This window comes from Aythya fuligula, chromosome 11, assembly GCF_009819795.1.
Source record: "Aythya fuligula isolate bAytFul2 chromosome 11, bAytFul2.pri, whole genome shotgun sequence".
In the NCBI taxonomy this organism is placed as follows: Eukaryota; Metazoa; Chordata; class Aves; order Anseriformes; family Anatidae; genus Aythya; species Aythya fuligula.
This window is the reverse complement of record NC_045569.1, coordinates 11298897-11443075: the sequence shown is the minus strand read 5'-3', so window position 1 is coordinate 11443075 and position 144179 is coordinate 11298897. Positions and strand designations below refer to the sequence as shown.

Genomic DNA, 144179 nt, shown 5'->3' with positions numbered 1-144179 from the left:
TCAGCTAGTTTTGGACCTTTGGATCATTCTTTCTCAACTCAGTTTACATAGTTTTTCTGACTCTGCACAATACTTCTTTTCCTACTTACTACATATATTTGATACTATATAGGGTCCCTAAAATTGTTGCCACCATCATTACCATGGGCTTTGCGCTGAGTGCCTTGTCATTTATTTTCCTGCTGGACTGCATTTTTTCTGCTCACATGTTTTCAGTGAAAACATTCTTTCCCATATCTCAAAAGGATGTTTCTTCCTGTCTTAGGTATATTTCCTTCTGGCCATAAGCCAATCTTCACTGGAGTACAGTCAAAGCAGGTAACCTTTCCTTCTCCTAACTGGCATATATTTTGTCTGACGTTGAAACCTTTATTCATGCTTCATTAGCATTTTCCTTCCAGCCTTCGCTGAGGGACGGTCATTTGACCCCCAGGTTGCCCTCGCTTGGGCCTTGATATTTGTAACAATTGCAATGCACCACTCATCTAAAATGCAACCTAGTGGTATCCTTATGCTTCTTTCATCACTTGACCACCTACTGTGTCACTCAAAAAAAGTCCAAGATGTCTCCTTAAAGTAGCCCCTCACATTTCTCTGCACACCTCCTCTTATGGGTAAGGACTACCCAATATAGGCTTCATATGGTTCACATTCGTGGTGTTTGAGAAGTGTCACTCTTTTGCATCAACATGAGAGTCCTCTTATTTTTCTACGCTAGGTAGCTCTTTTTATCTTCCTGCTCCTCCTCCACAAGAAGGGCTTTATTCAACAATGTAAGTTTTAACAGTGACATAAGTCACGGAGAACGACAGTAACAATTACTCAAATGTAAATAAAGCTGATTTCATTCATTCAAATACCAGAAAGTTACTTAAATTTGGGCAAGTCATTTGTTTCACTGGAACAGGCTGCCCAGGGAAGTGGTGGAGTCACCATCCCTGGAAGTCTTCAAAAGACGTTTAGATGTAGAGCTTAGGGATATGGTTTAGTGGAGGGCTGTTAGCGTTAGGTTGGAGGTTGGACTCGATGACCTTGAGGTCTCTTCCAACCTAGAAAATTCTGTGATTCTGTGATTCTGTTACCCAAATGAAATTCTAGAATCTCTCAATATTGCATGAGTCTGGGTTTATCTGCATTTATTTTTGTGTTCTTTCAGGGTTTAATTGGACATATGGTTTACTAAGCAAGTGCTGAGCTCTTTGGATCAAAAAGTTCATTATAGGGCTGTATGATTTTTTGGGGTAATATTCTATCCATCAGTTTTGAATGACAAAGTGCCTTGCAAGCTTATATACAACCATATCATTCTGACAACTATGCAATCCGTTTAAAGCAATGTGGTTCCAATTAGCAGCAATATTCTGTCCCAAACACTAGTGTTAACAAAGATCAATGTAAGCTTAGCTACCTTTTAGTATAGTATCTGGTCTCAGACTCATGTATCTTTTTTTTTTTTTCCCCCCCCCTAATATATATCTATTAGAAAAACAAAAGTATCAAGAGGTACTACAACTGTTTAAATGTGAATTTCCATCTGGTCAGGAATTGACATCCCACCTTTCAGAGCATCTGTTGTTGTCTGGAGTTGTAAAGTGGTATAGCAACGTGCCTGAAGCACTTGAGGGACATGATTTTTAAGGTTAAAAAACAGCTTATCCTGTCTTACCAGTATTTCTGCTCTATAACTGATTACAATGTTTTTGTAGAGGAAGTCTGGTCTGAGCTGGTCTCCACATTTGCATATATTCAATAGTTGTAACTTATGATATCTCTATTCAACAATAAAATTGTGAGAGATTTCAGTTCCTTGTGCCTTGTCAAGGATACTGCTTACTAAATTCCAGCAGAATATGACCACAAGAAGAGAATTTGGCACTGCAAATCTTATCTGTTAGCTAACAGGAACAACACAGAAGAATCCAACATGCTTCTTAGAAAGCAAGTTTCAAAATTCCAGAAGTTCAGAAATCTGGATTGCTAGAATTAGGAAGAACAGTTGCATCTGAAAATATTTAAACTACATATTATTTTTTCCCTTTTAAGCTCATAATATAGTTGTCAATTCTAAGAAAGAAGTCTAAAAACAGTTGAAATATTGTTAGACATTATTAAAACAACTTAATATATTTCACTTTAACTTGTGACCTGTAATAAAAGATGAAAATCAATGTACTACATTAAAAATCCTTTGAAGGAAATCTCATTGTGTGTAATTAAATAACATAAAATCTTGTTCTATCATTCTTCACATGCGATAGAAAGATATAATAAGATTTAATCTCTTACCTGACCAAACAAGCTACGTTTGTCATATGTAAAATGGTAGGAAATTCTTTCTCCCAGCTTTACCCACACCAATTTAATCTTTAAACTTGATGAGAAACTTCACATGACTTCTGCCTATTTTATTGCTTATAGTTACTAAAGGGCAAATCCTCTAGTTTTGTGGTGGTTTTTTTTTTTTTTTTTTTTTTTTTTTTTTTTTTTTTTAGTGAAACAAGTGTTGGAATTGAGTGCACCCTCAGCAAGTTTGCGAGAGACACCAAACTGAATGGTGTGTTGGATACAAGAGGAGGAAGGGAGGCCATCCAGAGGCACCTGCTCAGGCTTGAGAAGTGGGCCCACGTGAACCTCCTCAAGTTCAGCGAGGCCAAGTACAAGGTCCTGCACCTGTGCTGGGGCAATCCCAAATAGCAGCACAGACTCGGGGATGAACAGATTGAGAGCAGCCATGTAGAGAAGGACTTGAGGGCACTGGTGGATGAGAAGCTGGACATGAGCCAGCAGTACATGCTTGCAGACCAGAAAACCAATCAAATCCTGGGCTGCATAAAAAGCAGCATGACCAGCAGGTCAAGGGAGGTGATTTTTCCCCTTCTACTCTGCCCTGGTGAGACCCCCACCTGGAGCACTGCCTTCAGCTCTGAGGCACCCAGCACAAGAAAGACAGGGACCTGTTAGAGTGGGTCCAGAAGAGGGTCACAAAAATTATCAGAGGAGCACCTGGTCTACAAAGAAATGCTGAGAGCTGGGGTGGTTTAGCCTGGGGAAGAGAAGGCTCCAGGGACACCTTATTGCAGCCTTTCAATACTCAAAGGGAGCTTATAAGAAGGATGGAGACGACTTTTTACTAGGGCAATAAGACAAGGAGTAATGGTTTTAAACCAAAAGAGTCTAAATCAGATTAGATATAAGGAAGAAATTCTTCACTCAGAGGATGGTGAGACACTGTAACAGTATGTCCAGAGAAGCTTTGGTACTTCATCCCCTGGAAGTGTTCAAGGCCAGATTGGATAGGGTTTTGAGCAACCTGATCTAGTGAAAATTGTCCCTGCCAATAGCAGGGGGTTGAGTATTTAGTTTTTAATGGTTCCTTCCAACTGAAATAATTCTATGTGTACACCCAAACCCTATGCACACACTCAAATAGTCATATAACCTTAAGTTCTTAGGCAGCAAGACTGAAAATTTCATTATCTTTAAGATATCAAAAGGGGGAAAAAATCTCTTGCTTGAAAATGAGTGCACTATGTAGATGTTTCATGTTAGAAATTTAGGTAGTAATAAATCACGCTTTTCTAAGATTCCTAGCACACTGGCATGATTCAGTTCTTAGTGTATTTTTCTATTTATGCAAACATTGCTCCTTGTATTTCTTTGTGTTAAAATGCCTCAAGTTGCATTCCAAAATACTATTAAATCACATATACAATCAAAATGCATATCAACATATGTGCATCAGAAGAACATATCAATATAAATACATATTGCACTAAATCTCAATCATGTCTGATACTTTAGGAAATCATTTAACTCTTTTTTAGGGGAAACAAGATAGTACTGTAATACTGGAGGGCTGTGAAGAAACACCCAGAACAAAGCCCAGCAACTTCACAAAGGAAACAGCAGAGGTAGTAGAGGCACATCTATGTGAAGGGCAGGACACCAGCCAACAAGGAGATAGAAGTTGCAATTAAATAGCAAACAATGACAGAGTTCGGGTGAGATAATCATTAGACAAATTTTTGGCTTAGAGCTAGTCCAAAAGAAGTTTTGAAATTTGAGCAAATAAAATAGTCCTTGTTCACTGAATCCAGCTGAGTTCAAGATAGGACTTTCTACTGTCCTACCAGCTACTCACAAGTTGTGATACATCACAGAAATGATTGCCTTACTAGTTCGATTAGTTTCCTAGTAGAGCCTACAGAAATGCACATTCTGACTAACTACACTGTATGTGCACGTAAACATGAGTACAAATATACATATGTAAATATCTGTTTTAATTTTAGAGGTCACGTTTCTATTATAGGAAGGTGACAGTGCTAAAGAAAGTTCTATGAAGGCAAGGGATTTAGCGATCATAATCCATGACATTTTACTCTCTGTCATTTCCAGAGATATTGCAGTGCTGACTACTGAAAAATGCAGAAGGTTCATGCAGCAAAAGGCACATCGCTTGGTCAGATAGATTTCGTTCAGACCACTATTGCCATGAATACAGTAACACAATCTGCCAACATGTTCTAGGATCAGTACTGTGACAATACTTTCTGTCCAGGCTGCCAATTGAACCACATGGCTCTACAACATTTGAAATCTCATTAATCTCAGTCATATGGTCTTTGACATACCCTGTGTTGCATTAGCATGTAAAGTTTCAAGACTGCTTTACATTTTGTCTTGAAGAATATTTATAGAAATTACTAGTAGAACTTCGCAATGCCCCTAAAATAACAACTGCAGCCAGTTTTCTTTTCCCTCCCCGTGGAGTTAAAATTGTAGCCATGTCACATTGTACCTCTGAATAACAATTTCAAAAATTCTGGTTCCTTCAACCACTGTGTGAGTGGCAACTGCAAGTAAACTACTTGGCCTCTTAATGCAAAGAAGGTTTGCATGGTTTTTGTGTCAATACCTAGCGTTTGCTCCACCTGTTTTATTTCTTGGATCAGTCAGAAAGCATCAGCCCTCCAGCAACCTCATCCATCTGAAGCTTCAAGGAGAGAACAGCTTCATGCATCAAAGTTGTTAGACTTCTATTTATTTTAGGAAGACTGCTACAAAAAACATCTTTCCTCCTCTTCACCTTTCCACACTGAAACAGAGAATGCCTTGAAGAGACTCTCTGACAAAAGAGAGTGCTTTATTAAGCCACAGAACCTCAGCATTTTTTTGAGCTTTAAATATTCTCTTTGACAGATGTGTACTGACTCAAGCATTATGTTATAGTGTATGCATGCAGTTTATTCCTGTGAAAGAGGCTGAAGAATCCCCGGACTAAACAAGACCATGGATCTCATCTGTTCAGTTTGCCATAGCTCAGTAACTAAGGCTGTGAGAATAAAGCTTCTTTTCACCCCATCCCTTTTCAAAGAAAACACATTTCTTTGATAAGTATATTCCATCACTCAATGCTCTTTTTTGGCAGCAGCCGTGACTAATGCTCAAACTGTAATGCCCCTTAAAAGTCTGTCAAGTATAATCTTGAATAGTGATTTCATAAATTCATTATGATTTATGCACTGAATCTGATTCAAGCCTAAATTTTGTGGTTCAAAAACAACACTGGATTTGGACACATGGCTGCTATCTACCCTTCTATCATAAAAGAAAAAAAAAAAAAAAGTAAAGGCAAAATTTGTTGAAAAGGGGTAATTTTAAATTCTTCTGAGGACAAGGCTCAGCTAAGTTATCTGCTTAATCCTTACCCTTTCATCTCCTCTTGCCCACTTCAGTTTTTGACAGCTGATAAGCTCTCAGCAGCAAAGAGGAGGGAGCAGGTAGCGTGCACACCATCACTCGTATACCCCTACTAACATCACTATCTGAACTCTGAACCAATTTCTGCTGACTGAGCTCTCGAAGGAGCTTGGCTTTGCATCTGTAATGAACTAAGAGAATCCTAAATCTATTTATGGGATGGAAACGTTTCCTCAACTCCACAAAAGAGCATTGAGCAAGACTCCCTTTGGGGTTTCTGTATTAGGAGACAAGATAATTCCTGAGCTTTGACAGCTCCCTTCCCTGATCTTAAAGAGCACATCTGCTCTGCTGAATTCTAACCATCTCTGTCCAGGGAGGATAAGGATGGGCTCAGTACCAAGAATTCAGCTACCATCCAGTGCCAGGAATCTCTCACATGTCATCGTAGAACATTACAATTTGATTCCTAGAATTTCATACCAGTTGCTTTTAACACATCTACAACAGAAAGATGAGTTGCACTATGAATCAGAGAGCTTCACCTTCAGCCAGCTGTAACTGAGCAGAGAGCTGTGTGTGAGCTGGTATCTCAACAGAAAATAGTTCTCTGTTCAGTAAATAGTTCATAGCTTAGAAGTAAACATGGCACTGTAAGAAGATTTGGTGGAAAGTTTCTTACCAAAACAAGTTCTTAGTTGCGAAATGACTATTTCTTGAAATGATAAAGTTTCATTAAGAGTTTTTAGATCCAATATACCTAGGTAAAACATATGAAAGGTTCCTTTCTCTTCTTCCACTTCCTGCTCCAGTGTTCCATGCAGGCCTCTGGGAAGACAGATACTCATAGCCTGCCATGAGTGCTACATGTGTGCTACAAGCCTTCTGGCTTTGCTGCAGGATCATCTCCAACAAGAGCTGCTGTGCTTATACTGTTAGAAATCTATGTGTGGCACATAAATCTGGACACTCTATATGGTTTTGTCTAATGAGTCATTCCATGTTTATTCACAGCCAGGTTGCACCTTCTTTACCTTTTAATAGTAATTTTGTTAACACAAAGGAACATAAAAAAACTTGGGACAGTGCAACAAAGCAAAGGTACCCTGCAACATACACTCACTTGGAAAAGCTTTTTGGAAACTGGTGATTGCAAAGTATTTCAGTGAACAGAGGCACCAAATTAGCTGCAGTGCTGACCAGCAACTCAGCTCACCTAGCTGATCTACTAGAAATCCTGATGCATTACAAATTTGTAAGCATCATCCATCAGAAGTGGGGAAAGATCTGGAAAAATACCAATAAACTGCTGATGTTAGCACAGTTTAAGCGGTGCCAGCGCATGTATTTCACTGACCCTCATCTCCTGAACTTCTGCCAGGCTGCGAGTCCAAAAACGGAATGGCTCGAACTTTGCCATGGATAAGTTCGCTGATTTATCTCTCCATATACTATGAGCTTGGTTGTTGCATTTATTTATTTTTTTTTCCTGGTTAATAGGATCAGTTGCACCTTGCAACTCATATAGAAGAGGGAAGGGAACAGAAGGAGAATTTGAGACACTGCATGTAGGGAAGGAGATCAAGCTGCCGCTTATCGTCTCCTCGTTACCTCCTTTTCATTGTTCCTAGTACTAATATGACCCTTGATGAGCCAATTCTACTCTGTGAGTCAGCAGGGAACTCACCCAGCAAAATATATTCTGCTGGTTTACTGAGCTGAATTGGTTACTGAAGGGTCAGAAGAGCACTGGAACTGCAATAAGGGAGGGAGAGGTAGAAGGCCACATAAGGATGAGAGGGAAACAGAATCACCCCTTTTAGCCGCACCAATGAATTAGATCAGGTCAAGCTGTCTCATCTAATTGCAGCCTCAAAGAAACACTGAGCTAATACTGCAAATAAACCCTTAAAAGCAACTGAGAATTTGAACATGTATCAGGTAGGCATTTTGGAAACTGAGATAGATTTCAGCTTAGCAGTCCTGAAAAATATCCCATTGGGAGGGTCAGGTGAAGCAGACAAAAGAACAAACCCCAGCTATCCTATTACACGGACTCACTCAAACCACAAGTTTTCCACTCCGAACCCATCTCCAAATAAATAAATAAATAAATAAATAAATAAATAAATAAATAAATAAAGGAAAGCTGCAGCCTGGTGCATACAGCGTGCTGGGCTTTCCCATGATTCCTGTCCCTTAATTAGCAGGGCAGTGATCTTGAATCCCAATTTAATACAGTGTTCCAGCTACTTTTTACCATCTGGTGACATCTTGTGGACAAAACCAAGATACCCCTGCCTGCTGCCTAACCCGCCAAAGCCACGAGTTCCTGAACCTGCAGAGTGGAAGTCTCTTTCCCAAGTCCCAGGACCTCTGTAGCATTCTCTACGGTTTATTGTTGTTGTTGTTGTTTCTTTCTTTTTTTTCCCTTAGTGTTCTATGGATAGTGCAAACAAGCACTGTATCAACAAACCCTGTACAAAGAACTGAATACAGAGGTATTAAAAAAACAAATACGAGAGTAGAGCACAGAAACTGAGAAATTAGGAGAGTAATGAACTAATTCCTTGAGCTATGTTTTCTACTAATAAACATATCATTTCTATTTTCTAAAGCTGAGGATAATCAACTGTTGAGCAATTAAGGTTTGATAGTTAAAGTCAAAGGGAACCTACAAACTGCTTGCGACAGTAGCAGGAGAAAGCACCACATAAGCAAAGATCTTTGTACACCCCAAAATACTAAGTGGCTAACCCTTCCAGTATGCTTGTGTGTCATTGACAGAGGCTAGAAGGAAGAACCCAGCTCAAGATTAAGTTCAGACACTAAGAAATGGAACAGGTTAGTAATACTTCATAAAATTATTATTTTGGAACCTCCATTTTGAAATATTTGCACATTCTTTATGAACAATATAAAATTATTTTCTCATATTTCATTAACTGTGTATGTCACCTGCAGAGGTGTAATTTTTATTAATCTAGCATGAAAACTTTGTATGAAAGATTATTCACTGCTCTTAACTTCAAAGCCCTTAATTTCTGCAGCCATTCGCTTAGATGTAGAGCTTAGGGATATGGTTTAGTGGAGGGCTGTTAGCGTTAGGTTGGAGGTTGGACTCGATGACCTTGAGGTCTCTTCCAACCTAGAAAATTCTGTGATTCTGTGATTCATTCTAGGAAACTTAATATTTAAACTTATCAACAATCTATTTCTCTACCTTAGTATATTTTTAAATAATTGAATGCAAGCGATCAGCTGACGTTTGTGGCTTTCCCAGCTTATTTCTTACATTTACTCCGAAATTACTTTCTAAAAAACTATTCCAGAACAACTTTCCATCGAGATATACTTATTTCAGAACATTAATTTCTAAACAAAGATTTATTCCAAAATATCTGTAGCCCTGTAAAGTCACCCCCTATCTTATATCACAATAATACATACCAAAGATGTAACACCCGTGTACTTGGAAGGAAAAACAATTTCATATCTTCCTAGTCAAAAAAATCATACCTCATCAAGAATAACCACCTATCCAATAGAAAATAGAATAATCTTCTCCTTAGAAGTTCTGATACATGATTACCCTCAGCGAAGATGATGAGCATTTTGACAGTAACTTCAAAGGAAACAATCGAGCCAGTGTCCTCTAACATTGGTAATCACTAAGCATTATTATTATTTTTATTAAAAACAGCAACTTACCAATAGGTAGTAATCTGCCATCCTGCCTTTTTAATCTGCTACCTCTGGACACCTACATTCACCAGTGTAAGTGGATGTTATGCTGAAAACAAAAGTAGATTAGGTAGATTAGGTAGATTTAGGTAAAAGTAGATTAATTAGACTCATAATGTTGGAACAATATTATAACTATATAACAAGAAATACATTTCCTTTTGAATTATGCTGGCACCTTGAAATGCCATTCCATAGAGGCTATTGTTGCAGAGAAAAGAAAGTTCCATGAAAATCAGCCGTCATGGAGATATTGTGAAAGGATATCTGTGTTTCAAGGGCTTCCACAAAACATTAGAAGAATGAAAGCTGGAAAGAACAAGACTGCAGAGGGAAGCATACACGGGAAATCAAAAACTCATTAACAGAGCACCCATTGAAGCTGCAGTGATCAGCTGCAAGCAGCCTGTTGTCTCCACACAGACTAACTGAGGGGTCTCTGCAGAGGTGCCTGGGCAGCATCAAACACTGCCAAGAGGCCTTCTGCAGCGCCTGACCCAGGGGCAACAGGCAGCACAGCCAGCACCGCTGACTGCCTGCAGTGGGTGAGGCCCTTGACCACTTTCTGGCACAGCCTCAGGCACACATGCTTCTTGTAACACTAAACACGTGTTAACTAGTCACAGGAGACTCTGTCAGCTTTCTAGAATAAGTCTAGATTTGCAGTAGCTAATTGGAAAAAAAAAAAGGGTGGGGAGGTTATTAAATAGGGTTTCCTGACCTATGAAACTAGCAAACAAGTCAACAAAAAAGCACTTCTTGTCTTTAGGCTAACAGTATCTAAACTGATACTTGGACTGGTAAACTAAGATTCCTGGAACAGCAATTCCCCCACAAAAAATATTTAAAAACCAGGAAAACACCAAACACTTAAAACCCATGTCATGTGTGTGGCACATTTCATGATATATTAGCCTCAAATGACATATGAAATAGCAGTTAATTACCTATTAAAATTGCTATGCTAATAAGAAATACTTGAACACACAAAACTGTATCTAACAGTGGACTAACACACCTCAACCCCTTGGGATTGCTGAAAAAAAACCAGATCATCCCAGTGTGTGCAGCACAGACTCATTCCTAAGAGGACTTTGCCTCATAATTTTAGAGAGCAAAACAAATCTTAGCATTAAATCAAAAGTAACAGAAGGAACAGTATAAGCATATGTAGCTAGGGCTTGGTAAACAGAGAAAATAACAGGAACTGAAGAAGTATAGTGCCTAGTAATGCTGACGTATTTACTGCCTTGTGGGTAAAGAAGTACCAGATTTTACACAGAAAAGCAGAAAACTGTGACTGCGAAGGCAATAAACTTGGTGGTGAAGGAAGGAAGGAATTAATCTTTCTTCACAGCAACAGTTGCTTAAACTTCACTGAGAAAAGCAGTGGTTGCAGGCTTGTCAGAAGGGCAAAAATCTTGCTTCAGGGCTGTCAGAGTAACCAGTGTCTCTCCAAGCCTTGGGCAGGAGCAAGACTGAAAGACTGGAGCTGTAAATCCCTTTTGTGCATCTAAAACATGTATAAACATTTTTATTTGTTTCAACACAATAAAAAAAAAATACATAAAACAAATCACCCCCCACATTTTCAGCCGATTCAGCTCCTATTTTGTCTATTTACTCCCCAGTGAGGAAGAGCACGAGGGCTGGTACATCCTGAGAGGCAGGGAGCGTGAGGTACCCGCTCTCCAAGGCAGCTCACCGCTTGTCTGCCTCATCCTGAATTTCTCTCGCTGGGACCCCTGACTAGGCTTGGCTGCCTGTGTCCCTGATGGCTAGAGGCTGAAGCTCCAGCTGGTCTGAGCCCCCTCAGGCTGCATTCCGCCGTCAGAACCAGCACCGGTCTCACTCGCAAGGGAAGATGCCAGCCTCATCCGAGGGCACTGAAGCCTGAGGAGAAGGACTGACGGTGCAGGTCAGTCAGCACCTGCTGGTACCACAGTGCGACGGGGACAGGCTGCCGGGCTGTGCCTTGAGGCAGGCGGCACCCAGAGCTGAGGGAGCCCCCTCGATGAGGACAGACGCCCCGCCCGGCCTCACACGGGGACCGAGAGAGGACCGACGGCCGCCAGGAGGCGCGGCATGAGGGGGGCGCGGCCGTTGGGCCGCCCTCTCCTCAGCGCCCGGCGCGGTTTGGCGCCCTTCTGCCCTCCCCTCAGCGCGGGGCCGGGAGGCTTGACGAATAATTGGAGCCGTGTTTGTGCTTGTCAGATCGCATACAAGGCACAGGAGTTGAGCTGAGGTGCTTTGCTATTTATACCAGTACAATCACCAGATGTCTACTCCCTGTTATCGCTGGAGACACTGCTGGCCCAGCTATGTATCTCTGTGCCCACCTCATCCCTTTGGATGACAACCTTATTACCTTCCATCAGTAGTTCAAATTGCTTTTAATTGGCAATAGATGAAATCACACGTGAAAACATTTTACAGGCAAAACATGGTTTAAACCAGATACTTGTGGTAATTTTGATTTTGTTGGATCATGACATGTGAGGGAGATCTCTGAGCAAGCATCCTAGGCTAGGCAGTGGAACAGAAAGCTCCCTTTTTGCATAAGGTTAGTAAGGCTTCAATTTCTACATGTATATTTATTTTTTTTAATATGATTCTCTTTATACCTAGAAAATTTAATCTAATTCCATATTATATAATGATGTTGGTAAGTAGAAGTGTAATTTTGTTTTGCAGAGTGCCATTGAACTTGCAGAAACTAGTGAATAAGGCAGGACTAGTGAAGGAGGGTTTCAATCCAGCAATCATTAAAGATCGCCTGTATTTTCTGGATGACAAAGACAATCTTTAAGTACAAATGACTCAGGACATTTATAACTCAGTAAAAAAAAAAAAAAAAAGTAACTTCAAATTGTGAGCATGTCAAAAAATACGTGTTTTATAATAATCAAGTTTTGAAGGATCTGTTATTCTAACTGTGTTGAGAAATCTCATTTATAAATATTAGCAAATATCAGTATTTGAAATAAACATGAATATGAGATTGACTTAATAAAGCAGAACTTTTCCAACTACACATGCCTGGCTTTTCCTCTCCTTTGCATTTCTTAGCTACCATTTTTGTGCTCCCTTCCTCTTGAGTTTTATATTTTCTAAGCTGCCTGCTCTGAGGGTCCTTCCATCCTCCACATCTCCACTCTTCACAAAAGTGACTTTGCTGACCTATCCACTTCTGTACTTCAGTCTCAATTGACTGTTACACACTCACACTAGGAAAAACATATAAGCAGGTGCTCCCCTTCCTGAATTAGTTTCTCAAATGGACTGCACTAGGACAATTCAGAGTTAATCAGATGGACACAAACACAGTTTTAGGGCAATTCCATTCTTGTTTTCTTGAAACATGTTTACATAAAGCCTCACATGCATTGTTAACTGATTAGCACAGATGGAATGGCAGGGCTGCTCTGTTTTTAAACTCAAAAGCTGAAAATTGCTCTAGTAGAGTAAAATCTCTCAGAAAGGTTACATCCTCTTCTTTACACAATTCAGAAGTGATGTTGGCATTGTCTGCACACACACATCCTCACAGCAGCCTACAGAGTTCAAGTTAATGCATTAAAAAAATAATCAATGGTGCAAGGAGAACTAAATTGTTAACACCCTGTTGAGGCCAACATACACTGTCAAAATGTTTCTAGCTTACCAGCTCTCAGTCCTGGTAAAGGACAATTTACAAAGCAGAATTTTGTGTTTTCTTTACTATAGTCTACAAACCAGAGAGTTTAATGTTACATGTCTACAAGATTTATTTGACATTTTAATCTATAAATACACAAGGTTTTACTCCAGTAAAAGCACAAGAATTTTCTTGGTGGTCATTACCACTGCTTACATATTGAACAAAATAACACGTAGTATTGCATATGAATAAGCAAACTTTGGTTCTCCTTCTACCTGGGGAGCTCTTAAGCACCAATCTTTTACTTGTTAAACAATGGCTTGCAGAGGACAACAAGGCAGCTGAAGGCCACACTGGATGCTACACTCTGGAAAGTTTGGGACACTGTAGAACTTAATTAATTTTTTGAAGGCACTTTTTTTGAGCATCATCACCTCTTCAGGTAGCCTGGAAAGGATTCTAGCATTTGCATGAGACTCTTTCTTGTCAGTGGCTGCTGCTTTGGGGTTACATTGTTCAAGAAGATCAGTCACCGGGACACTGTTGCAGCTAAGGGAACGTGCTGTCTTTTTCTTGCCTTGAACAGATAAATAACTGAATAAGAAAGAGGTTAACTTATGTTTGGTAACATCTTGCGCATCTTCTGGAAAACAGTCATCTAGAGGGTCCCCTTGACCTTTCACTTGCTGACTGATCACACATGTATTGTAACTCACTGCTACTTTCTTAGGTTGAACTACTATTTTTCTGGAAGGAGTTTTATATTTTTCTTCCTCTACATACAGCTGAGAAGCATTACTGATAACATCAGAATTATGCTCCATTACCATATTAGGGATTCTTGCCTCATCACCAGAACTGATGTGGTGTAACCCGTAATGCTGACTAATGATTTGGGCTGCGGTATGTTGAATGATGTTCCAGTCTTGCAGAATATCTTCCCTAGTTGTGAACTGAGATGTTACAGTAAAGCGAATGATGAACTTGTCACGAATGGTTGCTGGAACAAGGAAGAGCTTGCCAGAACTGCTTAGGTCTTTCAGGAGTTTTTCTGTCAGCCAGTTGGGACCCTGTTTTAAATATGCATAGGGAAAAGAAAAATGTACAACTGTTACAATTTCCAGTGACATCCAAACATCTTTGTAAGAATTCCAGCATTCATATAAGAATTGGTAAAGTTTATTTGTAGTCCTTAATGCCTCTGGAGAAATCATCTGTAGTCAAATAACACATGGAAATAGTCTAAAAATACGTGAAGAAAAAAAAATATATATATATATTAATATATTAATAAATATTTATATATATATATATATATATGTGTGTGTGTGTGTGTATATATATATATATATATATATATATTATTTTTTTTTTTTACCTTTAAACGAAATACAACCAATCCAAGATGTCTCTTGGCAGGAATTTCAAAGAGTGGATCACTTTCAACCAAAGATTCAAAGAATTTGGCTGTTTCAGTACCCTGTAATTAAGAAAAAAATAGTTATGTATTGGTTTGTCACAAACACAGTGTAAGACACTAAACTAAGTAGTTAAAAAAACAAAAACACCCCTCCTCATTAAAACAGATCACTCCATTCATTTCCATGTGTGGCAGCAAAGCTAAGAACAACAACAAAGCTAAGAATTTTTAGGACTGTCTATTTGTCCAAACCCTTGACAATGTACAAGAGTAGCTGGGCTACATATAGGACATTTGAGATTTGAAGACTGAGCGTTACTTTTCTCAGATTAAATTCCTTTTGCAGCAACCGTTGATCCACAATATGATACACACACTCCAAAGACTTAAGCCTATGAAGTTTCACTGCAATGGGTTCAGCCATCCTTCACAGCCTGCCTCCAAAACAGCTGCCACTTTACCTCAAGGAAAGCCTCTACAAACTTACTCAATGATGTGCAGAAGGTATTGACTTATCAAGTTGCTTTCCGTTGCCTATTGCTTCCAAGAAGGGTACAGGAAATGTTTTGTCCACACAGTCAATCTTTACAAATTAGTTAAAGAGTAAAATCAGCACTTGTTTAGCGTTCACAGGCAAACTTTGTACATCAGAGGGTTTGTTACTCAACTTTGCATGACTGAATTTAATAAACTCCACTACTGATAAATCAACATAATACACTTATGCTCACGCTGTTAATGTACATACATGCCGGATGTGATCTTGAAGCTTTTTCACCCCAAATGAACGAATCACAAACCACAGCTTCAAAGAACGAAATCGACGACTCAATGGAATTTGCCAGTGCTGTGAAAACACAACAGCATATCAATAAGGGCAAAAACGACAGAAAGGACTGAACCCTTACACTACAAGGTCTGTTGTTTCAGACTTGTACTCAAGTCAGAAATCTTCATCAAGACAACAAATTGCATGTTACTGAAACCCAACTAAGCCTAGCGAATAGCAATCAAGGAAATGCTATGTCTACATATTTCTCAATTATTTGCAAAAACAAGATTTTGTCTGTTCCAGGGAACAGAGGGGTGTTGTTTAGGATTTTAGTTAGTTACCAGCATATAACAACTCCTGTTTGCACTTACAGAGCGTTATCAACTTAAGATGTGTCCATTAACACTTCAGGATTGAGTGCTGACTTTGGTTCCTGCAATCTGAACATTGAAGTGCCATGCTGAACATTTTCCCAAGCCAACAAGAATTCATATAAGAGTAAACCTTTCCAGAGAAAATAACACCTACTGTATGGAGAAGAGTGACAAACCTTAAGAGTACATTTATAAGGCGCTACACAGTAACATGCAGGATCCTATTCAACCACAAGAGGGACTCGGTGATTTTTTTTTTCCCTCTCTACACATACTCCCTCTAGTGAAAAGCATCATTGATTTCAAGAAAACAATCATCTTTTCAGGGCTTGGTTGAGATCATAGCTGAAACAATTGGCAGTTGAAAATTCTTTTGTTTTACTGTACTGAAATCTGCTATAAAATGGTTATGAATTGAAATGCCTCAGCTCTCCTATCAATACATAAATCTGAAGAAAAATGTAATTCATGTTACTGTTGTTTCAGAGCATGGTGTTTCAATTGCTTAATTGTTTCTCTATTTTATCACATATCAAAGACACAAGAAAACCACCCAAAATGTCATCAGTAAGAATTATTTTAACAATACAATGCACATAAAAATCTCTTCTAACAAAAGAAAAAAAAAAAGGGCTAGGTTAGATCCCCATCTGTGTAAAAATCTTGAATACTTCAATCTCTATAAATGAAAACAATTTTACAACCAATTATCATAACCACTTCAAAGTTTTAATACCTAAGCTACATTAAGACCTCAGAATGATTGTTTTTATGCTGTTAAGTAGAAAGGCCACCTAAAACTAACTCCACAGTAATTTGACAGTCTACATTTAAACATTTTATAGGCAATTTAAAGTATCAACTCAAATAACAACTTACCATAAAATCAACAGCAGCTCCTGAATTGGGATGTCTGAGGTAGACAGGGTTAACACTGAAGGTTTGATGTAACTTGTATTTATCTTTAACCCTATCAATTGTAGAATGAACTGTATTTAGCAAAAAAAAAAAACATGCAAAGAAAGACTTTACAATTTGCATGTTATCCTTCTGGTGTTGTCTTTACTCACCAAAATCCAGTGCAGTCAAAATGAACCATCATCCATTTTGAAGGGTTAAAAGTAAAGGAATCTGCGTACTCAATTCCATCCAAGAATAATCGAAATTCAGGACACACAAATGCTGTTCCTGCATATGCAGCATCAATGTGAAGCCAGAGTCCCTCAGCATCACCTGATAGAAATCAAATCGTTCTTAGGTAAGGCATCTAATGAATCAGAGTGGAATGGAATGTATTTTAGCATCTGAATCTAAATCTTATAGAAATCACTTCAGAGACTTGTACTGACTCCACTCATCTTTGAAACACATTTGAAAAACTCAGCGTGTTAGTGTTTCTACCCTCCTTGGTTCTCACGTGAAAAATTGCCATACTATCTTCTCTGTGCTATCATAGTTTAAAATCAGGGGGAAAAGGACACTTACAAATTGGGCCCAGTTCTGAGAGATTGTCAAAAGCACAGACACCAGTTGTACCCAAAGTTGCACAAACCTAGAAGAGAACAAAACTGTTCAGATGACATTTTTTTAAAAATAAATGGATGCAGCATTTTAAAACCGGGGAGGCTATTAATGTAGTAAAAATGAGAGTTCAATAAAATGCAAAATTCTCATATACATTTTCATCTTCAACTGAAGTATTTTAACACAGTACACTTATATCTAAGACATTTCTTATGATGACATTTAAGAATATTAATACTCCCAAACAGAAAGTTGAACGTACAAAGATGGGCACTAGGCCTTTCTTTCTGTCTTCTGCAATGGCTTTTTTCAGAGTTTCACCTCTAAGGGAAAAGTTCTCATCCACAGGCAGAAATTTCATCTTCACAAGAGAAATCAAGCCAGCCTTTTCTACAGAAGAATGTGCCTTTATTAAAAAAAAAAAAAAAAAAAAAAAAAAGTAAGAAAGCAAGCTCTGAAGCTGAGAAACTGTGATAAATTATGGCTTTTTAAAAGACAATAAAAGCATAGATAAAGTTGTTGTTATAATTCAGACTAATCTAAGTCTAAGTCTGAAAGTTTCTTCCTTGTCAATAACAAAATGAAATAATACATTGTAATTTTAAGGAACATGTATGATCTGTTTATTAGGGTTCTGGTCTCTAAAAATCTAATGAGGCATACTTGTGTTTGGAGGGCCATTTATCAAAACTCAGATCTTAAAGGACTTTCTAGAAATGATGCAACCTTAACATGTTCCCTCCTTACTATCTGAAGACAAAAAGTCCTGAAGCGTGCCTAGTTTGGGGCTGGCATAGACCTAAACACCTCACAATCAAAAACCTTTCTAGTTATATGAAGGGAGAACCAGCATGAGCATGTCTCCTGCTGCTGTTTTCACAGGGGAGTATGATTGTTCAGTTCAGGAGCCAAAGGACAGAACAGGTTTGCAGGCAGAGTCACATCACTGTGTAGGCATTTTCTCCAAGGACAAGTTGATAGGCCTCCTGGAGCAGAGACAACAATCAAGAGCAACACTGAGGATCTGAATGGGCCTGTCTCCAAATCCAAGAAGGCTGTTAAGAAACAATCTCTGTAGCAGCATAAGATCAACACTTCGTTACTGGAGTAAGGATTTGTGAGAAACGGGAAAGAAGACTCTTATGGACTGCTAGGACCCTGCAAAATCTCATCTCACACCAGTTTCATTTCCCCATCTGCAGAAAACAATGTTAAAGCATTAGAGGGATTTGTTCATACTTGTATGTTTCTCTTGGTACAGTAATGCAAGTTCACGTTGTCATCTGTATGGTCTGGGTGAGATGAAAGTAAAAGAGGTTTGTTTGGTTTTGTTGTTTGTTTGTTTGTGGTTTTTTGGTTTTTTTTTTTGGTAACCTACTTGATCAGATGCATATGCGATGAGACGAGAATTGAGCAAGGACTCATCAGCGTCTGGCTCAGAAAGCTTCATCTCCAGAATTTTGTTTTTCCTTGCTGCCAGCAGTGCAACCAACGTTGATTCACTCACAGTGCTCTGAAAAGACATTGCTAATTTACTGCAACATTTCAGTATTTTATTGCTGTTTTGTCAAGGGTTTACTGAAGTCACTGAAATGCTCTCAACTACCTCTCCCCCCACCCTTTTTTTTTTATTTTTAAATTTCCACATCTGCTTTTCTCAGATGGAATAGGAACTCACTAGCTAATGAACAGCTCTCTGGGCCAGCAACACAAAAAGTTTTTAAATTTTTGTATATTTTTAGTGTAGAGGACTGCAGTGCAGGACTGAGTAAATAAATTACTTCTGTTCTTCTATAGATAAAATGTACTATCTACCACAAAAACTACAAACCTGAGCAAAGCTCCTTATAACAACACAGAGCCTTAGCATTAATTCCAGGGAATACTTGCTTAGGCTGTATGAAAGAAGGTTCAGACCTTGGATCTTGCAACTCCCAGAAGCACAAAGTCAACATCAGAAGAAGGAAAAACAATTTATGTGCTTCTGCCAGCAGTCTTTATTTGCTGGCAAGACAGTGACAAGTCTTCCCTTACTCTAACTGTGCAAGAATAACTTTGGTGGATACTCTAGTGATGTGAAACAGACTGAAGAAACCAGATCTGATTATCTCATTTATCCTTTAGTAAGTCCACAGAAGTACCTGCTCCTAGTCCATAATGCAATAAGGACTAAAAGCTATAGTAATTCCTATTCCATAACCATCTAAATTTAATCCTAAAATCTGGGAAGGAAACATCAAGACTAGATTTGTCCCCATAAAGACTTATATGGCAAATCTTGCGGATTTTGCCCCAAGGAAAATGATCACCTATATAGGGAGATTTACTCCAGTGATCACAGAAATGTTGATGAGGTCACCTCTGATCTGCCTTACCTGTAATACTCCTCCACCCACACTGTCAGGATGGTGGTGCAGGAATTTATCTGGAAGGCCCAGCATTTTAGCCAACCAATCCATCACATTCATTTCCAGTTCTGTACAGGCTGGACTGGAGGCCTAGAAAATCAAACAAAGAGAACGATATTCTAAATTCACCTAGCAAATACAATAGGAGTTTAACCCTTTGAGAGCATGCCACATATCACATTTTAATTAATAGCTATTAACACTCGTTTGCCTTGGGAGAAATCTCACCTAGACCCAACAAAGGTGCAGATTACAAACTTTGTAGCATTACATATATAAACAGCTAACCCTATAAGGCTATGGTTCATAACTGGCAGAGTGCAACACTATTATAATAAAAATTATGTTTGGTGAGTTCTCTAATACAGACATTGATGATGAGATTGCAGTTTAGGTACCTTGCTCATTCTCTTATTACCAGTTGCTCTCTTGCAATATGAAATACAGAGACTCTCACCAACCTCCTTAAAATGTTCTCTTCAGCTTCCTATCCTGTATATGCAATGAGCTAATCAGATACATGTATGTGGAGACTGTAAACAAATTCTTATAGGTTTACAAGTTTCTACTGCTTCTTAACATGGAGACGTACATCTAAAGATTTGGGAACCTTCACCAATGGAGAAGACATTGGCTTCAGAATCCCACTGAGGTCTGTAGAGTCATAGCCAAGTAACGTTAGGTAGTGGCAGGAGGACACAAAATACTCAGACATTCTGAGACAAGCTGCCAAACAATCTATTTTAAAAGAAGAATAGTAAATGTGTTCTCTCAAATGATCAGGAGAAATGAAATGAAGCCCAGCCTAACTTGCAGTCACGGGTGCTTGCTTCTCTACTGCCTGCAGTGCTTGTGCAACATTTTTAGCACCGGGAGTAAACAAACCATCAGGAAGCAACACCAACTGTTTGGATATGCAAATAATTAGAAAACATACCTTTCTAGCGGTGTATTTTCTTCATTCAACTCTGATTACTAGGTAATGTTTGGTTTTATAGACATGATTTATATACTTTTACAGGTGACATTCTTCAATTATGCAAACAGCTTACAATACAGTGGTTTACAGTAAAAAGTTGTATTGATGCACAGAACTAGAAAGAATGACTATGACCTATTCCTCCATAACATACACAGAAGAAGGATATCTAAAGTAACAAAATAAAATAAGAGTAATTTACCCATGTGAATCCCAAGCAGTTAATTGCATCAGCCAACATATCTCCGAGGAGTGAAGGCCAAGAAGTAAGAGCTGGAAAGTAGGCATGCATGTGCGGACTTTGCCAATGGACAACCTAGAACAAAATTATCTGGAAGTTAAGTCTGAAAATGTGGCAAAATTCTGTACAAGATGTAGTGATTAGCATCTGTTTTAAGTGATGGGAAAGGATCACAGCAGCATAATATGTGCAATTCTAGAACAGCTAGCAGAAAGCTACAGAGATAATATCAACAGGAGTGCAGCAGTAGCAAATGATAACACTGTGTCGTTACTAGATAAATTCCAAATTATAGCAAAAGCATTTATCTGAATTTAACAGGCAGACAAAGATTTTGAACAGGAAAGAATGGTCTTTTGAAAATTATTGCACGAAGTCTGAAAGACTTATCCATATATGGGGAATCCCCAAATCAACTGTGTTAGTTGCTCTTGCTCGTTTCATTAGCTTGTCTTTAGCTATACACAGCAATTCATAATTATATAGCCCTCCGCTCCTGAAGGAACTTGTATGCTGGACACTAATGTAAGCATGTATCTAAACAAACGTTCAGCAGAACTTGTGCATTCCCAGATGTGGATGTTTACCTCAGGTATTAGTGACTTTTTCCTGTCACAATTGTAATTTATTTCTTACCCCAGGCATAATAATCTTCTCTATATCTCCAAAGATGTTGTCCCAGCTGTCTGGGTCCATCGGTGCAGAATCCGGCAACTGAGCTCTCATGTAACCTGGCTGTACATCAGGAATCACCCGTCTCTCTCTCACATTGCTCAGGTACTGGCAAATGTAATCCACCATCTCTTTCCCTGGAAGAAGCAAACCAATGCTTTGCTTTGAGTTTAGACTGCAGGTAAACCAATTAGCACGACTAGCACTTCATGCAATCCATCATTAGCATTTGGCAGGGCTTGAAATACTGATCCCAGGATAGCCATGGGAACTAAAACACCAAATGGCCCATAGCCCCACTTATCCTATGCACAAATACTTCAGGAGATTCAGAAGCAATGAGACACTAATCAGTCTCATTGCTTCTAGTTCTTATCATACCTGAACATCAGAATGGAGCAGGAACATACAAGAAATTCATGTAAATCTCATGTTGCTAGCTGGCAGCTACAGAGAAGTCCGAATTAAAAAGTCCATTTTACCACATCCATTAACAATTTTAAAATAGATACAGAATTTACAAAAAATAAATATGAATTTCTGTTCAACATTTGATTCAGACTAGTCCTCTGAGTCTTAGCTTAAGGCTATATGAATCATCAGCGAAAATAATACTTGTCAGCATTCCCTGAGAATAAACTCATCACTTCGCTCATTTAAGAAAATACAGCCATATTCCATAGCACTAGTCACAATTCACTGTATCATGAACCAGTCTCACAAATTAATGCTCCTGCTTATCTGGGAACACACACATAACACCCCACACACATGGGAACTGTATGACCTTCTGAAGGTTTCTGATTATTCAGTGAACATCCTTCTACAGAAGAGACTGGGCAGCAATCAGGAGACCTGAATTAATCTCCGTCTCTGTGACGAGATGACCTAGGAAAAGTTAGTCAACCTTTACACCTTACCTGCCTGACGCAGCTTCTAGAGTAGGTTTCATAGGGACAAAACAGATTCCTGGGGTTACTTCATTATCATTACTCAACAGCTCAAATATATCTTTAAAATATGATCATGGGTACAGTTACAGTCTGTTTGATTACTGGGGTCATAGAGATTTTCTTACCTACAGATGAAGTGAAATTGCATTCACAAGAATTGTCATAATGCCTCATTCTTCCCTGGTATTAAGATGTAACTCCTTTTACGTCCTCTGAAAACAACTACACAGCTCCACGCCTAATCTCCACTTAATAGGCAATTTTCTCCAGCCATGGGACCAAAGTTTGCTCCCTGTCTCCAGAATTGCACCAGTAAAGTTTCATGGTATCAGCCAGGAAAGAGACATGGTACATAGCCCCTTCACATGTTTATTCAGCATCAGCTTTGGAGCTTTCCCACAGTATTTTAAATGAGAGATCAAAAAGCCTAACTCATCCACTTAGTCTAACTCCATTAAATCAAACTCAGCCCAGGGATATATTATTGTCTCAACCCCAGCAGATCTAAAGCCTCAAGGACATGTGCCGTTAAAAAGTACAGAGCCCACCATCATTTCTAGGTACCATTCACAGCCCTCCAACAGTTCTTCCCCATGGGCAAACGCTACCTACTTCCAAGAGCAGAGGACCACTCACCTCTCCGTCTGTACTCCTCAGGCTCCATACTGATTCCTTCTAAAAGCACCTCTTCAGACTTGGCCCGCAACCCTTCAGTGAGCTGTGGACAGATCAGTCTGGTGCCCTGCTAGCTGCTCACGCTTTATAGCTCTTGTTATCTCAGACTCAGGCATTCTGGAAAAGGTTTAACGTAGGCAGGTTATTGGTGAGTGTTTATCTAACTCCTCCCAGTTGAGGGCTTTTAGTCTCTTGTATGTTCTCATCTCTGCTCTTTTGATGTGTAAGACAGTACATCTCTGAGATGAGCTGCCTCTGCTCTGCCCCAAAATGAGGCTGTCTTTCCCATCTTGAAAGGACCTTTCAGGAGTCTCACATTAATCCATCATAAATACAAGACGTATTATCATGGGACTCACGGGAGAGGAAGCTCAAGAGTTTCCAAAAACAAATAAAAGCAGCTGTATTACTTTTGCACACTGAAATTACTAGCAGTAGTCATTGTAACAAAGGGATCAGTATGTAACAAATTTGACATTGCAGTTCTAAGTGGGGACTTTTAAAAAATAAAGATCTAGAAATGAGTTTTACCCAATTCATCAGTCCCTCATTGATGGAAGGAAAGGCAATACAGTTGTTACCAGTTCCAGAGCTGCAATACAAAGCAGTGATGCTCTTTATGGAAATTCTGTCCTTCCAGATCAGACCAGGTTATACTGCACAGTTACACTCCTCCACTGGTATCACCTTAGACTGCTGAGCTGGGAAAACACATCACCTTTGCACATTGTGCTTGCTTCTCTCACATATGATACGCATAAGCACTGGGATATGACCTTATATTTCCAGAATTCCTCCAAGTCCTCCACCTGGATTGTTCTCAGTTTGGAAGAATGGCCACAGAGTCCCCCCTTGTTCCAGTTTTAGGGACTGAAAACACATCCTGACCTGTGTTGGCAGCACAACTTTTGATACTATTCAATGTTGAGCACTAGCCGTCTTCATAAGAAGGAACTCACTCTACACTGATACCAAGCAGTCCTGGGAGAAAAGAGAAGTAGAACTTAAAGATCTTAATGGTCTAAATGGACCAAACACCAGAAATAGAAATTGTTACGTAAGATAACATATGCTTGCTTTATTTTTGCTATTCCTGGAGCTCCTGCTCACAGCAGGCCACTGTTGGAACAGGATACCAGGCTAGGCAGCCCCTTAGTCTGGTACATTGCAGCAGTTTCTCTGTTCTCATGATACAAAAGGAAACTGGCTGTCAGAGAAGCTTTGACTTTCTGCCTCGTGTACTACAATGCATTTGGAACTCTTACATTATTCTAATAAAGTAGCTACTGTTTCCTCCACAGTGTACTTTCTACAGAACAGTGTGAAAACCATTCCTAGTTTCTGCTGCGATTAGATATTTGAGAAAGAACTGTTTCAGAGATACAAAGATACTCTGATACACACACAGATTAATATATGAAATAAAAAAATAAATTGATAAAAAAGGCAGTGAAAGAAGAGTGCAAGAAGAGCACACAGCAACATATCATATGCATATTCATTTGCTTTATCTCACATTTCCCTGGAAACATCAAGAAAAAGTTAACAAGATTCCCCCAGTACTTATTATGAATTTAGGAACCTCTCTTGACTTTACTGTAAATGCTATCAGACGGGAACAAATAAAGTGAGAAGGGGCTGGCCTGACCAAGTCAAAAAGAACTCAGTTCTCAAAAACTCTGACTATAGCTCATTACAAGCAACTAATACATTATTTTAAATAGGAAGCATGCCTGTTCAAAGAAAGCTGGCAGCTAATTACATTTTTGATTTCAGTTTGGAACAGCAAATAAGAAGCAATAATTTCAACAATGCTTTCAGAGCTGAACTGCACAATAAATATACCACATGACATATATCTTACGTCTTTTGCTCAAAGCTGATAGTTTGACCAGGTTGGTCTTTCGTTCTGTACAGAAGAGAACAAACAGCAGGTCCTGTTTGGAAATAGAACAAAATAGGTAATAACGCATTACAGGTAGGGTAAATATTACTAGAGATAAATGTATTTTTGTTTTAGCTACCCTGCGCTTGGAATGATTTTGTTACAGACCATGAGGAATAGAATATTTGCTCACAGGAAGCAGAACGAACAGAAAAGGTTCTCTTCATTGTTTGCTACAAAGGTCCGTGGGAAATTCTCCATTTGGACATGACCATTACCACTATCACCACTCAGTCTAACGCTGAAGTTCTTATCGTTATTAAGAGTTCACACAGATTAAAGTGTTGTTAAGTTTGCGGGATGTGAAGACACAAATGTTATTTCGATCACAGAATAATTCAGTTGGAGAAATGCCTAACCAGCACATTTAACTTGACTATTTTTTTCCTGCTTTTGCTAGTGACATAATGGATGATTTTTAAGAAAACCCTAAAATACACTAAGTTTCCAATTAGTCACTGCAGAAGGCTTGCTTCAAGTTCTAGGACAAACTGAGTACTACTGTATACTTGGAAAATAATCTAAAAATCAGCACCACAGATTTTCATTACTATCATCTTTTGATTATTTTCAGGTCCTACTTTACCAGTTTGGATCATATTTGCCAACTTTATATCAATATTAGGATTTTTTCCTAACTAACAATTCTACAAGCTCACATCCAAGTTTGAAGGAGGAAGATTGATGTTGTTTTGTATAATGTGATTCTGTGTCCATTCTTCCCTCTTACCTTTGTGGGATTTTCTCAGCCTAACACTGTTTTTTCATATTCTTCTGACACATCTGCCTCACACATCAGTTTTGACCTTCCAGTGCAGATAAAAACAATTGAAATGGAATCGATTCTACACTATATATATGTGGAAAAGATATTTAATTGTAAAATAGAAAAAGTAGGCCAGAGTACAGTTTTAAGGGTAATTCTTCTGTATACAGTATAGATAAACTAGACTTTTTGCTTAAGTTTATATAAACAATTCCATAAAAGCAGTGAAACATGGAACAACAAAGCAAAGCACAAATAGTTTTATCTTACAAAAAAGGAATCTGCACAGTAGTTCAAAATGTATGTAACACAGCACTGAACAATCTTAAGGCAGCTCAGTCTAAGCACAGGACTAGAAGCCAGGAACTCCTGAGACCCATTCCCAGGTCTACCACAGATTCATGTGGTCTTGGGCCAATTGTTTAACACTCCCTGTGTTGCGCTTATACCAGTTATAAAATTGAGACAACAACACTCACTTACCTGCCTCAGGCAGTATAGTAAGGGTTCTTTAAAAGATTTTACAATGCTCTGAAGATGTTATATTTTATATAAATCTTAAGTATAATATATCACTGCACAGACACACACAAACACAGTATCACAGTGAAGAACAATGATGCCAGGTAAGAGCAGCATCACTACAACAAAAAATTCCTTGTCCAATTGCATAATTAAAATGGAAGAGTCTGTTTAGAAAATGCATCAATGAAATAATTTCAAGGCTATTGGGGAAAACAGATCAATAGAATATTCTAAAAGAACTATACTCTTTGTGTTCCAGTGGAGACATTCTTTTCTACTCATTTACTGAACTTTAAAATGTTTGTATGTGAAAACTGTAAGACACAAGTTTCAATGCCTCCACTATCAAATTTTGCCTGTTATATAAATTGGGATTTTCCGTTTTGTTTTGATTACAAATTACATTCTTTCAAGAAATATACCATCCACAATAAAACTGGCTGCTAGCTTACTTCAAATGACCTATAGGCTAAACATTTTTCTCATAATTTTTCCTCATCTTTGCTGAAAAATACTTATGCTAGATGTATGTGTAGAAATTATAAAAACATGCAGCATATGTACAAACTGAAAAGTTTAAAAAATATTAGCTTCATATACATGTAAATCTACTTGGATATATTTGAAATTAAATATAAAAATTTCACCGCCTAAAAAAAAAACCCAAAAAAACGGTTTTCAGAGAATCTGAGACAACTACTTAAAGCTGTACAAAGATTTCCACCTGGAAATGACTTATTCAGAGAAGTTTAAGTTGTTACCATGTAGAAATAACTGTTAATTCATTTTGTCACATAATTCATTTTCAAGTTGTCAGCTTAAATCAACATCACCCTTAAAACTGTTCTGTTTTTCAGAAGTTAGATTCATACTAAAATCAAAAATTTCACAAAAACATTGGCTTCTCATGTTTCTGGATCCCTTCAAAAAGATTTATCAACTTATTTTGAAACTGTAAAAAAAACAACTATTTACAGTATTTCATTTTAAATACTTTTCACAATTTCTAAATTCAGAATTTTTATGTTACAAGAAATTCATCAGAGCTCACGGCTTAAGTCCAGTTATCAACTTGTAGCATCTTCTCTATCATGTAATCCTGTGTCTGTACCTATACAGTGTACAGTTCAAGATTGTACTGCAGGTTTTTGAAAGTAACAGGCTTTGCAGTATGTTCTCTTTTATTAAACAGCTTCTTTATTAGTCTGGAGGCGGTTCATTGCCTCTAACTTCTGCCGATAGGCCTCTGCTTCTTGCTCTTTCTTTAGAAGCTGCTGACGATATTTTTGTGCTTCTCTGTTTGCCTCATCCAGCTGCTTCTGAAGAGTTTCTCTTTCCTATTAAAAACAGAACCAGCAATATTTTGTCAAATATTTATTAAATGCAAGTTAAAATGGCAAATACTTTTTCTTTACATGCAGGTTAAGTGTTAGGGCATCATATCGAAATTGTTCAGTTCGTATTTGGTCAAACCTGTATGAATACTGCTCAGTAAATCAGGCATGAATCTTGACAATTTCTCACAGTAAGACTTGAAGTCTAAATATAGTACAACTAAGTTTCTTTAGCTGCAGAGATAACAAGCAAGTCTTCAAAGAAAAATGGTGCAGCACAAAAACAGATAGTGATCAAATACTAACATGACATTTTCCCAATGATTCAATTCCCTGTGATTTTTTTTTAAATCGACTTCTAATAAGAATGGAATCCAGTCTAACAGGACTGTCAATTTCCATTGTATTTCTAATCAGATAGTACTGTCTGTTACGAAAACTGATAACTACCAGCAGTGTGCACTGGAAAGTGACAGCTACTCACTAACTGGAATATGTACATACTTGGTTTCTTAAATGAAGTGATTTAAGTGATTGATACCATACAATGCAGAGGTATAACAACACCCCCAAGGACACTGCAGATTTATGAATTAACAGGTATTTAGTGAGGTAAGATTTTTGAACCCAAGAGGACTAACTTATGCATCATTCTGCGTACAAATTATATGGGGATGGCTATAACATAGCTTCCAAGCAAAATAATATGGAAAATGCCACTTCCTATGAAGCTTCCACAGGAACTAAGGAGAATGTATTTCTATCTGCAGTGACGCTGATACTATAATTTTGTTTGATGCTGTACTGAGCCTAATTGGAAAAGCAATTTGCTTGGAAAAACAGTTTTGTTTTGATCTTCAACCAAATACTACTTTATTAAAGTAAGTGTATCATATTTTATGAGTAAGGTAATATTTGATTTCACATCATTTTTTCCACTGTAGCTGAAGTAGCGACAGGAGGGAGGCTGTCAGAGAAGGAATCTATTTCCCAGAAAAACAAAACTATCAAAAACTGAGACCCAGCAAAAGTTGCCTTTTCACCTTTTCCCCATCTCAGCAGTTCAGCATCACATTCCCACTTAATACCTCAAACAGTTGTTCAACATTTCTCCCCCCACCCCCAGAACATCATCCCTATTCTTCACCTCTTTGATACACTCACGTATTTTCATGATCAGAGCCTGAAAATACAAAATACTCTGCCTCCCTTCTACTTGCTACTGTTCTCAGTACTTGTCACAGCCACATTTAGCAGTCACATGCTGTGCTGAATGTGCTGAAATACACTGACATAGATGATCTGATCATTGCTAACAGCAGCATCTGTATATCAAAAACAACAGGTGAAGGAGCAGTGTTATTAACGAGTTTAGAACGACTAGCTATAAAACAGAACAGTGCTAACTCCATAAATGAAACCTGATTTTATACTTTACACAAGGTTTTAAGAGCTAAAAGACACTAGCGTTCATGGGTTTGCTTCATTTGAAGCATATGCTCAAAATGAGAGTTCATCTGATCTTGTTGCTTATTTGAAAAGGATGTTCAGCCTCCATCTCTGAGAATTTGGATTCTGCTTTTTAAGTAACATTATAAATGGCCAATCCATGTAGCTACTAGACTGACCAGTGCCAAATGCTAAGGCAAAATGAACAGCGGAGCCTACATCTAACAAAGGATCTGAAATACACCAGTGTTGTTCCAACACCAGTCAAACCAAAATATATTGCTATTTCTGTAATTATCAATGTAATTTAAGCAGAGCCAACAAAGCTTACATAATACAGCCTTGTGGAGTACTAAGTTGGGGAAAAATTGCTACAGACAGTTCTTAAAGTAGCAGTCAAAACAGTGGATCCTGCTACACATGCAAAGTGGGCCTTCCCCCGTGTGGGCACTGAGCTCTGGCATAATCTGAGCTGAGCGTTATCTATCTCACAAATTTGTCATGCAATTAAACGTCCTACTGTCGAGAAGCAGAGCTGGTCTATTGGGCTGCAGAAGGGTGAGAACCAGCAGCAGCTCATTGGCCAGAGGCTCTGCAGCACATTACAAAAAATAAGACACTATCACTACTGCAGAGCACATGCAGACTGCAAGCACTCATGGGCAGAGATCAAACTCAGAACAACTCTTGTGAGCACTTTCCACAGAAGGGAGAAATAGAGATGTACAGCCACACTGGGTGTAAGCACATTAAGAAAAGAATGGACAAAAGGAGAAAAAAATAAGTCTCAGTGGCAGAGAAGGTAAGATAAAACCGGTAACCATCAGGCAGACTAGCAACTCAAAGCATGTAGATTTGTCTGAGAACTAACACATGTAGTTTTCATACAGACCTAGTCTTTATGTAAGCAGAATAAGCTGAAGAACTGGGGCCAAATACACTAACTAGGCAGTGGACCAACGATTCTGGAGGAACATTACAGACCTACTGTGGACTGAACAGTGAAAACTGGTTCCTTAACTTTGTTATCTAAGATTAAGGAGGACTATAACTGGGGTCTTAATTTCAACAAAACTAGAAAACGTTCTTAGGGCGCTCTTCAGAACACAAGAGAAAATGTTTCAATTCTCTAAAATCCTTTTCTACCATATAAAAGCTTATACAGATGAAAATCAGGTTAGAGAAGTTTGAGTGCTCTTAAGGAATCTTCCATTTTATAAGGGAATTTTCTTTATTACATACAACTTTCCTCAACAGTCTACATATTGAAGATAGAGGCACCCATAATTAAAATATAATTAAAATAACTAAGCTAAGCAGGAAAAAACAGGAATATGAATTCATTAATATAATTCATTTGCAATCATTATTTTTTTTTTTTAGTCTAATTGTCCTGGTTGTTTCTAAAGCATGTCACCTTTCCAACATGCAACAAGACAGTAACATGCAAGAATGAAAATACAATTCACTGTATGTTAATGAATTATGCATGAAAATGAAAAACAGACCATCTGCATGACAGTGTTTTTTTGCTGCCATCATATGTTTAATTAAACATCACAAAGCTTAGAAAGACTGCTATCCCTCTTGAAAACGAGCTGCAATGATTGAATTTAACAGACAAATGAGACAGTCAAAAAACATCACTACGGTATTAATTATTCACAATACTTTCACAAGAAGGTTTGTCACCTCACATGAGTGGGAGTTCAACTTAGATTTTCAGACTACAATTAACTGTTCATACACTGAGTTTAAAGCATCTAAAGACAGCACTCTTTGCCTCGAATCAAGTCTTTATAATGAAATAAAGGAATCACCGATGAGGCAGAGAAACCTACAGTAATAAAGGTTTTCCACTTCAAAAAAAAAATATTTTGAAGTGGGAGGGGATCCCACTCCCTCCATATCCAGATATGGACTTCTACTATGATAAACTTGGAAGCGAACTGACTTCCCATGTACTTCCTTAATGCCTCAGTTACCAAAGATAGGGAGCACCACACCAAGGCTCTGGAAGTGAACTGGCCTCTATACAGGCACAGAGGTCTGTATGTATACTTCCAGTTGTATAATCAGGGAGGAGGTCAGTCATCAAAACTAGCACTTAAAGGAAACAAGTAGAGTCCTTCATTTTCACCAATGAGTTTTAAAATTCTATAAAAGTATTTTAAATATCTAATTGAAGTTGGCAGTCCCCTTAAAGAATTATTTGCATCATTATACCCATTACCTGTAACTAGGAACAGGTCAATTTATTCCTTAACCAATCTGGATGTTTTTTTCCCCTTTACCTAACAATTATTATTTAAGGAAAGGTAATTTCCTGTAGCAATAATTCAGGCAGATATTTAAAAGTGTGAACAAAAAAAAAGTTTTTATTGTAACAGTCATACAATTTTAAAAAATGCAGCAAGAAAATTTTAACTGTCATGATAATCTGTAATGACCACAAAGCTGCAAAGGCCGTAAGTATTTGATATGACAACTTAAGGACAGAGAAAGTCAATGATGAAAGGTGGTAATTATTGTTACTAGACATGGACAAGGCATAGCACACGCTGTACAATAAATAATATTCAGTTGCGCACAAATTGTTATCCAATAATGTGAACAGAAGTCAGAGAATACAACCTTTGATAAATGAAGTAGCATGGAATTGACAAAATAAGAACTCACAGCCTTGTCAAGCCTGACAGCAATTTTCATAAACTTTTGACCAAAACTAGTCAGCACAGTTAGAATTAACAGAAAAGGGGATTAGATGGTTGACCTACTGTTGTAATATTAAAAAAAAGCTATGGTTTTAAATTGAGCAGCTATATCTATTTGTCATATATGAAAAGCCCTCTTAATGTTGATAGGTCATCTGTGTTGTAATTTCAAAAAACATTATGATGCAAAGATATGTAATAGAAAACTGCTCCAGAATTAAAAAGGAAAAAAAAAAAAAAAGATAGATAAAAATTGACAAACCCAGAATCTTACTGTTTCATATTGCCATTAACAGTTATCTAGTTATCATGAATGGAAAGGAAACGTTGCTAAGAATGATCTCACAATCAGGACAAGCATATGGTCATAAAACACAGATGAGGGGACAGTATTCTCATTCACTGCTATCACGTCAAGTTACGTGATAATATATTATCATTATCTAGTTTTAAAAACTAGCTAGTGATCTTAGAGGGGAAAAAACTGTTAAGCTACCAAAAACTTCAACAAATGTCATTTTCATGTGCTGGGCCAGAGGATGAAGCAAAGGGCACTCCTATATTCTTTTTACAACAACCTTGTAACAGATAAATTCCAGTAACAGGGCAGACTGAACAAGTTATTGTATCACACTCTTCATTCTTCTGTTACACAGAAACATAGCTTTAAAACAACACCAAAAAGCACAACCACATATTCAGTGCTGCACACTCTGGTTAATACACATCACGTAAGAGACTCCTTACTTCTATTTCTGCAGACTCCACACGATTTTCAACAATCTCAATGCACTGTCTCTTGACTGGCGGTTCTTCACTTATCACAGTTTCTTCAGCAATATCTGTTGCTGGAACTGTTAATACTGAAAACATATTTGTACATATAAATACACTTTACTTCAAACAATATTTGCGCAATATAAAACTCAGATAATTTTATTAACAGCAGTAAAATGCAAAGTGTTTCCCTTAAAAAAATGCAACTCTATACAAGTGCATTATATGGCCAGCTCTACAAAAGTGACTTACAAAGCCAGTGCAGAGAAAACATATTAACAGCTTTAGCTATTCATATGCTGCTGAAGAACGCTTTCTCACAACTAGGTGTACTTGTTCATATACATGGTGGACCAAATCATTTGTCTCCAATGTACAACTCTTCAAGCGTTGTACTTGGAATCCTCATTAAAAAAAAAATAAAAAAAAAAAGAGCAATCATTTTTGCCTAAATAGCACTCACTGGCAGAGCATCTTGAAAAAAAAAAAAACAACAAAAAAAAACATCCAGAACACACACTTGCCACAAAATATCACTTGTTACACTAACAGCTTCCACAAAGTTGATACCGCCTAAGAGGGACAATTTTTGCCATCCTGGCTTCACTGGTTCTGAGACTGCCCTTCCAAAACCTCAAACTTACTGAGGGCAAAGCAAGCAGTTACCACTTTGCCCCTGTATATCTCATTTCTTATCCATACAGTTTAGTAATTCTTTTGTTCTTTCTCTTAATGCGGAAGCTCAGCTGACACATGGCAACTCACTGAACTGCTATAGCTCATGTGTCTGAGCCTTTTGCAGTGAAATAATTCAAAACTGTATTCAAATTAATTACCACATAAAAATTTCCAAGCTATTTGCATGTAACAACTTATTACTATAAGTAAAATGGATTCTCAAGTTCAAACTGTGCAAGTTTTCACCTACCTTGCTGTCCATCTGGCATGGTCACGATGATTGGCTGCCCTATTCCACTGGTTGGAATTGAATGCAGATTACCAAGCTGAATGCCATCTGTAACTATAGTAATAACTTGCTGACCTCCAGAACTGACAACTTGCTGAATAGCACCATCCACAGATTCTGCAGTCACAACTTCTTCTGTCGCCACAACTATCAACAGATTAGCAAAGGAACTAGGTCAATTTATAAGTTAAGCTTTATGATTTCAAATGCATTTTGCTAAAGCCAAGGAAGAATTTCTTCCATGTCATTTCAAAGGTGATCCTCCCGACAATTAAAGCATGACTCCATATTATGTCATTAATGTAAAACTTTCACCAGGCCCACATAAAGCATTAACATTTTGAAATACATATGCAATTCTGTTCTGTTTTACCTTGATCAGAATAATCTATTTGTATTTGGTATGTTTCTTAATATACACATCCCACTCAAAAAAGACTACTTGGGCCCAGTGTTAACATGGCATCAAGAGTTGTTTTAAGAACACAAATATTTTTTGCAATGTACACAAGTTGGACTACGTTATAATGACAGCAAAATTAAAAAAAAAAAAAAAAAAAAAAAAAAAACCACCACTGAAAAGCACAACTAATCCTCAACCAGTGTCTTGCTAGGTGTGTCTCAGGACTCAGACCTGACTTCTGTACCTACCAAAAGGGTCTTCAGGACATAACATGCTGACTGACTTCTAGACAACCTTAAAGTTTAGTTTGTACAACATGGGTCCTTCAACCATGACTATTACTTTAATTATTATACAAAGTGTGAAACAGGACTAAAGGAAAAGTTCCAGAGAGCTGACATTTTTATACCTTAGGAAAACAATAAAACTAAAATGTAAAATAAACATTCTATGTAAGTAACTATCTATAAAGAAAAAAAAATCCCAGCTCAAGTATTTCAAATTCTGACCCAATAATGAGTATATGGCAGTGAACTCTCATGGTTCTTTTACCTGACATCTATAAATTAAGATAAAGACTGCATTCAGAACAATGGCACATACCACAGCTCGCACTACACACCGTAACTGAGGCCTTACACTACCACCCTTATTTTTTAAAGCAACATGATACTGAGACAAAGAGCAAGATCACTAGGAGCACAATCAAAGAATCTCAAGCACATTAATTCTGTATTTTATTTTCAATTTGTGAGGTAAAAGCAAAGCCTTTGATTTAAATAATAGACATTAGAGGGCTTCCTATCTACAGAGATGGAATTAAACCCCTATAGGCTGTGTTGTGATGCTTGAGATGAGAGAAGGTAGATAAAACCCTGAAGCTTTCATCTTTTGAATTAATTACAATACAACATACACACAGTCACTCTGTAGTTCAAATGACTGCAGTCATTGCCCTCTGAAGATCTTTATGTTCAGAGATTACTGTCCTATAGCACTGCTTAAATATCCAGTGTGTTTGTTCCATAAACCAAAACAGTAAGCTGTACATGTACAAGTGGTACTGTACTGAACCTGATTTGGTTTCCAAGTAAGGACACCAAAGAGACTACTGTGACAAAAAATTCCAAGTTGCAACTGCCAATACTAGCCGCTGTGGCGAACAGCTCTGATCTTTCAGTTTCGAACTCAACACTGGGCTTTCAGTTCTGGAAGGAAACATTAGGACTTCTGCATGAGGCCTTGGAATAAAAACCTTTGAGATTGTCTGAAAACGTATTTATGGGAGTATTTTTCTTTCACATAAATAAAGTCCTTATTCTTTCCTCGCTCTCCTTTTTATTTAAATCCCTATAAACTCTAGTTGTCACACAATTTCATAAGATAAAGGAAAGTTTAAGTAATTTAAAACAGAAGCACTGATATATTCAAAAATTTCTAAATTAACGTCTGTTTTCTTCTTCTGCAGCATGCACAGTGGAGAACTCCTGCACACATGACGAGATACGCCTCATTCCACTACAGCACACCAAATACTGCATTCCAAATATACAACTTAAGCCAGGCACTTCCCTGAATTTTCTCCACTGAGATCTCCATACACACATTATGAATCATACTAGCACATAACATTCAACTTCTCGTATGCACTTCACATGAGTAAAAACTAAAACAAGCATGGTTCTACTCAGCTACAATGAGAAGCATATTTCTTTCTTTGATTTTACAAAATCAGTGTTTTTAACTGTAAGCCATGAGGAACTAGAGGGAAGAGATCAGAGTACAGTTCACCTGGAAGGGAGAGAAAAAAATCTAGAAAGAAACAACACAAAAGGTAGAACCTAAATGCTCTATCTAAGCTTATACAACCTTAAATACAGGAGGCTAATTAAAAGCCAAAACCAGAATTTTCACCTCTACAATTTTAGGGAGTATAAGTGGATTTTTTTATTTATTTATTTTTTTAACAAGATGACCACAACAAAGAGGGTACATGGGCTTTGAGGTTTGTTTTTTGTGTGTGTACATGTATGTTGGGTTTCTTTTTTTCACTTGAACACACTTACTCTTGATGCACAGTAATAAAAAGCTGCTTTTGTATTCTTTATGCTTTATAAGCTGTTAAAGAGGTAAGATTCCAGGAAACCATTTACTGACTGTGAGATGCTGCAAGACTGCCCATACATCTGCATAAAAATCAAAGTAGAAGAACTGAAATACACAGGAGGGTTAGGTATGACAGATGTCGCATTACTGAAGGTGAGAAGCTACTGCATTCAAGTTTGAAGCGTATTTCTTCCTGCCTGTCATCTCCTGCCTACACTCTAACAATGTTTTATCTTCAGTGGTTTGCTGACATGTAATGTCAGTTACACTAGGCAACTGCAAGGGTAGGGCCATGAAACATGAGAACACTCAGCTACCAAAGTCTATCTGCTACCAAGTTCTGAGTACACATCTAAAACTGTGTAATCCTATGCAATCCCTTCTCTCAAGTTTCTCTCTCCTACAATTGCATCTGAGTTTCATTGAAATATATGAATAGATTGAAAACATCGTCAGCTTTTTCTGTAATGAAAGACATCACATTTTGGTTTTGAATCATCCACTTCACTTGCAATATATAAATGTCATAGAATAGTATAGCTGCACTTAGACACTGCTCTAAGAGTTAGTAGAGCTGGACTAAGCAGAAATTCTGCAGGACTTCAAAATACTTGGAAGTGACAACTCAGATACATGTTGGGATGCAGCTGTCATGCCAGCAAGTCTGGGAGTCCTTCCCCCTCCAGTAAAAGCTTTGTCCTTAAGAACGACATCTACCGCAGAGCTGAATTCTCTGAGAATTAAGAACCAAAGATTTTGGCCTCACAAAGCATCTCATTGGGGGCCATTTCCCATAACGCAGCAGAAAGAAGCATCCAAAGGAAGCAATCTCAAACCAAATGTAACTAGACCACACATAGACAAAGATGTGACTTCAATCTCCTGAATCACGCTCGCTTTCAGCAAGAATGAACGTTAGTAGTATTAGGCCAACAAATTTCTGACCAGTTGTGGTCAGAAGTCTTATTAAGCAATAGCTGTACACATGTATCTACCAATCTGTTGAGTGAAAGAAAAGGAAAGCTTTTGTTAACATTGGAAAAAAAAAAAAAAAAAAAGTCCTCTCACTTCTGCATGAACTATATCTCAAAAATCCCCAGTTATGTACTTTGTTTTAGTTTATTAAGGAAGTTAAGTTGATAGCAACATGGCTTTCTAACCTGGTGTTTCTGAAGAATTAGACAACGGTGCTGATGCTTCCGCTAAAGCTGCTAACGTGGCTAACACCGACGTTGATGAATTTCCAAACTGCACAGCAGACACTCCTGTCTCATCTAGAAGGAGGAAAAAAAAGTTAGTTGATATTTATTTTAAACAGCCAATGAAATCCCTTTTACATTTTTATTGTACTCAAGTTTCTAATACACACTGTTCTCAACAACTTTCTGCTAACCACAGTGCTATTCTGAAAGCATGTTTGTGAAATAAGTACAACTGATAGAAGAACTGTCTCTACAGAGATAAACTAAGTACTTAGGTATTTACAACACATAAGAAACGCAGAAAAGGAATATGAAGTACTCTATAATTACCATTAATTTTCCTAAAGCCTTTTCACTAAATGTAAAATCCTAGTTATCCTACAGGCAACTAAATACCCGTTCCACCTGATGTATTTGCAGAAGATACCAGACCTGTTAGGTTCACCACCCCTCCAGGTCCAATGATGAACTGCGGTGTTGCTGCATGTATTGTCACAGTATCCGGACTCTCTGGATTCGTATTGATTTGGTTCTGCATTGCAATCTAGGAGACAGAGGTAGTAATATCATTCCAACTGCAGATACAAAGAATTATTTACCTTTTAAGAACTAGAATAATTGAATATTGCACACAAAAAGGGAGGATCTCCCTAGTTACATCCATGCAGTAAACACATACAGAGTCACATCCTGTGCTCTGCTAAAAGCACATGAGAAACATTTTTTGGCTGAAATCTAAAGACAAGAAGCATGTTGTTAAGTATGTTAATATTGGCAATATGGCAATAAGTTAAATTTTACAGCTATATTAAAAGCTTTGCTGATCACACGTGAACAAGTACTTTGCTGTAAATTCCCTTACCATCATGAATTAAAAGTTACCTGTAATATTTCAGCAAGGTCTTCATTTCCATTGTCTATTGCAATGTCTAATGCAGTTTTGCAAAATTTACTCTGAGCATGAACATCCGCTCCATACTTTATTAAGAGCTCTACAACTTCTTGGTGGTTATGTTCAGTAGCCCAGTGAAGTGCAGTCATTTTGAGCATGTCCTTTGCATTGACATCGGCACCGTGCTACAAACAAGAACATTGTGTAAGCTATGTCACCAGAAGTACATGAATTAAATAATGCTACTCATGAAACAAAGCCCAAAATTGTCTCTCCCTAGCAGTAGTGTCCTGTTGCCTTTCAAGAAAACAGGAAAATGTATAAGGTCTTCAATTTAAGTGCCACAAGTTATTTACCTCAAAGGACTGAAGACTCCCCAAAACATAACCTTCCTTGGTTCTAAAAGCTGTTACTCACACAGTACCAAGTTAGCAAGGAGTCTTTTTTTGGAATAGCAATAAATAATTCAACTGAAATCGTGATATTTTAATTAATATTGAAATAAATTACAACTGGATAGGAAAACAAAGCTCCCAATACATACAGTGTAAATACTCACAATGTTTTGATGTTAGTTTCACAACTAAAAGGAAATCACACATTTTATCATAAACCACTGTAATATCTCTGGCTCGGACATTGTTTCTGCAGTTTTTACCTTAAGTAAGACTTCTACTATGCTTGCATGGCCTTCTGATGCTGCCATATGTAATGGAGTTCTGTCCACTTTTGTTCTGGCATCACGACTTACACCTGCTCGCAGCAACACTTCTGTTGTTGAGTAGTGTCCATACTGTGCTGCTAGATGAAGTGGAGATGTTCCCAACTGTAATTTAACAGAAAAAGTGGACTTTTAACAGATGCCAGTATGAAGTATTTCTTCTTATTCTGGAGCTATCAAACTCGGGTGTTAGGCCACCTCTTCAAATTACCTTCCCTTGCAGCCACAAGGAAAGAAGCTATCGGGGCTTTCACGGAGTATAAAGAAGAAAAAAAAGTTTAACTTTTTTTCAGTAATCACAACACAGTAGAAACAGATCACTATTTTAAATTTGTTCCTGTCTTTTTAAGGTGTGAGGTTTCAAAGGGCCTAACCCTGTTTTTAGTGTTGATCAACACACCGTAACGTTCAAAGGGACCTCTGGAAGTCATCTAACTCCAATCTCCTGCTCAAAACAGACTCGTCAGTTAGGTGACAATGTAGATTAAAGTTCTTAAGGGGTTGCAAATACCCTGAAATTTTAGATACCTAACTTAGTCTCCCTACACAACCTACTTAACACATAGGCACCTCAGAGCACCTGTATCAGGAAACTCTCAAGTGCATGTATTAGGCACTGGGGCTGCTCTCTTAATTCAGAACTCTTGCTATACTAAGCATACAAACACTGTAACTAGGAGGATGTTTGCTACTTCCCTCATTAACCACTCCAAAGTTCATTTTAACAGCCATCAAAAGGAACTTTTTCACAGACTGTTACAAAATTTAGGAGAAGATCAAACCATATGAAGAAACAACAAAGTTTAATTTTGAATTAGACATCAGATGATGTGACCGCATGATTTCAAAAAGAAAACTCCCAAGGCCAGCACTATAAATGCTTATCTATAATAATCCTGTTTTCTTTTTCAGGTAAGGGAAGTAACAGAATTTACTGAACAATGCAAAAGCTTTCATTACCCAATCTGTGGTAAAAGGCGCTCCATTTGCCATCAAAATGCGAACTTCATCATCTTGTCCTGCTCGTGCAGCTTCTAGAAGTTTCTTTCCCAAATCTACTAGTGACATCTAGTGAAGGACATAAAGGAACACAAAGAAAAAAATATATACATAACATTAATACTGTTTTAAGCACACAAATATGGCTGCAATGTTTTTAATGACTATTTCTGAACTACTCTGAAAGTTCAAGAACTTTAAAGTTCAAACTTAAAAGTTGGTATTCTAGCCATGACAATGAACTTGCTTGACTGCAAGAAGCAGACTGATTCTAGAATTACTGTTGTCAGTCAAACAGAACTGACACTGGAGTGAAGACTTCCATATTACAATGCTATAACCATAGTGGCCTCAAAGTTACATCAAAGTAAAGTTAAACTGGACTAGATGAATATTTCTTAAAAGAAAATGTCTTTCAGAAGCTCTCACCTAATACTGCAGCCTTCTGTAGCTTTGTTGAGCTTTCAAAAGGTACCGAGTCAGAGACACAACGTCACATGTCCAAAGACACTACCTTCACGTACCCAAAAAGCCTATATACATCTAAGAAATAGAACTATGCAAATGTATTTAGATGGATAAGAATACAGCACCTTTCTGGCACCTTGCCCACAACTACCATTCATTTTGTTCAACCTAAGATAATTTCTGTATTCCTAGATAGAGTACAAAGCAACAGGCACGTATTTTTGTGCTATCTGCATGAGGCACACAGACTAAGATATCTCCCTGAAAACAAACGTTCAAACATTACTACCTCCATCAGATGTCTACAGCTACTAAAAACATGCGAAGCGCTAAGTTTGTAGACTTCAGATACTGGCTGGAAAACCTTCATGTCGTTTTTAGGTAATCTCCCTTTTTTTTTTTTTTTTTTTTAAAAAAAAAAAAAAAAAAGTAAAAGATGTGTAATTTAGAGCATGTAAAATTATATGTAAACAAGACACCTATCTACATTCCTATTGCATCAAAGATTTAAACCCACTCTGCTTCACACTTGCTATTAAATATGCTCAATAATAAAATTTGGAACTAAATCGTAACTCATGCTACTAACCAAAATATATTACTAAATGTTCAGTCCTGTATCTATGCTTTCCACTACCAGGATGTCAAGAACAGAATTACTTTCATCAATTTGCTTTCCAGTCACAACTAAGAGTTAAGCCTGGATGACTAATAATGGCAGTCACAAGGCCATGCAGCCCATCTCCTGTGCAGAGTGCCAGTTCAGAAAGAAACCCCAACAGGATCATTTTTAATCTCTTTTTTTAAGCCTATACTTCTATCACAAAACCACCTTATTTAGAAAGTTCTCTGCACCTGGGTCAACTGGCAAACTCTGTGTGGTGTGTTGCTAACTGAGCTGAAAGTTACTGATTTTAGAAGGAACAAGAAAGCAGGAAGGGGGGGAAATACTGCAAACGCAGAACTCCAGCATGTATCAGTAGAGCCACAAAGGGGAGTACAACTGACTGCTGGCACCAACATCCCTTCCACCAAGATAATACTCCATTTATATTCATCCTTCTAGCATGCAAGCACATTTTGACTTAGCCAGCCAGAAAAGGAGAGAGGAGCAGGAAGGTGGCAAGGGCAGGCCAAATACAGACATTGGGAAAAGGAAGGAAAGGAGCAGCACGTGATCAGGTGCAGAGGAAGGGACAGCAGCTGGACCTCTGCCACGAAGAGAAAAAGGAAAAGAGAAACGGGAATAGGACAGAAACCTACTGTCCTGTTAAAGGGAGACACTAAGGGTAATGATACAAAACGGCAGGGCAGAGAGGATGTTTATCAAGTGCAGCAGTGAAGTAAAAGAGCAAAGTCCTCCCTCTATATGGCAACCTTTTTTTTTTTTTTCCAGGGGTGGGAAGGATTGCAATTTAGGAAGGGGAAAAAAAGCGCGCACATAGACTTTTCTGATGGTCTAATACCATGTCAAGAGCCTCAGAAGTGAAAGAAAAGCTGTAACTTAACCCAAATTACTGAAGTTGGGAACTAATTCGGAAATACAATTTCATTTTGTTTTTAAATCTCAGTAGAGAAGAGGAACTAGTAAAGTCTCCTATGGGAAACACAGAACAATCTCAAGGTGCCTTCAGCCTTATCAGCTTATGCTTGATGTCTTTTAGACATAGATGAATTAAATTACTGCATGTACATTTAACAGCTACACCTATTGAGAACCCACTGACCCATCTATACTGGTAAAATAAGCTGCAAAGCTGTTATCAAAGCTCTATACAGCAAAAGCAAGCAGAAAAAAAAAATCAATTACATTGGCCTGCAAAAGAAAGAAACAAAGCGTTCAAACTAAGGAAAGGAAAAAGAGGCACCTAGAAGATCATACGTGATATTACCTCCACTACCACATATTTTTTACATTAACTAACACTCTTCAGTTGATATAAAGTGTTTGTGTTTTAAACTAGCACAAAACATCACATCAGTTCACACATATTTGTGATGTAGAACTTTAACTTCAGTTACGATGACAAAATTTATTTCAGAAATGAAGTTAGAGAGCTTGAATGCACGCTTGGGCCATCTAGTGGAAGAAAATGACAGAACTAGCAGAGCTGCACGGTTGGACTCAAAAATTAAAATCCCATTGTGCAGCAATAGCACGCTGCAGCAGTAAGCAATACCTCTCTGACAAACTACTTGGGCACCTTCAGCCACTATTAACCAAGCAATACCAGCATTCATGACATTTCTCGGGACAACCCCAAGCTGACTTGTTCTTGGCAGACCACTCCAGGGACCCATACCATAAGGTCAGCAACCCGTTAAGCCATAACCCCCCCCCCCCCCCCCCCCCCCCCCCCACTTTCCCCGAAGCTCTTTCAGTGCTAGTGCTGGGACATGCCAAGGGGCTGCAGTATCACAATTCCCTCCTGCCAGAAGAATCCTTCGGCTGCCCCCTTGAGACCACTTTGTGGCACTACAACAGCACAGCGATACTATCAAGGTTCTGTGTACAGCACAATAAAATATATTTTAAATCAAAATGAGCTTTCCACTTCAAAGCAGCACTCTCAGGTAAGCAGCACTGCTGCTCCCTGCAGCAATACAAATCAGCTCCGCTGCACAGCGTCGGAGGGAGCTCTTCTGCAACCGGCATCTCCAGCCAGCCTGGGGAACGCTTTGTAAGAGCGATCTTTCAGGCATCAGAAGCATCAGCGGCTCTGAAATAGTCTTGAGACTACTGGATTTATTCTTATGGCAATCCGAGTATGTTTTCAGGCTGGTAACAGCTCTCACGCACTTGTGAACAGAGGGGGTTGCCTACCACGGGTTAAGGAGCCTCTGCTGGGTTGGGGCTTCTCAGCATTCACCACGTCCTGAACTTGCACACCGCGTTACTGCAGTGCATTCTGCTGAGTGCCGTTAGCCAGATGCCAGTTAACTGGTTATTAAATGTACATCGAGTTACTATTGCAATTTCACTTTGGTTCAAAAGGAAACCATACTGCTCTTCAGTATCTTAAAACTTAACTTAGAGGTGAGCTTTATACATTCTCTAAAGCTCTGATGCCATGTCATTTCAGAAGGGTACACAACAGCACCTGGCCTGGGCTTATGTGGAACTGCAGAAGGGCACACGGATTGGACTCTGTGGGGAGGGAAAGGAGCTGAAAAAACACACAGCCTGGGGTCCACACCACAGCCTGCAGACAACAGAGTAGTGGAGCTTGCAGTCCAAAGGAAGGTTATTAAGGTTGGATAAAACACTGCAGCATCTTTCGGACCAGCGTCCTGTCCAGTGGGTGCCGGATCTGGCCTTTGCTCCCCTTCTGCCACTGTGGCACTGAGCATCAGTCAATCAAAATCAACAGGCACAAAACAAATAGTTGTTGCAGAACACCTGCTAATGTGGAGATATCCCAGCTGCTGGTGCACTTCTGGCAAGGCATGCTCCTCAGACAGATGTGCATACACCAGAACAGCATGAGTGCAGCAGTGCAATTTACCAGAGTCAAGTGAATCAATACACAACGCATCTACGATGAGGATCTGTAATCACCTCTACAAACCCCAGGATAAGCGAAGATCTACAAAATGGTGAGAGGCCCCCCCTACTCAAGTGGCACACAGCAGGATTATACACAGAAGATTGCTTGAAACCCATCATCTCGGACATCCATTTACATCCAGAGAAAGAAAGTCCTTTTCAATAAGCCTTTTTCCTTCTCTTATTTCAAAAAAATTCAACCTCCTTCCCCAGACCTGACCTTCAGATATGTTTTTACCCTACTCATTTCAACATTGCACAGCACCTCAGAACTGAGAATAGCAATTTCTAATTTTATGCACCTACCCACACAAAAAAAAGATATTTTTAGAATACGAAGTTTAAACAGTTAGCAGTAACTATTTAAATCTTTAATCAAGCATTCAGTTTTGATCACTATTGGAATTGAACTAACAGGTCCAACTTGTTTTCTTCTCTATTTTTACACCAACAACCCGAGTGAACTCGGAACAACTCTTCTAACACAACTTTTCACTTCAACTAGTTTTGTAACTTTTAAAGGAACTGAAAGGCGTGCATTAAACCTAATTGAAGAATCAAATAATGCTTTGGGTTGGAAGGGACCTTAAAGATCACCTAATTCCAAGAAAGTATGCATTAATAGAAAAATGTTTTAATTTCAATACTTTCAGCTTTCCTCTAGATTGTGCTGTGCTCATTAAATTCTCCCTCACTTGTTTAAACAGAAACATCCCCTTCATGTTGGACCACGTCAGCATGAGATGAAAAATATTTAAGAGAACAGATCAGAAAAGCAAACATGTAGCTGGATAACTTAGTGGTGAATGTATTCAAGCCTGTATTTATGCAGGGCCATATTCCAATTACATTCATAAATTAAATTAGTACCCAATAATCAATGTAATTCCATTAAACAATGCAAATGTTTTTTTAAAAAGTCCTGCTCTTAAAAGGAAGAGCAAAGATTTGGCCCCTATTGGCAAAACGCAACATCTGCAGCATCAAAAAAAGATTATTATGCAACAAGGGTGAACCACTCGCACCAAGATTTGGGTTGGCACTGCCAACAAACTACAAAGCTTTCACAGATAGATTTGGCACTGGATAACAAGGAGGTTACATTACAGCAGGTATGACTGACATGCAGAACGTACGGGGTTGTGATGTTGCCTGTGAACCAAAACACAACCTCAGGATCTGCCTCATTCATCAAAACTGGAAAAAAAATACTTTGAAACAAAAATCACCAGTCTTTTTAATTAAAACAACATTTTTATTGTGAGGAGTCTTCCTTGACAATTTCTTACAAATGGGCTGAAAAAGAGGGCTTGTAAATAAACCGCTTTTAGGAAAGAATGTTAGTCGGGGGGGGGGGGAGAGTCAAAACCTGGTGTACAGCGATCATTAGGGTCTGCCACGTATGTTCTTAACCTTACTCGTAGCAGATTTCTGCACCCCTACAGGCACCTCATCCAAACAGCTTTTAACCTTATAAGCGCTTCAAAACCCACCGACAGTTCAAAAAAACCACTACGCCAAAGGCCTCCAATGGCTGCGCTCGTAACTATCAGCACATTTACCATGCGGCGTTCGCCGTTAAATAAAATCCACCTTAGCAAACAGGCTGGAGGCAGCCACGCAACCGCTTGTAGTTAAGGGCTGCGAATGAGGAAGCCTTCCTACGGCACCTTCCCGCAGCGTCCTATCGGACAGGCTGCTCCATGGAAAGCATTGGGATCAGCGGGGAGAGCAGCGAGCCCCCACAGCAGCGAGCCTCACCCCACGCTCCCCCCCCACCACCTTCCCGAGGGGCTGGCGGAGCAGCTCCCCCCGCGCCCCCCTCCAGCTCCCAGCCCTCCCACGCAGCTCGGGGGCCCCCCGCCAGGCCGGGCCCGAGCCCCACGCGAGACCCGGGCCCACGGGGCCGAGCCGAGCCCCTCGCACAGACTCAGGGCGGGCGGCCCCGGCCCCACGGCGGCCCCTGCCCCGCAGCAGGCCGCGGCCCGCCGAGGCCGAGGCCGAGGCCGAGGCCCGGTCCCGGGGCCCGGCCGCCGCCCGCGCCCCCCTCGCGGCGGGGTCCCCGGAAGGCCGGCCGGCCCGCCCGCTCTCCCCGACAGGAAATCCTGGCTGGGCTGGGCGCTGCGGAGGGAGCCGCGGCGCCGGGTTCCGGGGGAAGTGGAATTATTTTTTACCAGCGAAGAGATCGACTTCCACATCCGGTAACGGGGCCCTATACAAAGGCGCTGACTGACCTGGAAAAGCTTGAGCCGGCCCGGGAGAAGGGTGTTGGGGATCAAACGGGCCGCGGGGCCCGGGAGCCTTACCGTGCCGCCGGCCCGCCCGCCGCCGCCGCCGCCACACCCGGGGCCGCCGGAGGCCGCCGCTCATCGGCGCCCAAAAGCCCCACACAAAAGTCCCCGCTGCTGCCCGGCGGAAGGACACGGCGGCTGAGGGGCGGGGAGGGGCGCTGCGGCTCGCCGCGCTGCGCCCCCCCCCCCCGTTCTTCTTTCTCCGCCGCCGCCGCCGGGCCGCGCCTCACCGTGAGGCGACCGAGCGGGCAGCGGCGGGAGGGGCGCGCGGCACTTACCCTGCGGCGGGCAGGGGGCTTTGACACCGGCACCGCCGCCCCGGCCGGAGCGGGGGGGGTGGGGGGGAAGCGGCGGAGGGATACGGCCTCGGTGCCGCCTGCCGCGCATGCGCGGCGGCGCGGGGAAAGGCGGGGGGAAGCGGGCGGCGGGACGGAGCCGCCATGTTCCCGGCCCGCCGCGGGCGTGAAGGGGGCGGGGGGGGGGTGCACCGCCTCACGGCCCCTCCTTGGGGCGAAAGGGGGGCTTTGTGGGGGTGTGGGGGTCGGGGAGGGTGGGCATGGTGAGAGTGGTAGTTCTGGAGTAAGCCTGAGGCCTCGGTGTTCTGTCAGGCTGATCTGGGCTGGAGCCCCAGGCTCGCTGTGGAGGTGGTGTTGTGGGCCCTGAAACGCTTCTCCTAGGCTGGTTGGTTGTAACCCTGTTGGAAATTTCCCACACTCAGGTTCTCACCAAAGCTATTACAGTGTAAAAATGGGGGTCCATGGTAAAGTGGAGGTCCCATAATCTATATCCTTCAGTCAAAGGATATTAGTCATAAAACTCTGCTTATTATTTTTGGAGCTAACTATACCTTCTAGATACTCTTCCTCAGATGCATATTTGTATCAGTCTTTACAAACCCATTATTTTCTGCTCTTGAGTTATCTAGCACAGCTTTGGAGAAAGCACAAATCAGCTTCCGAAGAGCAAACATCGCCTCATAGGTACCCCAGCCCTGGATCCTCAAGGCGCTACCAAAGCAGATCTGCTCGGTACAAGAGAGAAAACCCCTTTCCTACATGAGGAGGCAGCAACCCACCTGGCCAGTGCATTGGCAGGGCTTGCACTGTCACAGTCGGCCGGTCTCTGCCTGCTTTTTGCAGCTCTTTTAGAGTTAGGCTGCAGGCACGAATTCTCCACGTACTTTCTGGAAACTCAGTTAATCCTTCTTTAAATGTTGTCACCTCACTCAAGGACCTGTTGACAATGTCATCCGGGCCAGTTTAGTTATTTTCCTGGGATGGGCAGCCAAAAGGGGGCACTAGAGAACGAGCTGAGACATTTTGGCGGGCTGTTGTATTTGTCATCGGCGCAGAAACCTGAAATCCAGCTTTCATCACATTTCTTTTCCAGTGTTGATAAGTGTTTTGTGTCTCAGGAAGCATTTATCTTGCCATATCATTGGTTGTCATTTACACAGTAGCAGTAGATTGTGCAGAAAATGTCCTTACAGGCCTGCACCAAGGAGTGGGAATTCTCAGTGATATTAGCTGCAGTACTACAAAAAGTGTAATGTACTACTGACAATCGTTTACAGAGGTGAAAAATCCAGTCTTCATTTAGTCAGGGTTCTATTAGCACTGTGTATGAGTTTTCAGTAGTGTGATCACACTTCAGTCTTTAAAATAGTTCTAATTTTTAGTTAGACAGAATTCACCAAAGCTGCACTTAAGAGAGAGGTCTCATACAAGCAAGTCAAAACACAGTTCACATCTGTAAAGTATGTCGTTTCTTCCACTTTGTTTTACCCAGCTGTACAAGATAGTAATCATTAGCGTGTAAGTAAATACTCTTAATACTTCTTATTAAAAAGCACAGATCTCTAGTGTTTAAATTATTTTTTTTTTCATTTATTCAATACTTCCGTACGGTAACATATGACGATAGGAAAAAGTGTTTTAACTTAAGGCAACACCACAGCATGTTATAACCCAATCAACACATTAGCATGTTTTAACAAGTTTTTGAATATGGTAAAACTAATTGTACAGGCAGGTCCTCCCATTTCTATATATGGTTGGTTATATACAGCTTATATGTATGGTTATGTGCAAGTAAGACCAAAGGATTTTCTAACTATTTCTCTGTGTAAGAGAAGCAGTAGAAGGTCCCTTTGGACAAAACAGACTGGGAGTCCATTTTGCACAACAGCTAGTGTGACACTCAACAGGCGTCCTTCCCATTCTTTGCACCCTCATGACCTCCCTGTGTCACAGCCACCTGATTTTCCTGAAGAAGAGGATCTGTCTTTTGCAGGCTTCATTCTACAGAGGATCCTACAGCATGAAATGGTGTTAGGACTTTCTTCCTTTGCCATCTCTAGAAGTACAAAATCTCCAAGACAAACTCAACCCTCGCCTGGCCCTGTTCTACTCAAGCACATTGCAGGGAAGAGTACAGCTCACCTCCAGTCGCTCTAACCGCCTCCGCTGCTGAAGGGAAGAAACAGCCTGGGTGGGTAGCACTGCTCTGGGCGTGGCAGCAGTGCTGAGCGGGTGCACAGATGTCGCCATAGTATCAGAGCCTAATTAGTTATCGTGGATGCTTAAAATCACACTTACAGTGCTTACAAGCCTGGTTGTTGTAGGTAACATAGACACACACTTCATACAATTACATTGTCAGTCTCTGCGGGAGTCAACTGACCTGAACCTAAGTACACTTCAAGCACCCGGTATTAAAAGGCATACTGAGGCACGAAACTTCATGGTGCAAAATGCTGGTTAAGGACCAGTTTCTCCAGTCTACAAGGTGGACTAAAAAATGGCCAGGCAAAACAGTTCCGGTTCACAATTCCATTGGCAAAATGGTGCTGTAGATCAAAGTATCGCTGCATTCCCCCACCTTGAATCAGGGGAAAGGGACTGTGGCAGGACGGAGCATCTGTTTGTGCAATGTCCTAGTAACACGACTGCTCGGAAACAGCTCAGCACCACCCTCTCCTCGCGTTTTAAATCCCAGCGTGACTGTACCAGCACGTCTGCGTGTGCCTGCCACCCCTGAGGTACGCTTGAAGCAACACCACAAGCTGCACAAACACTACCGACAACAGAAAAAAAAAAATAGAGCTGAACTTACAACATCCCCAGTCGATGCAGTTTTCTTTAGGGGGGGGGGGAATAAATAAATAAATAAAGTTATTTTTGTAAGGCAAGGCATCTCGCCTCCCCACACAGCAGCAGGAGGGCCGGTTTTACACCCCTCAGAGACGCTGAATGCCCCACAGAATCTGAGAACCTCCCAAGCCCGGTGCTTTGCCCTGGGCAAGGCGAAGCGAGGCCAGCCGGGTGCGGAGCCCCCCGCAGCCGGGCCCGGCTCTCCCGCAGCTTCCCCCGCACCGGGCCCGGCCCCGCGGCCCCGATAGGAGCGCCGAGAGTCCCCGCCCCCGCGGGGGAGCGGAGAGGCCCGGCGGGGAGGGAGCTGAGCCGGGCAGGGCCGCCGAGTTCCGCCCCAGCAGCCATGGCAGCATAGCGAGGTCTCCGCGGCAGCCCCGCTCGGACATGGGCCTGCCCCGGGCCGGCGGGCTGAGGCAACGAGACCCCGCGGCGGTGAGTGGGGACCGGCGGCGGAGCGAGGCCTGCCCCGGGCTCGCCTCACGCCCTGCCCCGGACGCGGTGGGAGGGGGGCGGGCGCCCTTGGACGGGAAGCCCCGGGCCCGGCCCCGCCGCTCGGAACCCGGCTGGGAGGCGGCCCCCGAGGGGCTGCGGGGGGGGGGGGGAGCGGGGCCGCGCTGAGGGCAAAGGGCCCGGGCTCGGCCCGGAGGGTACCGGCAGCTCCCCGCCCCGCCGCCGTGACCTTGGGCGGCCGGGCCGGGCCGGGCGAGGCGGGGACGGGGCTGAGGGAAGCCCGGCCGGAGCCCGGGGACGGCCGCAGGAAAATGGCCGGGGAGCGGCACCGCCGGGCCGGGGGCTCTGCCTGGCGCCCCCTCGGCCGTGCCCGTGCGCTTGGAGGGCGTTAATTATCTAATTAAGAGGTGAAGCTGGTTGGCTTTTTGCTTAGGCCGAATGGCGGCCGAGCTAACTGCGTAAAAACCCCCCAAAACTTAGGTTTTAAGTTAACTTTATAGCGTCTTGCCCCCGAACGCCATCACCGTCAGCGACACTGCCGGGTGAGGGAGCTGTCAGGAGGGATTGAGGTGAAAGGAGAGGCTCCTGCGCGGGGTCTGAGCGTGGTACGTGGCCGAGCAGACCCTGGGTGGACCCTGGGTGCCTGGCCCCCTGATACCCAAAAATGACAGAACTCGGCGTGCCCGGGGGGAGCGCAGCGTCCTGCCTGGCCAGGCCCTGATGGGCACGGGCTGCCTCTGCACAGCAGGTTGCAGCACCGAGGCCTGTGGTATTAACAGAGCCTGGCAGAGCTGGAGGCCTCACAGCGAAATGTACTGAGTTAGGTGTTTCAGCCCCGTGAAAATACCACGTTTCCAGTTTAATACTGACAATCTTAACAAAAGCAATTCTAGCGCACGAAGTGCAAGCGGTAAAACTCACTGATAAATGATGCTCGTGAGAAACCCATTGCTCGTTTGCTCAAATCTCAGAGAGAAAAATAAATAGGTGAATAATACTTTATTACGCACCTGAATTGATGATGCGCTGCACTTAGCATGGTAACTTTTTTCAGCCCGTGTTAGGGTATGCTGCTTGCAATATAACTGCTTCTGTGCGTCGTTCTTGCTGTTGTCATTCCACTTAGAGCTTACTCACATCCTCAGCGAAACAGGCACGGCAATTAGATGTAGAAAAACCTGTTACCAACAGGTATGCTTCCCTGTCAGTGTAAAACTATTCCTTTTAAGTATTTTAAATGTCCATAGATACCTGAACATGATTTCCCATGTGTTTTTAGGATGTTGTCCTTGTTTTCAGCTTTCCTGAATGCTGAGACAATGTTTCAACTGGCAGGGTGAATTTGTGTATCTGATCTTCAGTTTTAAGGAACATAGGTTGTTTACTCTTCCTCACAGAGTTGACTAATAAGGTATCGTAGCTTCTGCAATCTCTTGCTTTTTTAACGGTTTCATGATCCAGTTTCATTCTCTTGTTGGGGAAGGAGACATTCTGTCCTCCTTACAGATGTGAGGAAGGCACACATAATCTGAAGGGTTTACCGATAACTCAGTATTGCCATTGTGGTGATTTTAAGTCTGGAGGGAAAGGAAATACTGGGCAAAAACGAGCATAATCTAATCAGTGCAGGCTGGACCAGCAAGAGTGTATTTTGGTAAAATTGATGCAATCCTGGTAAGAAAGTGCAGTTCATTGCAGCTCTTCTGGTGGAAACAAATAGAGACCTAGAACAGACTTGCAGCAGCTGGTCTATCTCCATGTGTTGCACTGCTGTATGCTAACTCCTCCCGAATGTCTTTATTTGTGCAACTTCTTTTGCTGGAGGAAGTACAGAGGCCAGGTCAGTTAGGAATTCAGTATCTGCAAAAAGTTAGGTTCAGAATCATCTGGTTATTTATGTATATCAGAGCAGATTATGGTTGTGAAATCATAAATTCTTCCCAACGCCCTCTCAAAGGAGGAAAAAAAAAGTAAGAACCTCATTCAACTGAGACAGCAAATGCAAAATATCAGGCCAAGAGAAATTTGTTTGTAAATAGAAATGAGTTTTTAGTGAAGAACAGCAGCATTTCACTTCAAAACAATAATTTGAATAGAGCATCTGATGATAGTATGCTAAAAAAAATGAGAACCATAGGGGGTAAAAGGAATTGATAAAGCAGAATAGTTGGAGATTTTTTTTTTTGGAAAGTCTAAGAAGTAAAAGCAGTTAGGGCTAGGTTGCTATGGAATCCTATACTCAAGGAGGAATAAATGCAATAAAAGAGAGGAAACATGCCCATGTACAAAAAGTGAGCAATTTGTTTGGATTTAGGAAGATAATTGCATTCTCTGGCCATTTCTTCTCAAGCATTTCTTGTCTCAAATACAGTTTGTTTCATGAACTGGTTCTCTTGCCTCTGTTTCTGTAAGACTACCAGCAAGCTGCAGTTCTTTAAGAAATGTCTGGAGATGAGATAGGAGGTGAGGAGGAGGAGGAGGGGGGATTCCAAACCAGCACTAGGAGACTTGGTGAAAATGGTGTGGATGCATGCCACAGGGCAGCAAACAATCTGTGCACATAGACTGGCTCAGAACATGCAGTGACACAACGATTTACTGCTTTTTAGGAGGAGAGTAGGTAGGAGAACTTGGGGGCATGAGAGGGAAGTTGTGCTGCTCTTGGATAAGCTGACGTCCATTACTGTTTTCAGATGTTCTTGTCCCTTCCTTGCTTTTTGTTTGTGGAAGAGAAGAAGACTAACAAAGGAGTATGGTACCCATTGTCTGTATATCTGTATTTTAATTCGTGTATTGTATAACTTATAAGTGTCTGGTCATAGATCAGCTTCTCTCTATGCAGGTAGCAATACTTCACCTAGTAACTGCTCAGCAAGCCAAGCCTTTCTAGCATGCCACCAAAGGAAGCAGAGTCTGCCCGAGAATGGGTTGAATACCCAGCACTTCACCTCAAACTAAAGTTTTTATCACTCAATATTTTAGAAATACTGTACCCAAAATGCAGGAAACTTGCATGTTATTTCTGCTTCAGAAAACTGCTAAGAGCTTGTTTCCTTCTTCCCCTTTTACTAGCTGACAGGGAGAGACTTGGAAGTTGTTACTGTACGTCACATTCCGAGTTTTAACATACGTTACCATTTGTAAGTCGAATGTAATCAAGAGGGCTCTTCCACTAGCTCTGTTCATCATTTTTCCCAGTTCTAAAACAATAAGAGACACAGATGTTCCTAGAAACAGTTGGTTGATGTTTTCTTATTGCTGCTTGATTTTTTAGACTGACTAGCACAAACTTTCATTTGGAACAGCGTTATTGTGAGTAGGAAAGCCTTTGTTAGCCACTAACTCTGGCTGCCTCTGTTTTGGTGACACAGAGCTGTGTTCATTTAGGTTTGGTCATTAGGGACCTCAACTGAAACCTTATATTAACTTTTGATATATGCTACATGTAATTCCATTAAGTAGGCTATTGAGAATTTGATTTTTTTTTTTTTTTTTTTCCAGAAAATGTTATTTCTAATCTATCCTTACTCATTTTACTGCAGCATGTTGTATGGATTGCAGTGCTCTGGGAGGTCAAACAGTAATGCCTCATTCATCAGCTACCGTGGTTAGCAGCTCATGTTTTGGAAAGGGCGTAGAAATTTCTTCAGATCAGAAAATAAAAGTAAGTTTAGTGTTGTGTTTGGCAATTTAAAATCACTTAGTTATGACTCTTACTAACTGTAGCAGAAAAACATGGAAAGTCCATTTCTGTTCTTAGCCAGATCTGAGATTTGTCTTTTATCCAATAGTTCCCCATTTGTAGAGATGAGGTCCCAGAACTGCCTTTATCAAGGTGTGTCAGCAGCACATGAAAGTTTACTAGCATCTTCTGCCTTTCCTTACATGGCTGCTCTTCCACATCATCTTATTTTTTTCCTCATACACAGACGCAGTGATGTTATATTTGCATCTTTTTCATAATACATATTTAGTTACAATATTCTGTCTGAACTCAACCAAATGCTGCCACTTAAGATTAAGAGAATACTGATTACATAACAGAGCAAACATTGAAGATAAATTTAGAAAGGACTTAAAGCTTCAAAGAAAAAGTCTATTTACAGTTCTAAGGAGAAATAAAGAGCCAGTTAAAGACGTGTTCTGAAGGTATGATTAGACAAGCAATGTTAAAGTCTTCGTAAGATTGAGGCCTTTTCCTGTAATTCTGTAAGACTACTTAAAAAAAAAAAAAAAAAAGTATGTCTAAGGCAAAAAAGCTTTTAAATTGGGAAGGGCCTTTACTTTGTGGAGGGATGCGTGTCTGTTTTGTTTTGTTTCTACTGAATGGAAAGCTTTCATTAGTTTTCTGCCTTGTTTTCAGCAACTAAATATCTCCTGAAAGTTGAAGTTGAACATTTCTTAGTGATATGGTTTAGTGGAGGACTTGTTAGTGTTAGGTCAGAGGTTGGACTCGACGATCTTGAGGTCTCTTCCAACCTAGAAATTCTGTGATTCTGTGATAAGGCACTTTATAGGGAGGGGAAAATGTTCTTAAGATGCCTGAGGTATGGGATAAATTCTTAATTTTATGTACTAAAATTAGTATTTGAGGAATTTATGGTATACTTTCTAGAATTATCTGGAATGCAATCTCATAGGAAGGATTTTTTTTTTTTTCAAGTTTACCAAGTTTGCACAGACACTATGTAATTAGAAAATTAGCAAGCATAGCATCTGTGTTAAGGCAGTAAGTTAGCTGGCTGGTACCAGCACTGAGCCGCAGGAAGGCATCCCATTCTCATCTCAGCTGCTCATTCCTGGCTGTGCATGCTGACTGCTGTCCTTGCACAAGCTGCAGAGCTTTTCTGCCTCTTCAGCAAGCTGCACTGGCTCAAGAAGAGACCGCATAAGTTCCAGGCCAGTATGAGAAAGACAGAGGGAAATCAGAACCTTCTCGTTCAGTAACAGTCAGCTACAGATCAGTTCAGTTGTGCAAAACTTCACTCTGAGGTTACTGGCTGATGGTGGTTTTGGTCACACTGTTGTGCTGATTCTCACCTTGGGGTGTGAGGGAAGAGCCCTGCCTTCATCATGTCAAAGGCTATGTGGATTTTCGCTTCCTTCTGGCACCTAGGAAATGTATTTGTTAGGATTATTTGAGCATCTTTCTTCTAATTAGTTGCCCTGAATTTATTTGGGTTTGCTAGGACCTGAACGTCTCACTGGTTAAGCAGAGCTCTTCCCCTGCCATCCCCAAGGGCTAAAATAGCTCACTGTATAATATATGTAAAGGTTTTAGTTAGACTATCTGTATGAGACTTAATGGACTGCTGCATGCAGAATGTCAGATGAGATGATGTAACAGTCCTTTCTGGCCAAACTCTACTTAACCACGTAACAGCTTGGTGGGGAATGCTTCCAAGTGGCAGCAGAAAGACAACTGTACCTGGGAGCTTAGGACCTGCAGCACTTCAAAGACATTTTCAAGCAGCTTTTAACAGTTCCTTTAACATTCTCTTTATGGCCTTTTTTAATATTCTGCTTCAATGTTCCTTTCCTCAGCTCGTGTCTTACCAAGACATAACAAGCCACCTTTCCACGGGCATAGCATCTATTTGCAGAGGCTAGTGCTAAGCTAGTTGTAAAATAATTATCCAGCACTGATTTCACAGTGCAAATAGGTCAGTTGATTTTTGGTAATATTTTTTCAACTATAAAGTTGAGTATTTTCTGGATAGATTCATTTGATCATCATTAAGTCAACATTTCTTTTCTCCTTGTTTTCCATATTATTCTGGTATTTGAAACATAATGCTCACGTTCTTGACAAATTACCCAGAGTTGTTTCAAATAACTATCACTTTGACTGAATAATTAACTGTATAAATTAATCTTCCTAATCTGCTTGCATCAATAATACATACAACTGATAAAAGAAGACTCTTACAGATGATTAACACTTAAATAGTTGCAGTTCAAGCATTATTTCTCTTTTGGCAAAGAAGTTTTTGTTTGTTTGTTTTTGACTCCTGGAATAATTTTCCTATGTATGCTCTATGCTACATATAATTGCCCAGAGTGATTTTTTTTTTTCCTTTTAAATAGCTGCCTATTATGTAAGTAATCCTGTTTTTAATGGTTGTGACATAGCTTAACACCAAGGACAGGTGCTGATGCTGTAGCATTGAGTAATGCTTCACCAGACTGTAGCGGACCAGATCAGTTACTAGAGCTCTGACTGATTACGTGCACTTAATTTAAACTATAATGAACAATTCTAAAGGTAATCTTTAACTGTGTCAGTTCCAAATTGCTTTATATTAGTGTTGATTCATGTAACATGAGACAGGTTAGGTCATAACACCGTACTGGTAAAGATAGTAACTGTTTTAAAAGCCATTGATGGACTGTACTTGGGCTCTTCCTACCTGATGTGTTTTTGTTTTGTTTTCAGAACAATATTGATAGAGACTTCTGAGAAGCTGTACCATCCTAGAAGGGACATAAGTAACAACATTAACATGCCTGCTGTGGCGTCTGTACCTAAGGAGCTCTATCTCTGTACTTCATTGAAAGATCTCAACAAGAAGACAGAAATAAAACCTGAAAAGACCAGTACAAAGAGGTGCATATTTTCATTGATTTGGGATCAACTATTCAAAATACAAGTCTTAGTAGCATATAGTAAATAGAATTTTGATACCTGTGTAAGTTAAATTGTTTCCTTATGTACTAAATATTAATGAGTTTCCCTGTAGAGAAACTCCTAGTATTAGAAGTGTTATTGTTACTCTTCTGAGCAGATTCCAGCTCAGATGATTATGTTTTAGATCTAAGTTTTCTCAGTTATTAGTTAACTATCAAATCTTTGATAGCCTTATGTATGACAAGCTATCACATCAGATATGCTTACTGCCTGCAGAAAGTAACTTCTTGAGCATGGTGCCCATGACAGCTTGAGTACTTTGAGAAAAGGCTATATAAATACAAGTTCTTAAAAATTAAAAGCTCTGCAGATGCATGAATAGAAAATATTTTGCCTCTAGCACTTCTAGACTATCAGTCATTTCATTTTACTATTAGTTTTTCCTCAAAAATATTTTCAGAAAAGTACTTTTTTCTATGTCTCAGTATGCTATTTAGATATGGAAGATTTTAAATAAGATCAGAAAAACAAAATAGCAAGGAGAAACTTCATTTGGAGGACCATAATTGCAATTCATGTTAGTAAAAGCCTTATTAAGATGGTAAAAATCAAATGCTTAATATACGGGCAGGGGCTGCAAACATTTAAAATGGCATCTTTTAATTAAAAGATGTTTGGGGACAAGTCAACAATTGTGGGATTTACTCTTCTTTTCTTGATTTCAGTTATGTGCAGAGTGCCCTTAAGATTTTCAAAGCAGCAGAAGAAAGCAGATTGGACCGAGATGAAGAAAAAGCTTATATCCTATATATGAAATATGTGACTGTTTATAATTTTATTAAAAAGAGACCTGATTTTAAGCAGCAGCAGGTATAAAAAGCTTTCTGACCATTTTGCTTTTTCGTAGAAGCATGAGAAGCACAGAAATTTGCACTATGGCACATTCAAAGAATTTCACTGATATGAAGTAAACTGTCTCACTTGTGCTGACATTTTTACTTCCTATTTTTGACAAGTCTATTGTTAATTGCTCTTACAGTTTGCTCTTATTAATTATACTTAAGATATATAAATAGACATGTGAATATTTTTCATGGAAGGGTAATCCTGTCGTCTTTCCGCTTCTGACTTCTTTTGGTGCAGTGCTAAGGAGCTTGGGGATTGAGGGAGAGTGTTCCTTTTATTCAATTCAAGCCTACTTTACTGAAAATGGACAAATGTGCTTTTAGCTTCAGTCTTGCAACTAGAACCATCTGGTAACAAACAGAGTTGCCTTGCCTATTTGTTAAGGCCGTAGAACAATTTTACTTACAAATTCATGTTTGAGTGGAAAACAACTCAAAACAGTCTTTTTTTTTTTTTTTTTGCATTATTACCACTATAATACCAATTTTCTGTAGGGCAGCTGTTCTTTATATGCATAGAAATCAGCAGTATTAAGCTGTACCATTAATATGTGGGCTGATGCTTGTAATTTTAGGATTATTTCCATTCAATTCTTGGACCTACAAATTTAAAAAAAGCTGTTGAAGAAGCTGAAAGACTCTCAGACAGCCTTAAACTCAGGTATGTGAATACAATGAACATATAATATGGTTAGTTATACATGAAGCCAGTATGCGTGCAGTTGCAGGTTTTCATGCTGTATAGCAGTAAAGGATTGTGCTTGCAGTACCATCTAGATAGCTGAAATTCTTAAACTTAAAATGTGTACCCACAAGAGCCTGCTTTTGTAGCTTATTTTTGTCATCATTTATTCCAGTAGCTTGGCACTGTTCATTTTCTCAATTCTTTGAGACTATGATTTGTTGGTTTGTTCATCGACTGATAGGAAGAAACCACCAGACAATATAAGCTATATGTACTCCAGAAGTGATCAGGAGCCATTTCCTCCCCACGCTTTTCATCATAAGGTCACCTGAGGCCAAATGTACTAATGCGCATTACTAATATTTCCATGTTAACAAGCCCTCCTAATTGGGACTTGGTTTACACTAACAAAACACATTTCTAAAGACGTTTTTTTATTCTTTAGCTAGCTGCTACACCTTTTCTTCACCTCTACCACTTGCAGGCACATTTATGGAAATGCAGTTTTGCTAGTATGGGCTAAGGGGCTTTCGTTAGCTCATTTACAGTTGCTGAGTTGTATGGCACAAGTCTTTGTGCCATAAGCCATGAAATCGTGTCAGTATGTTGTAAGATAGGCTCTATCTTTACATGGTAGTTAGTACAGTTTGTCTTGCTTCTAGCAGCCTTTTTTGCTTTTCATATCCTCAGCAACTGCCTGTCTCTCCCTTCCCACCCTTTCAACTCTGTCTGTTATGCACATTTCCCTTCCCCAGGCCCCACCAGAATTACTGTAAAAGCTTCTTCTATGCCTTTTGTAGTGCTTAATCTAAAAAGTCAGTTTAGGTGAACAGAGAAGAAAATAGCTACATGTATATGAAAAGAGACATACTAAGGATGCTTGATGATACTATACATTAAACAGTCTTTAAATCTTCCTTGTTTTTAATTGTCTTACAATTCAGCAGAGCTACAAATTCACTTTAAGGGTAAACTTTGATAGAGCTATAGAAAACCAAAGTTATTTAGAGACTTATTGTTTAGTAACTTATGGTTTATCGTGAAATGAACTGAGTTTTGAAACTTGACAAAATAATTTTCAACTACTCTGCACAAAATGTATGTGTATTTAAAGGGAGAATAAATGAAACATGACTCCTGTGTAACTACAGAAGTGGTTTTATAGAAATTGTTATTGTACAACTCCTCTTCTAGGCAATAGGCCAGCAAATAGTTTAACAGTTAATAATTAACCAAAAGTGGAGCTGCTGAAACGTCATTTGTATAGGCTTAGGAATACTTAAATGAATGAGCTAGTATGTGCTTCAAAGGCATACCAGTAGGTAAATGGGAAATTGCTGGGTAAATATTCCATATTGACCAAATTCAATGAAAATCTTAAATATATTTTTGTACCATTAACTCCAAATAAGAACAGAATGCTCTGTTCTAATTTATGTCTTTGCCAAATCAAGAAGCCTATTTAAGAAATAGAATTACACTCACTGCATGCTTCCTATTGGTGGAGTGGAGTTTGAGGCAGAATCCAATGCTATGATATAGTTCAGTAACAAGTAGTATGAAATAAAATTGCATAGTAGTTGTCATTTTAGTCCTGATTAGTCAACATATAATTAAAATGACAATTACTAATTCAATTCAGTGTCCAAGCCTCACTACTTGGCTCAGTCATCAATATTGTTAATTCAAAACATTTTTTTTTAATATAACTTTTTTTTTTACATAAGTTTTTGCTTTGTGGATCACTAATAACTGTTATCTTCTCAGTTCTATTAACTAGAGTGCAATGTGGCAGCAATGTGCAACCCTACAGCTGGTGATCTAAAAGCTGTAGTTTGGAGGCTACTGGTTTACAATATCGTGCTTGTCCTTAAAATGGCAGAGGGCTGGAAGGTTAACTTTAAAGGCTGAGGCATTATGAAAGGGACATCTGTATGCAAGACTTACATGCACAAAAAGTTTTGAGTACACAGGGTTCTTGCATTGACTTCGCTGTAGTTGCACTGTGAAATAAGCAGCAGGGGCAGTGGTGAGGATGTAACAGTGTTATAAAGTCAGCTTACATCCCAAAGGTGACTGCTACTGTATTGGTAGTTGTGACCCAACTTCTCAGAAAAAGGCACTTAAGAGAACTGAGGTAACTCATTTTTAACTATTATTAAGACTGTTATTAAGACTGTTGCAAAACCAAATAAAATACCCTGGGTGATTGTTATAGTAAGTTGAAGTTTATCTGCAAGACTTAAGTAAGACTGTAAGACCAGTACTTAGTTTCTGTGAAATGAAAAACCAGTTATCTTTAGTGACATCATAGCTAAGCGTGACCTCAGGTTTAAAGAGGAAAAAAAATAATAAACCCTTAAGAGCAGTGGCTATGAAATAAGAGCCAAAGCAGGATTTAAGAATGAAATAAATTGTATCAAGAAGTCAGCGAGGAAAGTGGGCTTTGATGCAGTGAGGGGATGTTGGGGAGGATTTTCTTTAAATACTTCCTGTTTCATGGCCACCCCCACCCTTCCCTTGACTTGATAGTTCTGGTGCTAATTGTCCAAGGCTAGCTGATCATATAATATTGGTTGTGGGGAAATGTTTTCCGTAGATATGAAGAAGCTGAAGTTCGGAAAAGACTCGAAGAGAGGGACAGACAGGAGCTGCAGAAAAAGCAAGAACCAAAAGATGATGGAAAGAGTTCAGCCAAAAGCTCATCAGAAAGTACAGCAGATTCCAAAGGAAAAAGCCAAAAGGTAATTGAAGATGTTTTTGAATTCTCAATTCAGTCTAAAGGTATAGTTTTAATCCTGCATGTGGTATTTATTAGTAGCTGTTTCCAGTTCAGAATCTTTTTTTGTTGGCTTGTTTTGTTTTTGAAATTACTTTATATTCCCCATAGCCTTTTGAGTCTTCTTTGGAAAAGGTAAAACCCTACCAACCTCCAATTCTTGCTTAAGATACACTAGTGTTTTGTAAAGTCAAACTCTATATTACAACTGTGCTTTTCACCATTGCTGGAACTATCGGATAAGAATCATGATAATGTATTTGTTACATGACTCCTTTTTAGGAGAGAGCTGACTAGTTAGCAATAGTGTGGGGGGAAAAGAAATTTTTTCCACAAGTGCTTCATGAATTTCACCCAGCAGATGATGCTGCAGGTTGTATTGCCTTTTTAACTGCTTTCTGTCTAGGTAGAGCAGCAACCTTGGTGTCTTCCTAAATTAACTAGCTTTTTCTTTTTCCCCTTCCTGCAACACAGATTAATGGTGAGAGCAAGCATTCACTGGAAAGAAGGGATCAGTCTGAAAGTCTGAGCGGTAAGAGATGCAATGTTCACACAGGTGTGAAAAAAGTCTCTATATGCTTATGCACCTATCATTTTGGCAGCTGCAGTTCTTTAACAGTTACTTCACAGTCAGAGTATTTCAGTGAAACTTTTGGTATGTGTTCTTTCAACAATAGCAACTTAGTAGTAAAGCTCTGTATTTAAGCCTTCATCATGTCCCTTGAACTTAGAAAGCTGTTCTAAGTTTTTCAAAACTTTAGTTACTAAAGCTGTACTAACCCCAGAGTGGTTAAATAGAAAGAAAAATGTCTCCTCAACTGCTAAGAAAAATGTCTAGACAAGGCTGAAATGTGTCGACTTTCTCAATTAAATAAGAAATTTCCCCTTGCCACCCCAGCCTTGTTTTTTGTTCTTGTAATAAACATGAAAATGTTCCTCTTCAGCTGAGAACTCTAGAGAACATCTGCAGCATGTAGTTCACGAGTGCTTGCCTATATAGCTTAAGTTAAATGAGACCATGAAAAATCAACTAATTTATCACTGAAGTATCCAGTATTGTCTAATTTAGCAGATCAGCTGCTAATCATTATAGTAGCAGGAGCAAAAGAGCCAATCTGTTCCACAGCTTCATGACTTTGTGGGAAGGATATATATATATATATATACGAATGTATTCTGTACACTTTTCTGTTCTGTCATCTGTTTGCAGTCTTGATTACTCCAGTCAGACACGATCATAGTTATCTCCATTTATAATGTAGCTTTTAGCATCTAATAGCTTTTTTATTTCAAGGAGCAGTCACAGCTGAGAAACTGTTTGCAATGATGACGGACAAAAGCATTGAATTAATTATAATGGATGCTCGAAGCTCAAAGGATTATCAGGAATCCTGTATTCCAAGATCTATCAGCGTCCCAGAAGAAGCTATCAGTGCTGGGTATGGAATAATGTTAAATGATAGTGAAATGTTTGATTTCTTTGAAGTACTGTCTTACTGGCATTCCCTCTATAAAGTGACTGAAAAAAAGAATGCATTAGAGGGGTCATATGCTTTTACAACTTGTACATTTAGTTTTAGAGTCTCCGGTACATACAAATTTGTGAAATGCATCTGGACAGCTCTGTTTTGGTATGTACTGCCTTCAAGTCAGAGCTTGTGTATTTTATCCAAGCATGTAAGCATGTATAGGTTGGACCATATATTGTTGGACTAAGTGTTACTTGTACATTTAAGTGCATGTTAATATATTTCAGAGTTACTGCTAGCTGGATTGAAGCTAGACTCCCAGAAGATTCTAGAGATCAATGGAAGAAGAGAGGACACTTTGATTACGTTATACTCCTGGACTGGTTTAGTTCTGCAGAAGATGTAAAGCTAGGAACAACTCTTCAGAGCCTGAAAGACGCGCTTTTTAAGGTTGGCAAGTTCCACATTTTATATTATTTCATCTCAATAAGTAAGGTGGTCTTAAAGTATGTATAATTACAAAGTATATGGAAGACAATGATATGCTGGATAAACATTTTGGTTTAGTTTTCAAAGACTGCTTATTTTGATAGCAGAAATATAGTCTGAAGCTTCACTTTCCCCTGCTTGTGCTGTAGTAGTGGAAAGTAACTCATTAAATAAGTAAATAGTAGAATGATTCAACTGCCATCCTCAACAGCTAGCTTGTAAACTTTAAGTTCTTGGCTGACAGAGTTGTTTGAGAAAGTACTTAGTATTGTTTGCCAGAGTCATTGCTAATACATGAAAGCATGAGACAACTAAGTCCACATCTATGGGAACTGGCCAGCCACCTGCATAGGCAGGTTGAAAAAAGCTAACTTCTCTGCAGTCCTATCAAGCCAATGCTTTCTAGAATGGAAGAATCAAGGTAAAAGAGACACCAGAAATAACTTGAAAACTGTTAAGTTTTGTACTTTATTAAATATCAGTTCTGGAAAAACATGAATTTAAGTTTGAGCCTCATCTTTGGAAGGAGCTAATAGACTCAATATTGAGTTGCGTAACATTTAAAAGTCAGAATTCTGGCTATAGCTGTGTTGTCCCTACTCTTTATAAAGGTGGCTCTTGTGAGAGACTGCACGTGTACATAACTATTCAATACTGGGGTTCAGAGACTAGTTCAGGCAGTTCTCTCCATTTATTGCGTTACAGAATAGTCTCTGAACTTCTGTTCATGTTCTAGTTAATGTTACTATACTTTCCAAAGCCAACACCCCTAGTTACAAAGATGATCGGAGGGCTGGAGCACCTCTCCTATGAAGACAGGCTGAGAGGGCTGGGGATGCTCAGCCTGAAGGCTCTGGGGTGATGTCATTGCAAGTTTTCAATACTATAAGGGGACTTACAAAAGACAGAGAGAACTTTTTGCTTGGGCAGATAATGATAGGACGAGGGGGAATGGTTTTAAACTAAAAGAGGGGAGATTTAGATCAGAGTTTAGGAGGAAATTCTTCACTCAGAGGGCGGTGAGGCACTGGAATAGGTTTCCCAGAGGAGTTGTGGATGCCCCATCCCTGGATGTGTTTGAGACCAGGTTGGATGAGGCCGTGGGCAACCTGATCTAGTGGCCTGAAGCAGGGGAATTGGAACTAGATGGTCTTTAGGTCCCTTCCAACCCAACCCATTCTATGATTTTATGATAATTGCTCAGTAAATTTACCTGATAAGAAACCAAATAAAGTATTTTTCTGCATGGAGGATTGTTACCTGAACAAGTAGTAAGTGGTTCTTTCTGTACTGGAAATATTCAGACCCTGCTGTAGTTACAGGTAGGAACCTCCTCATGTGTTTGGCATTCTCTAAACCCTGTTCCCTGAAGTGTTTTTACAGCCTGTTTAATTCTTATTTTAAAATCTCAAAAATAACCTCTTAGTATAATGACCAGACACAGAAATTTCAACAAGGTTAAGACTGAAACATTTCCTCACTGTGTTTAAGTCACTTAACTTTTTTTTTCCTTTTTTTTCTAGTGGGAAAGCAAAACTCTACTGAAGAATGAACCTTTAGTTCTAGAAGGAGGTTATGAAAACTGGCTCCTTTGTTTTCCCCAGTACACAACAAATGCTAAAGTAACTCCACCTCAGCATAGCAAGATTGAAGCAGTAACTGTTTCCTGTAAGTATAATGGAGATTCTTTCTCCCTAGTGTTTCTAATTACTGGACGTAACTTCATTCAAGTACATGTGAGAGAGATGGAGATGTAGCTCAGAACAAGGCTAAATTTTGGGGTCTGGTGGAACTTGAGGGTCATTTTGGTTTTGTTGTAAGAGCTTTCCTATGTTTTTTTCCTCTCCTACCCCCAGTGGATTTTACATATCCATCTTTGGAAGAACCAGCTCCTGTTCCACCTGTTGCCACTATAAAGCCTTCTCCAACAGAAGGGATTGAAAATGAAGAAACAGAAGCTAATTTGGAAGAGAGACTAAAATCACTTAACAGACCAAGCGTAGAGGGTGCTGCTGTTCCAAAACATGACAGTTCATTTGTAGTCAATCCCGTATCTAGTACAAGAAGTATCCCTGAGGTAAGTTGTGTTTTCTTTGTTTCAGATTTAGCATAGGGTTAACGTACTAGAGACCCACCACATGCAGACTTCCACAGAGGTATGTTCTCAGTATTTGTTTAAGCCCTGTACACAACTACATTGGTACAGAGACTATTGGTGGTCTGTGAAGCCATGGTAAATAATCCACAGAACTTTATGAAACTGAATACACTTGACATAATTGCTGAGTTTTCATTGAGGATTTTGATGGGAGTGCCAGAGAAGTTGAAGGTCAGCAATTGCTCATTAATTCAGAAAGTCTATTAGCAACCTTTTCTGATCAGTACATATATATGATGAAATAGTGAGGGCAATTAAGTTATGACTTACCTTTGCTCTTCCAAAGCTCTGCTTTCCAGCCACTGTATCTTCCTTCAAATAAAAAAATACACTTTGGAGGCTTTTCACTTGTGGTCCAGTAGTGAAAGTATGGGGTCTTGTTTCTTCTTCAGAGGAAAAAATTTTCTAGTGCACGGACTCTACAAAGGTGTTCTAAAATGACTTGTTTTCTTTGGAAGATAAGGCTAAAAATGTACAGCTCTTTATTTCTTACCTTTTTAGATACTTCCTTTAATACAGATTTTCATCTAATGGACCCTAAGCTATGAAAAAGACCGTACTTATTTTCTTCCCTTTGTTTTTTTAGAACTTCTATTTCAGCATCAAAACCAACCTGCTCTCCTAGGTCTGAGCAGAAATCATTCTTAAATACCTCTTCCCATCAAGCAGATCTGCCTTAATCAGATGACAGAGCATGTGATTGAGAGCCAAGCCCAAATTTGGCTGCCTGATTACTTTAACATGTTCACCTTTGAAAGCTTGAAAATAAAGACTCAAGTTGTAGTAATGTGTGTTTAATGCTGTCCTTATGGTTCTGTAAGGGTTGTTGATTGTTATCTCACATCTGGAAGTTAAATGAATATTTAGTTAATGACCAATTTGAATTACCAGATTTACTGAAATGGAAAATTGGCTATCTCTGATAAAAATCAATTTTATATGATTTTCATGCTTTTATAAATCTTTCTTAGAAGAAGTTTAGCTAGCAGAGTGCTAGTAGCTTTAGTGAGTTGTTCTGTGCTTTCTGTTACAGGTTGATCGTACTAAAAAGCCTTCAATGAAGATTCCTGATGATAACAGACCAAAATCTGAAAGCACACTCAGTGACAGCCAGCCTATTGAGAATGGACAAATAGTTCCAGATCGGTCCACAAAACCTGTACGTGATGTAAAAAGCACCCTGACAGAAGAAGAAAAAAGTCATATACATGCAGAAACTGCTGCCCTGTTAGAGAAAAACAAAAGAGAAAAAGAATTGCGGGAGAGACAACAAGAAGAACAAAAAGAAAGACTCAAGCGAGAAAAAGAAGAACAAGAGCAGAAAGCAAAGGAAGAACAGAGAGAAAAGGAACACAAAGAAAAGCTGCAGCAATCCAAAGAGGAGAGAGAACAGAAGGAGAGAGATGACCAAATAAAAAGAGAACAGGAGGAAAAGGAAAAAGAAAGAGTGCGCAAAGAGACAATAGAAGCAAAAAAGCAAAATAAAAATGAACCAGAAAACATTGGTGCAAAAAGGATGGAGATCGACAAAGTATCTGTGGAAGAAAGAGAAAAGGGAGCTCGAACACCAGATATGCAGAGACGTGTGCTGGGTGATGCATCTCAGACTTCTGTGTCTGTTCCAGGCAAGGTTAGTGAAAACGGGTGCATGGGGTATTCAGGATCATTTGGGTGCCTCCTGAAGTGAGATGGTATCAGTCTAATTTCTAAATATGTACTTCACTGGAATCTTGTTTAGACCTGCTGTTTTTACATAGATGTAGGGGAGAAAGTTAAAACCAAGATATGTGTGGTGTTATAGGGCAGCTATATATAGACTGGCTTGATTCTTGTTTGCAGGTAGGGAACATGTAGTTCCCATAAGATAATAAAAATCACCATTGGCGTGAAGGCAGAGTTGGATGGTTCATGGTCTGCCATCTTCAGTTTCAACTATAAAATGCTGCCATGCCTCTATCTCTCATACCGGCCCAAAATATATGCTGTACTGTTGTAACAAACACTACGGACAGAATCACAGTATCATAATAAACTCTGTAGCACGTCCCCAGCTGCATGAACACTGATATAACAGGGTTTTGTTGACTAGTGTAAGAAGCAAAGCAATACCCTAATCTATTATTTTGAGACTTTATTTCTGATTTCTGAGATCTTGAAATTATTAAGTCCATCCTGTACAACACAACATTCAGTTACAAAGGCTATTCCAACAAATTGCTGCATAGCTGAAAAAAGTCATGTGTAAATAGCTGCAGTAGTGACTTCAAGGCACTTGCATTCAATGACAAAAAAAAAAAAAAAAAAACCTCCTTCCCTACTATTCTTTATCAGCTATCTTTACTAACGTTACAGATGAAAATTCAAAGCCTTCTCTCAAAATCTTTTACAGCAAACTGGGGTTAAAGGACAACCAGACAGTGGAGCTCAAAAGCCAGGACCCCTTAGAGAGGATTCTGATCAAGATACTGAAAGACTTAAAGTAAATACAATGTGTTGTATGTAGCTAAAATCAATCAAGCACAGATGCTTTATGATTATCTCATGTTAAATTCCACCTAACTTTATTTTTTAAAGTCATAATCCTAAGAAAAGACTGTGCCATTTTTATAGCTGTTTGTGTGCTTTTTCCATTTGTCCCATTCATCTGCAAATAAATACTTGAAAGTTTCAGTAGAATTTTTTCACTCTTAATGCGTTAACAAGTCTGATGGCATTAACAAGTCTTCCATTCTTGGTCATCATCTTGTGTACTCCATTGCATACTACTTTGGAAGGGAAAAAAGATCATCCCTATGTGTCTAACAGAGGCATTTTTTTTTTTAATAAAGTGGCTTCTTTAGGGAAAGAATGGAATAGTCAGACTAGTGAGACTGAATTGTCCTTTTTTTTTTTTTCCCCAGAGCATGTTGACAAATTAATTTTGTTTAGAGTAATACAAAATAGTATTACTATGTTACCATTTTCGCGTCCTCCAGTAAGTTCCATTTCCAGCTATAATCAAGGATTTATTGAACTGTTTTGCATTAAAACATGTAACTGCATAGGGAAGTCACAGACAGCTTGCTGCTCTTCATAAGTAACCATACATACCTCACATTTCCACTGTATTTGTTAGTCTCAGCGGGAGCCATTGATGAGAGCACGAAGTGAAGAAATGGGAAGGATAATACCAGGACTGCCTCTGGGTTGGGTAAAGGTAATCTTGTGTTTCTGATATTATTTTCTATTTCTGATGTTATAATCGAGTTTCTTGGGCAGTTTCACAGTGCATTTCAGTTCTGTCATATTGCTAAGTCAGATCTCGTTTTATTTTTGTCTCTCCCAACTTGCACACACAGGTACTTCCTGAATTTTAATATTATTTGTAATGAAACTAGGGGAGCTCATCTGCTTCTGGTGCTAACCAGCTGCTTTATATGCATTTTGGTGAAGGTGGTACCTTCCACTAAACTTAATCCATTACATATTTAGGTCAATAACTACCGTTAACAACTCATTACTTGAGAAACTCATGTATTGCTAGAGTAGTTAAGGCTAATGATGATTTTTACCTGACTCTAAAACACTTCTTTTTTCCTCCGTAAGTTTCTGGATCCAATCACTGGAACCTTTCGTTACTATCACTCGCCAACAAACACTGTTCATATGTACCCACCAGAAATGGCTCCTTCATCCACTCCTCCAGCTACCCCACCAACGCATAAACCCAAGCCACAGGTGACTATTGAACGAGAACGGGAACACTCCAAACTGAAGCGCTCCTACTCTTCCCCAGATATAACCCAAGCCATTCAGGAGGAAGAGAAGAAAAGAATTCCCGTAACTCCTGCAGTCAATCGTGAAAATAAGTATGTTTGATAAGTTATATCACAATTTACGCAATATGATAGCATATAGGACTTAATTTGTCCTTATCCAACTGAAATTCATTAATATTTTATAAGTATTTTCAAAGGATGCAAGAGGGTTTTTTTGGTAGACCAAAATTTCATTGCTACACATCTAATGTATTGGCAGTTATGTTTTTGAGAATTAATGTGATAATTAAGTATTAATAGAAATTTCAGAGGTCAGTGTAATTGGACAACAGTTGCTTTTTAAGTGTTGGTATTATTTGTGTTAACATGGAAGACACTAATTGTCTTGTAGCTTCTGAAATACAGTTTTTGATTTTTAAACTGAGGTAAATAAACAACTAATTCCTCATCTGTAAATTAAAAAAATAAATACTGATTTAGCCTATAAATCAGTCTGATTATAGGCCAGTATATAGAGATTTTTCACTATTCCACCGATCTTGAATACATTAAATGATTTGTATTTGGTAGCCTCTTGTGCCAGGATATTTCATTTCCTGGGGGGGGGAAAGGTGATTTTCTTAAGTTATGTGCACAGACTTGTCAAGGCTGAGACTGCTTAAAAAGAAATAAAATAATTTCTTCCTTACAGACCAATCTATTACACTAAAGCAGAAATTTCAAGACTCTCTGCATCACAAATTAGGAATCTTAATCCTGTGTTTGGGGGATCGGGACCAGCTCTTACAGGACTTCGTAATCTAGGGAACACTTGCTATATGAATTCCATATTACAGTGTCTGTGCAATGCACCTCACCTGGCTGAGTATTTTAACAGAAACTTGTATCAAGATGATATTAACAGGTAACAATATCTTATACTTACCCTTTGCTTTCAAGTGAAAGTAAAAAAAAAAATCTGACTTTACATTTGTTAATTAAAAAAATCACTTAATAGAGCTAAAGATTTTTTGTTGTTTTAATTCTTTTAAATAAGAGAAATATTAACCTCTAAATCTTTTGAGATTTTACAGAGTGTAGATACGGGACGAAATAAGCATTACCAGACAATCTTGAATTGTGCTTTAGCACGTTCATAAATAAGTGTACTACTATCTCTTAAAAACAATATTTAAGTAGCAGTTTGCAAAACAAGCTGGAAATAACTGTACCTTCCATCAGACCGATTTTGATTGTGGAACCAAATTATAATGCCAAAGTATACAAAAGTTTTAACTTAAACTCGCAACCATTTTTGCTTGGTCTAAAGAAATTACTTCAGAATTGGGAGAAAGTCTTGAATTAATAATAAATCTTAATTGGATAGCTCACTATATATATAAAATACATTTATATCTATATAGCATATATTTGTGTATATATAAAAACATATATTTTTGTCTGTTTAATTGTATAGGTCAAATTTCCTGGGGCATAAAGGTGAAGTGGCTGAAGAGTTTGGAGTAATAATGAAAGCTTTATGGACAGGGCAGTATAAATATATCAGTCCAAAAGACTTCAAAATTACAATTGGGAAGATTAATGACCAATTTGCAGGATATAGCCAGCAAGACTCCCAAGAATTGCTTCTCTTTCTAATGGATGGCTTGCACGAAGATTTAAATAAAGTAAGCAATACATGTTACAAAATACACATCTGTTAAATGATCAAGAGAAATAATTTTTCTCATATCTCATAGTTCTTAAGAAGATTTAAGTAACAAAGCTTTGTGCCAAGGCAAATGGACAAACTTTTTATTTAAAACAGCTTCTGGGTAGGGTTGAGTAAGCATTTGTGCTGAATTCAGCTCCCCACTGCTGTGTGGAGACAAAGTCACATTTCTGTGATATCCCTCTGTTTGGGAAGCTCTAGAATTACCAAAATGGCTTGCTTTTCTTATATTCTTGTTGAGTAGAAGATCCCGAGGTCTATATAATTCAACACCTCCCATGTATCTTCAAACATCCCTTGCAGAGTCTAGCTTTTGTAGCTACTTCAGGCCGTGTAGTTGGAGAGTCTGTGCCCAAAGATTCTGTGGTTTAGGGAATAAAGACACAAATAGGCAAAGAGAAAGTAGAAATTTACTTTCAGTTATCTGGGCTGAGGTAGAGACAGCTGTTAATGATTTTTTTTTTAATGATACTCACGTACTGGTACCTCAGCCTATTCACCTGTAGGAATTCAGGCTCCAGCAAGGACTGAAACATGTGCCTTGTATCTGGAGGATGTCTGCTAAATGTTTTCAGCCTGGAGACTGCTGAACTGTTGGTGTCTGCAGACTTTTTTTTTTGTTCCTCAAGAGTCTGCTAAGAGTAAGAGAAGCTTGCTAGGAGAAGCGAGTTTTGTGCTGTAACCTTACACATTTTTCCACCTCAAGATTGCGACAGCATGAAAGAAACTCTGCAGTGAAGCAGGTTTTCTTAAGTACTCTTTACCTTACTGCTTTTAAACCTCAAATCTCAGTTACTGTGTGTATATCTTCTCTTTCAGAATGGGCAGAGTTGTTCAAGTAGTAATAACTTTTGGGAAAATGCTGTCATTGCCTTGTACTTTTCATCACTGTGGACAACTTGTGGGTGGTGGGGGACGTATTAAACTAGTGGGAGTCTTCAGGGGCAGGGTAGGTACTTTAGACAAGTTCCAGAACTATTATTGGTATAGCACATGACTTTTGCAAGAAATCAGTCCCGAAGCAGGAGTTGTTTATAATCTAAATTAGTTTACAGTGGCCATGTAGTGCTGCTTGTGTTACTGAAAGGATAGAAGGAAATCCAAGTATTCAGAATTCTACTGTTACAAAATCAGCCTCTATAAGGTACTGAAGGGAATGGTGGAAGACAACTAAACAGCTAGGAAATGAATGGCTATGCTGGCGTGTTCAGATATACTTGTCAATATTCAGTAGTATAGTTGCGTATAGATTAAACTTCCTATTTATAGATATGTTAATATACAGCTAAAGTATTCAAACTTCTGTTATACAGGCTGACAACAGGAAAAGATACAAGGAAGAAAACAATGATCATCTTGATGACCTCAGAGCAGCAGAACTAGCCTGGCAGAAACACAAACAGCTCAACGAATCCATCATCGTGGCACTCTTTCAAGGCCAGTTCAAATCTACAGTGCAGTGTCTCACATGCCACAAGAAGTCCCGGACCTTTGAGGCTTTCATGTATTTGTCGCTACCACTTGCATCCACTAGTAAATGTACACTGCAGGTAAGGTGGCCCTAGAGAAAAACAATTTTTGAAACAGTAAAAACATATATCTTTGTGACTTATGATGCTACTTCTGCTGAAACAGGCTGTCCAGAGTGGCTGTGGTTCCAGGACACTGTCCTGGACAACTGGTGTGGGTTTGGACCTGATGCCCTCCAGCAGACCCTTCCAACCTCAGCCATTCTGGGTTTCTTTGTTCAGCCTCTTGTTGAAGGGGTTCATCAGTGTTCCAGCTTACACTAACCTGAAACATGAACAGACCCAAGCCTGCTATTTTTTTTAATTCTTCCAGAATTTAAAAAATTAGATCCCTTCTTAACAGTTTTAAAATACAAGCAGGATGGAATATTGAAGCCACAGTGACAGAAAAGACACGTCTAGTATTTGTTTCTGTATGCCACAGTTCTGTTGTGTTTTTAAAAAAATGTTGTCAGTACAGTTTGAAATACTTGCAGATAACTAATATATGCAGTAAAAATTACAATTTACTTCTACACTTGGATGCAACTCAGTTTTCCCTATATTTGTGAAACATGGCATGTAGATTATTGTTGCAAGTTAACAAGCAAATAAGAAATAAACATTTTTGGTACACTACCCTAAACATCTGCCGTTCACAATCTGTATTTATGTTTTGTTTTAAGGAATGCCTTAGATTGTTCTCCAAAGAAGAAAAGCTCACTGACAATAATAGATTTTACTGTAGCCATTGCAAAACTCGAAGGGATTCTTTGAAAAAAATAGAAATTTGGAAATTACCACCTGTTCTTCTAGTGCACTTGAAACGGTAAGTGAAATAATAATCTATGAAAATTAATTAGGGTGACCAGGCATTCATGCAGATTGATTGTTCTAGTGCAGTAACTAACAATTTTTAATTAGAGAAAGTTCCAGATGTGAGTCCAGTTGTAATGTTGCAAAAATTTCATTTTCACCTGATGTCTGCTTTACTAGGCTGTAGTTTACAAAGCACTTCTACAAGCAGCCTCTCTTCATCCGTGCTAAGAAGCATGTGTGCAAGCATTAAGAGAGTTGGAGCCACATGCTGTTTTTGAAACAGTTCAGTCTTTAGTTGAGACCACATATGGGTTAGAAACAGAGAAACCAAACATGGCTTAATATTCTTAAATAGCATACAAATGGCTTGTAACTTAAAACAATGCTTTTTCATCTCTAGATTTTCCTATGATGGAAGATGGAAGCAAAAACTTCAGACCTCTGTAGATTTCCCATTGGAAACTCTTGACCTCTCACAGTATGTTATTGGTCCAAAGAATAACTTGAAGAGATACAATCTATTTTCAGTATCAGTAAGTAACCATGTCACATTTCAAAGCTAGCTGATCTTTATGCTAAGACTTGCGGCAGTCTGTGGAATTCATCTGGGTTTCCAGGCTGCCTACCTGGTTGCAGATGATCTGTGTTCTAAAAAGAACGCTCAGTGTTTATTTAAAAATCTCACATTCTAGGTTATTTTCCTTAACCAGGTAAGAAGTGGCAACTTTCAAGGTCATTAATTCTTTTCTTCTGTTCACAGAATCATTATGGTGGGTTGGATGGAGGGCACTATACCGCCTACTGCAAAAATGCCTCAAAACAGCGCTGGTTTAAGTTTGATGACCATGAAGTGTCTGAGATCTCATCATCATCTGTGAAATCCTCAGCTGCATATATTCTCTTTTACAGTTCTTATGAACAGCGAGCAGTGGACATGGCCACATAAAGTAGCATGGGTTAAGAAAACTGGTTTTCTTTTTATAAGAGCAAAGTAGGTATTGGAAGGCGCATAAATATGCAAAACTATGACAAATGTAGTCACTTAAAGTTACGGGGATGGTTGCAGCAGCTTCTCTGCAAGCAAGCTCTTTCTGGTCAGTACTCTTGCTTAAATCAGACTGATTAATAATGCCTGTGGTAATACTGCCATCTGTGAAACCATTTAAAAGCATACTTGCGTTACCATTTATTTAACAAACAACTATATTTTTAGTCTGCTCCAAAATTGAATTCTAGCTTAGTCATCTGAAATCTATTAACAAGTAGTTTAAAATGTCTTAAAATCCCAAGGCATATCTTTATTTTTATCTTTTTCTTTCACTATTATGGCCTTTTCACATTTCTAACCTTAAGCTTGATTCTACTGTGAATACTCTAGAATGATGTAAACAGTTAGGAATGTAAGTGTACATATTGATTGCATACTTGCACATCAGAACTATGTATATAATAAAATGTTGTCCTTTTTGTGAGAAACTCTAAAAATCAGAGGATTGCTTTTATTTGCCAGCTCTAAGTAATTGCAACACTATTTAATAAAAAAGGCAGAGCTGTATTTTTTTTGTTAGCTTTGGTCAATATTTGTGCACATCAGAGTTATTCTAAACAAACAAGATTTTTCCTTTTTAATTTTTTAATATAAATTTTTCATGTATACATGCATTAAAGACCTTAATGAAGAAATGATTTAAAAATATATCCTATTAAGTGTATATTTGAGTTTGTTTTCATTCTCAACTAGTTCTGTAATGGTCAGAATTCTACATAACAACAGTCTAAATCACATTCACACAGTTTAAAGGCTCTTCAGATGAAAAGAATACTGTTTTGTCTAGAACTACTTAGTCTAGAAATTGTTTTAGCTGAATTTTGTGCATTTCCCTGGTCTGGATTTGGGTTAGTTTTCCTTTCCTGAATGGGTTGGCATTCAAAAATCTTGAATCAGTCTGAGTTTTTATCTGTCTACATGCATATATAAGCAACAGAGAAACAGGAATTTTCAGGTAAGCAAATCTGTATGCTCAGCATTTCTGATATTTTGAGGGATCTATGAAGTTTGTCATGAAAAACAAACATTAGACACAGTGGATGTGAATTTCATAACAGGCTTGGAAGCTCTAACTCCAGCCCTCTCTCTAGAAATTACTGACTGCAATACCACAAGCAGATCAGGTAGCATGAATGCTCTGGTTTATTGATGAAACAGAATTTAGCTGATTCTGCCAATGAATTCTAATTGCAGATGTACTCACTGTTGTTGTTTTTTCATGACTTGTTGCTTCCTTTGGGTGCAGAAAAGGCCTGACAGGTGTAGAACAGGAGATAAGCTCTGTCAGTCTGCACTGAGGAATTTGGGATCTTGGTGATCTGTGAATCATCCAGTACCAGTTTTTGGTGACTGAGTGCTTGCAGAATGCTGTGTAGTGGCCACCATCCAGAAAAACAGAGTGGATCTGTAACAAACAACACGGTCTGTTAGAACAGAAGGCTTGCTCTCTCCTAATAGAGAAAGTTAGGAATTGGCAATCATTTTCTGTTTGCATTTGGAAAAAGAGAGTGAGAAGATTCTAGCCCCCTTTGGCCTGCAGAACAGAATATGAATTCAAATAAATACTTTAGAATAGAGCAAACAGACACTTCATAGATGATGATTATGCATCTCTATTCTGCAATATTAAACTTAGCTATTAGCTCTGATACAGGCCACACTTGCAGAGAGTAATGGAAGAGTCCACCGAGTCCTTGTTTACGGCCAGGATCCTTGCAGTATCTGCTGAAAAGGCTGAAGGCTGCAACAAGGTGTTAGTGATGAGGAATGCATGCTTTTTAAAACTGGGCTGCAGTAGGGGAGAAGAGAGAGAGGTGGTTACTTCGCCTCTCTGGTTCAGTTACGTACTGTCACTGTATTATATCCCTGGCTGGAGAAAATTAAAATTTGTATGAAAAACTTGCATCCATTGAGAGAAATGCACAATAGCAGAAGCAGTGTATGATAGGTTTAACATTACTTATACATGTTAAGCTAAATTATAATTCTAAAATCAACTCTCTATATAGTTTTATATATATGTATGTGTATATATAGACATGTTACTTGGTAGACTGTTAGTCAAGCAAAGAGGGACCATCCTCTCTCACATGTTCTAAACTGTTTGAGGCAGGAAACCAAATGCCCTTTTTTCATTAGGGTGTGTACGTATCAGCTTCTTACTGATGAAAACTGTGTTCAATTAGTGATGGCTTTGTCCAGGAGGCACTTCAGCTCAAGAGATGCACTTGCAGTCGGAACAGAGTAAGGATAGATCGGGAGGGGTGGGGGGATGCTGGCTGGTTTTTTTGTATGTATGTTTGTGTGCTTTTTAAAACCACAGAATTTTTAAGTGCCTGGAACAGAGAAGACTGTTGCTGTAATTAAGTCCAAGCTAACACAGGCTTGCTTTGTCTGCATTAGGTAAGGCATGACAAATAAGTTTGGAAAGGCAAAGCTCACCACTAGAACACACAAGCTGTACTCTGGGTTCTTGTGGAAGAGTGGGTAACTCTGGAGAGAGATCCAAATTGCTGAGTGGATAGCAGATGTCAGCTAAGAGTTTCCTTTTGTAGTTACCTTGCCCTTCAAACCTGAAATAAAATTTTGAACTATTTTAAACTTCTTTCTTTTACTGTGGTGGTTGCTTAACTGGCTTTCCTAGGGGAAGGGAAAATGACTAGTGGCTACCTTGGGCTTGAAACAGATCTGTGTTAATGTTGAGTATTACAGGCAACTGACAGAAAACATACATACAATGCCTGCAAGTGCTGTCTGAGCAAGAAAAAGAAAGGCCTTGCTTCTTGATCCTTCTGTCTATTAGAAATGGACACAGGTGCTAAGAGCAGACAAAAGCCAAGCCTCTGCATGGCTGTCAATGTGTCCTAAATGTTCTGGACTACACTGTCATTGTCAACTCTTCTTTCTTTCTAGGCTTTATCCTTCTTTCTTTTGTAATTTCTGGTACTACACCATACTTTAAAACTTCCATACCTTGGCCATCACCTAGCCATATTTATATAGCCAAAAGCTGTAACTAGGAGCCACAAGTTCTTTTTCAGCATGTCAAGAAAAGCATGTGCTAAATGGGAAATTAAAGAAAAATTATTCTGGGATGGTTGAACTTCTTTGAACTGTTATATAAAGTTCACATTTTTAAAATTTTATTTTTAATATATGAGCAGTTGACTATAAGAAATTCTTGATAATAAATTTGGTATCAGCCACAGATGGCTAGTAAAGTATGCCAAGCAGCAGCTCTTATACTGAATTGCAGCTTTGTATGGTATACCCACTTATTTAGAAATGATTTAGTTAAGGGTGAACAAAAATACAGTGCCATGACAAGCAGAACCCTCATCCCCCCCTCCAAGGGGTAAATTTCCCTCATCCCGTTACAACTCAAAAAAAAAAAAAAAAAAAAAGTAGGTAGCCAACTGTTTCAGAAGTGCCTTCAACACTTTCAATGGTTAGAATGGAAGCAAATGTTCAACGTGGCTTGACAATCAAACCTGCAAAAGACACAGAAAATGAACGAATGATCTACAGCACGCTAGGACCCTTGAAGTTTTATCCATATACTTGGCGGTTCTTTGAAAAGAGTGTATAGGCAGTAGCGCTGTTTTTAAATAGTGTCGATAGTATCTATGCTATTTTGCTAAGTGGTTTATATATTGCTAAGACTTCAGCTGTTCCCTGTCCATTACTGCAATGCAAGGGAAGGAGACACACTCATTTGCAACGCAGTAGGGGGGCATTAGGTCTTGGTGGACCCATTGCAAAATCCTGGTGGTTTTATAGTGTTTGTTTTCTGTTTGTTTGTTTTTCCCTAAAAAAAAAAAAAAAAAAAAAAAAAAACCTACTTAGAGCTCGGGTTTATTTGTAAAGAAATAACTGTTCAAGAGAGAATCTAAATGTAACCGATATTTGAATAGCTTTAAATCTGGTGCAATTTATCAGCACCTCCTTCCAGCTACAGATTAACTTGGAGGCCTTGGGCAGACAGGCACACACCCATGCTTACGTGACTCACAGTAGTTATCCTGTCATCCCAGCAGCTACTTGCACATAACATCAAACACAAGTCTGTCTTGGAAGGAAGAGTTCTGATTCATTCTTGGCTGCACAGCTTTTGTTTTTCTAAATCTTCAGATTCAATGTTATCTTTACCCACAAAAACCCTTCCTACCCTACCTTACCTACAAAAATCCTCTTCCCCCCTCTTTGTTATAGGAACCAACCTCCCCGCACTTTTACAACAAAACTCGTGCTAGCAGCAGCTTGGAGGTCTCTGTCCTCTGGCTCACTTCCTCCATAGCACCAAGCCAGGTACAAAGGACGCACTGTGACAGGATTTTGCTTGCAGTTTACCACCTCTTCTTTTAAGCAATGCTAAAACTAACTTCTGTGAAAGGGAATGGTGGGCTTTACGAGAGACTGGCTGGCTGCTGCCCACGTAGGCTAGTATTTAGTCTTGTCCCCAAACTTGGCTCTAAAATTCCATTACTTTACTTGATGTCTGCAGTAAACTAAATTACTTTTCCGAGAGAAATTAAACAAAAGTGTAATATTCTGGACATATGGGTAGGAACGATTTAATTGCTAGCAAAGTCATTTATCAGAGGAACTGAGCAGACATAGGGGCATAGCAAACAGGTTTTAGGCAGATGAAAAGGGGGAAGAACTAAAGCACAGAAGGGCAAGGAGAGGAAGAGGTGAGTACGATGATGCTACAGACAGCATTAGCATAAGATGAGGGGCTGCAATTTGACATAGCATTAGATGAAGTTAATGAATTATTGTGTGCATGTGAGTATGAAACAAAGGATATGACAATTTTAGCAACTGCATCTTGTAGTTTGTAAGAGGAGAATAGGTTATTATTGCATGAAGTGCTAAACCACAAAATGTAAGGAGGAAACAGCTACTGCCCTGAAAACATTCCAGCTGCACTCTTACCTTCTTAAGAGCCTCATGGAGCTCATTCGGCACACAGATCAGAAACGCCTGTGCATCCTGCTGAGTCCTCTTGATAAAAGTTGGCTACCACTCCTCAAGGACTAAACACAAAACCTCTGGGGAAACAGTCAGACTCTCCAAGCCATATACCAGACATCAAATAGCCAAAGGCAGATTCACCATACTCCCTCAGAAAAGTAAAAGTTTCAGGTAAAGAAGGAAAAGAGGGTGGCTCTACCTTCAAACAGGAGCATAATAAACTTAGAAAATAGACACTGGTACAGTGCAGCTCTGATGGCCTCTGTTCCAGTTCTGGCAGAGGCAGGAAGAGCCTGGGCTGCCTTGGTTTCCTTCCAGCACTTTGCCCAAAATAGTTAGCAATAAGGTGGGCATCTGCTGATGCCACTGCACTCAGCATCTCAGCCTAACCCAAGTTTATTCATGTTTGCTCACACTTGTATTAATTTTTATTATTCCCATGCTACTATGCATCATTCAAGAAGACAACAGAATATATTTAGTGCTACTTTTTGTGGATCCGAAACAAGACCTTGATTACACTATTTTTGGCATTACACATAATATAGAAATCCACATCTGTGCTACTTTCTGCAAGCTCCAGGGCTTAGAATTAATTTCCTGTTACTTTCAGCAGATTACCTGCAAGAAAAAGTATTAATTATAAAGTAATCAAAAGTCTTTTCAAAAGAATTGTTACTTATTTTTGTTTTCCAATTGATCTGTTAGCAGCATGCAATGTGAATTGTTACTACCAGGCTTTTAGCTGTAGGCTTTTCTCATCTCCAAATTCTTGTAGTGTTAAGTGGTATGTCATTTAGCAAAATGCAACCATGAAGAATAAAAGCGTAGGAAATCATTGTCACAGGCTTAAAAACCAAATCTCTCCTTTTCCTAATCACAAAGCTACCAAGCAGTAGCTAGGAAACCAGCTCCCCAGGAGACTCACCTTCATATATTTCACCACAACATATTTGGAATTGTTTTTCTCTGAAACGTTTCAGCACCTAAAATACTGCAGTAAAACACTCAACAATGCTGAGTTTGCTGGATTCATTAAGCAATGAAATTAGTGTATTCATATACTTGAAATTTTTGCATAAAATGCTATGGTTGTAGGAAATTAAGTGCATTTTAAAGCAGACGTTACCTAAGTAACCAACACTACTATGCAAGTACATAATACTCAGTTTAATCTGTTATTCAATCAGTTTTTCTTCTAACAAAAATATCCTGAAGATCATGGTAGGCAATCAAAGCTATACAAGGAATGAACGCAGCTTACCTATTTACTTATATGAAAGACATTGTTTAAATAGGTTAAGCTAAATGTCCTTTTAGTAGGAAAGACATTGAAGCCTTTACAATTTCTACTAAAAACTATTAGAGGTTTGAATTAGTATTCTTGTACTTAAAATATTAAAACAATGATACCAATGCATGCCAGTATTTTGGTTTTAGGCAGTTAACAGGTTCTGATGTTCAGTACTGCTTTTTTTTTTTCTTCCTCCTCAGAAATCTTGAAGAAGTTTAAAAGCTGATGGATCACAACTCTTTTAACTATTCATAGAGAATAATGGGCATGCATTTCAAGATTGATAAGGCTTTAAAAGAGGAGCAGCATTCGATGTTATCAGACAAATGCACTTGTTCCCACAACCTAGTTTAGAGAAGTGCAGCATCAATAGGATACGGTATTTATGACCCCCTAAGGGTCAGGATACTCCTTCAAACCAACTCTTACTTGCCACCACATTTTTCCAATGCCTTCTTTGAAGAATACTTACAATTATGATTGTTTTCTGTCAGTCTGAAAGAGATTGTCTTCTCCTCAGTTTACATATAGGCCTCTCATGTAATTCTAGCTGTAAATCTCCAGGAGTAAGATGCTAGTCATGACAGGAAGATGTACAGAAATACATACACTTAGCCACTGATAATCACGCCCAGTTATCTACATGTTCCCCAACCCTATTTGACCCTTTTTGTCTTTGAAAGGCTTCAGGCCCTAGGCACTACAACAGTGACCAGGGGAAACATTTCCCCCTATCAAACACCCACCACAAACTTCAGATCTGTTTATTTTTTAAGAAATTAGTCACAAGCAAAACTACTGAAAACAGTCATCATGGTTGTATAAGTGAACTGTGTATTGTTAAATTTTATTGTCAGGAAACAATGTTTCCTAATTTTAATGTGTATTTTTCCCAAAATGGTTATCCTATTTTATATACTAAATTTAGTTTGTAACACTTGAGGCTCCTTTAGGAATCCTTCTTAATTCTAAGAGCTAGCCTCACTAACACATTGACTATTGCTTTTACTTGACTAAAATACAGCATTAAAAAGTTATAATTACTATCTTGAATAGATGCCAAATCACCTGACAACAACTGAAGGGGATGCTGGCAGGAATCCAACAAGGAACTACAAATTTTAAATAAACATTGTAAAGAGCTTTAAAATATTTTGTGTCATTTACTCATTAATCCTATCACATAAATTTGTCCACTAGAGGTGTTTTCACATTTTTTCCCCTGGTTCCTGTTGTTACCACAGTTGAGATACTCCAAAGGTGGACAACTGCTTTGGTCCAGCACAGCAAATTCTACTTTTCTGCATGAAGAGCTACTCAAATTCATCCAAAAAACCTTTCAGACTAAGACAGACAGCAGAAGTCTGTAAACAAGAATAAATTTATTTTAGATTCTTTAAAGATTTAATGATATACAAAATGTATACAGTATTATATCCTTATAACATTTTACCTTTCCCCGTCAAACATAAAACACCATTTAAACAGCTATTGTGTTCGTGCCTTAAGTCTGTATCTATAAGATACACTACTGAATAAAAAAATTTATAGAGCTATATACTGCCCTTTTAATTAAAAATTACAAATTAGTACCTATGTAACAAAAAAATCGCAGCATGAAACTTCAGTTGGACAACAGTTTTTTCTTGCTGAATGCTCAACAATATTTGGGACAGTTAAATTACATTTTATTGGCATGAAGGTGCATTGCAATCTCCCGTACTTTACATAACGCTATTCCAACCCTAGTCTCTCTTAAATAAGTACCACAAATAACATAACATTAAAGATGTTTTCTACACAATTTTAAATACATTTAAAAGTTATGTGTACATTCGGTTCGATACACTGGTTTTATGAGATCTTTGGAAGGCATAACTTCTGAAGCAGTCACTACGTACAACAAAAAGCACTTCCAACTTGTGTTCTCACAAGGCAACTTATTTGGACCAGTACATACTATTTCTTCTATTAAATACAATTATACCAGTCTATCATGGCTTTGTTTGTTACTATTTCATGGTGACATGATAAAACTGAAATGTATAAAACAAGAAATCTCATTATGCACAATTAGGGCTCTATTCCACAAAAAATAACAGCTTTACAGCTACAAAGCTGAAACCTGATTCAGGAGACTCTCTCTCTATTGGAACAGATTAAGTTCCTACCTTCAACCTCAGCCTACTGGCATCACATACACACCCCTCATTTGGCTCTGTCTTCTTCAAAAAGCCAGAGTAGAAGACATCTGGTTAGAAAATGTTAGCGAACAGTTCCAAAAATGCTCACAGAATACTCTGGCATCAGAGAGGTAGGTGCTTTCTCCTATCTTTTGCCGATTGACAGTAAGACAGCTGCCAAAGAGACAAATGCTTTACCTTAAAACATCAACTACCAAGATCCTTTTGGTTGAAGGCATATTGCACACCACAGGACTACAGAGAGAAAATCCTCCACTAAACCAAACCAAAAGCAAAAATAAACTTTCTGCTAAAAAGCCCCCTTTAAAAACATACCATAAATACTCATCATTATTCAACCTCTAAAACGATCAGCTGCCAAGCTGTTCTCTGTAGATGGTTATCACAAGTTGTTAGGTCCTCAGATAATGGACCAGCCAAAATTCCACTTATAACACAGTAATCCTTGTTTTGATGCATCTTTCTTTTAATTATGGTGGAGGAAAGATAAGTGACAACTTTGTGACATTCCATGAAGTTTGGATGAGGCCACTGATTTGGTCACATCATTAGAGCATCAAACGAATAGAATTAGCTGAATCTGATTCTTTGGTGCAGCTTCCAGGCTGAATTGTCAATTCAGGGGAATCATCCTGAGGAAATATAATCTTGTCAGGTGTGTAATCATTCCTCTTCAGATCTAAATAAACAAAATGAACCAAAGTTATTTCAAATAACTGGCTAGGCATATGTACTTATAAGTAAGAATTCCTCAATATGTATTCAATGCCACAAAAGGATGTTTTATTGTATATGTAACAGGAAGCATATAGTTCTACTTTAAAAAGTGATGGAAACTTAATTATTTTATTTATAGATACTATATAGCAAGTACCAAATCAACTTCTAATGGAAATCAGACCCTTTCATGACACCCTTTGATGCTACCAGGAATTACAACTCAAATTTGAAATAAAAGACCTCTCTTCATATGAGAAACAACCTAAAAGAGTAGCATTGAACAGGCAAGATCATGCAAGTTCTTTATGTTATTCTGCCAGTCTAAAAGCCTGATACAGAGAAATAATTTCAAGGTTTGATATGAGTGCAGTGTAGTCCATGCAACAAAAATATTCAGAATTGAATGCTTTACTAGAACAAATTTATGCAGACCTAGATACATATAAAAAAAGGGCAAAGCCCCCCAAAAAAACACATTCCATTTTTTGGCTAAGAAGTCTCAGATTTTGCAGTATCTTTACCTCATTTTCCTACTTTTTCTGGGAACTCTTATTATTTTTTACTGCACCTTCTGAAGTCAAGATCCATCTAGTTTACCTTCTTCAAGTACTGTGCATACAAATATAGATTACATACATTGTCAAATCCTTCAACTAGGATTTTTTATCTTAAAATGGCGTATCTTTTTGAAGTAAAAATACGAAACTGATGTTTATTACTTACTCTACTTTCATGGCATGACATTACTAGATCATTATGTATTACACAAAACATCGTGATACCCGAGAGCTTCAGAAAAAAATACAGCACCACTCTTACCAGGAAGTTTAAGTTTCCTGCAGCAGGAATTACAGTGATGCTTTGCTCTGAAGTTTTTTATTGCATCCTCTCCCAGATTGGCTGGACCAAACACCATATCATATGACCTGAGAAAGAGTGCGTAAACATGAATTGCATGTGTTCTCTGGCAAAACTTTTACAGTACCTGTTTTCTTTAAATCCTTCTATGACCTTACCTTTTTTCTCCAGCTTTTATCACAGAGGGATCTGTCAAGTTTTCACCAACACCTTTAGACAGCACATGAAGAAAAAATTAAATCTGATACATTACACAAATGCACTAATATTGAAAAGCCTTGCCATTTTTAGCTATGACTTCTCAGCTTTTCCAAGAATAAAGGCGGAAAGAATTAAAATGGTATAGAATACGTGAATTGCTCCTCAGCAAGCGCTTTGTACCTCTCAGATTTCCTTCACCTAATTTTACATCTGCCTGCAATTCTTAACTAGTTTTCACCTGAGAGAAAAAAGTTTCCTATATAGAACTTCTCACAGCCAGAATATCAGACAGACAATTAAGTATAAATACGGCTTGCCATATTGGCACTATACAAATGTGTCAACAAATATATATACATATTTTTTTAATGGCACATATAAGTGAGAAAACTCATATATATTTATATTCTCTGTAGCGCTATAACATTTTGTGCCATATTTAATACACCCACCATTGATTCAGACGAACTGGAGCAAGACACACTAAATACTGCTTATTGAATATAAACACTACTTATTGAATATAAATTCTTAATAAAATGCTATCACAAGAGAGTCCAATAGTTGGAAGCAATGACCCTTATGGGTCCCGTTCAACTCATTCTATGATTCTATGAGAAAGACCCAGAACAACCTTGGCTGTTGACCCCAGTTTCAAAATTGGGACATTACCTTGCAGATCTAGTACCAGCAATTCCCCTCTTGTATACTCATAGGTCCAATGGCTGAAAGCTAGCATAACCTCCTCTAGCATGTTAGTTGGAATTATTTCATCACCATTGTTGTTGTTATATTTTCTGAATTCTCCTGTCATGCACTCTTCAACTGCAAACCACTGGCCAGCCGAGTGGCAATATAACAGGAAAACTTCCAGGAACCTAGTAAAAAGCATTCTTAATGAATATATTTCCAAACAAATGACAATTTAGTCATTTACTACTAGACAACTCTTTGATTTAGTTATCACTTAAAACATTGGAAGCTGCTATACAAATTCATTAATATTATCATTCTAGGCTAGAAGCAGTGCAAGAAAGTATCAGTGAAAACACTACCAAGAATATTTGTCTGACACATTCTTTAATGTTCAGAGACATATTCACCTATCAGTACCATAATATATTTGAGGTGTATGTTCACAGCCCTGTAGGCATTCTTCTGGAAGAAGACATGCAGTATGCTAGAAGTTTAAACTCACTCACCTTGGAGAGTATGGTATGGATTTGGGCTTCATTTGATTGAAAGCAAAGGTGAGCTTCTGTGCTGCCCTCTGCTGCTGAATTTCCTAGAATTCAGAGCCAATATTCTATTAGCAGCATTATATGAAAGGAATCATTACGGAGCCAAAAAAAAAAAACAAAACAAAACAAAACAGCGAGAACAGTAGCTACTGATTTCCCCAAGATAGTGTAACAAATTGCTTGCTTTTAAATTTACATTTTAAGACTTTGAGTTTTTTGACTTAGTAAACCATACTGTAGCAGATTTTTAACCCTTTAGTTCATAGAGAACAGAAAATTAACTTTTTTTTCTTTTGTAATATATATACACACACACACACCACAGACATGCTATTTTTCAGGTGGGAAAAAATAACGCCTGTCTATGCTTAATAATTGACAAGAATAAAACTTACTCTCAAGCACAAGTGTAACACAGTATCCTCTTTATAAATGCTTGACCAAGTATTCACAACTTCAGGAAGAAAAGACTTGATGATATAAAGATGACCTGATTTGAGGATATCATATTCTGACCATGTGCATACTACTTTAAGAGCTCGGCGTAAACCTCCTCCCATCTCCTCTTTACTTAAAAATTCAATTTTAGCACAGAGTCCTAGTTGTGACCAGGAAGACATGCTGTTGTTCAAGATGTTGGGAGAACTTTCTTCAAGGCGATACACTGTGACTGGTTCACCTATATTACAATACAAAAAGCAATTACCACTTTTAATTTTCAAACTAAAGCACTGAATATCTCCAGTTTCTTAGATCTCAACACATATGAAGTTGCCCCTCACATTCTGAATCAGTAAAAAAATGAAACTAGCAGTAGGAAGACCCCTCTTTTCGTTCATATAGCAGCACAGTAGTACAGTGTTTTTGTCGTCTTGATTAGAGCTATTAATGACACCATTCAAACAGCATTAAGAACACTGAATAAATGCTTACATGCACTTTAAATGGGTCAAAACAAGTCCTAACTTAAAGGAATATTTGCAGAATAGTTTGCTACAAAAATTGTTAGTACAATACTATCAACACCATTCTGAGGACAACTACAATTAATCTAAATTTCATAATCAAGTGAGCTGCCCTAGAAAAGGTGTCAGACATTTCAATTTTTGAGTATTGCAAGAGTGAACTAATAGAGAACTATTTTAGTTCACTAGTTACAAGCAAGCTTGAAATTTGTATTTATCATTTTCTATTAGAAGAAATTTGTACAGGGATTTCTTTTGTTTTCTTCCCCAAAAGACCATATTAAACAAGCCCTTTGAACTCTGACCCTCCCCCTCCACTCACCAACAAGAATTACAGTCTTTACCTCTTGGAGGCACAGGAGTGAAGGGAATGCTCTGTGATAACCTCATCAAGTTATTTCTTTCTACAGCTAGAGAAAAATTACAGCATTTATTAGATTTTAAGGTTCTAAAAAGTGTCATTAGAGATATGAACTATAGTTATAAGAGGCACTGACCTGAATAATAGTAATTGATATCCATGATAGGCTTGAAAGGAGAAGCGATGCCTGAGAGAGATCAGAAATAATGAGACACTGCCTGCTACAAGTATTGTGTATCAAAATAACCACGTGCAAAGACCACTTCCCAAGTGACTAGGGCTTGAAAAAGATTTGCTATGCAGAAAATTTAGGATCTCGCTTAGATCTTCAGTACTTCAGAAGAAATTGTAGTACTTGAAGGCAGGCTGTTAAAACAGTAATCGTAGTGCTACCTCTCCATTAAGTTCCAAATTATCAGCATTCTCATACATGACCCAAACAATTGCTTGTATGAAAAAGCTCCCAGCTTGTTTATAGCAGAAACAAAAAACTTACCATTCAATGCATCTTCTTCAGATGGCCTGTGAAATGTCACAAAACCAACTATTATTGCTTCTTAAAAACTTGTTTTTATAATTACTGATTTTGACACATCATCCTAGGTCACCTTGTTAACCTCACAGTACTGCTTTTATCTTATTTTTCAAGGGCAGAACTGCTGCTTAATTACAAAATGGTAATGGAAGGCTGTTAAGTAATCTCCTGGTTTTAGAGCTATACTTTAAATACCACCAAGTCACGCACAACATTATGTAAAGTTTGCATCACAAGAGCTCGTTCCCACAGAGGTGCTTAATTAAAGTGCGTTCACAACAGCTTACCCTTCTGTTATCAGATTAATAAGGTAATGCTTTTAACAGTTAACTCAGGGGATAATTGTTAACAAGAGCAATGACTGCACAATTTCAGAGAAGGTTTACAATTTGGAAGGTTGGGTAAAGACCTTTGCCAGGAAGTTAGCTCATTAGTAAGTGTCAACACAGACATTTTCATGTAAGAGCATGTTCTGTCCTCTGATATGTGACTCAATTAACTTAAATATAACCCATCATAGCATTCCAGTGAACACATTCAGTTATTTATTAGAAAAGTCCTTAAACCTTGTTTTTTCATTAAACACAGCTGAGTAACACTGCAGCCAAAGACAACAACCGAAAAATCAAAATATAAAACGGAATTTCTCCATTACTAGAAAGCTTACTTACATTTGATTGCTATTTGAAGGTCTACCTTGCAACCAATCCTTTAAATCAAAGGGAAAGAAAAAAAAAAGGCTTCAATTTTGTAAGAAGAACATAGCATATTTAATTTGGGGGGCAGGGAAGTTACGTGTTTTAAGATCTTGCAGTATAGACTGCTTATTGGAAAGATTTCACTAAACTGTACTGAACTGCAGTCGAACGGGAAGACTCAAATACAACCGAGGATTGGTAAATAAAATTAAAAGAACAGAGAAGTCTATGTTCTTTGTTTTATAGATCGTATAAGCATTTTTGTTCTTAAACAAATAGTCTTGTTTTACATAAACAGGAAGCAGTGTATGTTTTCATAGTGAGAACATGCACAATATGTAGTAGATAATATGTATAGCTTCTTCCCTCAGTCAGAACAGGTCCCCTCCTGTTGCCTCCTTGAATGAATAGGACTACAAATCAGTATTATTCTTCATGCAGTCTTTCTTCACCTTTATTTGTTCACTTTCTAGTTCTACTTGACAACAACAAAGAGAGGAGGATACAAACCGTCAACAAGGCTGCTTTAGAATCTACTTGCTGAGTATCTTCACATGATGCTCTTCTACTCTTGTTGTATACTACAAATGAAAAAGATTCATAACTGGACAAAGAATGGCATATGTCTTTGTTACCTATTTTCTAACAGAGTGAGCAACTAGACAGCTCAATTCGTCTCCTACATAAAAAAAAAAAAAAAGGCCTGATCCACAATTATCTACTATTACAAGTTTCCAGCACAGTTCTGACTGGATCACTTACCTTTTTATGATCTAGCTATTTAGCTATTTGCTGTTGCAAACAGATGTAACAGAATTTAGTTGGCATGACCAGAAGAATCACAATGAAACATGAGAGCCAATTCAAATAGCACCAATCATGAAAACATTTCAAGATGGTTTAACTTTTTCTGTTTTCCTTGCACCCTCTTGGAATATGCATTGTCAACAAAATCGAGAGAGACAATTAGGCCATCTGAATCAATGACATACTTACATTGTTCTGAATGGACTGCCAAAGGGTCAGTAAACCCACAGCAAGAACTAGACTGTCTTAGACCACAGTCAGTTTGAAGACCCTACAAAAGTAGTACACACATCATCATTATCATTGTTCTCAACTACTACTTTTTTAGTGCTACATTAGAAATATATATGTTTTTTAAACTTGTGGATGTACCTCAAATACATTGCTGCAAATAAATGCTTATGTCAAGTGCTAATTCAGCTAAAACACTTTTTACAGTTAAGTATCAGCTCTGACATTTTCAGTCGCTTATTAAGACTACTGATCTATTTGGAAAAAATATTTTAAAGAGAATGTTACAATAAGATATATGATATATACATTATGCTAGATCTCTACAAGTACCATGTTCAGCTGTTTTGTCATGTATCTTCATTAACTATCAATTCTCATTTGAGAACTTGGCTCAGGCAGAAACTTCAGTTTGAAAAAGTCATTGAAACTAAAAATAAAATCTAAGTGTTGCCACAAATACCTGCAGTTTATGAAGTGAATTTCCCCACTGACACATTCCTTAGTAATAATTACATACTTTGAGTATCTACTGAAATGGTCAGCTTCAGACAACAAGATGTTTATTTTGCAAACATACAGAAAGACAACTTCATCCCAAACTGCAACTTCATGTACACTGCAATGGAACCAGAACACTCCTCACGATCAGCCTAATAATTCCAACGGTTACCTGAATTAAATTTTAAAATTCAAGATTCTGTAGAACAAAAAACAACTTGAACTTAGAATGGTATGCTTTGCTTTCATTTCAAGACTTACCCCAGTTAGGAAGTTGTTTCCAGCCTTTTTCACCCTTCAAATGCACACACCCACAGGTATGTGTACAGGTGTGCGTATGTATGTGTACCAAGTGTGTGAGTGTATACATATACTATTGGTGTTTGGATACCTATGAGAAAGACTATTTCTTTACATCCCTAGACAGAAATACTTCATTTAAGTGTACCAGAGAATGCTAAGCCAAGATAACAATGCTTGGCTGCCAGAAGGTACATACATCCCCCTCCACCCTTCTGTGTCTTTATAAATTTTATCACTCTGTATGTACTGTGTCTGGATATCGTAACTTTAATGTTATACTTTGTGAAGACATTTGAAGGCAAATTCTGTCTTTTTTTTTGTGGAAGAATAGACTACAACTACCCCTTGTACAACTGGCAAACTTCCCAAAGTGTGTTCTTTAATTATTTAAAAAAAAAAACAAACAAGGGTTCATCATATCTTTCCCCTGCAAATAGTGATCTATGAAAACAGTTTATCTTCACTGTAAAGAATAAATTCTACCATCTGGTGAAAATGGTCTTTCTAGAATAAAATGGAAAGCTTCTGCACTTACTTGAAGTCTGGTTGTCTCTATTCCCTCCAATATAGCTTTTTTGAAGTCTTCCTGTTGCTCCTATTAGGAAAAAAAAAAAAAAAAAAAGGCAAATTGTAAACATTATTAAAAGTAGTACTGGAATACACACACACAAAGCTTTTTGGTCACACATGATACTTATCAGAAGGCGCACTAGTAACAACTCAGCAGGTTTTGACATTGCAAATGGTCATCATGCAATTCACAAGTCAGATTCTCCCCCCAGTGAGGGGTAACTGCAAATGGAATCTTTTATATATGTATATATACATATATATTTATTTATTTATATTTGTATAACACTTAGAGGACAGCTATGTCATAATTAATAACTTCCCAGTAGTTATTTGTAATATTCTTTTATGAAAACTGAAATTATACATCATTTTAATTGGCAAAGTTTAGTAGAAAGGCCTTTTCTTCTTGGAAGCACATCAAACAACTTTTGAAGCAACTGCAGTCACTTTCAATCATATACACTATGATCTTGGTCTATATAATATCACTGTAAATCACTTAAATCTTCCGAAACACCAGTCTTGAAATTTACAAGTGTCAAATGATTCTTATTTAACTGTGGGATATATAATTTTATCTTAATTTTAATTTACATTTATATTCATTTCAGCTTTCATAACCTCAGGTCTTCTTTAATATTTCATTAATATCACATTATGAAACAAGAGTACTTGATGTGCAGTTAAGGTTGCACAAGTTTTCACTCCACTGCTAATCAGAAGAGTTGCATTCCCTCCAGACTGCATTTTGGAAGTTCTTTGATTTTATTTGCTCTTAGACTTTTTCAAGACATATGGTGAAGTTACAATTGAAAAAATCCACAACCACCAAAAACCACTGTCCTCATTAATCATGGAATGACTTTCTGAAAAACACATTACCTCAATATCAGCACTTCTTTCTTTAATTTTGCTTGCTGCTTCTTTAAACCGCTGCAACTCCATGCTGTCTCTGTGACCTTTGACACAGTGAATTGAAAAAGAGTATTCAAAATCAAAGGTAGACTGACATGTTCTGACCATGCCAATAGTTTTATCATAAGAACAAAGGGTTACAAACCATCTAAATTCTGTGTGCCTGACTGCACCAGAGAAGACTTTCCAAACACAATAAAATTGGTGTAACAAAATATTAATATGAAACTATTGCTTTTCCCGCATTGTGTGGGCTACCACAATTCAAAATGTGAAATTAACATTTTAAAATGTTAAGTGTATGCTTCCCACAAGAAAGGAACTAGATAGTCTGAATTATAGTATTTTTAAGTGAGCATAACAAATGAAGGAAAAGCAGAGTTTTCTGAGGTAGCTTTTACAATATACTCTTCATCCTCCCAAGCATGTGGGTTTGTAATGAATTAAAACCTACTGGGATTGGCAATGGAAAGCTGCCCTTCATCTGAAGTTTTGTACAACCCAGACAGTAAGAATGAAGAGTATGTTCTTAATGCTAGATGTCAGACAACCACACACTCAAAATTTCACTCCGGTAAAATAAGTATAGTTAGTATTCAAAGTTATTAGTGGTAAAGAACATTCACAGATTAGCTAGAGTTATACAATCACTGAGTCCATTATTTCTGTTTAGTCTGGCTTTCTGAATCAAAAGAAAAAGGGGGATGTCTTTTTTTTTTTAATATCATGAGAACATTATAAACAAGTAACTAGTGTACACAAGCGTGTAGATACTCTTTCTACACATAAATATATAAATAGTGTATATAGGTATCTTCTTAAAACTCCAAGTTTCACAGCAATAAACTCTTGTCTAAAGATTCAAATCTTTACATTCTCAACAAACCTTTGAAAAACACTGAGGCATCCCTGAACTGGGGCAAGACAACGCTTCTGCAGACAACCTGTCAACTCCAGATTGTGATCTACTATACACTAAAACTATTTAAAGCGTTATCTATTTCACAGAGATCGGTTAGTAAACCCACACCTGTATTTTGCAATGAATCTGCCACTGTTTTACCATTCAAATAGGTAGGTAACTGTAACCGAAAGCATGCAACTTTTTACGGTTAAGCAAAACTTGAGGGAAGGCATAATGCTGTTATTTAATTTAAGGATTTTGGAAGCTGCCAAAAGGACTGCTAAGAAGTACATAGGCAACAGTGGAAGATCCCAATTATAACAGTGTTCAGAAACACAGTATAGGAGGATCCCTCAGTTTGATACAGATACCACAAAGATATTTGTCCAGGATTCCATCAGCCTAAGAAGTCTTCTGTAATTACGTCAAGAAATAGACAATATTTTTAAATGTACAAAATGAAAAGATAAGAGCTTCATAATGAGTTGCAAAAAGTTTATCTACGATGTCCATACCAAGTTGTAGAGCTGCTAATTGCATAGAACTGCTATACTCAACAACTGGCTACTGTTTTTCAGAAAAATATTGTCTATGTGACAGAATTATAAAGAAATGATAATTTTTGAGTAAAAATAAATAAATTCAGGCAACATAGGGAAATTAGAGATGTTAAAAGCAAAAAAAGCAGAGCAAAATGGTAGAATAAAGTCACCTGCAACCGGAATACACCCAAAATACCATACAATTCTTGATAAGTCAAACCTTGTGGTTTAGATTTGGTCCACAGTTTATGAAGTAGTCCCATAAGGATGTTAGAACATAAATCTTGGTTTTGGAGTTCCATTGCATGGACATGCTGACTTTTGCAAAGTTCATCTTTAATATTCAATTTTCCATGTGAGCCGCCACAGTTGACTGTTGACGTCAAGTCGCCAGTTGACAAAGACAACTTCATTTGGGGTTTGTTCTTCGATAAGTTGACAGAGGACTGGTGATCACATTTGTCAACTCTGCAGCTGTAGTTATCATTAGTGTCACTCTCATCATGAATAAAACCACAATTAATGTATCCTCCATTTTCAACACAAGGTTGGGTGAAAGCAAGGCAAGCAGAGCCAGAAGCAAGAGGATAAGAGCAGCTAATTATGACTTCAGGACATTCAGAATCTACTTTGTTATACTTACCCACAAATGCACCAAATTCTACATTATTATCTCCTTCTGTAGCCTTAGAGCAAACAGTCTCTTCATGCTTTGCTGAAGAATCCAGCTGACTTTTGCAACTGGGACGAGATGGAGTGCTAACAAAAAACTTAGCTGTTGGGGATGTTACATGTGGCATGCTGTTGGATGAATTGCCTAATTTTTTACTTCTACTAATGGATTTTGAGATCTCTGCAGCCTGTATTCGTTGGCGAAGTTCTGGAGGAGGAACAACATTGGAAAATAAGGCACTGCCTGAGGAACCTGCCTCTTGAAAGTTTATTTCTTCTTTTCGAGGAACTAGAGCTAACTCCTGACCAATAGTCTTATGTTGGACTTCTTTGTCATCACGTATAGAAATGTTACAGAGTAAAGCATTATTATTTTCAAGGCCGCCTTGTGGAAAAGAACCAAAGACGTTTCCAATGCTGTGCTTTTTCCACACAGATGATCTTAGAGAGCCATCATCAATGAGGTTTTGTGCCAAGTGTTTTGAAATACTCAATTCCCGCGTAATTTCATTATGAACCTTGCTAGCTTCTGAAGCTTTCTGTGCAGTCAGTGTTTTCAAAGTATCCACAGTTAGAGCAGAGAGATCCTGTAGGTGGCCAATCTGTGAATCTAAAGACTGTAGTGACCGTTTTATGTAGTTGACACGATCACCAACTTCCTTTATCTGAATGCACATTTGCTCCACCCTATGGAAAAAAAATCAAATTACAAAGTAGCTATGAAAGATACTATTTTCTATATGCAAACAAAACATCTTTGCAATTCTTTTTGCCCACTTAAGGAAAAAGAACTCTAAAATTTCATGATTATTGAGTATTTTCTTGAACTGTATTTTGCCCCCTTAAAGCAATTAAAAAAACACAGAAGTTCTAAGCTTCTCTATTCAGAAGTTTTATTTGTAAAAAATTTACTTGTAAAAATTTTACCGTTCAAATGTGACTCGAATCCTCTCCTCGCTTCCAGAATGAAATTTATCATCTTTTTCATTGAAATACATCTCAACACACAGTTCTTCAAAATCATGAAGTTTCTTTTGATCTTCTTCTGTTAGGAAGAGTTCTAAAAAGAGATTAAACAGTTCAGAAGATGCATGTGTAGTAAAGTTTTTCAGGCACTAGAAATTTATAGCAACAAACATACAAAGGGTGTTAAAATTAAAACATATACAAAAATAAAAAAACAGTGCCATCTAGGACCTTTTCTCTCCTCGCAAACAAAAAAAAAAGTTAAATGTCAAAGACTTTGCCTAAAATAAAAATCAAGATACTACACACTACACACCCCCATACACTACATCTAGACAGAGGCTAGATTCCTCAGCTGTATTTCTCATCATCTGTGAAACATTTTTTATTTTTATTTTTAAATTTTCAAAGGGTTTCAAATAAGACTAGTTTTCCAGGAAAAAAAAATCCTTCATAAACACTAACGGAAAATCTAATTTTGTAGCGTTCTGTTTGATTTTATATAACTTAGTCTAACCGGGGATTTTCCAGGGGCTGTGCATTATATTATATCCTTTGTAAAAAACATGGGAACTTCGAACAGGATGAGAGAATTATTCAATATTGAGGATACAAAAAATTAAGACCTACTTAAAATCACAGAATATCCCCAGTTAGAAGGGACCCACCAGGATCATCAAGTCCAACTTCAACTTTGTTGAGAACACACATTAAAACCAAGAAGTTTGCACTTTCCTGACAGTTTGCTTTAATCATATCAAAAAAGTATAATAATTTTTTGGATAATAACTGTTCATACTTGGCCCATCTGAAGTCTTGTCTGTCTTTCTTCTTTTACATATACAACAGAACAGGGAAGCCATGTGGCTAAGAATAATGAGTGGTGGAGGCAGAACAGGTTTTTCATGATAGGCCATAATGAAATGATAGCGTTGATACTTCCACACAATGTTTGAAATCGCCTTTACCTGTAAATATACATTGCTGAAAAGGAAGAAAAAAAGAATTAAACACGTCAAGTTATTTTTTTCTTCTGTTGCTGTTGTTTGTGTTTATTATGTGTTAAAAAAAAATCACATACTTGTCTTTTACTGTATAAATAACAGTGTAAGTTGGAAACATTCAAGAAAAGGCTATGCCCTAAAGCAGGGAGAGGATTAAATCATTCTCTCATCTGCTATTATTTCAGTACCTTTCCTCAGACATGAAAGACATTTCAAATTTGTCAAAAAAGTATTTCCAAATAAACCCATTTTTCAAACTATTATTATTACTTTTAAATCAGACCACACTAATTCTCTAGTCTACCATTCCCCAGTATTAGTGAGCTGTTTATTCCCGTATATAAAACACTTGCAGAGAACTCCTTATGGACTTAAATTACTCTACAATTGAACTCAACTGAAGAGATCCTTAAATGAATTTAGGAACAGTCAATATAACAGTCAAGATCCAGAAACAACCTTGTTCGTTTTATTACAAAGAAAAGAAGTTACAAAAGGCATTCAAATTCTCTTTAGAAATCTGGGTCCTTCAGCCTCACGGATTTGACATATACCAGACACATCACAAATTTCCCTTCCTTGTCAGGGGGTTTGCAGTGAGGAAGACCAGCCTTTGAACCTGAAAATGCTTCCACCAAATAGGATTGCTTTGAACTGTTATCAGATATTCTTATCTTTTCCTCTTACTAAGGTGAAATATAAAAACTTAAAGGAGTAGCAAAAATTAGCAATTGTTCATATACTTACTTGAAAAATGCAATAAGGAGATTAACCATAATTATGTACTGTACAAAGAGGTAGACAGCTTGAAGAAATGGGGTCAACCACGTTCCTGGCCCACAGAGATGAGCAACTTGTGACTCAGAATTATTTGCACATACTGTGTTGGGGGGGGGGGGCGGGAAGGAAGAAAAAAACAAAATATGTAAAGCAAATTTTAGAACTCAGAGCAGATATAGACAAGAAAAAAGATCACTCAAAGAGTGTACAACCACCAAGTAACATGCAGGAATATGGTAGAAAGATATAAGAGACAAAGATTTCAGTTTACATTAACGTATAATCACATTACTGGATTAAAATAAAAAAGAAAGTATACTACCTCCACAGAAAAAAAAAGGCATGATATCTGTGTGGAAAAAATCTGAAGTATTGCTAAGAAGAGCTTGAAGAAAACCCCCAATTAAGGAGAGTTTTAACTCTAAGCCATTTATTCTTAATAAAGGATAATGGAACAGTCAAATCAAGAAGTTATATATCTACAAGTCACAAAAAAATCTAGTGAATGGAATGAATAATTCTGGATATTTCGTTTCATAAAATGAAAACTTTGTAAGACCTTAAAAAGATCTCATGAGAATAAGCCTTCTCCTTACTTGCTTCAAAAATTGTAGTGTCTTACCATCAATTTCATAGGCATACACCTCACCAAAAATCATCCAGTATGGATGAAACACAATATCTCTTGCTAGAGTCCAAGACGGTGCCTCATTAGGGTACAATATAGCCTTCCTGGGAACACCAAAGCTAAGCAGTACAAGTGCCATAATCACCACAATGTAAAACATGTTGGCCACCTACAAACACAAAAAAGGTCAGTTAACTCACAAGGTTATAATTATGGTTTCACAACTTCAAATGCTTTTACAGGGACAGCATAAGCTTGATGAATTCTTTATGTTATATCAGCAGAAGAGTCCAAGACCCTTGTACTTCAGTCAGAAGATGTAGTCAAATAACAAACCATTTTAAAAAATTCTATTTTTTCCCTCTCCTTTCTTACAGAATGTTTGCTACTCTAGGCCAAAAGGTAGTTTCTTTTTAACTGAAATACCCGTTACGTGGAAGAGTAGCAGCTGATAGAGAAACATTCCTTCCCAAATTCACTGAATAGCTGTACAAAGTACAGATGTAGTGTTCCAAGGACTGAATAGTGTGAAAAACAATTTATTCTAATGGCAAGAAATCAAAGTGAGAAATGTAAGCAACTTGATGCCCTCCTTTTTACAGAACACAACTGCACTGCATGACTACTTTTGAACACAGTTGGAGTACACCTCAACACTGGATACCATATTACGTGTCAAAAAACATTCTACCAGGTTGAAGGAAATAAAATTTGAAGGCCACATTGTCATGCAGGGGAAGCTGGAGTGTACAAGAGCATGCACAAAACAAAGCATATGAGAAGGCAGCCTGTGGGGAGTGTACTCTCAGCACACAATTTTAAGAACAATTGTAGAAAGCTACCTAGAAACATTTAGCACAGCTCACTATAAGTACCTTACTTGTAAAAGTGAAAATCTTGCTAAAAGTGAAAACCTTGCAGTAGCTAGCACAAAGGCAAGAAAACCTCAGGACTATAAATAAATCTCAAACCCAAAAGGCATTATCATATTCCTTCAAGTCTCACACATTTAACACAGCACAGAAGGAAGATCTTCCATCTTTTTACAGATGTAACAGAGAAAGCTCCATAATAAAGAACACTTCTACTCAGTGCTTGTTTTGAAACACATTAAGTTATATTCCAGCTAGCTACTTCTGCACAAAGTTGCTGACACACCAGCACAGGATAAGCAACCTTTTACTAAATAAAGCTTTGAGAAATTATAAATAGATACAGCAAAACAAAGGTATTTCAACTGAAAGAAAAATAAAAAATAGTACTTACCATTTTCCCAATCATCATAACATAAGGGCCAGCCTGCTGGTTTACAGCTAAAAAATCCAGTAATCGCACATACCAAAAAATTATATTGAGACAGTACGTTATTCTTCCAGCAACAAAAACATAATTTTCTCTGTAAGTATTTTCACCAAAATTCCCCTTTGCTCCAAATCTTAATGCAAACCCAATGAAGAAAGTGACAATAGCAACTGTGTCACTGATATTGAAGTAATCACTGAACCACACTTTAATCTTCTGATTAATCTTCCCAGCCTCTGACATAAAAATCTGCAATAACAAAAATAAAATATTCAGGTCTGCTCATGTTTACTCCACATAAAATAACACTGAAACATATGAATCAGTAAAATTCTTACACTTGCAAAAAAAAAAAAAAAAAAAAAAAGTATTTAAATGGGTAACTGTTTTGCACAGAGGAACCCAAAAAGTAGTGTTTAACTACGCCTGCTTCACGACTATGACAAAGAAATGATATTTCCTTCTTCCTGAACAAGTTGTGAAGGAATTGTTTTCAGTTTGATTGCTTTTTTTCCCCACCTTCTTCTCTAGGAAGTTACTATAATAAAAATGAGTCTTTATTTCTGTTTCAGTTGGACCTGCAGTACCCAGTTAGTGAACTGGCTTTTCTCTCCCATTTAAAAATTCTTACAGAACTACTCAAAAAACTCTTGCTGATCAGCTACATTATGTTTGTGGTAGCATCATGTGCTCAAATGTTCAAAATGTTTCAATGTTCAAAGTTTCTTAGGCTGTCTTGTTTATTATAAACACAGTTTAAAGCATACTGTTGTAACTAAAAAAAAAACCAAAAAAACGAAAAAAAAAAAAAAAAAAAAACACAGTCTGTTAGAGACATACCTCACGAATTTTCTCAATTGCTGATGTGAAAATGTAAGCAATAACAATCCACTCTTGAACAGACGGTAATTCTTCCATTTTTACAAGAACCACAAATGTGTAAAGCATGAGGAATCCTAAGTATGCCAGCTAAAAAGAGCAATGGAAATTTTATATATGTATATATATATATATACACACACACACACAGAAGGGTTCGATGTAATACATAATTCTATATAATTACAAAAAGGTTCCTTATAGATGTATTTTATTTTTTTTTCCACGTGATATATGATAAAACCTTCATATAGGATAGCAGTACTATCTTTTACCCCTTTAAGCAGACAGGTTAATATTTATAAAGGGGATTCAAAAATTTTCTTAGAACACTAATTTTTGAGTTTCTATTGCAATAATTTAAACAATATTGTGCATGAACACTTCTTAACCTAGTAAATGATGGCAGAATTCCTGCTGATGGAACTAATTACTGATGAAATTAACTACTAATTAACTACTGAAAAACTGATGAAATTAACTACTCAGATCAGAATAAATATTTTCACACCAATTAGTCTTAGACTAGAAAATAGGTATTTTTCAAAACCAACATCATGAACGTTAAAAAGAAAAAAAGCACTGAGCACTGCACATGCTTTTCTTTCAGAATCAAGTACTTTTCATTTCCAGCTTAGTAGAGCATGTTTTTTTTTTTCTTGTTTTTTTAAAGAGTGCTTAAGCTTTGATGCAAGTCGCAGAGACGTGTGTTAGAAAAAGAACCCAAAGATCTGCACTGCATTTCCAAATAAAAGAACATACTACACAAAAGAAAACTCACCGTATTAAACCAAAACTTCACAATTGGTGCATGATAAAATGCATAAAACTTCTGTGTAATTGGAAGTCTTTTAGGTTTTGCTGGAGTCTCCATATCATGCTTCTCTGAAGTACTGTCCAAGATCCTTACTTCTTTAAACACCTCCTAAAATGAAAGGACTGTTAACTTTACTTACAGAACTGCATGTTTTTGGAGATCCACTTTAGCTCTTACTTTACTTTTAAAATGTAATTATTGATTTTAAATTAGAAATACTGGTCTTTAATCGCTGCCACCCCATTACCATAGGTATTTCATCTGCTGCAGCCTGGAAGTTGTTTTCACTGTCATCCATTGCCATTTGATGTGCATCTTGAGATTGAGGAATATGCGACATTTCAGCCTTGGTCTTATATTCCAACAGAAGTATAGCAGGAGGGAGCAAAATACTCAGTATCACCTAGAAAAAATGAAGATTTAGTTCAATTTGTTCACAGCTACAAAATATCAGAACATACCAATACATAAAATATTCCCTGAAAATATATTACCCATATTTCCCTTGCCTGTTAGTGAGGAAAAAATGTAGGAAATAATTAGCTATTATTACTTATATACACACTTAGAAGGCTAAGATGACAATATATAGAGCTTTCCTTTACTTAAAAGATATAGGAAAGGGGAGGAACCAACAAATTCCAGAACTAAAAACCACAAGAAAGAATGAACTCCGAGCCCAAAGATACAGATTCTGTTTACACTCTTTTCTTTAATCCATTCCCAGAAACTCTGTAACTGCGTACTATCGAGGCATGTTTTAGAAGCATATGAGTGGGTCTTTTTTTCAAATCATGGTAGAAAAATGAAAGCTAAAATACGGATGAAGGGAATAAATAAAAGCTATTTTTTGTCATTAGCTTGTTACAGAGCAAGCAGGAAAACGGTTAATCAGTTATCAAAGAGGATTTTAGTAGGTCACAAGTTAAGCAATGCTTGTAGATATTTTGTAGGGAAGTGGTCTTTCACTATATTCCTAGCAGCAGTAAGTTTCTGGTACACTGTTTCAAAGAAATATGCAACTCCCATGTTGGTTCAATTGATTTGTACCAAAGGGCACCATCAGAAAACCTATTCCCGATTTGCCTACCCTTGTTTCATTCTGTGCCCTCCTTTTGCTCAGCTTCTTCCTCCAAAATAGAATATATACAAAGCTTTTCTACATCAAGTTTCATGTATTGCCTGTAAAAAGCCAAAATGCATGAAACGATATTCTTACAAGTGTGTTTTCTGTCTGTTAATTTTTTTTAACCACTATATTTTTAGTAGTGGATTAGTATTCACATGATCTCTTTAAGCCTCTGATGAAAGGCTACTTGCCTGTTTTTTGCCTTCTATATTTCTGTACCTTATTTGAAAAGATAATAGAGTGTCAAAAGAAGAGTTAACAATAAATAATTCCAGTTTTGATTATGTTATAGGAGACAGTTTTACAGGGTTTATTAACACAAGCTATAGCGATGAAAGCTTTATACTAATATTATTTAAACATGTACTTTCCCTTCCAATTAGAAATACATTCCATTGATCCTTTTTATACCAATAATAAACTGCGACAAAGCTTACTTTGTACCATGAATTCTTCCTCATATTCAGCCTTCCCATCCACATATCTGACAACAACATTTGCGTACAAGTATGAGCTACAAATGGACGAAGTCTTGATGACACTGCTAGCTTCAGACAAGTTGAGTTGCTCCAGTTTTTAAGCTCATAAGTTAGTAACTTCATTGCCATAGTTTCATCTTGTCGGAAGGACTGTTCTAACAGTTCAACTGCCAGCTGACCAAACTCACTAGAAAAAAGGAAAAAAAAGTATCAAAACAAACATAACTTAGTATCCATAAAGTTTAAGTCAAATTTTCTTGTCCAAACAAGTTCCCAGTAACACAACTTGAATCGACTATTGCCTGTCACTTCTGGTAGATACATTTCTATTATATAGCAACTTGCAAATACAAGATGTGAAACTGGGACTTCTGTTAAAAACATATGCATACTACGAACAGCTATTAAAGCATAATGCAAGAAAGTCAGATGGTTTCAACTGATATATTCAGAGACATTTTGATTTAACTACAAGTCAAGATTTGTAACAGCTCTCAAAGTGAGCAACGTTTAATACACAACTTTTACTAGAGTGCCATCAAATCCTTTCTTCAAAAATGAACTTTCGTTGAGCCTGCTAATGCAATAATCTTTGTCTGTTGATACTATAGCCTGCTATTTTTATTGGAAATTTCAAGAAAAGATCTTTAATGATATAAATATAATTTACTTGGAATACTGTTTCAGTTCTTCTGAAGTATCATCAACAAGGTCACTTTGTTTTGCTTCATATGCCATCGAACGATACACTTTGCAAGCAACTAAGGCTTTTGCCATGGACTCCTCCCCATGCTGCCAGAAGAAAAGGGCCATCTTCTGCCTCTTCATTAACACTGCCCAAAGTAACAGCTCGTTGAGAGGATATGGAAAACGTCGTGTTTCAGGATCATCTATGTCTACTATTTCATCTTTGGTTCTTTTCTTTTTTCCCTCTTCTGCACCAGTGTCAATCTTTAAAAATAAAATCAGAAAGTTACATTTTAATTTCTAAAGTTAATCATTACATAATTTGAAGCAAAATGCTGGGTGATCTAATGTCAACTGATATGTATTTCTACAAACAAAAATGGATTTCTGAATATTTCAAAAGCAGCTGGAATTTTTGTTCAAAAACTTCAGTTAAGCACAATTCATTTCTAGTAACAGATAGAATTAATTACTTTGATTTACAGATCTTAAGAAATGCAGTAACTAATATACCTACAGTATGATGAAACTCACAGAAATTCCTTAAAGTAACACAGCCACATCTTGCTTCATCTAAAAAATCATGCAGATTTCCCCTCCTGTTCCCACACTGGTAGAACTGTGCCAAAGATAAGCTTTTTACTCACTAACCATCAGAAATTATCTGGAAGACTAATGTTGAGATGAACATTCTTCACAGAATCCCACAAGTGTGATAGATGGTTTATAAACAAGTACAAAAAGATGAAATCCCAGCTTTACTGAAGTCAGTAAAACTGCTGCTACTCACTTCAGCTGCACTTGGACACTTGGAGTTAACCAGGTTCTCCACTCTTAACTGCTTAAAATAAAACCCACCACCACTCTCCCCTCAAACATCTGTACCTTTGGTTTGTATGGCTGCGCTGTTTTGATGAAGTGATTATGTCGCATTTTTTCTCTCTTGTCTGCTCTGTTACCAAAAGACTCATGGCTTTTACACATCTGAGGAGTAGTATTTGAAGTATTTCGCCCAGATCTCTGACAAGAATAATAGAAAGAGGTTTGGCTAGCTTTCTTTACACCCACTTACTAACTAGTATATAATCAGCTGTTTACAGCTGGATACTTAGTTAAGCAATTAAACAGTTACTTTGCCACTGAAACAGTGATGAATTTATACAATGGTAACGATTAAGAGTTTTCACTGATATTTAAGAAGGATTAATTTTTCTTTAAATTAAATAAAGTCACAAAATAGTAAAGCAATGACGACCAAGAAGCTACAGTATCTGCATCCCAAGACCCAGTGAATCTGTATGCTTAATACACATTCTTCCCCTCTATGAGGAGACAGTAACAGAAGAAATTTGGATATGCTAGAGTAAGGAAGAACAAGAAATTGTTTGTGATCAATCTCAAACAGCTACCAGTTGCCCTCCTAGGCTGCAACACTGCCTTTAAAAGAATCAATCCCTTGACAAAAAGAACAAAACAACATGGCTCCAATTTTATTTTAATTGTTAACATAGAAATTCGCATGTTCCATTATCCAACTGCTACATACCCGATTGTTCCCACTGAGACTATTGTATATAGCTCTAAAGCGTTTTCTTGTGTAGGTGCATCTATAGGTTCCTCCCATCAAGTATTCAATAACCAGCCCCACATCAATCAGGTTGATTTTATATCCTGGAGGAAGATTTCCCTAAGAATATAAAAGACATTTTCAGTTTTGCAAATTATAATCTTAATTTAAATTTGCTTAGAATGTTTTTACACGTACAACTCTAAATAAAAACAAATTAAAACAAATTAAGCTGTTCATGATTTAAAAGGAACACAATGCATCTACATGGTTATTTATGAGTTTCAAAAAATACCAGGTTATAGTTCATCTTCTATATTATCTCCCCCAGTAGGTTAGATGTTTGTCAGAGGGAGGAAGGGGAAAGCGGGGCATGGGCAGGGGGAGAGGAGGCAGTTGTCATCACATTGTTTTTTGCCTTTGATCATCTCTCAAACTCTCAAAAAGCTAAACAGTCAGAGCTAATATGAAAAAAATACATCACTTATCAGGTTTAACAAATATCTTTGAGGCAATAAGGTACTATTAAGCACACAATTGCAAATATTGGAAACAACAGAGTAACTGCAGATGTAGTTTACTGCTTCAGTAAAACCAAATTAATAAATTCAAGATTAAATTGACAATCAAACATAAGAAATCATAAAAAGACTGATGTTGCTACTTCAGTAGATATTTACATTTACAGCATACCTGTTTGACATCCCGAACAAGATGGAAGAGTGTTGGGTTAGTTGGGCCTTGTTTCTTTATAAAAAGAAGGGAAGGAAAAAATTAGAATGAGAAATCAGAGTGCAATGAAAACATGAGAATATTACAGTATAAGCAGAATATTTTGACATGTTGACATTAAACAAAAAAAGAAAGAAAGAAAGAAAGAAAGAAAGAAAGAAAGAAAGAAAGAAAGAAAGAAAGAAAGAAAGAAAGAAAGAAAGAAAGAAAGAAAGAAAGAAAGAAAGAAAGAAAGAAAGAAAGAAGGAAAAAAAGAGTAAGCAACCATTCACTTACTGTGTTATAAAGTTCTTCCAGCCTCGGAATTGTAAGAAATTTGTGCATGCTTACTCCATTTTCAATTAGAAGTTTCACAAATGCAACTCTATCCATCACAAGGGCATCTAACATAGCCTGTTCCAGAGAGCCAACCTGCAACAAGTAAGTACAAGGTAGAGCCTAGAGAGAACCAGTAAAATGGAGTATCACAGAATTAAGTGTACTTGGTTTACAAATCAACCTCATTCATTCACAGGGCTGGAACAGAGAAACCTTACATATCTACAAATACCACGGCTACCTTTGGTTCAGAAAATCCCCTGAGCTTCACACAATTACATGATGAGGGAATATTATAACAACTTAATCAAGTATTTTCTCTGATCTTACACTCTTCCACAGACATCTCTTACTGACACACTCAGAAGTAGTATTCTGGACTAAATACACATTTGGTTTAGCATAGTTAAGATGTTTTCATATATTGCTATTGGATCAAACACATGAAGACATCAAACATTTGAAACCACAATTTGCTTCAATAGACAAATACTCAGAACTGTTATTGCATCTCACTAGCATCAATTCAGCTTTCACTTTTTGCAGTGTCTCTTCTCCCCTAGTTATTCAGAATGCCTAACATTTCTACAATTGTTGCACCTTCTTCAATTACACAATAATAAAACAGCTCTACAACTACAAAGTATACAAAAATTACTGTCCTAAAAATAAATGTGTCAGTATTCTACAGTCTGTCTCTATAAAAAACATTATTTCTTTACAGTAAGTTGAGTTTTTTCTCTTAGAAAATACCATTCTGCTTAATCTAGGCCATATACATACCAGCCATTGTTGCCCATAAACAAAAACGTGATTTTTGGCAATGTCAACTCTATCCCACGCAAGTGTAAGAACAAGCTGGTCAAATGCAGATGCATTTGTGCCTTAAGCAAAAACAATGAGAAAAAAATAATTACAATATAATAAGCAGTTGTTTATCCTGCAAAATCATGTAATCCACCTCAACATTGTATGGTATATTTCATCAGTTATAACATAGATTAGGGTAGTATAAGATGAGAAAATATAGCGCATAATTATTTTCTTGAAACTTAAATATTTCTACAGATTTTTATAAGTAATCCATCATATAATCACTACACAATAGCTGGGGGTTCCAAATGCACTTAAGTCTCACCTTTTAACAATGCTGTAAGTATTGCAACATCGATGTCCTGATGTTCATCTGACCCAATATGAAAAACAGTAATCTGTTCAAAACAATAAAATAGGGAAAATAAGCTTATAATTTATTTTCAGGCAAAGGTGATTAGCTCCAGACATTTATGTCAGGAATTTAAATACATTTAACAGTCACTTTATCTTCTGTGCAATTTAAGTCTATACTCTAAGAAAACCTATCTCTAGTGTACACTCTGCAGTGTTTCCCTAACTAGGGATCACACAAAGCAATCTTTGATGAGAAAAAGGATAACCCTTTACACTCTTCAACCAATCTTAACTTCTTTTTCCACTATGATTACAATTCCCTATTGGCTATAAACATCACATAGCATTCTATGTACTTCTCCAGTTCAATCTGTATTACAAGATTAATCTGTCAGCAAATGTGTTTAGCTGAATATGACAATTTTAAATCTTAGAACAGTACAATATGATTTCCAAATGAGACATCAGTATCTGAATATAGCCCATACATAAAGCTCTATTAAGTGTTTTTGCTTTAAGCATCCAATTATATAGGTACTTCATCAGTACCGTAATAATTAAAAGACAAAAAAAAAAATCCAGAGGCTCTCAAAAATCAAAACAAGAAACGAAAACAACCCACATATAAAATAGGTAGACACTATGAACAAAACAGAATCCTGTCAGATGAAAGCAAGCAGACTTGGAAGCAACAACAAACCTGAAATTACCAGAAATAATTTAAGACTGTAGTCTCCCTTGGTGATGAGATAAAGTACCCACAGATTATCTTCTACAGTTGGTAAGATGCACTATGTCCAGGAACAATTTTGAATGACACTTGATTGTACACAACACATATGCACATACCCTACATAAAAATTTTCTATAGCAAGATCTACTTACAAGTTCTTTTTTTTTCATGCATTCCAGCAGTGTCTGAAACAGATGAACCGCTTCACTTTGACCAAAGTTAAATGTCTTTTTAATAGTAGAAATGATTTCAGGCTCAGCACCCTCAGGAACATTTCTGAAATTGAAAATAAACATGAAAACACATTGCTATACACGAATAGTAAGAATGATGTTACACTTAACACTTTCAAGCTTCTTATTTTCATTGGCAAAACTTTGGACAACCTTTAGAAAGAAGCATAGGTTGCTTAACCTACAACTTTCTAATATGACCTCCTAAAAGTAACTCAACCCCTCTCCCTTTCCTTTGCATAGCCACTTCTGAAATAACCTCAACTAAAATATTTTGACACAAAACACTACACACTCACCCCTCTGAATAGGACTGGTAGGCTTGTGATTTTGCTCGCTATGGACAAAGCTTTGGTTCAATGCTACATTTGATCTCTATGCTCCTGGTTCTGAGGCAGTCCCTGAGACTGAGATCCAACTACATTTAAGGATTAATGCAAGTCTGACAACCAACTAGAAGACACTAAGTGTTGTGGAACACAAGCACATCCTTTTTATCAGTTGACGCTACACTAAAAACATATAAATGTTTTCTACGCTAAACACAAGTGTGTTAAAAGTTTAAAGACTCTTCAGAAGGAATAGTATATGAACTCCTTCTAATCCATTTTCAGAAAAGTTGCTACTAAGCAACAGCTAACTGCATAAATTCCATTTCATTGTAGTTGAGTGATATTTTCAAGCAGTTTGGTAACATACTATTCTATGGGTTATTCTTATATTTCTGGAAGGCCGGGTCAGCTCTGACTTCTTGTGAGCAAAAGTTTATTGTGTACACTTCAAAACAGTCACACTTGTAATTTAAGGTACTGTGGCTTAGTTACTTAAAATCTGGATTAAAAAATACAAAGCATTTAAACAGAGAGCTAGGTCTTCTAGTCACACTGGTGTAACAAAATTATCATGGTTAAGTTACACATTTCTCCTAGTTTAGTATATAGGCACATACACCTTTCCCATCCTTATATAAGCATGCTAAAGCAAGCATATTTTCAAGAATTTGGAGCAACTTGTACAAGGTATGCAAGGAGCCTAGAACTAGAAAAGAGGTCTTGGTCTTCAGCCAAAGCTATTGCAGCTGACCTGGAAAGCTGCATCACTTGCAAGATTACTCTCTCTGCTTTAAGCTTTCATCTTTCCATAGATAAAACTCTTGGCCCAATTCATTAAAGGAATACTCTCAGACCCATCTACATATAACTGACAGTTTGGCTAGCAGTACTAGAACTTACCCTCCCTCCTCCGTTTGCTTGTGAACATATGCCAATATGTCTGCAGCTCTACCTGTTCCTTCACATACTACCACTGGCACAGGAGGACTTTCTTGTAGGAAGTCTAAAACTGTAAGTATGACGTTGGGCCCACCTTCGAATACAAGTGCCACCACAGGCACACCTTGTCCAATTCCTGTAAAGTTGTAAATAAATTATTTTTTTTAAACTTTTTGATTAAGTCATATGTTTTCACCATTGTCAGTATCAATGGATATGTAGGCATAAAACAAAGTACTTTATCAGGTCTAGCAAAAGAAGTTTCAGTGCCAGAGCTGCAGGAGAGATATACTAACAGAGATTGTTATACATGTATATCCACACACAAATGTTAACTAAGTTGTCACTTTTATTTGCATTCATATAACCAAGGTAGACATTACAGTAGTGCTGACATACATGTAAGTGTGCAAAAATATATTAGTTTCAAAGTCATTCCCATGCTTAAAAAAAAAAAAAAAAAAAAAAAAAAAAAATTAAGACACAATGGCTAGCCACAGCTACAGCACAACTATTTTGTCATCAGCCATCTGCACTGTCTTCTTTTTCAGCTCTGACCAAAGCTTCAGGTGGAATTTGCAAAACAATCATTCACACTTGAAACATATACAAAAGATTGATTTTTGTGTTTTCTTATTTAAAAGTCTGATGCAAGTACCTTATTCATGAAAGCATAGTAACTCAGCCCAGAATTACTTACTTGCATGTATCCGTTGCAAATTAATAGTTTTTTCCAGTTCTCTCCGCAATTTAACTTCCGCTCCATACTTCCCAACTGTTCCATCATCCACCAGAATGAAATGGGAATGGAGATTATTTAGGACATTTAGTTTACTCAATGGGTTTAACAAGGTTTGATATGGAGCAACCACCTAAGTATAAGCACACAAGAATGTATTTGACTCGTAGAAATTCAAATTCATCTCTGTGAAACTTAAATATTTTTCTAGACACAGTATGCAAGCAGTGTCTAGTGCATTTGCATTTTGCAACGTGTTTACGCTAATGATCTTGCATAAGTCACATATGTCAATGCATCTTTATGGTAAAGCAAATACTTCAGTGATGTAAAGCAAGTGAAAAAACATGCTTGAGCAGATTTGTCAAAATAAAGTAGGTAAATTATTATTTCAGTTAGATTATTTATCCTTACATCTCTTCCAACAAGGTCATTTCTGTTTTCAATCACTCCCCATGGAGCAATCCCAATAGTGCAAATCTTTCGAGATGATCTGGAAGCATGTTCTCTTAGAGCATCACCAACATGTTTTGCAACACCTGTTTGTGCACAAAAAAGATATACTGAATACCACATCTTATTAAGAAATACCACAGTTTCATTAGCTAATTGGGCCTGTAAAGATCTGGGAACTTATTTTACACAGAATAACGTGAGTTGGAAGGGATCCATAAGGATCATCAAGTCCAACTCCTGGCTCCACACAGGACCACCCAAAAATCAAACCGTATGTCTGAGAGTGCTGTCCAAATGCGTCTTGAGCTCTGGCAGGGGCCCATACTACAACTATCAGAATGGGACAAAGTACTGTGTACTAGTAATTTGACAAAACAAATATTAGCCTAGTGAGAACTAAAGAGTCTCCAGTACAATACTGTGCTTATGTTAATTGCATCAAGTTTTCCTTCTTGCAGGTTCAAAAACTGAAACGAACAGACCCAAGTCAACACCACCACCTTCATGTTTTTTCTCCTTGCAGGACAACACAGCAATGCACTTCCAACTACACATGTTCAAAATGAATTGTTTTAATTTCATTTGACCAAACAACATTTACTTTAAGATGCAGTTATTTATTCATTAAATCTTTTGGCTTTGATAAACTATAATCTAGTTAATTATGCACATTCATTGGTACTTTACCTGTGTTCACTCCTCCAGTTATAATCCAGGCTCCTGTTGTTACTGCAGCTTTAATAAGACCCTTGCCAAGTAACTGTTTGATGCGTGGGTGAAGTTCAAATTTCTGCATGCCCCCATGTACAGATATAACAAGCTTTGGCAACTCCATCTGCCATTCTTTAAGCATAAGTTGCAGAATAGCTTCAGGCTTAGTGTCATATGACAACCGCACATACTGCAGACACAAGAAGAGAAATAAAAGATTCTTAAAAGAAATAATCACAGAATCAATGAGGGGATAAAAAAAAAAAAAAAAAAAAAAAAAAAAAAAAACCCACAGGATGTATTTCAGGATATTCTCTCCGATTCCTGGCTATGGAAAATGCAATTACTTTTCCTAAAACATGGCAGAGATGATCTAATCTAGAGCACCAGGCTGTCCTTGGGGGATCAGCTTCGTCATTAAAGCGCTTAATTTTGGCAATAGAAACTACACTGAATCAAAACTCATTGCAAGCTAAAACCACGTGACCATTAAGCAATTTCTACCACAACTAGAAACCCTTCACAAAATGGTTGTGGAGCCTACATCAGAATTTCCAGTTCTCCAGCCTTTCCAGTGCACGTGCATTAGTGAATTAAGTGTTCTATTCCAGAGTTTCAATTTACAGGCATACTTGTTTTTAACCAGCCGCTCCCCCCAAAAACTTGGTTGTTCTGATTGGTCTGATTATGCTTTAATCATTTTGAACAGATCTGCTAAAAAAGCATATTCTGCATCCGTCCATAATTGCAAATGATTTTTCAGAGTTTGAGAATTAAGAATAGAAGGCTAAGATAGCAGGTGTTATTCAACAGTTCCTATAAAAATTTAACAGTAATGAGTAAGCAGCAGCACTGATGAGTAAGCTGTATTTTAACAATGTCTGAAACAATAACACTGAATTCTTAATGGAATGTTCTGCCGAAGGGATTAGGAATTCTTATCACCATTTGCAATACAAAGGTAAACCGTACATGAATGCAACTAGTTCTGATAGATATAAACAATTTTTGTTATGAAAAAGAAATTAAAAAAAGGAAAATAGACACAATTCAGACCACAATAAAATAACTATGATAATAGAGGGCACTGGTTTGTCACAATGCAAGTGTCATCACAATTTCATCCTTCAGGCTTAAATTTCAAAAACTAAATGAAGGATCCACCATCTGTATCAACATGTTTAAAGTAAGAAGTCCTAGTTTAGAAGTAAGCATCATACATACCTTAGCCCTGTAAGAATGAGAGCCACCTTGAAAGTTGATGACACCATAAGCATCAGTAGAGGTCTGTTCTGTATGTTTTTCCACTGACCATTCTTCTATTTCCTGATTATAGTTTTCACCTAGCTTCACATCAGAGTATTTCATAGCAAGACTTGCGGTAAAGCAAGCATGTTGTCTGACCAAGCGGCCGCAACAGCATCTGCACCCAAACATATAATTTAGAATACTTGAATAAATACTTCATTAGAAAATGAGAGAACACATCTTTTACCTAGAACAGAGACCAGTTAACTTTCAAAAGCAAAGATTCTAAATATATATATATTCTAACCTTAGAATTAGTCAGGACACTAAAAACTGATTACTTTAAAATTAAAAATTAAATTAAAATTAAAAATTAAAAATTGATTACTTTAGCCAAGTAATTTATATAACTTCTATAAACCGATGATCTACGTAATGCAGACGGTTCTCCACTCGTTAGTTATATTTGTTTTATATCTAACCTTTCACTGACTTGTCATCTGTAATACCGATCAAGAATTTTAAAAAACATTATTATGAAAGTGATTATTGAATGGAAAAAGAGTATTAATAAATATTGTAATTAAAAGAACTCTTACCTGACAAGTTGCTGACAAATCTGACATCCTGGAAGGCATCTATAAGAAATATTTAACTATATGAGTAAACTTCAGCTTAAATGTTAAGGGGGGGGGGGGGGGGGGGGGGGGGGGGGGGGAAACCAAACAAAAAATGGGAAAATTAAAAAAAAAAAACAAAAAAACCCTCCTACCACTTCACATGATTACAGAAAGATTACTGCACTACAGTAAATGGAAAATGCTGCAAAAGTGAATATTTTCATCATGGTAACTTCTCTATCTTACGTGACTGCTGTATATGCATCAACCAACAGTGTATCAATATTTTGTTTTCCTGCTAATAATTTTATTAATAACTAAAGATAGCATAGCAGATAAAAATTTCTATCACTGTTTTCTGTAATTTTCATAAGTATTTGCCACAAAACCACAGTAAGAGCTGGTATGCAACAGCATAAAATTACATGTTTTATACAGACTGCATTTGATTCTTTTATGCACAGCTCATGAACAGCAAGCAATTTGTCTAAACTGAAGGACACCGTCCGATGGGAAAGTTGTAAAGTCCCTTACATACTCCAATAGGTTAACCCAAAAGGGCAACTGTTGAAGATCATTTTGTTCCTTGGGAAATGCTTTGGGAATTTTAACAGCTTCCTAATTACTTTGTTTGCATTTGTAAATTTTCCATGTGCTATAATCATGGCTATAAATTCTAAAAGCTTCTCATGTCACATGGTTTCAAGGAATGTGGTGAATTATTTACAATAACTGAAAAATTGTAATGCTTTTCCTTTGTTCTTTTTCTGCCTAAAAACAAATTCTTAGAGGTAAAATAATACCTTACTCCTAAAAAAAACAAGTGATTTATAATTTCTTTTCATGGAAAAGACTGAAATGGAAGTTTTCCAAAGCTCGGAAGAAGGTTTTTAAACAGATCTCAAATATATGAAGCTAAAGAAAGCTGATCTGAAATCTACTAGGGCATCAGTTATCATTTTGGTTAGACATAATTGCCTTAAAATACCAATTTAGATTCTATTTTACTTTGATGTATGACACAGATGCCATGACCTTGCCTATCAAGTTTCAAGCATTGTAGGAACTCTTAAATTATCCCTATGGCACTTTGTGAAAGTAAATGCTTACGTATCTAATGTTAGAGCTATCCCTAACTTGATTCCTTCCACATTTGGGACTTAGTAGAAGGTAAAACAGCACACGAGATATACAAAGTATCCTTCATCTAGTCTCAGTCTCCCCTCTAAAAACATATTCCCCCATTTTTCAATCTCATTTTATTCCTTACAGATCTTACAGAATGAAAAATGATTAGAAATGACATGGAATCTTTTGATAACTGACCTATTGTTTTGTTTACCTTCCCTGGAATTGATGCTTTCTCCAACCTCTGTTTTGCAAGTAACATCATGATTCTCATTTTTCTTTATTCTACTTTCTACAAATACTTAATCTCTTCTTACTTCACTGACAGGTCTATTTTTCCACTTTACCATACATTCACACAGTTCTTTAAATTCAAGTAAAGTATCTCTCTGAGACTGTGACTTTCCAAAAATTTGCCACAAAAAAAAAAAAAAAATCCACGCTGTAGACACACCACAGACATCACTAGAAGGACTGCTAAGTAAAGAGAACAGGGGAACATCTATTGGAGATTTCTGCAATGCCAAATAGGTTCAAGAAAAAAAAAATCCAAGCTAAAGAAAGAGTGACAATGCCCAGACAAAAAAAAGACTGAACTAAAAACAGTACTTTATACAAATCGAGTAGTTAGTCCAAATATCTATTACACAGTCTTACAGTAACAGCTTTCTTGCAGCATTTCTAGTTTACCTGTGGGGGTCTTTTGAACTTGGTATAATATACACACACTCCCTCTTGGTGAAAGTATTTTCTATCCAGGATTTCTGGGACTGGAGAAAAAAAAAAAAAAAAGTATTATAAAATACAAATAATAAAACTTTACACTGAAAAATACTTTCTAAAAAAATAGGTATTAGGGTGTGAGGAGTTTTTTTTGTTGTTGTTGAGTATTTTCAGCTTAAACTTGAAACATGTTTCAACCATGAAATGAACAATACACACTTCCTCAAATGCTTACCTATTCTAATAGGTGGACCTGATTTCATTTGTTTAAACAACCACGTAACACTATCTTATACGATAACCTCAAGATTACACACTAAACATTATCCGTAATGCTCTATGCCTATGTCAGGTTTCAGCAATTCACTGGGAAAGGAACTCGGATGGATTTTTATCAACTAAAAACAAGAAGCAGCTCTGGAATGCCAATCTTCACCTTATGCAATATTACTTTAAAATCTTATTAAGATTATATTAAGGTTTCTTCATTGCTGACACCTGTTTTACACTTACATTTTACCTTCAGAAAGCTTTGAGAAATTTCATACCTGAACTATTCTATAATGAGGAGGGAAAAAAAGACTAGCGTATGTTATTCAAAGGTATGAGAGTTCTGTGGTATGAAGAAATCAATGTTTTATTTTTTTCTTCTGTTGTAGCACAGGATTCAGTAAAGATGTACTGTTTTTCCACTCACTGCCATTTCAAGATCAATTTAAGATAACAGAGGAATTATTGCAAGTAGGACCGTAGCAGCTAATTTTAAAATAGGCCCCTGGAAAATTGTTCCTCAACCGTCTACCCTCTTTCAAAACCTTTCCCAGACTCAGCAGATCTTTCCCACATTACTCATTATCGTTTCCCTCCAATTTTTTGTTTAGCGAACTTTGACAATGAATCTGTTGAGACAGCAACAAGCTCCTGCTCCAACTTCTGCCTTCACACTGCGAGGGCCACGAGCCTCTTCCAAGGATGGAAAGGTGCAGGGGTACTGACACTTCTCAAGAGAGAAAGAGGAAGGGGAGAAGAACAGGAGAAGTATAATCCCTAGGGAAAAATCACAGGTGGGAAGAGGATTTGCACCCAACAGAATGAGAATCCACACCATATATTTTACATTTAAATTAATATTTTAGACATCTGGGATAAGTAGCCATGGCTATCATTTGCTACTGTCCTACCTTCTTTTCCTATACAGAGAAAAGGATGCTGTCGTGATGTAGGAAAAAAAAAAAAAAAGGCCTAGCAGGGAAGATGCAGAACTGCAGAACATTAAATATTACATGCAATCATGGTGTTAAAAAAGATTCCATACTTAAGCAGCTTTTCTTTTTTTTCCTTTCTTCTTAAATTTCTTACGTCTTTGTAGGAGGAGATAAAGATTGAAGGGAGTGACTCTTAGCAGTCCAAGACACCTGTGGCCTTACATGCAGCTGGGCTCAAAACAGCTTTAGCTCTTCTCTGTTTTTTATCAGAAGATTAGCAGTGTTATAAAAGTAGATTTGATATATATAAATTTATAAGTATATCTATTTTATATGGAAAAATAAATGCATATTAGGAACGCCTAGGGTTTTTATCTTTCTTCTCTCAGTATTTTTAAACATTATTAAGCTCTCACCTTGGACTTTGTGATATGAATCCCAGTTCTGGAAGTTGCTTTCTGCTTTGTCAAGAGTCCCCACTGTTTATGAGTAAGTATTTCTGTACTGCATTTCTTAAAACTGAGGTCTTTGTACGGACATTATTTTAACGCTGCAATAGTTTAAACTTGAATAGGAGCTCTGCAGATCCTCCAGAATATAGAGAAGAGCAATTTAATGCCAAATGCTGGCTAAAACCACACCTTGAAGCAAGCTTTCACAGGCATAAGAAGCTAGTTATTGAAATCTGAGGTATATAAACCACATGTAATTATGTCAATTGCTCCACGCAATATTATTATTAATAAGTAATGATCAAAGCTGAGGACAAGGAACACTAATTCGTAACACAACACCAGTTCTCAAAATTTTAAGAGAAATACTGATTATTTTTTTTTGATCTTAAAGTACGTAGTTTCACTCTAAGGATTTCTGTTTACTCTTCAGCAGTGAAAGTGTCCTCAGTAGAGCACAGGTACATCTATACTACTTGCACAAAGGAGGATCTATATTATTAAAACATACTTGGAACTTTTCATCTGGTAAAACTAGATCTTCTCCAGAAGCACTCCTGTACTCTAATTAATACTTATCACAAGAGATTTTATACAGAACCTGCTAATTACAGAGTCTTGTTTTCAGCCAAGGGGCAGGGCAGGCAGAGGAAAAAACAAAAAGAACAGAGAAATCGAGAGACATTTCCCATAGACGGGTGAAGATCACATGAAAAAACCTGGGAGAACTGACGCACTTTATTTACAGGGAATGTACTATCAACTATTAGCTAACACTCCTGTAATGACCAAAAGGAGAAGGAAGATGATGTGAGGACACCGCTAAGATAAGGAAGTAATTCTTAAGGGTAATTACTGCAACTAATTTGTCAGCTAAAGATTAAGTTAAAATAAGAGATCAAGTCTGTAGTCAATGGTAAGAAAAAACTACATAGAATTAATCTATTATAAAAAAATCCTCGCTCTTATTAAAGCTTTTTAATTCTCTCTACGGAACACAACCACACCTTTTAACCTCTGCTTATAGCAACTGGACAACTTCTGTTAATCACAGTGATGTTAGTCTGTTTTGCCAGTGTGTTTTAGAAGGGGGACCTTCATGATGGCTACAGGCAACATGGGTCAGCTCTCATACAGGGAGCTTTGTAGCACTGCTGTTCAAAAAAAAAAAAATCAATCAAACAAAAACAAAAACAAAACAAAACAAAAAAAACAATGTATAAGCTAGTTTGTAGGGAACTATAACCCCCACACCCCCTCAAAACATAAAGGTCAGGTATTAGCAGAAAGTCTAAGTGGTATAAACCAATGCATTGCTTTTCATCTCTTCACTTTCTCTACTTTTAACCTTGCATCTCGAAAAAACAACTTAGCTTTCCATATTCTCTCCCATGCCTTTAAAACCTCTCCAACTTAACAAAATTTAAGTCTTGCAAGAAAAATGTTAATACAATTAGTATTACCCCAGAACAACCTTCACTATCTTTTCCTACAGATAAAAGTTACCTTTGAAGTTTTACCCGATTAAGACTTGTAGCAATCAATGTTGGCAGGATCTCATCTGCACAAGAAACAAAACTTGTCTTTCACTTTTTGGAAGATATACCACAGAAACTACCCATTCTTGGCCCTGAAGTGCCTGATGACATTTTAGCTGTAGAGGGAGAAGCAAAGTACCTTAACTCTGGTTGCACTGATTTCTCACTAGACAAAATTCACAGTGTATTTCCATATTTCTGAAAGAACTTCAACAAACAGAACACACGGATCTGATTCAGTAAGCTAGAAGAGATATATTAACCCTGGGGTCATGGTTAAAGGAAGTACTTTAAACTACTTCCAATAAATAAGTCCTTTCAAAAGTTTCGTAAGTGCTGAAACAATTATAATTGACATTTGAAACAAAATGCATACAAGTATTTGCTGAACTACTAACTACAGAGAACATACCTGACTACTGGACTTCCAACTTCTGGAAGGATCTGAATGCCAAAATAACCCCACAGCCTTTCAAAGCAGGTAGAAATTTTCCCAGGACCTTCTTAGGCATTAGTTATTTTTGCTTCAACAATAGCATTAGCACTCCAAAGTATCAATAATATAAATAATTTAAGTATCCCTGCCTAAGATTTGTGGAACTCTTTATGTTATCTTTAGTGAAATTCGTGATGGATACTTCTAGTAAGTCTCTTTGTAGAATGAAACATTTAACACAAAGTTAACTAAGTTCATGTTTGTTTTTATATAACAGGTTACAAATGAAAAGAAGCAAAGTACAGCATGAGATCAGGTCTCAAAAAAAAAAAAAAAACACCACATACTGCAATGCCTTATCAAGCTATTCTGAAATTCTCCAAGTTTATCCAACAACTTTGGCGTGAATTATTTTCCTGACGAACACAAAAGATCTATACAGATCTTAAAAAAAAAACTTGCATGATTCAACAAACACAAATTTGACAGACCTAAATGTACTAGTATGGCTGACAATCACAAACTTGTTGACATACAGAAGGATTCCAACTTATTCTTTCTCCTCATTTATAGCATTTCATACTGTTGAAGGATCCTAAATTATAGAATACTTGTTAAAAATATAAGTTTAAACTTACCCCAAATATAGACTGTTGAATCTGCAATACTACATACCAACCTAGAAGTGCTGCTGACTACTTTTTTTTTTTTTTTTTTTTTTTTTAATAAAGCAAAACAGCTGACCTGGATTTAAAACAGAAGTCGTATTACAGACTATTACTTTTGTGGACGGTTGATAATACAGATTTCATCTACTGATTGCATAAACCTTGTTTTCAAATTGAGAAGTTACATCCACTTCTATGGCATCTCGTATTCCAACTTTCAAATCTTTGCTTATACCATGTTAGAGTTCAATAAATGCAATAGTTTTTAAAGGAAAAGATCTCCCAATTTTATTTTTCCTTTATTTAAAAATAAAAGACTTTCCTTACTGCCTCCAATTTTCCAAAAGGTTGAGTTTTCTATTTGGGCAAGGAACAATAATGGAAAGTCTCAGCAAGCCTGAAAACAAGAAAATACAACGGAAAGCCTCTGCAGCATGATTACTCATGCTAGTGCTACCATAGAGCAGTCCTATCAGTCTAGGCCTCTTACAACCAAGAAAATAAATTTTAAAACATCTGCATAAAGACATTTTGTACTCAAGAACATCCCTTAGCTTGTCTATTCAAGGAAACATCCACAAATAAGTTGCTACTTTTTATGTAACTACTTACACTGCACACACACTGTATGATTTACAAGAGAATCTCTTATCTAAGAAACCCACTCCGTTGGTCAAGCGTGGTGTGTCATGGGACTGAGCTGTGATCCCTGCCCAGCTAACACCTACTAGAGCACTCAGCTCCTGTAGCTACAGCTTAAAGGCAGAAAATCCATACAAACCTTTGTCTTACCACTTTTGTGCTCCATGGCTGAATAAAAACAAAGAAAGCCAAGCAACTAGGACAAACATGGTATCAAAATAAGTTAATGCATATCAAATAGTTTAGAATTCATAAAACTTCTTGTGGAAAGAAGTGATGCAAACAAAATCTGTGCTTGATCTCACTGCAAAGATTTCCAGCAAGGGCTTCCAGCCCTTACAGCAGTGAGAAGAGCACTGGACTTGTTCTCACCACAGGTTAACTGAACAATACTGAAAACGCGCAGTCCAGGATAAGCCAGGAACAAAGCCCGCGTATGGGGTGGAGATATCGGAAAGGCAGTTATGCATACATATCCCAAAGAAAATATCTAACGTTTTGTATTGAAAAATCCTAAGAGAGTACAACTCATTTCCTCAAGGAAACGTTTAACCGCCTGCAGTCTTCAGAACTCCTTTAGCTAACATTAAGTGTGTAAGCAGATGAGAGGAGAAAAGAAAAAAGATAGGCAACTTGATGCCATGTATTTGCTAGCATTCATTTTAAACTCTTGGCTCCAGCAAACCAGACATTTAATTCACTTGCTTTCCTTTCAATTTAAAATTATATACCTCTGTAATTACTGTTTGCTTTGTTTTGCCTTTTTTAAAGGAGGGGGGAAGAATACAAAACATTTAGTGAGCTAGCATTAAAAACTATATATAAAGACTGCTGAAGAATAACAGCACTGCCTCTCCACAGAATATGCAATGAATGCAAAAATGCTTCAAAATTTGTTGAATCAATTATTAGAATATCACTAAGTCTTACCAATTGTTCTAGTAACTGGGGGATATGTGCAGTACCAGAAAAATAATACACCTAAAGAGCGTCATAATGCCAGTCATATTTATACAGAGTGCTTTGGTATATCCCCATGGAAAATGAAATACAAAATGTCACCCTGAACAATGAAGGATAATGTATTAACCTAAAACTGTTGTTTAATACTGTAGAAATTATTTTTTTTTTTTTTTTTTTTTTTTGCAAGGGCATTTTACCTGCAGTCCAGGGTTATTTTATTATCACTTTGAAACAACTACTAGCCTCATCTACAAGAAAAAGTTATTTATCTTCCTCACACACACACATGCTGGGACACCTTCTGCCAGCAAACCTGAATGGCCCAGACACAGACAGATCCCATCGCGCACACAGTGTCTCGGCTGTGCTGAAGATCCTGTTCTGAGCAGAACAGTTCACCTGGCTGAACTCCACTCCTAAGAAACTGAACACCTCTAGTTTTCTAGGTTGAAATGTTTCTCCAGTGAAGATATCACTAGAAAATACTGTGCTCAACAGTAAAAACAAAAACACACAATATTTTTACTTAAGAAAAAAAAAAAGTTGAGGAAGCAAGGAGGAAAAAGGGCACTCAAAGAACATCATCTGCCGATCCTACTGCACAGCACATTCAGAAACAGACCTCAACTGAGCCAGCAAGCACAGATAGGAATCTTCGTATCAATGGCTCCCTTAGTGCTGAAAACAGATCTTCAACAATCCTATTCTTTATTAAACAGTTCAGGAGATTTGCTCTGAACAGTTTTCACAGCAATCCAGGTCTCTAACAGAGTGGCTATTGTTTTGCCAAGTTCTTCTCTGACGTAACACGGTCACCACTTAACTCACCAAATCCGTCTGCAGTTTTGGATGCAAAGAATACTTTGTCAAAAGGGATTTTTTCAGCACTCCCTCAAACTTGATGAAAATGATTCCGATGTACTATTTAGAGAATGGGCAGCTCCTGTGGGAGTTTCTCCACCAAGCAAATCACACAGCATAAAATAGAGTTGGTTATACTTGGTAGACTCATTCAAGTCAGGCAACCATAAGTTCATACACAGAACTTAACACTCTGAAGCTCTTATTTTTAATCCTGATACACCAGAATAAAACCCACAGATCTTGTATTCTTGGGACATTTTTACTAAGTTCAGACTTGATTCATTTTATCCACATTATGGGGGGAAGATATTTTCTACCTGCAGAAGAGATCTTGCAATGGGCAACTCAGAGCAAATGCAAACCAAAGTATCCTATACGTGGGAGGAGAAGAGGGAAGGGGCAGATGCTCTATATTGCTTTTTGTGTCCCAGCTTTAATCAACAGAAATTTGGAATTTTGTTAAGAAAACAGAAGAAGGTAAAACAGTTTCGCTGTTGTAAACCAGAGTAAGTAAATTGATTTCAATGTAGTTTACATTTTGAATCCTCAATACTAATGAAATATCAAGAAAAAAAAATCAGCTCTACTGAAGAATCTAAAATTGGTTTTCTATAGACTTCCAGACCAAACACATTTCAATGTATTCCACAAAAAAAATCAAAAGTTTATATCAAAGCTATGATGTAGAAGCAACAAACCAGGAATTAGCCCACTGAGTTTTCAAAGGAGATAAAAGGAATTCTTCACTCCCCAAAATTTAAAACCTTCATTTCTGATGAGAGTCTTGAAACAGAAGGATAGAAAGAGAGCACGTGGTAATAACCACACTGAAATATAGATACAGCTTTTCACCCAGCATTTTTAACTTTAATAGTCACTTCACTTTGTTCAAATGAGAGATTCTAAAATACACAGAGTCAAAGTACATACCTTCTTCAAAACCTATTTTTAAGGATTTCCAGTCACTAATATAAACCAACCCCAAATGTCTTACATTTTTAAAGACACAGCCTACTTTTCCTTCCTCACCTACAGCGATAAAATGGCATACTTTGCATCGTCTTCACTTCTCTCAGCACAGATTTATCTGAAGCTTATTGCTGTTCTAATCTATCTTACTGCTTGCAGATTGCAAGCCTACACACACTCTTAAATAAGACCAGTAGGAAGGTAAAGTTAAGTCAGCCTACTTCACAACATGGCAAAGAAGTGATGCCAAGTGGGTCAACTCATTTCATCAAGGATGGCCATTCTTCCTGCAGGGCCCAGTGGGCCATACTGGGCATGTCTGCTGAGATCCTTGCGTATCCTGGCTCACCAAATTTACTGCATGAGATTTACTGCTTAGCTCAGTTCATACTTCACCTTTCTGGCAAGTGCTGGGCTTACTTACCTCGCATATGTCACACAGGATGTATGAACAGGCAATCCTACGAACTCTTTTTTTTTTTTTTTTTTTTTTTCCAGGAATAAGGCTTAGAGCAAGTTATCACAGGTAAAACAATCAGCACAGCCTGGATCTGTTGGCTGTCCTCCCCGAGCGATTTCCAGTTCCTTCCCCATCACGCGGGGAGTACAAATCACAGACTTGAAAAAGGAGTTAACAGTGGTCACCTCAGGAAATACAGTGCTAGGAAAAGGTTCCTGCCACCAGCCAAATAATTAATCCTACCTTCAATTTTCTTCTTAATTGCTCCCAGATGAAAAAAAAAAAAAAAGCTCAGCTCTGGCTGCCGCTATTCATAGACAGCATACAGGCTGTGAGTTCACCTCACCTAATGCAAAGATACATTTCAACTTTATTTGAGCTGCAGATTCAAAGGAGGTCCTCCCTTTCTGGTTCATGAAGTACACGAACGTCTGATTAATGCATTTTATGCTAAAGCATGTAAGAGCTACGAAAGCAAACTGGAATTGTACATGTTGTTGGTCTTGCTCTACAACTTCTTAGCCTGTTCCATTGACATATCTGACATATTTTTAATGTCATATGAAGAAAGGTACTTCTCTGTCATCACAGTATGGATTTTGGTGCCTGCTGACCTATGTAGGCTATTATTAACTCACTAGAGCAATGGAAACATCTTATCACTAAGGGATGGTTGACATAGCTGGCCTCGGACAACCCTCTGAATTCCTTAAAAAACAAACAAACAAAAAAAAAACACACAGAACAGGAGAACAGGAAGCCTTATACTTTAAATTACTACAGATCATTATTTCTCTGAGTAGCATAGGTGAGAGGGAAGAGCAAAATAACACATTAGCCTACATGCAAAATAGGTGACAGCATCAGATCACTGCTAGGGATGATGAAATTTAACATAACTTGCCTTTAGACAGAGTAAAGAAGGAGAACCAATTTATGTTCATAATGAAAACTACCAGCATTAGGAAGGAGGCCTATCAGCAAGAATGCAAAGAACCACCTGAAATAGATCAGGAATTTTGTTTGCTTTACTGGCAAGTACTATTTAAAAGGCACTTTATAGAAGTTACACAAGTCATCTCAGAGCAGAAAAATCATTAATACTAGCTTAGTATTAAAATGGTAGCATTCAACATGATGTCTGAGGGAGACAGGAATTAGTCATACAATCTCTGAACCACTTTGCTTTCTTGGGAAGTGGAACAGATGCATTACTCATGGATAGGACCACGCAGGTGTGACAGGGTAAATTGTCTTTACCCCTGTTCTCTATATTGTACCTGCCTGTACATGTGTGCATGCAAAATATGCCAAAATTTGCTAGCTACACTAGGGGAAGCAACCATTTCAGTCAACTCTCTATGGCAAACAGAGTTGTTAGAGATTAAAATAGAACGGAGAAAGTAGATTGACTGGGGAGAAAGAAAACAAGAATTTGCCACAGAATAGCTCACCTACTATAGAATTATGAAAATTTCACTATTCTTAAATTCAGCTCATTAACAAAGAGCTACAGGTTCAGTTACGCTTTCATTGCCTGTCAGGACAAAGCACTATCATAACAGAGCTAGATAAGCAGGCAATTGCTCAAGAGTGCGCACTGACTGCAGCCCTCATCTCTGGGCCTAAGCAGCGTGACAGCATTCTAGAGACATCCACGGGCCGAAATCCTTATCAGAAGATAAAGTTCCCCACTAAAACTATGTGGGTAGTTTCTGTTTATTCTAGAAAAGTGCAAACAAAAAAAAATTTAACGGGGTTTATTTAGGCAAATGTTAAAGCAGCTAGTTACTGCCTGAAATAATACATAATGCTCATTTAGGCACTTCAAAAATTTCCACCCTCTGCTTCTGAGAGGAACAATCAGTTGTTTGAGCTACCCAGTCTTATTTTGTTAACTTCTCACAAAGGAAGTCTTACATGAAAATCAAGCTCTCCATCACAACCTGATGCTGACTGCTGAAATACTCTTTTAAACCAACTCTCCCATTAGCATTCAGCCATTTTATTACTAGTGGGTTTTAAAAGTCTCAACTACAGTTTTACATCCTTCTCCCTGGGTACTTATTTTAAAAATCATAGCTGGAGCTGTAAAACCTACACAATGCAATGTACTGTGTGAGAGCTTAAAATCATTCATCTTATCTTCAAGTCAATACTCAGGCTGCTGAAGTGCTCCATTTCACTGCAAAAATTACCAAAACCACTACACCACTTCCAATCACACAACCCTTCACATGCACATTGCAGTAGTAATTAGGATATCTGTGCTTTTTTGTAGTTCTTAAGCACAGGCTTAATCTAGCTCTGGTCAGCTCTAATGCAAAAAGTTTCTCTCTAATCCTGCTCTTACCGGGCTGCCTCAGCAAGCCTGAGTCCCCAAGCCGAGCACTCAACCCAAAAATACAAAACTCTAATTGAGCACTTGTATGGACTTGAAATGCTGATTCACCAAGTTAGACTGTGTCAACTAAAAAGCAGAATCACCTGTGGGGACAAAAAAACTTTTTTCCTCCAGTAGGGAAAACTAAATGCATCCCAAGAAGAATTTGGAATGTAGACAGACATCCATTCCAAATGACTGCTCACTAACTGAAGGGACACTGAAGCAGTGCAGGTAGCTCCCCAGGATGTAGTTTACCATCTTAACCCTCTCACTTGTTTTTTGTTAGAGGCACAGCGATAAAGTTATCCTCTACTTGAGCAGATGGAAGAAACTACAGTTTTTCCAGCTCTCCCACCAAATGTTGATGCAGAAGAGCAGGCTACCCAAAGAACCAAGCTACCTGCAACGTAACTATGTTAAGCATTGCAAATCTAAATAATCACACACAAATTACAAATATGATTTTTAGAGTATATTCTGAAAAGCAAGTAGCCTTTTTTTTTTTTTTTTTTTTTCAGGTGGTAGGGGGAAGGAAAATAAGTGATATGGAAAAGATCAGAATACCACTTCCACTTCATAAATGTTTTCTGTTTAGTTTCTTTTTTTTCCAACATACTGGCTTCCAGTAAAACTCACCAATGTTGAGGGGCACGTGGCACAAAGCCATACCTATGCTGTCACATACTACACTGAGCTCCTTGCTGGCTGACTGAGGGAAAGGAGTGAAGGCAGACCAGAATTCTAGAAAAACAGAAGCAAGAGTAAGTAAGTGGAAGTCCTGGCAACAGCAAAACCAAGATACATAGGAAAAAATCTTTGTTTTAACAGATGCAATTCCTAAAATTATACAGCAAAGGCTCAGTCAGAGAGGACAAGCAGAGCAAGTCACCACTCTGCTCTCCCACCCTTTCCCCAGACACGTGCCACTGCCCCTCACACCAGCAGTCACATACTGGTCCTTCGGAGAACTGATTTGTCTCCTAAACCAGCAATGTTATTTCCAGGAAAACAGCGAGTAGCTTTGACATCAGAATGAAATGATTCAGATGCAAAAACTAAGGCAGGGGAAAGGACCACATGGCCATGATCAGGGTGGGAACAAGGGAATTAGGACAGCCCCTTTGGCAGCAGTAAACTACTGGGCTAGCAAACAGCACGAGCTGATCTAAGCGTACTGTCAAGATAAAACAAAATAATCCCCCAAAGCACACGTACTTGAGGCATCCAAGAAAAGATCACAAACCTGTCATTCAAAAAGGCTTTCTTTTTAAGCAACGGCATGCTGATGTTCAGGAAGGAAAGGTAGCTAAGATGGTGTTTACTTCTTGGAGAGCTGCCAACAAAGCAAGAACGTATTGCCTAAGGTCACGCGTTAGGTGAGCAGATATCCCGCGTTTGAGAATAGCTTTCATTCTGATCTGGCACTGAAGACTTTCTTTTCTTAACTCATTGTATAATTAAAACCCAACTAACTAATACATTAATTAATCACAAAAGATTTTTCTTGTCCTACATACAAGCTCTTTATATGTGTCAGAAAAACTGTGAAAAATCCAGTAATGACACCCAGGAGAATAGTCAAAAAGACTAACTTTAACTTAGCAATGTTAATTTTTGTAGGTTCTCTCTGCAAAAAGAAGCAAAGAGCTGCTCTGAATCCCCCTCAGTCTCAGCTCAGCAAGCCCAGGGAGACTCAGTGCCTCATCAGCTTCTGTGAATAATCCTCCCCCTCTCTTCAAAGTCTACCTGTATCCTCCTGCAGATTGCCTGTCTGAATGTGATCCAAAAACATTTTTCTACAAATGAAAACAGGATTTTTCTTGAAGGCACAAGTTGTCTTGTGTATTTCCTACACCAGGAAGGAAGCCCAGCTGTTTGTATCATGTAGTCCAGCAAGGTGCTATGACTATATTCACACCAAACACTTCTCATAGTCCACACAACAGCAAGCACAACCACGCTGACGCATCCAAACAACGACTCGTTTGTTAGCAGCAGAACAGTCACTTGTAACACTAGCTTGGGGCCGAAACTGGGACAAGAATGATTAGTGTTTTCTGTCCTATTTCCCTATATAACCAACCTAACAACACCACATCGTTCTATTAGTGCATCTGAAACAATTACAAAGAATTTCGCAGTGAAGAGTGCCCAGGTTCTACACACAGAGGTAGAAATGATGAAGAAAACTGCATGCAGACAAACTGTTTTTCCTATGGCTTGAAAACTCCAAAGGATTTTTCTGCATAAGAGTTTCATAAAAGAAAGAAAAAGTCAGGCAAATTGCTCAATGAAGCAAAGGCGTAAATCCTCATCAAAAGCATTTCTGAAGTTGGAACAAATTAAAAGGACAAAGGTTAGTTAGGGGATACTTCACTTTTCAATGCCTCTGGCTGCAAGGCCAGTTTAGGAGGTTAATGTCCATCCCAGGCTGCACAACTTTGCTTAGTGCCTCTCACACAGGCCAAGGTACGTGCCAGAAGGGCTGCCACATGGACTAGTGCACAGCGTAACCCCACAAACATTGTCAGCAGCACAGTTAAGAAGCCAGTAAACTACAGCTTGTGAAATTGGGAACAAACCTCTTCCAACTTGTTGAACATCCATCCAGAGGCATCACAACACCAGACAAGTCTAAGTTCCTTGAAAGTTGTCTAGGATATTTGTCAGCTTTGGTATCAGTGATTTACTCCTTCCCTAGCATGAGATTACTACTATGAGCAGGAATTCCTCCAAAATAAATCACAAGCTTTTTGTCTGAGACTCACCCCCAGCCAGAAAGGTTTCCAGTGCTTTCAGTTACATGTTGTTTTTTTTTTTTTTTTTTTAAATTTGCTCTGGAAACTACCATTTGGACAGCACTGCAGTCAGGGAACCAACGACAAACTGGCAATACTCTGTAATTTAAAACCTCGTTAACTGCATCCTCTTTTGTAGATTAACTAATTTTTATAATTGAAGAGAAAGTTGATTAACAGTTCTGCAATTACACAACTGGTATTTTTAGGCTCCAATCATGTCTCACTTAAGCACATAACAACCTACTCAGGTGATTGAAGTTATGCCCAACTACGCATTTGCATGATCACAGCAGCCACTGGGACAGGCTTTGAAAGGAAGCTGAGCATTTTCAGACCGGCTCTAGCCACAAACTACTATACTGGATTGAGCTTACTACACAAAGCTAATTAGACATGCAGTTTTAATTACGCGGTACATCAACATGACCGCCTTTGAACTTGGTCACACGGCTGCCGTGCTGAGCTTTATCGAACACAGCAGAATGCAGCTCCACTCTCTCCTACCCCAAATGAATTGGTTCAACTTTTTCAGAAAGTTAAACAGGGATGGGAATAGCCCTAAGAAAAACAAGTAAATAGCATGTTAAGATCATGAAGAAAAAAAAAATCTAGAAATATTTTGTTTTATGAGACAGGTTACCAGCAGTGGATCATTTGCCAATAGAATAAACTTGATGGGAGGGGGAGGAGGAGTCATACCCATCTCGATGGGGGCTCAGTTCACAAAGAAAAACTACAGCACAGTGGATCTGTGAAAAAAGGTTACTTTACTCATATTTGGTAGAATGCGTTCAAAAAGCAAGGTAAAGAAAAACATCCTCTCTAAACCAGAATGTAGATACATAACTATGCCAGCATAGCTACCACATGCCTACAGTACAATTAGACAAGGTCTGCAGTGCAATTTGGTTTGTATTTTGAAGAGGCTACAGAACCTGACTCGTGATGGCACAGCTCCATCCATGGCAGCACACAAGGCTGCATACAAGGCTGTAACATTTAGAAAACACTCATGAAGAGTAAGTGACACACTGACTAATCGGACACTTACTAATGTGATGGCACAGATCAACTCTCAAACATCTCAGAGCAAGCTTCCGCAGCAAATTCACAGCTGATGTCAAGTTTGGGGTGTCACGTCCCATCTTTCTAAGACTCTGAACATGATCCAACTGTCTCATACCAACACTAGCATTTATGCAGTCACATGGAGAGCCGATTCAGGGAAATGACCAGCAAAACAATTAATCCTCAAAGGAAGAAAAAAAAAAGGAAGTGATTAGATTACATTTTTATTCATTCAGATCCTTGAAACAGCTGAGCAACTGAGCGGAGTGAAGCACAAAGGGAGGGGTGCAAGGGTGACAGCCTAGGCTTAGCTGGGGTTATACTGGGCTACAACCACACCTTTCAGATGACTTTTGACAGATCTGGGAGTGGCTATTAAAGATGTTATGGTCCTGACCATCAACTTTGGTCGTATCTGAAGTTATTACCCTGTAACACACGTCCGCACCTTGGGTACTCTAAGTCAGCCTTGGGAAATAAACTGTCAACGAAGTGAGTAATCATGGAAAGACCTGGACTGTTAACTTATACTACTTCTAAAGGTGCCCTGAGTCTATAAATTCTTAGGCAGTTAAGTGCTTCTGAAATAAAGCATTCCTAACAGATCAACTAAAAACTCATTTACAGAAGGGATAAGTTTAAATGTTAAAAATTTAGTTTGTCATGTCTGCATTTCATAAAAATTGGTTAGCATTTTTGCAGTATTAAGATTAGGAGGAGGAAAATTCAGCAGATACTAGGATTAAGAACTGTCAAACATGGACATCCAACACAGTGGACTATGAAGTGAAAACACTGTTTCTGTTCTTAGCAAAGGTGACAAGAATCAAGTAGATAAGATTAAGAAAATAAGCACCTGTCTACAGAGAGAGAAGTGGGAACGAAGCATGAAACACAGGCTAGTATCCAATTGCAACAGCCATTGTGTTACGACTGACTAAGCTGTAACCCACACTTTCCCAAGCCTTGAAGCTTACAGAGTTATGTTATGGTGAAAGACAGAATTAGATTAAATCAATTTATAGCTGTAACTGAGAAAGTATTCTCAATCAGGAATGTACTGGTGCACAAGGGAGTATGTATATTGTAGTACCACTGCCCAGGCTGCCAAAGACCTTGAAACAACTCCAAAGATGTCAAATCCAGAGAGGGGCCTCCCCTGCCTTACACACACACTCACATCCACGAGTGCCAGCCACATCAAGGGGTTTCTGCAACCCAGGGCTTCTGCAGCCTGCGGCACCAGCGCCGGGTTAACGATGACTTCGGAGCTCTGGGACCCGCAGCCCCGGGGCCCTGCCAGCTGCCATCAGGACCCTGGTCACCCCTGCTGCAAGACAAGCTCGGGTGCAAGGTGTTTTTCCTTTAGGGAGGAAGAAAAGCAAGAAAGCAAGAAAAGAGGAGGTAACCCATATGATGGAGGATGCATCAAAGTCACATATCTGGGAACTCATCCAGCTGTTGGAAGAGATTAAAAGGAGCTTCAATGTCACTCAGCAGCTGCAGGGTAGCTGGGAGCTCCTTTGTCATTTCCAAAGTTCAGCGTTCAGAATAGTCAATTCTTGTTTAGTTGGCCAGCATGTTTTAACTGAGTTCAGATCTTTCAGAAAATACATCCAAGAACTGTTAAGAATACATTTTAGAACTGTTAATCCCACATCTGAGCATGTTTTACATCGGGTTCAAATGTCACTCTCAAAAGAAGGGAGACAACTTCAAAAGAAGACAAGCAGTAGTGCTGGCTTAGAGATAAGAAATGGCTCTTGAGGAAGAGCTTCAAAAACGATTCCATATTTCCCCTCTAAACCAAACATGCCACTGAGCATATCTTTTCTAGGTCTGTTACTTTTATAGTTTGCTTCAAAGTGTGAAGTCCTGAGTTGCTATTATACGTGTTAGCAGTGAGTCTAGACATTGATAAAATTCACAAGTGTAATTTTCAGACGTAGACAAAGTACATGCATACATCTACCCGTACTCTTTGTATATATTAGTCAATTGCCAAATCACTCTTTGCAAAACATATTATGTGCATTTGAACAAAATAAATACTGTTAATAATGTTAAATAACCCGTAACTTTGATCTGACTTTACTGAAACAATTTTTAAGGAAATGATGTGCATTATTTCAGTATTTGTTTTGGAAAAAAAAAAAAAAATCCCAGAATTAAGGTTTAATCCAAACCCACCACCTCAGCAACATCTGAATTTTCTTCTAGGTAAGGGGGAAAATGCCTAACTTGGTTTATAGGTGCAATCAGTTCTAACGTGCTATCTGGTTGTTACCATACTTTCCATTCTCCTCAGCAATCAACGACTTCATTTGTCTTACAGACTTTTCCTGCAACGACCTCATATCATATGTTGTCAAAGCACTTTTCACATTTAAGTATTCTAGTCCTTGAATATGACAGCTTTTTGGAAATATCAGCACCACAGTCAGCAACACAGCTAGCGTTCTACCTGGATCTCCCATACATTTAAAACACTTTTTCCCCCCATGTCTTGGGAAGCAAGAAAAGGATACTGTTACAGGTAACTGAACAGTGCTTACTGATCAGTTTCTGTCTTGATTTTCTTTTTCATTATCCCATCAGGCGTGCACTGCCCTCTCCTTGGAAAGAACAGAGAGGCAAGAAATTTCCTCTGCTTGCCTAACAGCTATTAGACAACCTGCATCTCCTACTGCTGTGCATGAATTAGAGCAGCTGGGGAAAACAAACAAAAATTCGAGCAGCACCGTGGCTCCAGCAAAGCTGCTAATTAAAGAAAGTAGCTTGCACCCCTGCTTCAAACAGCTTGCATCCACTTTACACATTAGTCAAAATATAGGTGTAAAGAAGGCTGGGAAACAAACAAACCAAACCCATAACCCTACCATTCGTCAAACAAACAAACAGGCTACCCTCAATCAGTGCAACAGCTGGGATGAAGTTCAGTCTCCGAACTGCCACTGCCAGGCCTGTGGCCCCATCCAGAGAGATGAGAGGTTTGAAGTTCCAGGAGGAGCTACCAGGAGGTTGCAGCCTGCCTCTTGTCTCGCACCACAGCTCCGATTCCCACCTAATCCCATGGTGAGCCACATCAGGGAGCCAGGATGGCTGATACACAGGTATGGGGGGAATTACTTTTTTTTTTTTTTTTGCTCTTTTGTCAGGTAAACTTCGTATTGTTTTAAATACAAATACATCTACAATTTAAGTGAAAGAAAAGCTGAGCTTAGTGTAATAAAAATAACAGAATCCAAGAATTAGATAGATCAATGTCAAGATAGGTTGGATCATGACATATTAACATGACGCCATTACCTGCACACTCTAATTATCTGAGCAAAAAAGATAGGATTAAGCCAAGTGAACTCTTCCCTTTTAACTTTCATTAGAGGGGAAAAGGGAAAATGACCTTTAATCAAGAGACTAACATTTACTCTGACTTCGTTATTACTTTCTGATGATCAGTCAAGCTATTAAAAAAGCATGCCTTTACTTAAACACACAAATTCAGAAAAAAGCGATATTACAAGATCAATGGTACTATAGTTGCTTCCAAACAGAGACAACCTTAAATGAAGAAACAACTTCAAGACAAAACACCAAGAGCGTTTTCTCTGCCAGTGTTTGAAATTTGAATGTCAGTAGAAAAGAATCTTCAGAATCCTGTAATAAAGAGCTGCTATTTCTATTCCTCTGCTCTCCAACTGGTTTAGCAAAAGAAGAAACAAAAAATCCACCTTAATGTAATCTGTTATGTTAGCTGGAGGATGAAGCTCAGCAAGTAATTTTTCCCCTTCTTTCCCTATCCCTAAATCAATTGAACAAGTCCAGAGATCTCTCCTAAGCACAAATGAACAGCACAATCCAATTGCTAAATTCTGCATAGAAATCATGCTCCTTTAAAGACTGCAAAAGCAACTGACCAGGAAAAAGCAGAGTAACAAGATCGCAGAGCATACAATGGAGGAGAAAGAATGTGGGGCCAGGGAATGTGAAGAAAGTAACAAACTCCTTTAGAGTTTGTGCACAGGTCAGGCAGTCCCACCCACTAGTTTCTGGGCTAATTGTGGAGCATACAAATCCGTTTGTCAAGGGCCACCACTACTTGACAGCATCGGAGGTAAGAAGCAACGTTATCTTTACTGACCATAAACCTGTCTTATCCAAATACACACGTGGCAGGAGATTATTCAATAATCTATTTGTTGAAAAGCCAGCTGGGATTTCAACCAGCGAGGCAAAAACGCACCAAGTAGCTCTTTTACTTGATGGTTTAAAAACTCCTGGCATCAGTATTTGTGAAGTTTACACAATGCTGAATATTTTGACTGCTTAGGGGGAAAAAATGCAAGAAGGCTAAAGTGGTTTCTAATAAACCAAATGAGACAATCAAGGACTGACTCATCAGATGACAGAAATTGAACCTTTTTAAGAGAGGTTTGGAAATCAATTATTTAAAATGTCAAGCAGTTCACCTACTCAGTCTCCTTGAGAACGAATTATTCAGATTAGAAACAAGAAACATGACCTCAAAGGTAACAATTCTGGAAAATGTACACGTTATTTTACTGCCTGGTTGCCTTTCAAGAAGTGGAACAAAAAATAGAACTTATGTTACCTCTTTCAGCAAATTAATATGGCACACACTATCACAGCCAAAGTAGACACAGTTAAAAGAAAAGAGATTCCAAAGGAAATAAATGTCTTGTTAAAAAAAGAAGTTGAAGATACATTTTTCAGGTTAAGTATATAATTTCATTCTCTTGATTTTTAAGAGCCAAGCCACAATTTCAAAATCCAACCCCAAGCCTTTAAAGTCTGGAACTTTGGGCTTGTTTTGACAAGATGCTGACATTATCAGAAGTTTCGAAGTGTCACTGCTAGTATAACTAGGTATTAAGCTCCTAATTAGGCTAATCAGGGTCTTTCTGGGGAAAAAAAAATCAACTTACTATGCAAAATTCTGTCAAGCACAGAAGTTGTAGACCATAAAAGCATCTCCCTTCCCTTCACACAAACCTTTTGACGAGTCGTCTTCCAGATTTATTTACATCATTACAGGTGTAAAATTGGCAAACCAATATGGTCAAACCCAGCCTAAGTTATGTAAATTCAAAATAACATTGGTTTGTTTAGAAAATACTCCACTGCCATGACTGTCCACAAGAAGCAAACCATTAATAGAAACGGATCTCATGGAGGGACATAAAAGAGAAGCAGGAAAAGTTCTAGGCTCAAAGCAAAACTTCCAGGAAAGGGAGGCACAGCAAACGGTGAAGATAACCATGAAAAAAGGAGAGGAGTTTGGATGCTGAAGTCTATCATCAGCGCAGCAGAGAAAGCAGGGCTGACATGATAACACAGAAAGGTGAAGGCAGCAAGACAATAGCTACAAAAATCATTGAGGGACATGAAAAGGAACAGAAGATTAAGATACAATAGAGTACCTCCATCCAACAGATAACTTGGAGGATGACCTGACAGAATATATGTAAAAATAAGTGATAACTGTTAAAAGTAAGGTTTCATTTCGATGTACCTTCAGATGCTTCTATTTGTATGGCAAGTGAAAATTACCCTTCCAAGAACACAAACAAAAATCGAAGTAAAATACCAGGAAACTTAGGTAGAAATTGTCCAAGAACAGCCTAAACCGTTTCACATGTGCAAATGGTTTTTCCCCCACTTTAAATAGCAAAGTCAAGAATGGCATCATACCAGAAGGTATGAAGGATGATCTAGCAGACACTTATCACCACACGCATTAAAAAAAAAAAAAAAAAAAAAAGACTGAACTCTCAGAACTGCCACACTGAACAACCCTCTCTTTAGAAAAAATCCTGATTTAATGTTGGACACTATCCAGCAGTTCTTAAAAACTGTGAAATGTCATGGAGCAGCAGGGAAATTTAGTAAAATGGACTTGCATAGAATGTTCTACAACAGGTCGTGTGCCTGAGCTGAATAAAGAGTAATTACAAAATACCACGCGGTATCTGTTATGACAGATTTGAACATTTCTAGGTCATGAGCACTAACACAACAGCAGAACCAAACTCAAAAATAAAAAATCCCTCTGCTGAGAAGAGCAAGTACCAATCAAGTGGAAGACACCAAGTACTGTTCCAAGTAAAAATGGAAGGCTGCTCTTTCAGCTTCTTCCTAAGAGTTTTGGATCTGCAGATTCTAGAAAGAAAAAAAAAAAAAAAAAAAAAACACATTTCTGTACAGTTGACAAATGTAATAAAAAAATGATTCATAGGTGTGAATCCATGTGGTTTTGAACAATACACTGCAAAATAAAACATCACTTTATGTAAAGCTAAATAAAGCGCCTGACTAGAAGTTGGAGCAGCCTGCAGAAATCCAGGGCTTCACACTCCATGCTGAGATTCTCAAAATGATTTGAAAGCGAATTGGTTCACTCTAAAGTCTGTAAAGAATTAATCTTTCGATTAAGAAATAAACTTATAGGGACAAAGAACCGATTAGCAGCCAGGAAAAGAGCTGGAATTAAAACCGTTTCCTTTGCAAAGGTTCATATGCTTCTTTGTAAGGGTTTACACTCCCCGCCGTACACGACAACGGGGAGAAATTTTAAAAATTAAATGGTCGGGAAGACTGAAACGGAGGAATGGCTGCACCCCCAGAGAAGTGGCAGGTCTGCTATACGAATTCCCTTCGCCAAAAACGCCGTGAAGGGTCGAGACAACGCTGAGGGGAGGAACGAAAGGCGGTGTCCCAGCGGAAAGGGCAGCCGCGGTGCCGGCTGTGTGGAGGAAAAGGGGCGAGGGGGGGAGGCCGGGCCGGGCTGAGGGCAGCAGCAGGGCGGCGCTGCCTCGCCCCGCGGGCACCTCACGAGGAGCCCCGGAGGCGGCGGAGGGAGCCTCGGCCCGGCGAACGGGGGACCCCGAGGGAGGGCGAGGCCGGGAGGTGCCGGCCCAGCGAGGGGCCGGGGGAGCTGGGGCCGGGGCCGGGGCAGGACCCTCACCATTCTCCTCAGGGCCGGGCTGGGTCTCGGCGCCGACTCTGGCTCCCCTCGCGCCGGGCGGCTCCCGCTCGTGGTTCGGCGTCGGCGGTGGCGGGGCCTGTCTCCATCTATCGGGGCTGAGCTCGGCGGCTGCGGGGGGCTGAGCGGAGAGGAGCCGGGCGAGGACGACGCTCCCGAGCCGGAGGGGAGAGGGGGGCGAGGGGGACGGCGCTGCCTCGGCTCCGCACCGGGACCCAGCGCTGGCGGCGGCCTTGGCCCGGCGGCTCTTTCTCATAATTGTGCGACTCGGCCGGCGGAGAGCCGCGGCGCTGCCGCGTCAGCGCGCACCGCCCCCGGGAGGAGGGGGCCGCCGGGGCGCTGCCCCTGCTCACGGCCGCCCTCGGGGCGGGACGGGACGGGACGGGACTGGTGGGGGCGCCCGGGCCTCCCCGGTGTGCTGAGGGTAAGGGGAGGCCGGAACGGCGGCGGGGGCCGCTCGCGAGGCATCGCCAGCGCCACGTTAGGAACCAACCAGGCTGACCGGAGGCGCGCTTCCAAGGGAGGAGGAGTGCTGCTCCAGAAAGCCAGGCACCTTTTTAAGCCTTTTTTTTTTTTTTTTTTTTAAATAAATAAATAAATAAATGCAAACCTGCCCGCGTTAGAATCTGTCTTTTAAACTTCAACGCCTCTTGTGACTCAGGCTGAGGAGGGCGCCTTTTGGCGGGAAGAGGCAGGCTGCGCCGGGCCCAGCCCAGGTTACTGAAAAAAAAAAAAAAATCTACAATAATTCCCCAGAGCCATTTCATCATTGATCTTTCACCACAAATCTCTCTTCTGAAATCATGTCTGATACCACCTTTCACCACCATTTACTTTATTTAGGACATAGTTATTTAATGCTGTTTTCTTTCACACTTAAACCTGGGTCAAAGGTCCTGACACCATTTCTGCAATACTGTAGCCTCACCTAAGAGTTCATTTCATACACGCTCAAGCAGAAGGCACAAATTTGTTTAAAGTACCATGGCACTTGGATTTTCAGTGTCAGAACTTACTTGCCCCTGCTGTGGTGATTTTATGCTGAATCTGGCCTTCCTCATCTCCTCTTGCTGGCAAAAAGTCGGCATTAACTCTGCATAGCATTTGGTTAAGGGGATAGAAGTGCAAGCCTGCGCTCACACCTGAGCCATCGGTTGTCGTCACGGGTCACCAAGCTCTGCCCACGCTCACAGCCCAAAACCAGTCAGCCTCAGCGTGACAGAAACTGTCGCTGAGAGTCTCAGCTTCAGCACCCTGCAGATTTACTAGACCAGCTCAAATGATTAGAGGAGGACGACCTAAATCAAACCAAGCATTAACAAAAGCAGCAGAACTGGAAGCTAGATGGCAGCTGTTGTCAGCTTTACTTGTGGTCTGTTTGATGGATGCACCCATACAGGTACATTCCTATCAATGCAATTCAACATCAACAACAATGGAGCAACCGTGCCAAACTTTTTACACATACACACATGAAACTGAATAACAAAATTTAACCTGATATGAACCAAATACTATGAAATACAAGTTTTAATATATAATAATGAAATTAATCTAAACTGAAGATATAAAGAAATTAAACATCCTTGCATTATCAGCCATTTAACAGGGTAAGTCTGGCAGTAAATTCCATCAGCAGAACCCATTTGCTGCAAACAATAGGTGCAAATTTGAGAAAACCCTCACAACCAGAGGCATTCAGCTCCACCTTACGGTGTTGCTGCAGGGGAGTTCCTAATGCTTGCTTTTAGTTAACTTCAGAAGAATTCGTGGTATCTTACACAGGTATGAAGATTAGGCTCCTAGTACTCTTAATTTTCCTGGAATAGGAAAATTCAGGACACTTAACTTAGTTCTGAATACAAATTTTCACAAAAACAGGTTAAATTTACTCTTACTGGAGAAGAAATCCAAAGCCTGCTGATCTGCAGCCACTTGTTCCCACCCAGATTCCCATGTGCCAGTGCTTGTCCTCCTTACCAAGCTGCAACAGGAGCAGCAGTGAAAGCCCAGCAAGATTTGCTGGAGGTGGTTCAAAAACTTTCCAAAGGAAAGCAAATGGGGGACTTATGAGTTCTTCAGCTAACACTGTGAAGCTCTTCTGATAATCTGCCACAATCCTGCTTCTTCCCTTCCTCTTTTTTCCTAATTAATTTAAACCTCTTTGTAACTCAAATGCAATTTATGAGCAAGTTCTTTAATGACTAGGTCCTCCCTACAGACATACTGGACTATACTGACTTGCTTTTCATGGTTATCACATTGGCCTCTAGGTTTAATATTTGTAAATTCAAGAGCTAGAAGGAGCAAGGAAATTCAGAAAAAGTATCTGGAGGCCAGCCTAGACACAATGTGAGACTTCTCTTGTACAAGCTGTTGTTTTAGGAGAACATGCTTGAGGTGAGGAATTTTCCATGCCTTTTTTTCCTGTTGATCCTGCAAAACTGAAAAGAGATTGACATAAAATTGTTTGAGAGTTAAACTGCTTGTGATAAGCTCAGATGGAGAGACAGCACATTGTTTCACTGGAACAGTTCATGAAGAAAAAGGGAAAATGAGTCATCAACATCCTCTCTGCCTCACTGTCTGGCAAAGAGTGTCAGCCTTCAGAAAGAACGTTGTGAAGGGGGGCAGGACATAGCACTACAGTGAAATAAATCTCTGTGACCTGGAACTGATGGCACATGGCATAAGGAAGTCACCTTACATCCTTGTATTACGTTGTTCAATCATACTGAACATGACGTGATTTGACCCTAAGCTAGCAGCGTTAGTCATCCGGGAGGAGTGAATTATGGCACATTCAGATGTTCAGTCTTGTTTTCATCACTGAACCTCAACCTCAGAGGGCTAAGCAATAGGATAAATATTTGATATATACTTGTGATCCTAAGTGTTACCTTCCAACCACACTAATAGTCAGCCTAGAATCCCCCTAATATCCTCTTCCAAATGAAGAGTTGACAGCTATGAATTAGAAGGCAACAATGAAGCATTATTTCAAATTAATCATATTCAAAGACATTTAACCTGAAACTATCTTCTGTTATCTAAAATAGCATATAACTGGTCTAAACAAAACTGTGGTTTTGCTATGTGGTTCCTGTATCTACTTTGTATACCTCTAAGCAAAGTATTAATCTGTCACTGACACTTTACGTTCGGCAATTATCTGTTAAGTAATCATCACCAGAACTAGTAAAATTTGCATTAAACCAGCTGTAACTTGATCTCACTGCAATAAGCGCTAAAGGATAAGAAAATTTCTTTAAGGAAACCCTTATCTCAATATTGCAATATCCAGTAGCCAGAAGAAGCTGTTTGAAAGCTCTTTCACCCTCAGGTAGATGAACTGAGTTGTGCACAGAAAGAAAAAGATTAAAATACTTCTTTTCTCACAGAGAGGAATGCTATGAGTAACCATGAAATAAAAGAAATTGGTTTTGATTTTTTTTTTTGACTCATAAGGTTTCCCAGAGATGCAACCTACTACTCTGCAGCTGCTCTTTTAAATATGCACTGGGATTCATATAGTTAAATCAGATGTAAATGCCAACTGATAAGGAGATCTAGTTAATATCCTACTCATGGTCAAACAGATTCTGTGCAGAAACATTATTCCCCCCATACTGAAGTCACCTATGGCAGAAAAGCAGTATTATTGTTCCACTTTTCTTTAAGAACGGTGAATCTCCCCAAACCCATATTTAGTCTTTCCCCCCCAGGTTTGTCTGCTTCTCATACATCTAGGTAAACCAACTGTCTACGTATAGCTAAGGTGACAACACACCAGTTTATATTCTGACCGTTCTTCTTCTGTGAGCATGAAGACACTTCCTTTATCAACATTAAAGATTGTCAAGTAAGGCAAAAAAAAAAGTGTATGATGACCCAGAATAATGGGATCTGCAAGTCCTCCCTGTTATCTGTGAAGGAGTTTTCTAGTACCAGAGTTACTGATGTTTTTGTGAAAACATTTTGCCCAATACATCTCAGATAATTCACCAAATAACATTGCAAACGTCGAACTTCTTGGGGATTCAAAATGGGATGAATGAGAAGTAAGTTATCATTATTAATCATACGACTTCGGAAATATAACCTAACAGAAAGAACATTGTTTCTGTTGAAGACAGAGAAGATAAAACTCTAAAAGCATGTAACTGCACAGTCTTAAAACTGTTTAGAAATTGTAATCACTTTGTTGGTGTGTGTTATACTCAAGAGTTACACAACATCTTCTCAGGAGGTTCCATAGTTTCATTAATCTTTTTGCAGTATACCAAAGATCCTAAAATCCTGTTTTAAAAGTAATGAGTTTGAACAACGTGTAAGCTTTTACATCTGAGAAGATATGTATTTCCTCAAAGGAACAAGTACTTTAGCTGCAAACATTCAAGAAACAGGTCATAAAAATCTACTGAAATTTCAAGACGCATCTGGAAAAAAATTAGTATGCAAAATTAACTTTTTACAAAATCAAAAAACAAATTATCCCCTGTAACTGATTTAGGTTCCAATTTCACAAGCAATTTATGTATGATTTAAGTCACAGTAACAGAACTGCTCATGTATTAAAAAATGGCAAAACAGTGTTGAGATCTTTCTGTGCAAAGGGAGTAATTATAAGGAGCACGGAGATAGCATGTCTTTAGACAGTAAAGAGCTCTGACAGGGTATCACCCAAATGCCACCTGTGCAGTTCTCTTACATTTTAAGAGATCACCCATCACAAAAGCATGAGGGTGTTTTCCACATATCTAGTGTGTTAACTCCAGAGCATTATTTCACTTTCAAAGTCAGCCATTTACTTTGCAATGCAGATGCAAGCAAAGCTATGTGAGGCTATTTAGTTTTACAGTGCCTCCCCATTTTTTCTGGGACTGGCAAAGTATCGCCAACACTAGGAAAGGATTGCAGAGTGGTTTTTCTGATGGCAATGCAGAGGGCCCCATGACCTACCACTCCAAGCTCAGAGTGCAGAACCAGTAACTCAACTTCAGCTTCATGGCTTGTCACATCCAAATTAGGCAAATGAGGGTGTGGGTTATCCAGTTTAGAAATCTGCATTAAAGATATTCCATATTAATAGGAAGACATATTCACACTGATTAGCTAATTAAGGTTGAGTACATATTGCAGTTCTGAGCAAGTGATTCTTCCGTATACACGTTCCAGAAGTGTAAAGAAAGATACATTACCCAACCCATCATCCCAAGTACAATACAGGCATACCCTGTATTTATGGATATATTACTTACCGCTTCAAATACACTCGGAGTTTAACCAACACAGGCTGAAGTCTTGCACAGAACTGCCAAGGGTGTGCCTCCAAACATCTCTATTTACATGTGTAAAATCAGTAGCTGCCAGGAACAGTATGGGGACAATTGCACCACAATGGCTGACCCTTTGAAAGATTTTTATCAGTGCCTAACCTTTAAAAAAATAACTGAAGCAAGTTTATGTCAGTTTTGCTCCTTGTAAACTCCCTCCCCCCTCCATAACTTCTATCGGATTTGCAAAGCTTCTCCATGAAAAATCGTTTCTGATACAATCTTCTGGCTCTCAAATTCTTATCTTGAGTTTTAACTTGTTAGCAGCTGAGATGGAGCATGGAGGATATGCAGTGAGATAGTCTTTGTGTAGAGATGCTCCAGCTGAGCAAGAAGCAAAAGTGCAGCAGCTCCTTCCATGCTTGTGCTGCCCAACCCAGCAGGGGAAAGCAGCAGCAGCCACAGCCAGAGGTGCTGCTTCTCTGTGAGGTTGGGCAGCAGCAGTACACAATGACGGCATAATATAAGTCTAAACAACTGTTTTTGCAGAAACAGATGGCCAGACAAACCAACTGCTCATTGAATTTTAGAAATTGAAGATGTTTACAAGTTCACAGGTATCCCTACAGAGCACTGTTTCTTAGCGTTCTTTGAAATCTAGGGACAGCTACCTCATAATCAAAAGGTAAAGTTTTAGGTGAGATACAAGACTGCCTTTAGTCTTCCAACTTTGAACTCTTATTTGACAGTGACCCTCTTCGAGGTGCCAATGGCAAACTGCTGTGTGTAGAGTTGCTGAACACACTTTTCCAGGGCCCAGAGCTTACACCATCATTCTGCAATGCTTGTCATTCCATTTCTTAGAGGAGGAAAGTACAAACAGGCATGCATTTGCTTTTTTTTTTTTTTTTTTTTTTCCATTGTTGCTATAGTTTAAATTTACTGCTAAAATTTATTTCTAAAATCAGCTACCAGAGAAATACCTACTTGTAACATTAATTAAAATGATTTCAGTTTTCTTGTAGCCTTGCTAGAAATACATTCACAACTAAGCTCAAAATTTAATTTGAGATACTACTGAATATTTAAGGAAATACAATAAATACAATATTTAATGTATTTCCTTGTATTCCTGAGCATGTACAATATAGAAGTTGATATATTCTGTAACCTTTCTGCAGAAGTCATTGAGCCAGCAAGAGCACATTTCAGCTAGTGACAAACCTGTAAAAAAACTTAATTTTTTGTTTTTCAAATCTAAACAAAGCTACTGCACCAACATTAGTGCAACCCCAGAAGTCAGTGGGGACAATAACACAGATAAGGATGAACGGAAGGAAGCTATCGTTTTAAATTAATGTTCCAGGATGGATTAAGCTGCTGGGTATGAGTGCTGCATTTGTTTTAACAGAGTCCAAAAGGTTAAGCTTCCTCATAAACACTAAATTTCATATTAGAGCAGAGGCACACATTATTGTCCAAGACAAAAAGTAACCTGCAAAAACACTTCAAAAATGTGCTGATATAGCCCTGAATAAAAACGAAGAGGAAAGAAAGGAGGAGAGCATATGCGTGAGCAAGGGGAGGGAACATAAAGCCTGACAGCAGAATACCTGTGAGCACACTCCTAAGAAAAAACTGAAAGGAAGCTCTTTGATCTACATACAGTCTTGATTAAAAGGTCTTTCAGCTGCAAGTAAAAGACTTCTCAGCTATTTGATGCCCTCTGTGTTCAGGGAAACAGGATCTTGCACATTCTTTATAAATAAAAGGAATTCCAGAGATACCTGAGTCTCCATCATCAACCTCTGTCAAGAATGCAAAACCTTGAACTTTGATCAATCACTCCTGACAAAAGGGATACCAGTCTGTGTTGGTCTCCTCCCTCTTTCCTCAATAAAAAACAAAAAGGTAAACCATTCACACAGTAAAATAAACATGTTATACTATTTGAAAATAAAAGGTAGTGTTTTAGCTTCTGAAAGCATTACAAATCCCAAGGCAACTTTTAAATATACTTAAATCCAACAATTTAAAATAATTAAATAATTCCAGTTCAAAAATCAAATCCAAGTTGTGGTGATAAAATTTGACTTTTTTAATGACGGAAAAAAAAATGTTACAGATTATTTGGGTTGGAAAATGAGCAGAAAAAGTATCTTAATAATCGCTGAATCACTGAACAGTGAGAACTGGAAGACCCCTCTCCTCTACAGATTGCCTAATCCACCTGCCTTCTCCGAGCAGGCTGCCAGGCCTGTGTCGAGCTGGGTTTTGAATATACCCAAGGACAGACTCCACAGTTTGGGCAACTGTTCCAGTGTTTGAACAACCTCACAGGGGAAAAAAAAAGCTCTGTTTTCTTTGCAGTTTGGCTCCACACACCCGTGGTACTATAAACACTGATAAGGCCCACCTGAGCCTTCTGTTCTCCAGGCTGAACAATTCCAGCTCTCACCTGAGGGGTGCTCCGAGCCCTTAACTGAACCCACTCCACTATGTCCGTGTCTCCGTACTGGGGAGTCCAGCCCAGCACTGTGGATGTGGTCTCACCAGCGTTAAGCAGAGGGGAAGGACCAGGGACTACCTTCCTTGGCCAGTTGGCTGTGCTGTGTCAGTGCAGCCCAGGATGCTGATGGCCTTCTTTGCCACAAGGACACTTCGCCTAGCACAGTAAAACCACCACACATTGTCAGCGGGGTATCTGGAAGGACCCCAGGGTCTTTTCCTCCAAAGCTGCTTGCCAGCTCTTTGGCTCCCAATACGTACTGCTGGATGGAATATTTTCAGGTACACAAAATTTAAGATAATCTTAATAATCTCAGTAATCTGTACTTTGGGGAACAAACTGACTTCATTGAGAATTGTTAGTTTAGAGGCCTGACTTGGTCTCCCACAAAGCAAAATACAATCAGTGTTCGTCAGATAGAGTTTACACTTCAAACAGCATGAATTAAACTGCTGACAAAGGGGGAAATAAGACTGAATGCATCTAAGGAGGCAAGCACCTGTTATCTAGCAATGGTAACTCACTTCCTTAGAAGATAATTTCTTCCTTCTGCTCACAATTTTCAAGCCCATGGGATGTGCAGTTTTACAGAAGTGTCAAATGCACCAACCATAACAGCAGAATGCATTGGAGATAGTCAGTGCAAAAAACAACTTGTTAATTGCATTTACATCTGTTATCCCTAGCTACTCTAATTTTTAAAAAAGAACCACGTAAATCTAAGGAAAAATATATACGAGCTTATGAAGGTTAGTTTTAGTAGTTTGTTCCTATTCTCAAAGTCAAAGAGTCAAACATTTGGATAGGTCATTGTGCAGCAGGGCTTGCCAATAGTTTCCATGTGATAAGTTTTAAAAAAACAAAACAAAACAATCAGTATATTCCCACACATAAATGTAATCTATATACTCTACTGGCAAGCAGAATACTTATGGAACAGGTAGGGCTTACCAAGGTTGAGCAGCAAGATCCAATCATGCTGCAATTCAAATTAAAAAATAGTCAACTATGGCTTGACTGACATGCAATTGGTGAAATTCTAGTCAAAGATACCTCAATATAGTTTAAATTCACTTCCTATCTAATTTGGCTTTGTAACTCTATTAGAGTTTGAGCCAGCACATACACAACGTATGCAAGTACAAGACTTCATACAGCAGCTGAGACTGAACTTTGCAATAGGAAGGCCAATTAGAGTTAGAAGCTGTTTCCCTGAGTACTCTATGGTGTGGCTAACCTCTTAAACAGAAGAGCTGTTCACATATTTACCTATATATTCACTTTATTGTAAACAAACAAAAAAAATCAACTATAAAAACTACTCTAACATTCACTCTTATCCTTGAC

The 144179-nt window shown here is 38.3% G+C and overlaps 5 protein-coding genes across 10 annotated transcripts; 2 read left to right on the top strand and 3 right to left on the bottom strand.

The window, feature by feature from the left end:
* Positions 1-13239: 13239 nt before the first annotated feature.
* Positions 13240-23205, bottom strand: HDC (histidine decarboxylase). Its single transcript, XM_032194969.1, has 12 exons — positions 23067-23205; positions 21442-21614; positions 20767-20880; positions 19553-19675; positions 18556-18690; positions 17440-17583; positions 17139-17205; positions 16724-16886; positions 16533-16623; positions 15256-15354; positions 14466-14567; positions 13240-14157 (listed from the first exon to the last, which is right to left on the bottom strand). Exons 1-12 carry the CDS (start codon positions 23092-23094, stop codon positions 13396-13398), a joined length of 2001 nt encoding a protein of 666 aa, XP_032050860.1. The 5' UTR covers positions 23095-23205; the 3' UTR covers positions 13240-13395.
* Positions 23206-26991: 3786 nt separating this feature from the next.
* GABPB1 (GA binding protein transcription factor subunit beta 1) lies at positions 26992-46531 on the bottom strand. 3 transcript variants are annotated; one of them, XM_032195122.1, is made up of 9 exons: positions 46490-46531; positions 39867-39974; positions 38844-39011; positions 38176-38370; positions 37726-37837; positions 37252-37365; positions 33544-33729; positions 32586-32701; positions 26992-27678 (listed from the first exon to the last, which is right to left on the bottom strand). In XM_032195122.1, exons 2-9 carry the CDS (start codon positions 39972-39974, stop codon positions 27526-27528), a joined length of 1152 nt encoding a protein of 383 aa, XP_032051013.1. In that variant the 5' UTR covers positions 46490-46531; the 3' UTR covers positions 26992-27525. The 3 variants fall into 3 exon arrangements, with proteins under 3 accessions (XP_032051013.1, XP_032051015.1, XP_032051012.1); XM_032195124.1 differs by lacking the exon at positions 46490-46531 and adding an exon at positions 46227-46339; XM_032195121.1 differs by lacking the exon at positions 46490-46531 and adding an exon at positions 40335-40772.
* Positions 45568-50481, top strand: LOC116493525 (basic salivary proline-rich protein 1-like). The gene is made up of 3 exons (XM_032194988.1): positions 45568-46121; positions 49516-49795; positions 50314-50481. Exons 1-3 carry the CDS (start codon positions 45568-45570, stop codon positions 50479-50481), a joined length of 1002 nt encoding a protein of 333 aa, XP_032050879.1.
* USP8 (ubiquitin specific peptidase 8) lies at positions 49647-74434 on the top strand. Of its 4 annotated transcripts, XM_032194566.1 has the most exons (21): positions 49648-49795; positions 53356-53477; positions 56250-56420; positions 57167-57311; positions 57922-58007; positions 60631-60775; positions 61285-61342; positions 62105-62249; positions 62567-62729; positions 64292-64436; positions 64625-64845; positions 65960-66556; positions 67316-67405; positions 68042-68122; positions 68512-68774; positions 69376-69588; positions 70141-70351; positions 71709-71945; positions 72590-72732; positions 73123-73255; positions 73483-74434. In XM_032194566.1, exons 3-21 carry the CDS (start codon positions 56317-56319, stop codon positions 73666-73668), a joined length of 3366 nt encoding a protein of 1121 aa, XP_032050457.1. In that variant the 5' UTR covers positions 49648-49795; positions 53356-53477; positions 56250-56316; the 3' UTR covers positions 73669-74434. The 4 variants fall into 4 exon arrangements, with proteins under 4 accessions (XP_032050458.1, XP_032050457.1, XP_032050456.1 ...); XM_032194567.1 differs by lacking the exon at positions 53356-53477 and having other exon boundaries at positions 49647-49795; positions 62108-62249; XM_032194565.1 differs by lacking the exon at positions 53356-53477.
* Positions 74435-81403: 6969 nt separating this feature from the next.
* Positions 81404-135286, bottom strand: TRPM7 (transient receptor potential cation channel subfamily M member 7). Its single transcript, XM_032194677.1, has 40 exons — positions 135030-135286; positions 113560-113639; positions 111721-111759; positions 111098-111296; positions 109850-110063; positions 109121-109245; positions 108668-108839; positions 107929-108103; positions 106616-106739; positions 105699-105771; positions 105344-105444; positions 104519-104653; positions 104204-104257; positions 103490-103630; positions 102829-102963; positions 101927-102207; positions 101215-101443; positions 99896-100051; positions 99613-99756; positions 98793-98921; positions 97917-98201; positions 96645-96819; positions 95990-96122; positions 95038-95222; positions 94200-94332; positions 93244-93959; positions 91122-91198; positions 90202-90261; positions 88821-88902; positions 88335-88405; positions 87798-87835; positions 87088-87113; positions 86728-86778; positions 86575-86640; positions 85661-85944; positions 85227-85309; positions 84697-84902; positions 83982-84033; positions 83785-83891; positions 81404-82924 (listed from the first exon to the last, which is right to left on the bottom strand). Exons 1-40 carry the CDS (start codon positions 135030-135032, stop codon positions 82794-82796), a joined length of 5670 nt encoding a protein of 1889 aa, XP_032050568.1. The 5' UTR covers positions 135033-135286; the 3' UTR covers positions 81404-82793.
* Between the last annotated feature and the right edge of the window lie 8893 nt (positions 135287-144179).

What these genes read in the sequence shown, in the direction of transcription:
- USP8 (XM_032194565.1), top strand. Translation starts at nt 56,317, where the DNA reads ATGCCTGCTGTGGCGTCTGTACCTAAGGAGCTCTATCTCTGTACTTCA. An exon ending in GAAGAAGCTATCAGTGCTGG is followed by an intron (nt 62,250 to 62,566) that starts GTATGGAATAAT and finishes AATATATTTCAG; the next exon opens with AGTTACTGCTAGCTGGATTG. An exon ending in TGAAGCAGTAACTGTTTCCT is followed by an intron (nt 64,437 to 64,624) that starts GTAAGTATAATG and finishes TCCTACCCCCAG; the next exon opens with TGGATTTTACATATCCATCT.
- GABPB1 (XM_032195122.1), bottom strand. Translation starts at nt 39,974, where the DNA reads ATGTCACTAGTAGATTTGGGAAAGAAACTTCTAGAAGCTGCACGAGCA. An exon ending in CGCCTTTTACCACAGATTGG is followed by an intron (nt 39,012 to 39,866) that starts GTAATGAAAGCT and finishes GTTAAATTACAG; the next exon opens with TTGGGAACATCTCCACTTCA. An exon ending in TAATTCTTCAGAAACACCAG is followed by an intron (nt 33,730 to 37,251) that starts GTTAGAAAGCCA and finishes ATCTGTTGATAG; the next exon opens with TTGTGGCGACAGAAGAAGTT.
- HDC (XM_032194969.1), bottom strand. Translation starts at nt 23,094, where the DNA reads ATGGAGCCTGAGGAGTACAGACGGAGAG. An exon ending in ACTGCTTGGGATTCACATGG is followed by an intron (nt 19,676 to 20,766) that starts GTAAATTACTCT and finishes TTGATTTTCTAG; the next exon opens with GCCTCCAGTCCAGCCTGTAC. An exon ending in GAGCTGCTGTTGATTTTATG is followed by an intron (nt 15,355 to 16,532) that starts GTAAGTTGTTAT and finishes GTGTTTTCACAG; the next exon opens with CACTGGCAAATTCCATTGAG.
- LOC116493525 (XM_032194988.1), top strand. Translation starts at nt 45,568, where the DNA reads ATGAGGAAGCCTTCCTACGGCACCTTCCCGCAGCGTCCTATCGGACAG. An exon ending in GAGATCGACTTCCACATCCG is followed by an intron (nt 46,122 to 49,515) that starts GTAACGGGGCCC and finishes GCCCTGGGCAAG; the next exon opens with GCGAAGCGAGGCCAGCCGGG. An exon ending in GGCAACGAGACCCCGCGGCG is followed by an intron (nt 49,796 to 50,313) that starts GTGAGTGGGGAC and finishes TTAACTTTATAG; the next exon opens with CGTCTTGCCCCCGAACGCCA.
- TRPM7 (XM_032194677.1), bottom strand. An exon ending in AACTGGAGGAGTGAACACAG is followed by an intron (nt 109,246 to 109,849) that starts GTAAAGTACCAA and finishes GTGCACAAACAG; the next exon opens with GTGTTGCAAAACATGTTGGT. An exon ending in ACTTACAGCATTGTTAAAAG is followed by an intron (nt 105,445 to 105,698) that starts GTGAGACTTAAG and finishes TTTTTGCTTAAG; the next exon opens with GCACAAATGCATCTGCATTT.